General features: G+C 48.5%; 2 protein-coding genes across 9 annotated transcripts in view; both read left to right on the top strand.

Moving 5' to 3' along the window:
• Positions 1-30,005, top strand: part of Ttc28 (tetratricopeptide repeat domain 28) — a 589,332-nt gene extending 559,327 nt beyond the window's left edge. For 5 of the 6 annotated variants that reach the window (XM_045132335.1, XM_045132337.1, XM_045132338.1 and 2 more), the window contains 10 exons: positions 4,229-4,373; positions 12,671-12,850; positions 13,720-14,440; positions 15,524-15,648; positions 18,288-18,519; positions 18,859-18,935; positions 20,166-20,189; positions 20,869-20,998; positions 23,103-23,210; positions 24,787-30,005. In XM_045132335.1, the coding sequence (XP_044988270.1) occupies positions 4,229-4,373; positions 12,671-12,850; positions 13,720-14,440; positions 15,524-15,648; positions 18,288-18,519; positions 18,859-18,935; positions 20,166-20,189; positions 20,869-20,998; positions 23,103-23,210; positions 24,787-26,369 (3,325 nt within the window). In that variant the 3' untranslated portion in view covers positions 26,370-30,005. The remainder of the gene's footprint in view (positions 1-4,228; positions 4,374-12,670; positions 12,851-13,719; positions 14,441-15,523; positions 15,649-18,287; positions 18,520-18,858; positions 18,936-20,165; positions 20,190-20,868; positions 20,999-23,102; positions 23,211-24,786) is intronic. The other variant, XM_045132336.1, reaches the window with a different exon arrangement.
• Positions 30,006-71,066: 41,061 nt separating this feature from the next.
• Pitpnb (phosphatidylinositol transfer protein beta) lies at positions 71,067-139,733 on the top strand. Of its 3 annotated transcripts, XM_012951804.2 has the most exons (12): positions 71,115-71,157; positions 77,007-77,037; positions 79,163-79,308; positions 92,851-92,942; positions 93,923-93,930; positions 94,416-94,490; positions 96,560-96,643; positions 122,059-122,136; positions 130,859-130,969; positions 133,431-133,553; positions 136,706-136,790; positions 137,816-139,733. In XM_012951804.2, the coding sequence occupies exons 1-11, from the start codon at positions 71,138-71,140 to the stop codon at positions 136,751-136,753; spliced, it is 816 nt and encodes a 271-aa protein (XP_012807258.1). In that variant the 5' UTR covers positions 71,115-71,137; the 3' UTR covers positions 136,754-136,790; positions 137,816-139,733. The 3 variants fall into 3 exon arrangements, with proteins under 3 accessions (XP_004671005.1, XP_012807258.1, XP_044988681.1); XM_004670948.3 differs by lacking the exon at positions 136,706-136,790 and having other exon boundaries at positions 71,067-71,157; XM_045132746.1 differs by lacking the exons at positions 94,416-94,490; positions 136,706-136,790.
• The last annotated feature ends 2,238 nt before the right edge of the window (positions 139,734-141,971 follow it).

Here is a 141,971-nt window from a genome sequence, read left to right as displayed (position 1 = left end):
TCAGATTGCCAGCGCCACGTAAAATGTCAGATGTGGCTACATGCACCGGGGAGGCGGAGATGGGACCTCTGGGGCTTGCTGACTAGCTGGTCCAGCCCAATTCGTGGACTCTGGGTTCAGTGGGAGGCCCTGTCTCAAAAAGTAAGGTGAAGCCGAGCGTGGTGGTGCACGTCTTTAATCCCATCACTCGGGAGGCAGAGGTAGGAGGATCGCCATGAGTTTGAGGCCACCCTGAGACTACATAGTGAATTCCAAATCAGCCTGAGCTAGAGTGAGACCCTACCTTGAAAAACAAAACAAAACAACAAAAAAATGTAAGGTGAGAAGTAGTCACATAATATTGGGCTCGATGCTGGGTTGGAAAGATGATTTAGCATCTTTGTTTAGCAGCTAAGGTGCTTACCAGTAAACCCAAAGGACCCAGGTTCGATTCCCCAGTACCCACTTAATGCCAGGTGCACATGGTCGTGCGTGCATCTGCAGTTTATCTGCAGTGGCTAGAGGCCCTGATGAGCTCATTCTCTCTCTCTAGTAAACAAATAAATATTTTTTTAAAAGATACTCAATACTGATCTCTGGTCTCCACCTACACATGCCTACGGTCAGAGGCACAGGCCAGCTTCCTGCTTGACGGCTCAGTCAGCACCATGTGGACCTTCCAGGCCTCGGTCCAGGGTGACGCGGCCCAGGGCTGCATAAGACAGTCAAGCCTGGAAAGGGGCTACCACAGCCTGGCCCAGTGAAGCCCTGAACCCCCCAAGCCTGCTAGTGTTTGCACCCCATGCCCAGCAACCAACAGCCCCAGATGGATCTGCTGCTGGGTCTATGCTGCGTCCTTCTCTCTTCGGGTCCTCCATCCCTCTGTCTGTCCCCACACCTGCTCTCTCAGCATTCACTGTTGACAGGAAACTGCTGTATTGTAATCCTGGGAGCAGCTTCCATTGCAAGGTGTCTGGTGCTGAGCGAGATGCCAACCCAGGCCTCCCAACAGATGGGTGGCAAGCACGGGGTGTGCCCCTCACTAGGAGTGACTCCACCCCTACCCCGTGGTAGGTTGCCGGTCACTAGACCTCAGCTCAAGCCCCCTATTCTCTCCCAGTGGAGCCAGGTGGTCACTAGCCTGCATGCCATCTTTCCCACTCTGCATTGTCCCCTCTACTCTGACATACAGGAGCCCTGCACCTACCTTTCTTGCCTCAGGGCCTCTGCTTGGCACTGGACACGGCCAGAGAGGGCTTTCCTAAGGGTCTCCCTGTCTCTGACACGCACACACACATGCACATCTGTCTCTGTCCCCAGGCCACCCCTGCCATCCTAGCTGGGAACCACCTGTCTTTTATCTGAAATTCCCTGGCACTTTCTGTGGCCCAAGGACACTGTCCACTTCCTTCTTTGTTCTGAGGGACCCCAGGCTCTCGTCTCTCAGGCTGCACACCCATCCAAGGCGAGAGCAGGTCTGGTTTCCCTCTGTCTCCCCAAGGTGCTGAGCACGATGCTGCTGTTAAGTGTGGTCCGGGTACCACTTCACTAATGAATGCAGAGGGGAGGGGGAAGGAGAGAGAGAGAAGCCAGGAAGGAGGGGGGAGGTAGGGAATAAGGGATGGGGCCATCATCAGGACTCACACAGATGTTAGATCACCCACAGCCCACTGGCAAGAAGACAGCCATGCACATGGGCTGATACTGTACCAAGCATGAGGCACCATGCAATTCCAAGCATGCAGCACCATGCAGTACCAAGCATGAAGCACCATGCAGTACCAAGCACGCGGCACCATGCAGTGCTTAGCCCTAGGTTCTCAGTCATTCCCTCTGACACCTCAGTTCTAACAAGGAGACACAGAGAAGGTAAGTCAGCTGCCCGGGGCCTCACAGCTAGAAAGTGACAAGAGTCAGCTTAGTGTCTAGATCTGTCAGACTCAAGTCAGAGGCCTAGCCTCTCAGACCCCATCCATCCGATCCCCCCACAAGTGCTGAGTGGCCTTGCGATGCTCACACATGCGCTGTTCTCCAGTGCCAGTCTGGGAGCCTTTAGTGTCCTCACTCAGCACCCTCTGCATATGGGCAGCTCTGACCAGCACAGCTCGGGGCGGGGGGGGGCTCCTCCTGAGTACAAGACCCTTACAGGTTTGCCAGAAATGCAGAGCCCTTGCTGCTGGGCCACACCGCTGAGCAGGCCGCTCTCCACAGTCCTGTCTTCTTTTCCCCTTCCCTGCCCCTTGGGCATATGAGATGAGCTGCCCTCTGACTGCCCGGCGGGCTCCTGTCCAGTCCCCTGAATGGAGCCAGCAGGAAGAGCCCAGTACCGCAGGGAGCAGATGGGAGGGGCAGAGCCCACGCTGTGACGCTTCCGCTCTTGGCGGAGGCTGCTGAAGACAGTGCACCAGGAGCAAAGCCTCTGCCTGGGGCCGAGCCGTCAGCCCGCGTGGAGCTGGCAGGAAGCGGCCTCCTGGACGGCGAGCCAGCGCCACCTGCTGGATGGTCTGCCCCGTGAGAAGACCCGTGCTTGGTCTCCAGAGTCAGAGGACTCTGCAAGGACCTGCTGGGATGAGTGACAGGACCCCGAAGGATCTCTGCTGCTCTGGGCCACAGAAGCACCAGGCGTTTAAGGCAGCCCCAGAGGGAGGGCCGCAGGATGCCGGTGCGCCCTGGCAGTATGCCGTACTCCACAAGCGGACACCGCTGTTGGGGAACCTCTACTCTGGGACACCCCCTTGCCATCCAGACAGCCCCTGCCCCCCCACCCCAGGCCCCTGTCCCTTTAGCGAGGCCCTGGCCTTCCTCGGTCTGCAAGTGTGGCAGCCGTCCCCTACAAGCTGTCACGGTGAAGACGGACGCGTGGCATCCCGCGAAGGTCCCCAGCACTGTGACTTTCAAGGGTGTGAAGTGGGCGGCGCTCTTCCCCGAGGGCCACGCTGAGCAAGCGACCACGCAGGCCTAGGCATGTGCCATGTGTCAGGACGCGGTGGCAGCTCTGGAGAGCCATGCGGCTGTCCCTTCTTCAGGGGAGAACTGCTCTTTGTAACATCTGTCTGCGGTGTAGTGAGCGTCACTCCAGAGTCGCCTGCACGCGCCCTGTCTCAGAGGAAAGCAGCTCCCCAGAGCTGTGTGCCCCCCCCCCAGAGCAGCAGGGGCCTGAGGGGGCTCTGGGCTCAGCATCTAGGTCAGTGCAGAGATAGGAGGAGCACGGAGGCCCCAGCCGGGAGACGCGCGGGCACTTGATGGCCTCTGCAGTGTCTCTCCGCCCGCCGCCCAGAAGGAAAGCTCTTCAGCTGTGCCCTTGGGCAGCATTTGTGCCATTGTCATGACCAATAAGCAGAGCTCTCACCACAGCCTGCTGCTGTGTCTGCCCTCAGGGGTCCCGTCACACACACACACACACACACACACACACACACATACGCGCGCACACACACACACACACACACGCACACGCAGGGGAAACCCCGAATCCTGTCTAGACCAAGGTTCAGAGGTCACTGACTCCCAGCAGGCCCACAGAGCATGCCACCAGGTGGCCGTGCTAAAGCCACACAAGCCAGGCCGACAGGCGGGTCCCCTGCCTCCTCACCGGAGGATGACCTGTGTCTGGTGCCCTGTAGATCCTCAGAGACTGTGACCGTGCCTAAAGAGACAGCGCCACTCAGGAACATTTTCTGAATGAATCAGTGACTGTCAGTGAACCTTGGGGGCGTGACCTCTGGAGTCCAGTACTGATAAAGTCACCCCCCCCCATAGCCACACGAGCCCACCCACCCGCAGGCACTGTCTAGCTTGCAGCTCCCATTGTCCCTCCGGGAAGCTGAGGGAGCTCCGGGTGGGGCTCGGGCAGGTGCCCAGTGGCCGGGTAGAGCCAGGGCAGGGCCAGCCCACTCTTGTCCTCATCTCCGTGGTCGGGAGTTCATTGGCACTGGATGTCGTCCTTGCCAGACTACTGGCCGCACTGACCCAGCCCGGTCCTTGCTTTTGCCTGTGCACAATTGCCCTCTGCAGGGTGGAATTAACTCCTCCGTCCAAGCACTCTGGGACGCTGGTGATGTCACAAATGCCATAGAAATGTGTGTTCCCGGGCAGCTGGCTTGCCAGGCCGCTTCCGACCATGCCCGGTGTGGTGTGCAAATTACCTGCCAGGGATGAGGAGGTGCTGGGGCTGGAGGGGAGGCCGGCCGCCCGAGCAGCGGCGGGGGGGAGGGGGTGCCTGATTCCTGCCTCTGCCCTGTCTCCCCAGAAGCTGCCAGAGCATGACAAGCCTGTTCAGTAGCTCCATGTCACCCATCAAGGACGGGACCTCCTCTCTCCCCAGGAGGCAGAGCCCACTGGCCAAGTCCCCACTCCGCGCCCTCTACGATCTGCTCATCGCGCCCATGGAAGGGGTAAGTGCCTGCCAGGGGCAAATGGCTCCTCAGCATCAGGACACATCATTTTACTGCTCAGTGCCCATGAGTGTCCTCCCGAGACATGAGGATGGGCTGCAGAGACAGCCAGAGCTCTCTCTCCCACAACCCGTGTTCCTGCCCAGCGCCACACTCCTCCCTTGAGCGCTCAAGTGGCCAGCTTCGCGGCTGGCGGCTTGCACTCGAGGTCCTGCGCGTCACCGTGGCAGGTCCGGGTTCACGTCCTAGCTCTGCTCCACACAGGCTGGGTGCATCCGGCCTCGGTGTCTCTGCATGCTCCCTGCGGGCTTCAAGGCTCAGGACAGCAGGAACGCCTCCCGCCTCATTCTGTTTCTCTCCCAGCTGCTCCCCCACACCCCAGCTGGGGCTGGGCTCTCTGGAGAGAGTGACCTTGCCCTTCCCTGGGGCCTTGGACACTGTCGGGTGCTGAAGACACCTGCCATAGAGTCCTGGAGGAAAGCTACCACTCAATCACGACTCTTTTGTCCCCAGAGAGGGCCCATCCCTGTCCCTCCCTAGCCTTCCAGAACTGTCTCAGCTACCCAAACAGCTGTGAGGAGCTGCTCTTCCTGCTGGCGCCCTGGGGCTCGGCCTCTGCAGTCTTTCTGGCAGCACTGAACTCCGCCGGGCACTGCCCTTTCCTAATGGGCGACCTTGGCCATGGCACATCCCCTCCTAACACAGTTCTCAGTGGGAAGTGAGGACCGTCCCACTAGGCATGTCAGGTCAGGGGTGGAGGAAAGTAGCACACAGAGTGTGGGGGGGGGGGTTGCTACACAGTGACCGGCACCTGGTGAGGACTAGCTACTGTGTCCAGCCCCTCCTCAAGGGGCCCCCCCAAAGCTTTCCCACATCAGGATGGCCTCCTGATGTGATCACCTGTCCAGCAAAGGCCCAGACCTTCTCATCCTCCCCTGGGAGGCCAGCCATCCTGGCTCCTGACCCTTCCTGACATCCTCTGCCCCTTCAGGCCCTCTTGTTATCAGGTGGCCATGACCGCCAAGCGCACTCCAGCGCACAGTGACTTGCAGGCCCAGCGCCTCGGCCCGCCTGTTCACGTCTCTCCACTGCCGCCCATTTCCCTTTCCTCACACACGGCCTCAGTGCCCTGCCGCCGGCTTGGTGTTCCTCGCTCCCCTGGTCTCTCTGGGGTGGGGGTGGGGTGTTAGGACCCTCCATTCCTCACTCATTCGGGCCTCCCGAGACCCTGCATCCAGCGTCCTGCATTTATGCTGCACTCATGTAGAATCGATGGGTGGGGTGCAGGAGGGGAGCCTGTGACTGTCACCACCGCCCACCAGCCTCCTCACTGTCTCTGACCCCAGCTGAAACGAAGCCTTCGTCATCCCAAAGCCCCCTTGCCAGCCCCCTGTACCCTGGGCACCCACACACCTAGAGGTCTTCTCTACTACGGTGACACCCGGGACTCAGGGCCGGCCTTCCTGTCTTAATCTTCTTTGTGGCTTTGCCACGCTCCCCAAGGGCAGAGCCATCCCTCAGCTCCGCGCCCCCGGCAGCTGGCATGGGGACTGGTGAAGGCGGTACAGAAACGGGCTCCGTCCAAGCCTCACTCGCATTTGGTCTAGTTCCACGCAGAAAGCAGGAAGGCCCAGGAGGAAGCCAGCTGATGGGCTTTGTGGCCACCTGTGGTCAACAGGAGCGTCTCTGAGAGCCAGAAGCTGGGAGAAGGGCTGCTCCCAAGGAGCGCTGGACCTAGTCCTCAGTGCCCCGCCGTACAAGCCTGGCGGGCATGCCTACAGAGACCCACAGCTGGACGGTGGTCTCTCAGTGGGGCCAGGTGGTGGCAGGATTAGGTGAGCCGCAGGGCAGGCGGAGGCCGCCAGTCTCCACGCAGGAGGGACGCTGCCCCATGGCCCAGCCACCCAGAGGAGTCTGAGGGGCGTGACATCAGCACACTGTATCAGACACTCTCCATAGACCTTTCCCCGTGACTTGAAGAACGACACCATGCTAACTGGTCTGTGGCCATCCTGTCTCACCCACACATCCTCAAGCACCTCCAAGGGTTCACGGGAGGGAGAAATGGATGGACTCAAGCATTTAATGAGATCAACAGTGATCAGAGCAGTCCCTTTGAAGAGCTGGTTTGAGACCCAGTCACCAGATACGTGCCACTCCCCACAGCTGCCAAGGCACTAGAGTCCACCACAGGGGACTCATTTCAAGGTCAGAAGTACTTTCTCGCTCCTGGTATCTACAAAAGATTCCTTTGTGAGATGGCCGTTCGAGCACGATGGAGGAGCTTGATTGCTTCAAATGACACTTGGAACAAAACCTCTTTAGAGCCACTGAAGTAAATGGAGAGAGATCCAGGGTTACCCCCGACTGACCTGAGGTAAACAGTGAGAGAGCCAGGGTTACCCCCTGACTGACCTGAGGTAGACGGTGAGAGATCCAGGGTTACCCCCTGACTGACCACAGCCATCCACGTAGCCGGGGACTGTACCCATGCCCAGAGACCCAGCACTCGGAGCCTATGTCAGAACTGCTTGAGTCCAGGGGTTTCCAGCCACACCAGGCAACGTGAAGAGACCTGTCTCAAAATTAATTGAAAAAATAGAGCCAGGCATGGCAGCTCATGCCTTTAATCCCAGCACTTGGTAGGCAGAGGTAGGAGGATCACTGTATAGTAAATTCCAGATCAGCCTGGGCTAGAGCGACATGCTAGCTTGAAAAACCCAAAAGAAGAAAAGGACCCATTGTGTTCATTTGTGTTTCAACAAAGCTCTTCCCTGAGAGTTTCAGTCGTTCACTCAGCAAATGTTTATGGGCACGGCACAGGCACAACATACAGACCTGGAGGTGGCCACAGAGCGGGGCTGCAGGTGGCCAGGTCAGCCATGGTGAGCTTTCATCTCCAGGAGGGTCCCCACTCCCCTCTCTGGCCGACCTGGAGCAGGAGCCTGGCTTCTACCAGCATCTCCTCTTGCAAACACGCCGAACCACCCCAGAGACCACCAGAGGGCGGCATGACACCGCCAACGGCCGGAGAGTCACGCTGTCAGCTGTCAGACATGCAGGGACCCTCAGAGGCTGCACGTCAAACCCTCGCTCTGACTAATGTGATTAGCTTCTGCACGTAGGGCATGTCACCATTTGAGCAACTGCCTTTGTCTGGCCGTGGTCCTGTTGCCAGGGGACTGGGACAGCCCGTATGGAAAGTGGGGCAGAAGAGTTCACCGTGGGCACGCACCAGCATTTGATGTAATCTGGCTTAAGGGAAACTGTCGCGATTTTCCTGGAAGTGTGCTGTCCTTTGCTGTCATGACGGGTGAGCGTGCCCCCTGTCTGAGGAGCCAGTTACATGTGCACACGAGCCATCAGCAAGTGTTAAGTCAAGCCCCGCCTGATACCCAGGGGAAAATGTCACCCAGGAACTGTTGCAAGTGTTTAGAGTAAACGAGACTGGTGCACATTTGTATCAAAGCAGAGCGGAGGACGGAAAGCAACCCTTCAGACCTGGGCTCTGCTGGTGCTGAGGGACCAGGCCGGTCCCTGCAGCCCAAATGCCCCGACCCCCTGCTGACAGTGGCATCTTGAGGGAAGCTTAGAGTGTCACCCTGCGACCTACCGGCATTGTGTGTGTGTGACGTACCCCCAGGCATTGTGGTGACAAGTGCTGGTCCGCCCCCAGCCTGGGTCTCCACCCGTGCACCACCGCAGAGGGGTCATCCACTGCCAGGCACTGCGGCCACCAAGGCAGATGTGTAGCCGACCAACAGCTTCAGGGGCCTTTTGGACCTTGGGCTGTGGTCTTGCCGTAGTCTCTCGTCCTCATCTTGGCTTCCCTTTATCTGGTCTCCGTGTCTTCCTTGTGACGTCTTATAATCCAAAGCCATCGCACTGAGAACAAGAGCAGTGACCCCAGTCAGGACAGAGGCACAGCTTGCTTGCCTCCACTTCCGGGCAGGGGCCAAGCCCTGGTAGAGGGTACCCGTGTGCCGCCTAAGCACTGGCACGCACTCATGGTGGCTCAAGGCCTCCCAGGGGAGCAGAGCCAGGGGCTAGCTTGGCCAGGGATCGTGGCTCATGACTGGGATGGCTCCAGGGCTTCCTTGGTGCCTTGCAAAACTCCCTTACACACACAAGCAGAAGGAGGAGTGGCTCGCCCCAGGACAGGCACAACTAGGGCAAGACTGGTGGCTCCAAGGCAGCCAAGGACTGTGTCTGTGGAAACAACGAAACCCAGATTCTCCTGCGAGTCTAGACGGTAAGACAAGGCCCTGGAGAGCTTAGCCCCACTGCCCGCTGTCTGACTGGCTTCTGACCAGCAAAGGAGCTGCCGGTACGGGGAAGCACTGGAGAAGCACGCCCCGGGCTGGACATGCACAGAGTCGCTATGGTCAGCACACACCACAGGGCCACTGCCACCACTAAATCACCTCGATGTTTACATGGACCAGCAGGCCACGAACCACTAGGGTGGAGAGGGTCCTGGGAAGGGAACTGATGGCGCAGTGGCCAAGAAGTGGCCTGCTGGTCCCTTCTGGCTGGGAGGCTCTGCGGGACATCGTCACATTGCCTGCCCGAGGCTCACAGAGTGGCTGCCTCGCCACTGTCCCCTCTTGACAGAGCCCTTGACCTGAGAAATGCCTGAAGGACTGGGGGTGAGGAGCGGTGAACAGGCAACAGCTGTGCCTCCAGGGACCCTCCACCCCCTCGGATAAAGCAGCCTTTCCCTTTGCAGACTGTACTTGAGTCAGCCATAGGACGCTCTGCACACACGGCCTTCCCCTGGCACTGTCTTCCTGGCTTATTCTTGTCTTGTTCTGGAAACCTCGTGGGCTGGGAGGTCCCTGTCTCCAGTGGGCTTGATTGGACTCCTACGTGCCAGCGGCCAGTACATTTTCTCTCTCAAAGCAAAGGTGGCAGAAGGAGCCAGTCCTTCCCCAGCCATATGAAGATCCTTTGTGGTCCGCCCTCCATACAGTATGTGAAAGCCATCAACACCTCACCTTCTCTTGCCCTCTAACCCATCTTGGATGTGGTCGAGCCTGTGACCCAAGCAGTGGGCACAGTCAAGGGCAGGGCAGCATGTCCATCCGGTCTTCACGTTAACTTCCCACACTACCCATATAGCGTTTGTCAGCTGGACCACCTCCCCATGAGTCACACACCAATGAGAGCATAAGCATGGTTGCTCCCTGCCTCCCCTCACCCACAGGCAGAACAAGGTCCCATCTAGCCAGGGCTGTGCACACGTGCCAGCCACAGTGCACTGTCCCGGGAGAGTGCAGACCTAGACTTTGGGAGCGAGGCTCAGAGTGGACCCTCCGTCTCTCTCCAGCTAGGAGTACAAGCTCTGCCCTCCTCTCCTGAGGTCTCTGGTCACCACATCCTCAAGGCAAATCGCCTTGTCCCCACTCCTCTCAGCATGTGTTGCCTGGTCTGAGTCACCAAGTGGCCCACATTCATGACACAGGCTACTCCGGGGGCATCCTTACAATAGCTTTCTCAGCCAGAAATGGACAGAAGACCCTTGTGGCCCGTGAGGGTCACCTGCCCCAGCCAAGGCCCTGCACAGTCTGACTTCTGGATCCCTCTTGCCACACTCAATGCCACTGTCTTGCTCAGCAATGCCATGTCCTGTGCACACTTGTTTTCTCTTGTCCTTGATTTATTTATTGGTTTTGCAAGGTAAGGTCTTGCTGACCTGGAATTCACTATGTAGCCTCAGGCTGGCCTCGAACTCATGGTGATCCTGCTGCCTCGGCCTCCCAAATGATGGGATTGAAGGTGTGTGCCACCATGCCTGGCCCTCGCTTGGTTTTTCTAAGCATGTCACTGTAAATTTGTGAGCAGGCCCGTGTCCTAAGTCACCCAGCCTCCCATGGTCTAAGTGGTGCTGGTGGGGGGCGGGGGCTGCTCCTCCCAACAGCTGGGCCACAGGGGCAGCTCTCCAAGGAGGGAAGGAGGGCTGGAGAAACCCACAGCTTCATCCGGGAAACATGGTCGCCGTCACCTCTGGGCTTGTGGCTCAGATCCGACATCACAGGTGAACTTAGCAGAGACCCTCCGAGGACACTGCCAGCGTGTGCTTGCTCTGAGCCGCTTCCAACCTGTGCCGCCCCCCACTCCCCGTGCCCCAAGCCCCACCCGATTTGGCACACATGCACAGGTGCCGCCACGGCTGGAGACCGGCCCACAGGAGGCCTGATGTCCCAGAGACATCACGATTGTGGTGGAGCCTGACTGAGGCTTGCACAGCAGATGCCCAGGACAACCCCACAGGCCTGGGCAGGCATCTGATCATGGTGCCTATGACTCCGCAACCCCAAGCTTATGCCAGCTGGGCTGATCCCTCATGGTCCTCCCTGTCCCGGCTGCTAAGCCATCGCCGGTCAGCTGTGTGCTGAGACCCATCCTTCAGGGCCACCTGCATCTCCAGCGGGAGCCTCAGGCCCAGCACTTGCTGCAAAAAGGGCTCCACGCCGCCGACAGCTCTGTTTACCCTGTGGGAACCCACTGGCCCCGGGCAGTCTGGGGACACCATGATCGCCAAACCTTCCTTGGTGGCCCAGTGACTCATTTATTTAGCTTTCCCTAGGGAACAGCTTGGAAAGCCAGGAAGCAAACTGGCCAAATCATTTTAATTTCTACTTCCTTTCAATGTAGATATGTATGTGTGTGTGTGTGTGTGTATACACACACACACACACACACACACACACACATATACATACAATATATATATACATATATATATATTAAAGCCACGTGGATTTGTAGAGGCTGACGGCCCCGCCAGGCACATGTCACTTTGGGTTAGCTTGTGTCGGTGCCACCTTTAGCCAGGCACCCCAGGCAGCAGGCAGCTGGGTCAGGGCAAGCACATGTGCTTCCTGAGGGCACAGCCTGTCAGCCCCACCAGGACAGACAGGAGGCGGGAAGCCCGCTGGACCCTGGAGCCAGCCCTGCCCCGTGTCGGGCTGTCTGCAGATGACCTTCCGCCCCCGCCCCGCCCCCACCTCAGCAGTCGCTTATACTTCCTGTCCGCTGTCAGCCACGCTTGGCCGGATGGTTCTTTCCCTCCTTCCTTCCCTCCCTTCCTTTCCTCTCCCTTTCTTTCTCTCTCTCCTCCTTTCCATGGTTTATTTTACTTATTTATTTATTTATTTTTTGGTTTTTTGATGAAGGGTCTCACTCTAGCTCAGGCTGACCTGGAATGCACTATGTAGTCTCAGGGTGGCCTCGAACTCTTGGCAATCCTCCTGCTTCTGCCTCCCGAGTGCTGGGATTAAAGGCGTGTGCCACCACGCCTGGCTTTAAATTTTTTAAATTATGTTTATTATTTATTTATAAGAGAGAAAGAGAGAGAGTGGGCGCTCCAGGGCCTCCAGCCACTGCAAACGAACTCCAGACACATGCTCCACGCCACCTTATGCATCTGGCTTAAGTGGGTCCTGGGAAATCAATCCTGGTCCTTTGACTTTGCAGGCAAGCTCCTTAACCATCCCTCCAGCCCCCTAGCAATGGTTTTTAAAGACAGAATCTTAGTCTATAGCTGAGGCTGATCTTCAACTCATGACAATCCCCCTGCCTCCAGCTTCCAAAAGTGCTGGGATTAAGAGTGCTCACCACCACACCTGGCTGCTTGGTCATGTTCACAGCTGACCTTCCCTCCTCTTCCTGGGTCACAGCGTCAGTGTCTACCAGGGGCCCCTGGAAGGACCAGCGTCCGAGGAGCGCGATGAGTTCAGCCTGCTGCTGAGCACCCGCCCTGGGTTCTCTGGCCCCCAGATCTTCCATCCTCTCTCCACTTCTAGCCTTGTGCCCATCAAAATGAAGAGTGTGCTGGCTCAACTAGAGTTCTTGCTGTGACTGCACCACGCTCCTGGGGCATAGCATCAGCAGAGCCTTTCTGCTCCCCCCCACACACACCGCCGCCTCCGCCCCTTGCAGAATTCCCAGGGCAGCCGATCTGAGTTCATTCCCAACCGCTTGGGGAAACATCTGGATCTACTGGCCCCTGCCCTTTTGCTACAGCCAGAGCCCTTCAGGCTGAGGACTCTAGTCTCCCACCTCAGGTCACCTTCAGACCATGAGAGACTGTCCCATTCCCCTCTACCTCCCACCACCCACCCAGGCAGATGGAAGCCTGGAAGGCAGATGGAAGATGAGGCTGGCAGGCCACTTGGTGGCGCTTCTACGGGGCAACGTCCCCAGTCACCACAGCCTCCCAGCCTCCCCTTCAGGCAGCTTTCCAGGGTGGCGGTGGGCCCACATCTAGGTCAGCCGCTGTGCTTGCTCCACAGGGCCTGATGCACTCCAGCGGCCCTGTGGGCCGGCACCGGCAGCTGGTCCTGGTTCTGGAGGGAGAACTCTACCTCGTCCCCTTCGCTCTCCTGAAGGGCAGCTCCTCCAACGAGTACCTTTACGAACGCTTCGCTCTCATCGCCGTGCCTGCTGTCCGCTCGCTCAGCCCACACTCCAAGGTAACGCGCTGCCCCGCGGGGGTGTCCCGGGCACCCGGGGTTCTCAGTGCAGGAGGGCTGGGCTCACGACCCCAGGCTCCAGGCCCAGGACACAAGCCGTTCCCACAGGACCTAGTTGTTACCCGTGGTCACTGGCATGGTTCGTACGGGGTCAATTTCTGCCTCTGAGGTTTTGAGGATCCTAATTTTTTTTTCTTTTTGGTTTTTCAAGGTAGGGCCTCACTCTAGCTCAGGCTGACCTGGAATTCAGTATGGAGTCTCAGGGTGGCCTCGAACTCACACCAATCCTCCTACCTCTGCCTCCCAAGTGCTGGGATTAAAAGCTTGCATCACCACATCCCGCTGAGGATCGTAATTTTGACTTTGATGGTTGTATGCATTTCTCAAGGGCAGAGTCGGTTCAGAGAGAAGAAAAATAATTTCTCCAGGTTTCTCAGGTTTCCATGGCTGACTCTCGGCCCTACATGTGAAGTGAGCTGGTGTCTCCAGCACTGACCCCCGCAGTGGCATTGTTGGCTCACACAGCGTACTGGACACTGGGCTGTGGGCCCTTCCAAAGCCTCTGCTCTGATGGGAGCAGGGAGCTGGTACTTGGTGTCCGGGGATCTGAGGTGGTGGCAGGCTGGCTGGCTGGTCCACACCTGCCCCACAGTGCCCCTCCCCAGCCCTCTCAGGACTTGACACAAATGCCCCCGCCTCACAGTCCCCACCATTCTCCAGAGCTCCTCATGGTAGACATGGCCCCTCAGAAGTCAGGCACCCGAGTCACAAAATTGCTGAAAATTTAGGGTGGATGGCATGACTTGGGGAAACTGGTGCTCCCATGATGCCGTGGGTTTTGTGGTCTCACTGCCGCGATCTCCCGCTAGTGCCACCCGAGGAAGACCCTGCCCGCATACTCCAGCTCCAACTCAATGGCGGCCGTCATAGGCAATCCCAAGCTGCCGTCGGCCGTGATGGACAGGTGGCTGTGGGGACCCATGCCGTCAGCCGAGGAGGAGGCCTACATGGTGTCCGAGCTGCTGGGATGTCAGCCCCTGGTGGGCAGCGTGGCCACCAAGGAGCGGGTCATGAGTGCCCTGACCCAGGCTGAATGCGTCCACTTTGCCACGCACATCTCTTGGAAGCTGTCAGCCCTGGTCCTCACGCCCAGTGCGGACGGCAACTCCGCCAGCAGCAAGAGCTCCTTCGGCCCCCCGTACACGATCCCTGAGTCCCTGCGGGTGCAGGACGACGCCAGCGACGGGGAGAGCCTCTCAGACTGCCCGCCCCTGCGGGAGCTGCTGCTCACGGCCGCCGACCTCTTGGACCTGCGGCTGCCAGTGAAGCTGGTGGTGCTCGGATCTGCCCAGGAGGCCAACAGCCGGGTCACCGCCGATGGCGTGGTGGCTCTGACGCGGGCCTTTCTAGCTGCCGGCGCGCAGTGTGTCCTTGTGGCTCTGTGGCCGGTACCCGTGGCTGCTTCCAAGATGTTCATCCACGCCTTCTACTCCTCCCTGCTGAACGGCCTGAAGGCCAGCGCCGCCCTGGGAGAGGCCATGAAGGTGGTGCAGGGCAGCAAGAACTTCTCACACCCCTCCAACTGGGCAGGTAGGGTCCTCCCAGCCCCCCCCCCACATACCGCAGGTGGGGAAGGGGAGGAAGGGCAGCAGAGAGGCAGGCACCAAAACCCTCACCGTTGTCCAAGGAAGGGTTTCCCACGGAGTCAGGGTAGCCACTGACCCCCAGAGTGAGGGCACTGTCATTGCTCCTGTGCCCATAGAAAAGAGCCTTGTCTTGCCCATCGGCAGACGTAGACAGAGCCATGTGACCGATGGACGTTACTTCGCCTTGTTCAGCTCGGTGTCCCCGAGGCAGGAGCAACAGCTGCTCCCACAGGCTGTGTTGTGCCTCCTCTGGTCAACCCTCGCCTCCAGCCTGGGCAGCACAAAGACTGTGGCTTGACCATGTATAAGTCATTCCATGCTGATCTCATCACATGGCCGCAGTCCCGTCCACATCCGCAGAGGGCAGAGGGGCTTGCTTGGGCCCTCCATAGTCACACAGAACACCCTGCAGGTTCTGTGGGAGGCACGTCCCTCTGCCGGATCCTCTGTTACACGCAGGCCTTCCTAGGTGTGACACACACAGCATGAGTGAAAAGGTCTCTGACAAGAGCCCACGGTTCCGAGTAAGCTGCCCTGTTAACTTTAGAAACGTTTGCTCCCATTGATGACCCTTTCCCTGAAGGACTTGGGGGCAGGCAGACTCGGGGACTGCTCAGTGGTTCAGGACCTGTCCTCCAGGGCCTTCTCACAGGAGGGTTCTGGGGAAAGAGGGGTAGACAGGCTCCTGCTGCTTGGCCAAGCTGGTCTTTCTTGCCAGTTCTGGCTGCTCCTTCTTACAGAGGAGAAACACTTCCTTGCTCTTCTAGCCACTGTCCCTGACCCCAAGTTCCCGCCCATAAGGCCTCTTATGGGGACTTCAGGGCGTGAGGCCAGTGGCTTCTCCAGAGGCACCACCCAGCTCTTGTTGGTATGTGTTGGCAGGACACCTCACTTGTGGGTCCCTAAGAGGTCAGGGACAGGCGGCTGTGCCCACCAGCTCTGCTGAGCACATGGGAGGAGCTGGCCATGGCAGCAGGGGTGGGCAGGGCCCCAGATGTCCACTGAGGTACCTCTGTGTCCTCCTCAGGTTTCACGCTCATTGGCAGCGATGTGAAGCTGAACAGCCCCTCGTCGCTCATCGGCCAGGCACTGACAGAGATCCTACAGCACCCGGAGCGGGCACGGGATGCCCTGAGGGTACTGCTGCACCTGGTAAGGGCTGGCAGGGTACCAGTGAGAGCCAGAGGAGTGTGCAAGACAGGGAAAGGGTGCCCAGCACCAGGCATGTGCCAGGGTGTCCTATGCCTGGCAACTGGACCCTAGGGCTTCCCTGTGGCATTGGGCAAATCACTGGTGCTCTGAGCTCCATTTCCCACCTGAAAGACAGGAAAGAACTAATAGTTCTTTTTTTCTTAATTTATTTTGAGAGAGAGAGAGAAAAAATGGGCGCACAGGGCCTGCAAATGCTGTGAGTGAACTCCAGGTACAAGCGCCCCCTTGTGGCCCATGTGCAACACTGTACTTGTGTCACTGTGTCTGGCCACATGGGATCTGGAGATTTGAACATGAGTTCGTAGGCTTTGCAGGCAAGCACCTTAATGGCTAAACCATCTCTCCATCCCAGAACTGACATTTCAAGGCCCCTGCACAGATTGGGGGAAATATGAGTCTCAGCACATAGCAGGACCCCAGCATCTGACAGTTCTTCCCTCATAACCGTATTCTTCCCCTGGACTCTGGGAGAAACCTCTTACCATGTCCTTGTCTGGCCCCAGAATCTACAGCCCTGGATGAGAGTCTTGGCATCATCCGTGTATCTAAAAGTCATCAGTTAAGGGCTGAAAAGATGGCTCAGTGTTGAAGAGCACTTTCTGTGTAAGCATGAGGACCTGACGAGACCTGAGAGATTGCCCAAGTCTGACTCCCAGGATCCACATAAACAGCTGGGCATACCATGCAAGTCTGTAACCCTGTGCACATAGGGGGGCAGAGATCCAAGAATTTACAGAGCTTGTGGGTGGCGGGGGGAGCAAGCTCCAGGATCAGTGAGAGACTCCAGTGATGGAGTGGGGGCCCCAACATCCTTCTCTGGCCACCACAGGCAAGCCCATAGGGAGCCAGATGGGCACATCCAGCACACACAAAAGATGATAGAAACAAATACATGAGATATTAATTAAGTCAACAATCAGTGACAGGCAGGCACACTGGCACACACCTGTCTTCCCAGCACTGGAAAGGTAGAGGCAGGTGGATCGGTAGTTCAAGATCAGCCTTGGCTACAGTGGGAATTCAAGACAGTTTCTAGTCATTCAGAGCTTAGCCAATTCTGGGCCCAGGGTAGGGTCCATACGGCATGTGCACGTAACCAGGTGACTGTGTTCACCTCACAGGACTGGAGCGGAGTCTCCCAGCAGGGGCTGGCAGTGGACTGGGGCCTGGGAAGGCAGGTCACCTTGGCCAAGCAAACCTTGTGTCTCATGGGGAAGGTGCATGCAGAGCCCTTTAGACCCCATAGCCTGGTGGCTCTCAGTGCGCTTTGATGACAGAGAAGCCATGTCCCTTCCTCAGGCTCAGGGTCTGTGTGGAGGCATCCTCAGGGCCATTGGTGATTAGCATGCGGGACCATGCACTGTGGCCTGAGGCAGCCAGACCCTGCCGCAGGCTGCTGTGGCCGCAGCTTTCGAGGGTGCTAGGAGACTGGCTCACTAATGCCAACCTGTATCCGGAAGCTGCACTGCTGACTACTACATAGCTTCTCAGGCCCCCAGGACCCCAAAGCACACCATTCTTGACTGCTCTTCCTAAACAACAGACAGGTCTGTCCCCCTCCCAAGGCTGCCTCTGTCCAGCCAGGCCTCTCAGGGGCTCATGAGTCCCCACCTCTCCCACCTACACGTCACACATCTTTTTATGAAATATTTATTTACTTATTTGGCAGAGAGGGAAGGAGAGAGAGAATAGGCGTGCCAGGGTCTCCAGCCACTGCAAATGAATGCTAGATGAGTGCACCCCCTTGTGCATCTGGCTTACGTGGGTCCTGAGGAATTGAACCTGGGTTCTTTGGCTTTGCAGGCAAATGCCTTAACCACTGAGCCATCCCTCCAGCCCCATGTCACACCTCTTGAGCAGCTGTGAGGCTCACGTACCAAACTCCTACCCATCCTTACCCCTCCTCCTGCAGGGGGCTGTGTCTCCACATCCTCTTGCCCAGAGACAGCAGGGGCTGCTCACCCCTGGCCAGTTGTAGGTGAACACTTCCTCTCCCTTGGAAAGCAGCATGCATATTGTCCTCCAAGAAACACTTCAGGTGACATCCTGGAGGACTCCCATGCCCCTGCAGCAACAGCCCATGCGCGCAACATCTCAGGATAGACTGAGATTTCCCTGGAGAAAAGGTGTGCTCTGCCCCCGACATTCGTGATGAGCGAGTCGCTGGTGAATCCCCCACTAAGCGCCCGCCGTGACTGCGGGTGGGCAGGAGGGGTGCCGTGGGTGGAGGGAAGCCGAGGTTCGAGGCTCCAGCTAGACTTCGGTCACCACCATAGGCACATGCGGGGGCCTGAGGACTGGCCTGCAGTGCGGGGAGCAGGCACAGGCTTGGGGGTGCTTCTGGCAGGTGGCTGTAGCATTGGGGGTCGGCAGGAGCCTCAGTGACCCAGCTCCGATGGCGGCATCCTGCACCTTTCCTTGCCCCAGGACTGGCCGGCAGCCTAATGTCACGTCCTGGGGCCGGGCCACATAGACCGCCATGGCGACAGCAGTCAACACTAGGGCGGCTTCCCTGGAGTCCCACGGGGAGGGGCAGGGCTGGCCCGGCCTCGTCTCTGACCCTCCCCGCTCCCTGGCAGGTGGAGAAGTCACTGCAGCGCATCCAGAATGGGCAGCGCAACGCCATGTACACATCCCAGCAGAGCGTGGAGAACAAAGTGGGGGGCATCCCAGGCTGGCAGGCCCTCCTCACGGCGGTGGGCTTCCGGCTCGACCCTCCTGCCAGCGGCCTGCCAGCGGCCGTCTTCTTTCCGACCTCGGACCCGGGCGAGCGGCTACAGCAGTGCAGCAGCGCCCTCCAGGCCCTGCTGGGTGAGCGGTGGGCAGAGCTGGGGGGGCCGAGGCTGCTGGGTGAGTGGTGGGCGGAGCCGGGGGGGGGGTGGCGAGGCTGCTGGGTGGCAGGGCCCGCACCATCACGAGGATACCAGCCTCAGAGCTAGCAGGGCACGAGCGCCCCTAGAAGTGGCGAGACAAGCTGTTTCCCCTTCCTCAGAGGCTACGTGCTTGTGTCCCGAAGCCACGCGGGGATGTGTGTCTCTGGTTGAGCCAAGCTTACGCAAAAGCTGCCCCAGTGCCGAGCATCTGGGACCCTTTCCCTAGGAAGGGTGCAGAGGCCCTTGGGTTAATGTTTGTCCCTTTGTCCTGGCTCAGGCCTACCCAACCCTGCCCTCCAAGCCCTGTGCAAGCTCATCACAGCCTCGGAGACGGGCGAGCAGCTCATCAGCCGGGTAAGCGGAGCGGGCGCAGGGTGCGTGCTGGGGGCAGAGTGACCAGAGCTAGACAGACCAGTCATCAATGAAGGCCCCCACCCCCACTTTCTCAGCCTTTTGTGCTTATAAAGGAGTGAGGATGCAGCTAGAGCCTGAGGGCAGATCCTCAAAGCATCCTCTAGCACTTACCCCCAAAACGTGCCCGGCCCTGCCCTGTAGTCCAGGCTATCGCAGGAGTTCCCCCCCCCCATTCAGTGCCCTCCTGCACCTGGCTGTCCCCGCTGACTGACCACTATCATAGCCACGGTCCCTGAGAAACAGGCCAGTCTCTCACTGAGCACAGCACTGAGCACCCTGAGGCCCCTTCCCAGCGGGGGGCTGCTGTTTTGTGCTCCCCTCCTCATCCTGCAGGCCGCGGGGGTCCAGACACGCTGTGGGCATCATCATGCATGGGAGGGCCTCAGCCCTTCCAGAGGGCAGAGAACTTTTGCCCCCGTCACCTCAGAGGGTAGCTTCTTGGAAAGGTGCTGTGAGGGACACCTGCCAGCCAGTCTCACCTCAGCAAGAACACTCCCATGTCCCATTCTGCCTGTCCTATCTGGTCCTCACCCCAGGCAGGCACTCTGACGGGTATCTGGAACCTTCTCCACCCTGAGGTGGGTGGCAACCTCAATTTAGAACACAGAACCAGCCTGCCACCTGCCCTTTTCCCTGAGTCCCTGCTCGGTTTGTAACAAGCATGCCACGTCTGCCTGTTGCATAGTGTCAGAGGCACTCCCAAGACCACGGGCGTATGAAAACCCCCAGAGTCCAGGAGGCTTCCGCGTCTGTCCCGCAAGACCAGACAGCTAGGATTCCACTCCCACACTCGCAGGGCCGAAAGTCGGCTGTTCAGATCTCCTCCTCTCCTTGGAGCACAAGGACTTTGGGTCTGCTTGACTGCGGGCACCAGGGACATCCGAGGCTGACTTGCTGAGTCACTATGGAAACCCTGCTGTGCCCCCGCCTGCCGAACCTCCCCTCGGAGGCAGGGCAGGCCTGGCTCTGCTGCCCCTGAACCCTAACTGACTGTGCCTGGCCTGGGTGTGGCTGTCTCCTGTGTGTCCCTGCCGCCTCTCGCTCCTCTCCCTGGTCAGAGCTTCCTAAGGCAGCGATCAGCTCGTGTGCATAATAACACCTGTGCTTGAGTCTAAACTCTCTTCTCTCTCTTTCTCTCTCTTTCTTTTTCTTATAATCTGCTGGCCGAAGGCTGTTAAAAATATGGTGGGAATGGTGAGTACAACTTTTAAGTAGCGACTGCTGTCAGGTGAGCCCCTTCACCCGCCCCAAGTCCCTGGGCAGCTCTGAGCTCGCTGTGCACACGCTGTCGCCGAGCCGCTGGCCCAGGCGGCCCGTCCCCTCCTCTGCTCTGGCTCCCTGTCCTGTTCCACACACTCTGCGTCCTTCCTTCGAGTTTCTGAGTCTGAGCAGAACCGCAGGAAGCAGGAAGACCCCGCAGCATTCCCAGGGCCTCTGCGGAGCCCTCAGCAGACCACACGGGCTATGAGAAGTTGCGTCCCATTCCTCCTCCCCATGCACCCCAAGAGCAGAAAGATGACAGACGTGAAAAAAGAGGAAGGCCCCCAGCCCCCTGACTCCCTCCCCGTACCCCCAGAGCCTCCTCTGTGCTCAGGGAAGGCTTGAGGCTGGAAGCAGAGCCGAGGGGGCCAGAGGCCTCCTCCCCCTCCCCCACATCACCGCCACCCACCTTTACTGCCCACAGCCCACTGCCCTGCCACCCACGGCTTCCCCCAGAGGACTGTAGGCTTGCAAGCACTTTACAAGGAACTTCCAAGGCTACCTGTGAGGTGAGAGGGTGGTGAGCAGAGACGGTCACAGGTGACAGGAGGCTCAGGCAGGTTGGTCCAGCAGCAGGCGGGCGGGCTGCTGCTCACACGTGGCCATTCCTCAGCTCCACCAGGTGCTGGTCCAGCTCCAGGCTGGGGAGAAAGAGCAAGACTTCGCCTCGGCTCCCATTCAGGTCTCCATCAGCGTCCAGCTGTGGCGGCTTCCCGGGTGTCACGAGTTCCTGGCAGCTCTCGGTAGGACAAAGCATCCTTGACTCACTCCGTTCCACTTTTCTCTTTAACTCCCTTTTGTCTGCCCTGTCCTGTGAGGCCTGGACATTGAGTCGTGGGCTGTCTTTGCTGCCTTGCATCTGAAAACATATGTAGGCAGGCCCTAAGTGGTTCAGTGAGGACCCCGGGCCCGAGGAGCCCCCCTCAGTCCCCTGCTGACCCAGCACAGAGCCGTGACTGTGCTGCCTCTTGTGGCTGAGATCAAAGTAGACGTTTCTCATTTATGTAAGTATTTGTCTTTTGAAAATATTTTTTAGGGCTGGAGAGATGGCTTAGCGGCTAAACGCTTGCCTGTGAAGCCTAAGGACCCCAGTTCGAGGATTCCCCAGGACCCACAAGCCAGATGCACAAGAGGGTGCATGCATCTGGAGTTCGTTTGCAATGGCTGGAGGCCATGGCGTACCCATTCTCTCTCTCTCTCCCCCCCCTTCTCTCTGTCTGTCACTCTCAAATAAATAAATAAAAATAAAAATGAAAAAATGTTTTAAATATTTTTATTTATTTGAGAGAGAAAGAAAAAATGGGGTGCACCAGGGCCTGTTGCTGCCGCAAACAAACTCCAGATTCATGCATCTGGCTCTGCATGGGTACTCGGAAACTGAACCAGGCCTTCAGGCTTTGCCAGCAAGTACCTTTAAATGCTGAGGCATCTCTCCAACCTTAGTAGTTGTCATTATTTATTTATTTTTATTTTTCTTAGAGAGACAGCGAGGACAAGAGAGAGAGAGTATTGGCACACCAGGGCCTTAGCCACTGCACTCAAACTCTAGACCACCTAGTGTGCATATGCGACCTTGTGCTTGCCTCACCTTTGTGCGTCTGGCTTATGTGGGACCTGGAGAGAGATGGAACCTGGGTCCTTAAGCTTTGCAGGCAAGTGCCTTAACCGCTAAGCCATCTCTCCAGCCCAGAGGTTGTCATTTTTAAAGGCTGAATGCTCTGGGACATTCCTGGTTATTTTCCAGCTCAGATAGAATGCTCCATAGTGACCAAAATGCCAGGGTCAGAATCCTGAGTAAGAGGTGCTGGTCAGTCACAAACAGGGCAAGCCAAAAACACTGCCTGAGCACTCCAGGGCTCATTTAATGCTAGGGACCCTGTCCTCTGGGGGGGGCTACACACACAGTCTCAAGTGGGGCTCAGTGAGACCAAGGGCAGCTGAGGGTGGATGGTCAGTGCTGAGGGCTCCTTGTTGTCCAGTTTGTGGACACCATTATTGGCCAAGGTGTGTGCTCGACTTCTTCTCGGGGAGAGGTGCCTGTTGACCACCTCTGATATTTGCCTGATTCAGAACTCTTGGCCTCAAACGATCCTCCTGCATCAGCTTCCCAAGTCTGGGACAGCAGGTGGCACCACTGTGCCTGCTCTAATGCCTCTAAAATTGTCCCGCCGCTGTGTCAACAGCTCATTAGCCAGCCTCCCACTCAGGAAGACCTGCACCCTCTGTGTGCCACTCTGAGTCTCATCAGAGCCTGGCAGCGCCCCTGGCCTTTGGCGGAGGTGCGGTGAGGTCACAGCAGATGGTTCGGCAGAAACACATCTCCCAGCCCCAGGCCAGCAGACGCGTAACACGCCGGCAGACCTCGTCCTTGATCTGTGGAGACCTAGCGCTCCCTCTCCCGGGCCCCGGTGCCACGTGTAGCAGCCACTGTGCCCTGGAGAGCCAGAGCAGCGTGTTCTGCAACCGAGCAGGAAAAGCCTAGTGTGTGGGAGGCTCACAGCAGAGATCCAGGTCCACCTAAGCAGGACGGGGCTGCACAGAGTGGCCGCTCAGGGAGGGACAGCCTGGCTCTCTGGTCACATTAGCCATGGCACCATCAGCCAGGAAAGCCCCGGAGCTGGAAGGAGGCAGACATTTGTAGTTTTTTTTTGTTTTTGTTTTTTTTTTTTTTGGTTTTCCAAGGTAGGGTCTCACTCTGGCCCAGGCTGAGCTGGAATTCACTGTGTAGTCTCAGGGTGGCCTCGAACTCTTGGCGATCCTCCTACCTCTGCCTCCCGAGTGCTGGGATTAAAGGCGTGCGCCACCATGCCCGGCTGGAGGCAGACATCTGTACCCATGTCCCTCTAGGTTTTGACCTCTGTGAGGTGGGCCAGGAGGAAGTGATTCTGAAGACTGGGAAGCAGGCCAACCGGAGGACCACGCACTGTGCACTGCAGTCCTTGCTGTCACTCTTCGGTAAGGGCCCTCGGTGCTGGGTGCGTCCCGGGCTGCCGAGGACGAGAGCACAGGTGTCGTGACTCCTGGGGACTTTGCAGCCCGTGAGGGAGACAGACAGACAGGGACAGCATGCTCTTGTGCCTGCAGGCCCACCAGGCCTCAGGAACACTGAAGTGGGTGTGGGGCTGGGCGACAGTGCAGGTGATGGAACTCAGTGAGGCGACAGGATATGCCTGTCCCTCCACGGGGCCCCGACGGAGAGCATGACCTGGGAACTGGTGCCACTGGGGGCGTGCTGGACTGAGAGATGCCGCTCCAAGGCCAGGCTGCTGTGGCGGAATGGCATCCGTGGGACAGAGTGGTCAAGTGGGAAAGGACCTGGGTTTCAGAACACTTGTGAGAGACAATGTTTCACTGGTCAGAAAGGCAAGTGGCAGGAGTGGGCGTGAGTGGCATCTTGGGCACATCATATTCTTAAGTGTCTGTTGTTCCTGCTCAGCCACCGAGCTAGGAGGCTGGGGACAAGCCAGTGTGGGGACATAAAAGACAGGGTGCCCTGTAGTTAAAAGAGAGGAAGTCTGTGCCCTGTGGGCACCCTCCAGGGCAAATGGCACGCAGCAGAGAACACACAGAAGGTATGGTCAGCAAGGGCAGCAGTGTCCACCACAGAACTGGCTGTGGGCACCAGATTTGAGGAGTGGACATCACTAGAGACTTTCATAACAAGTGGAGACAAAGACCTTAGCAGAGGGTGACGGGCATTTGGAGGACAGGCAGTGGGCGGCAGCAGGGCTCCTGGGAGTGCTGCGCATGGGCTGCACACAGAAGGGTTCTCACCGGCTGCCCCGGGACCCGACCCCCCCGCCGGCCCCGTGACGTGGGGAGCAGAGTGGAGGCAGCATAGGTTGTGGGGGATCTGTGCTATGTGCCTGGGAGCTTCCCTAGGTTTTTTTTAAAACTATTCTTATTTATGTGAGAGAGAATATGAGTGTGCCAGGGCCTCCCGCCGCTGCAAAAGAACTCCAGACGCAGTCTGCACGTGGCATCTCTGACTATGTGGGTCCTGGGGCATTGAACCTGGACCGTCAGGCTTTGCAAGCAAGAGCCTCTGACCACAGGGCAGCCTCCCCAGCCCCTCCCTGGGGGTTTTGTATAAGATTCAGGTTCTTTTCTTTCTTTTTTTTTTTAATATGTTTTGTTCATTTTCTATTTATTTATTTGAGAGTGACAGACAGAGAGAAAGACAGATAGAGGGAGAGAGAGAGAATGGGCGAGCCAGGGCTTCCAGCCTCTGCAAACGAACTCCAGACGCGTGCGCCCCCTTGTGCATCTGGCTAACGTGGGACCTGGGGAACCGAGCCTCGAACCGGGGTCCTTAGGCTTCACAGGCAAGCGCTTAACCGCTAAGCCATCTCCGCCCAGATTCAGGTTCTTTTCAACTGGACTGAGTTCCTAGGGGATCACAGGGTGAATTCCGGTTGTGCATCTGTGGTATTTGTGCCATTCTCGGCTGGCTTCTGTGTCCGTACGGATGCTTTGCTAAGGAAAACCCAAAGTCTGAGAAATCCTCACCGCCTGCGTGTTCTGTGCCTAGATTCCACCGAGCTCCCCAAGCGCCTCAGCCTGGACAGCTCGTCCTCCCTGGAGTCGCTGGCGTCGGCGCAGTCTGTGTCCAACGCCCTGCCCTTGGGCTACCAGCAGCCCCCCTTCTCTCCCAGCGGGGCCGACAGCATAGCCTCTGATGCCATCTCCGTGTACAGTCTCAGCTCCATCGCCTCCTCCATGAGCTTCGTCTCCAAGCCCGAGGGGGGTTCGGAAGGCGGAGGCCCCCGCGGGCGTCAAGACTACGACAGGCCCAAGTGTGCCCACACACAGCGAGCCACCTTGCCACGGCGCCAGCTGTCCCCTCAGGCCCGGCGTGGAGGGGGCAAGGAGGAGGAGGAATACGAGGGTTTCTCCATCATAAGCACAGAGCCTCTGGCGGCCTACCAAGATGAAGGCAAGGAGCGCTTCTCCCCGGACCCCAAGCCAGCCCGACTCGGGGCAGTGGGCGGTGTGAGGCTGTCCATCAGCTCCAAGGGGAGCGTGAGCACCCCCAACTCCCCCGTGAAGATGACACTGATTCCCAGCCCAAACTCGCCCTTCCAGAAGGTGGGGAAGCTGGCGAGCTCAGACACGGGCGAGTCTGACCAGTCCAGCACGGAGACAGACAGCACCGTGAAGTCCCAGGAGGAGAGCACCCCCACGCTTGACCCCCAAGAGCTGGCGCAGAGGATCCTCGAGGAGACTCAGAGCCACCTCCTGGCGGTGGAGCGTCTGCAGAGGAGCGGTGGCCCGGCTGCCAAGGGCCCTGACCGGGAGGACAGCGTGGCAGCAGCCCCCAGCAGCGCCACGGTGTTCAGGGCGTCGGAAACCAGCGCCTTCAGCAGGCCCGTCCTCTCCCACCAGAAGAGTCAGCTGTCAGCGGTCACTGTCAAACCAAAGCCCCCAGCCAGAAGCTCGTCGCTGCCCAAGGTGGGCTCCGGGTACAGCAGCCCCACGGCGCCCGAGGTGCCCAGCGGCCGCCCGTCCCCGGGCTCTGACGCCCAGGCCTCCCCATCAGACGCGCCACTCCTCAGACTAAAGTACCCCAGCTCTCCGTACAGCGCGCACATCTCCAAGTCCCCCCGGAACGCGTCCCCCGGCTCGGGCCACCAGTCCCCCGCGGGCAGCGTGCCGTCGCCGGCGCTCTCCTACTCCTCGGCCGGCTCCGCTCGCTCCAGCCCAGCCGACGCCCCCGACGAGAAGGTGCAGGCCGTGCACAGCCTGAAGATGCTCTGGCAGAGCGCCCCCCAGCCTCCCAGGGGCCCCCGCAAAGTGTGCCGCGCGGCGCCAGGGGCCCTGCCGTCCAAGAGAGATGTCCTCAGCCTGCTGAACCTGTCACCCCGGCACAGCAAGGAGGAGGACGGGGCGGACAAGTTGGAACTTCAGGAGCTGCCTCTGCAGCAGAGGGACGAGGCGCCCCCCAAGGCCCCCGCCAACGGACACTGGCGCACGGGCGACACCGGCGCTGGCGCACTGACGCTGCCCGGTGGCCCCGGTGGTGCAGCAGCCACCCCACGCCCTCTGAGACTGCCCGCAGCCAATGGCTACAAGTTCCTCTCCCCAGGAAGGTTCTTCCCTTCCTCCAAATGCTGAAGCAGTCTTCCAGCCCCGGCTCCGGAGGCACCGAGCACAGAAGGGCCTGGGACCCCTGGGCCCTGCTCACTCAGCCAGTGCAGCTGCCCACACAGCCACCAGGACCGTGCCAGGCAGGTGGGCTCCCTGGGCAAGGGCACTGCCACGCCAAATACCACCAATGTCCACTGGTGGCTCCTCTGGGCAAGATTTGCCAAAAGCCAGGACTTGTGTGGGGTGGGAAGGAAGGCTCGAGGCGTTCTCCACCCACTTCTCCTGTTTACCTTAGGACTCCTGCTTCTCCTCTTTTAAGTGACAACAGAATTTTGTACAGCGATGGCCACGGTTCTGGGTGGGAGGAAGGAGTACAGATTTTCTACGAGGTCTCTATGCATACCTTTTATACACAAGTACAAACAGCATTTGTAAGGTTTTTTCAGGTGCTGGGGTGGGGGGTGAAGTTTCTCTGAGTTGCGTTCTACCTGAGAGTGTCACATTAGCCAAAAGCAGGATGGTTTTTAAAATGCCAACGCTTTGTGATTCAATGGTCGCAGGCACCACGCAATAACCCTTGCTGAACGCGCTTCCGTCCCGAGCTGCCCCCAGCGTAGCTTGGCCAGGGTCCTTGGGGCCCCACTGTTAGTCAAACTTGAATTTTCTTAACAAAAAAAATTATGTGACTCTTACCCAGGCATTTTAGAACTATGCAATTGTGATTTAAAACACAACTTTGTGCTTTTAAAACATTACTGACCTTTTTTGTACACGGATAAACACTTGGTTTTATCAATAGTACTTTGCATTTATAGCTATTATTTTTAAAAGCTCAAAAAGTTTTTTAAACTGTCAAATTTTGAATATTCATCCATAAGCGATGATCATGTTGGGGCATGGTTGAAATTATCCAGTTTCTTTATTAAGACAAAAACAAAAACAAAAAGCTAGCCAGCTAGCCAGAGCCAGACCTCGCCTTCCAGTGCCCGCCCGTTCTCCATGTCCCCGGCCCAGGCACCGCGGACCTCTTCCCTCTTAGTCGGTGGTCAGACCTCCCGCGCAGGCCATCCCCGTGAGCTGTCTTCCCACCTCGGAAGACTCATCATGTCCTGAGAAGCAGGGCGCCTTTTGCTTGTATGTGGCCCCAATTTTTATTAAACATGAGGTCAGTCTTTAACACAGCAAACAAGTGGGCTCATCCTCCATCTGTGACAGCGTGCTGACGATATTACCAGGGCGCCGAGATGAGGGAATAGCGCCGAGTTAGGGGTGAATATTAAGAAATGAAATGTTGCAAATCATGTTGGTTCTAAGTTTAGTTGGAGAACTTAAAAAAAGTATCTTCTAAATAATTCTGAAAGTAAAACCCTCCCCTGTTCACTGGGAGGACAGCTACGTGGCCCAGGACCCCGGCAGCACATGGAGCCCCCCCCCCAGGGGCCTGGCAGAGGCATCCGGATCCCCTGGGGGCACTTCTAACCTTGGGTGGGATCTCACTTTGGTTATCTTTCGGGTGTTTTGTTTTGTTTTGTTTTGTTTTGCTGAGTCAGAGTCTCCCTGTAGTCCAGGCTAGCCTTGAACTCACAGCAGTCTTCCTGCCTCAATCTCGAGTGCCGAGATTACAGGCCCAGCTGGGATTTCATGTGGCATGCATCCGCATCCACTGACTGTTCCTCAGAAGGGTGCTGTTTATCCAAGTGCACTGGCTCTCCTGAGCTCCTTCCAGAGGATTCTGGGTCTGACCCAGCCACCATCCAGTAGACATAAAGGGTGCCACGTTCTATCTTACCTGGCCCCGCCCTACAGGAGAAGCGCTTCGTGACGCAGCAGCGGGCCCAGCTTGTCTTTATGTTAGTAGGAAAAATGATAAAGTCCCTGTGTAGCAAATGAAACCAAATGATAACACTGTGCGTTTAGAGAAATCAGGTCGTCAACAACCAAGCATGAACCTCAGAACAAATGCCTAAACCCAGGGCCAGGCTACATTCCTCAGCCACCTCCTCCGCCTCTCCCCCCCCCCCAAGGGCCCAGGAGCCCTGGGGTGACAGCTGAGTTCTGCACCCCATCCGGAATACAGCCCCATTCCCACCCCACACAACCGCCTTGGCCAACCTGGACCGTGCCCTGCGGTGGTCAAGCCAGCCGGCGGTAATGTGTGGGCTGCCCTGAGCGTACTCCTGGGCACACTGTTGCGTTAGGACTCACGCTAAAGAGCCAAACGGTACCAGGGATGCTCTTCTTCTTGGTCTTACGTGTAAGTTTCAAGGAAGGGGAAGTGAAGGTGACAAGACAACTGGACAATCTGTAGATCACCCGCGTTGCCACGGTGCATGTCAATCATGGTGTTTCCACATGAGTGAAGAGGTCCAGCCCTGGTGGACCGTGAGCTTCATGGTACTCCCTGTACCACCGAGGGGTTGGCAACCACCACCCACAGGCTACATTTGGTCAGCCGGTCAGTCTGGAGTGTTCTGGTTTTGGCCATAAGCCAATCATGGGTCTTGACCTTTTTAAATAGCTACCACTTCAAATGGTACCTAACATAATATTCTTCATGTTTTCCTCTCAGTCCCACTAAACCCAAGACTGTCCAGTACCCACCTTTTAGAGAAAGATTGCCCAGGGCACCTGACACACGACAGCCTGCGTTTTGGTGGCTGCCGCCCAAGAAGAGAGTGTCAGGAAGTGGGTCAGCCTGACTGGCAGGGTAGGCTTGAGCGCTGGAGGCCACCTGGATAAGTGCCAGCAATGCCTGCCAGAGGCCGTGGCTCCTCAACCCAGGTGAGCGGGGCCAGTGGCTGGAGGGCAGAGCGGCAGACGTCCTCCTCGCTTTCCCTTTGCAGGTGGCCCTGAAGATGTCCCTTTGGCTCAGCTCAGAACCCTGCATGCCCTGCCCTCCTCCAGCAGATGCCACTGACCACAATCAGTAGAGCCTTCTGAGAGCCCGGCGGGAGCCTCAGCCCTCACAGGGGACAGCTCAATTCCTTTGATGATCTTGTAACTTAAATGACCAGAGAAAATCCATTTTGACCCATGTTGGTGCACAGCCGAATGAATTAGCTCAAACCTTCCTACCCTTTTTAAAATACTCACAATCTTCACAGGTAGGAGGCGGGCAGCCCACAGAGTCCTGACCCTGCTCCCACCCACCCTCGAGACCCTCCAGTGGGTGAGCCCTGGGCGAGCACCCACCGGGCCTGCCCACTCCCTCTCAGCACACACACTCAGGGTCCCCAGGGAGACTGTGGCCTGAACACCCACCGCACTGCAGCCTGGGTGGCTCTCAGCAAGGAGGCAAAAGGTAAAAGGCGTCTAACTCTTTGTTTTACTTTGTTTTTACCTAAAACGGCTGTATAAGTGGCTTTGTGAACTGGACCCCTGTTTGTGCCAAACCCTTCAGAGATGTCCCTTGTCAGCCACCCCCCCACCTCCAGGGCAACTTCCCCTTGGCATTCACTCTCCTCACATGCATTGTTAACCACCTTTGGCCTACACAGACTTCTTTTTGTAAATTACACAGTTTTCAGACGGCATTGAACTTTTTCTATGACAAAATTTGCCATGTAAAAAGAACTTCATATTTTTATCAAGATTGCTAAGGCACGTGGCCTTCTCCCTGTGTGGTTTTAATGTCTATTAAAGCATGAGTGTCTTCGGTTTTAAGTGCTGTGCCTGGGTCTCTTTCTACTCATGTCCCACATTTCCCAGGTGTCTTTGCGGCGTGTAGAGTATCCGTGTTTGAGAGCGGGCACACCTGAGTCAAGAGTATGTCTCATCTGTGACCACGGCCACAGGGACATCAGAAGCACATGGAGGAGCCCCTCCTGCAGACTTGTACCACGGGTCTTAGATAGCAGAAACCTAGGCTCTCCTGTAACCACAGTTGGGGGCCAGAGAATTCTGCAAAGCCCAGTGCTTGCTTAAAACAAATGAAAACAGTTTCTAGTCACCTGAGCCACATGTCAGGAAACTTCCAAGGAAGGATTTCAGAAAGAAACAATCATATGCTTAAAAGCCTGTAAGAGGTCTGGAGAGATGGATCAGCGGTTAAGGCGCTTGCCTGTGAAACCTAAGGACTCATGTTCAAATCTCCAGGTCCCATGTGCCAGACACAGTGACACAAGCACGCAATATCACACATTCGCACAAGGGGGCGCACACGCCTGGAGTTCGCAGCAGGCTGAAGGTCCTGGTGCACCCATTCTCTCTCTGTCTCTCTCTCTTAAAAAAAGAGCCTAGCTGAGTGTGGTGGCGCACGCCTTTAATCCCAGCACTCGGGAGGCAGAGGTAGGAGGATCACCATGAGTCCAAGGCCATCCTGAGGCTACATAGTGAATTCCAGGTCAGCCTGAGCCAGAGTGAGACCCTACCTGGAAAAAACAAAAAAGAAAAAAGAAAAGGAAAGGGCCTATAAGAAACAAAGGTTAGTGAACAAACTCGCTAAATGTGGCTGTCTCCCTTGGGTAACTACAGGGACGCTAGACAATACTGTGTAAAATGGGAATCACAATGCCGTGAGTTTGGGAAGGAAAGGAAGACTACGTTTAGAGTATTTTCAATGCGTATAATCACACACACTAAAGGTTATATTCCTAAACTGGTTAGAAGAGAAGAAATAATAACGTAAATAAAATCTTGTTTGCTCTAAAGGAAGACAAATGCAGAAACAAGAAGATAGTGAGAGCAGAGGGAGTACAGGCACGCAGGGAAGGCAAAGAAGGTTTGACTAGCGGTCATCGAGAGCTGCCCCTGGCAAGCGTGTGTTATGGGAAGGAGGGTCTGTTTAACAGAGGCTAGCAGGGAGCTCTGGGGGGCCCTATGTTCCTGGAGGGCTGGGGAGACGGCTCAGTGTAGTTACACGAAACTACCTTCCCTCAGTGAGCCCACATTGCTCAATGCACACATGGGATGTTTTATGGAAACACGTTGCATGTGGACCACGTAATGATTCCCAATTCCAAGCGCCTGTCAGAAGAGCATCATTGCTGCCACGTGATCTGGATGCAGTGCAATGAAGTTCAGCATCAGTGACGGAAACAGCACTTCAAAAAGTTGCTAATCATGGGCTGGAGACATGGCTTAGCGGTGAAGGCATTTGCCTGCAAAGCCAAAGGACCCCGGTTGGATTCTTCAGGACCCACGTTAGCCAGATGCACAAAGGGGCGCATGCGTCTGGAGTTTGTTTGCCATGGCTGGAGGCCCTGGCATGCCCATTTTCTCTCTCCCTCTCTCTGCTGCTCTCTCTCTTTCTCTCAAATAAATAAATAAAAATAAAGTGTAAAAAAAAAAGTTGCTAATTAGAGCCAGGCGTGTTGGCGCATGCCTTTAATCCCAGCACTCAGAAGGCAGAGGTAGCAGGCCATGAGTTTGAGGCCACCCTGACACTACATAGTGAATTCCAGGTCAGCCTGGGCTAGAGTGAGACCCTACCTCAGAAAACAAACAAAACAAAATGTAATTCCTGCTTCCATGCTTCTTTTGGGAAATTTATATATGACCACCATCTCTTAGTACCCATGGACTTGGTTCCAGGATGCCCCTCAGGTGCCAAAATCCACAGATGCTTAAATCCCTGATGTAAACCAGCTGGTGTCTACATCTCCCCCTTGCAAACAAATAAATTATTAGAAATATAAATATTTGCATTTATTTATTTAGATGTTATCAGAGAGAAAAACAGTCTGTGTGTGCCAGGGCCTCTTATCACTGCAAACAAACTCCAGACACATGTGCATCTGATGTTACATGGGCGCTAGGGGATCAAACCCTGGCCAACAGGCTTTGCAAACAAGCACCTTTAACTATTGAGTTATCATCTTCCCAGCCAGTTCTCAGATTTTATTTTGTTAATTTTTTTGTTGTTGTTATTTGAGGTAGGGTCTCGCTCTAGCTCAGGCTGACCTGGAATTTACTATGTAGCGTCAGGGTGGCCTCGAACTCATGGTGATCCTCCTATCTCTGCTTCCTGAGTGCTGGGATTAAAGGCGTGCACCACCAAGTCTGGCTTGAGGTCCTCCTTGGGAGGCAGAGGTAAGAGGGTTGCCAAGAAAATTCAAGGCCATCCTGAGACTACATAGTGAATTCCAGGTTAGCCAGGGCTAAGACAAGACGCTACCTCAAAAAGGAAGGAAGGAAGACAAGGAAGATGAAACAAGAAAACCGAGCTTGGCAGTGGATGTACGTGTTAGTGACGTGGGCATGCATGTTGGCTTGCACACACTGCAGAGGTGTTTGGTGGGGGCCAGGACTCTGACCCTCAAAGAGCCCCTGCCCGTACACGGACATCTGGGAAACTCAAAGCAGTAACGATGCAGCGTGCTGCTAGGCCAGGGAGCTGGACAGGCCCCACTGGGATGACACAGAAGCCAAATCTCTCATGGTCTTAGAACATTGCAACATGTGTGGAAATGGGAAGGCTGTTCCAAGCACCAGCTCCTTCTTTGTCCCTCCCTCTGTTCCTTCCTCCCTTACTTCAGTCTTTTGATTTGATTTTTTATTTTGTTCATCTTATTTTAAGACAGGTTCTCATGGAGCCGAGGCTATCCTCCTGCCCCCACATCCTGAGTCCTGGGGTTATAGGCATGTCCTGCCACACACTGTTTCTTAAGACACAGTATAAGAACTAACTATGGGGCTGGAGAGATGGCTTAGCAGTTAAGCACTTGCCTGTGAAGCCTAAGGACCCTGGTTCAAGGCTTGATTCCCCAGGACCCACGTTAGCCAGATGCACAAGGGGGTGCCGCATCTGGAGTTCATTTGCAATGACTGAAGGCCCTGGCACGCCCATTCTCTGTCTCTCTCTCTCTGTCGCTCTCAAATAAATAAATAAATAAAAATAAACAATTTTTTTAAAAAGAACTATGGCTGTCAGTACCGTTACAATAGTGCTTACTTAGCACATGAATGTACACTTAGATCTAAGTGTGAAAGGTTGGCAAAGCCCCGCACAAGGCCTGATTGATGTCCCTGTCACCCCGGGAAGTATGGTGTGCGAATGTCAGGGAAAAGGAACCCGCACATCTGGCTGCGAACACCTGCCTTGCTGGAAGCTTCCCTAAGGCTTCAGGCCTGTGACGGAGCCCTCACGGTGAGGCTCTTTAGCATCAGCATTCTCATGCGTCGTTTACAGATCCTGATTATGTTGCTTTCAACCTCAGTGCCTGGATGGGAGCCACAGCTTGGTACCTTGCTCAACTTAAAGCCCCTCTTCAAACTTTCCCAAGGGGCATGCGTGCTCCCACCGCTAAATAACAGTGGCGGCAGGGGGCTGACAGTCCTCTCCAGCAAATGAGACCACCATCTGGAGCCACATACATTAAAGGGACATGGCGGCGTTACGACGACACTCTGCTACTCAAATGAGCTCCAGCCAGGCTGGGGATATTTGTTAAATCAGTAGTGATTATTTATTTGGGCTTTAGGGAATAATAACACTGCAGTATGTAAATATTCTCCATACATTTCTTTTAAATAAAAAGTTCTAAAATAACTTTTAAGTCCCAGCGGCAGAGCTCAAGGAAGCCCTTTTAGCTCCCCAGGATGCGTAAATGATTCTGAATTGTGATCTGCTGACAGCATTTTGCCCGATATCTGGGGGTTTTGGTTCCATATACAGAGGGCTTTTTGAAATATGATAATTTTCCTTTTTTTAAAAAATAATTTTTATTTGTATTTATTTGACAGAAAGGGCGGGGGGGGGCGGGGAGAGAGAGAGAATAGGTACACCAGGACTTCCAGCCACTGCAAACAAACTCCAGACATATGTGCTACCTTGTGCATCTGGCTAACATGGATCCTGGGGAATAGAACCTGGCTTTGCAGGCAAACACCTTAGCCACTAAGCCATCCCTCCAGCCCTCATTTTCCTTTTGAATTAAAAATGCAAATGTAGGACTATAGAGACAGTTTAGCGGTAAAGTGCTTGCTTGTGAAGCCTAAGAACCCCGGTTCAAGGCTCCATTTCCCAGGACCCACATTAGCCAGAAGCACAAGGGGGCGCACGCGTCTGGAGTTCATTTACAGTGGCTGGAGGTCCTGGCATACCCATTCCCCCCTCCCTCCCCCCCCCCCTCTCTCTCTCTCTCTCTCTCTTCCTCTCTCTCACTTTGTCTGTTGCTCTCAAATAAATAAATAAGCAAATAAACTTTTTAAAAAATGCAAATGTCAAGCTGGAGAGATATCTCAGCAGTTAAAGGTGCTTGCTTGCAAGGCCTTATGGTCTGGGTTTGATTCCCCAGAACCCACGTAAAGCCACATGCACAAGGTAGCGCAAGCGTCTGGAATTCATTTGCAGTGGCTAGAGGCCCTGGCACACACCCCATATTCTCTCTCTCTCTCTCTCTCTCTCCTTGCAAATAAATAAATAAAGGCTGGAGAGATTGCTTAGTGGTTAAGGTACTTGCTTGCAAAGCAAAAGGACCCAGGTCCAATTACTCGGAACCCAAATAAGTCAAATGCACAAGGTGGCACATGTGTCTGGAGTTCATTTTCAGTGGCTGGAGGCCCGGGTGCACCCATTCTCTCTCTCTCTCTTTCTGTCAAATAAATTATATATATATTTAAAATAAATAATGAAATAATTTGGAGACTAATTGGAAAGAAGGGGTTTAGTGAAGGGAGACTCAGGAGGGGGAAAAGGAAGGGTGGTGGGGATTATGATCATGGTGCAATGTTTATATTTATGGAAGTTATCAGCAAACCTTTAGAAAAAAGCTGGGTGTGGTGGCGCACACCTGTAATCCCAGCACTTGGGAAGCAGAGGTAGGAGGATCGCCGTGAGTTCGAGGCCAGCCTGGGACTATATAATGAATTCCAGGTCAGCCTGGGCCAGAGTGAGACCCCCTATTTCCAAAATAATAATAATAATAATAATAATAATGCAAAAATAAAGTTGGCATGAGAAAACCCTTCCTATCAAGGATGCGTTATGCTAAGTAGACCCAGCTATGGCGGGGCTCAGGTTCCCAGAGCGCTAGGGAGATGGCTCAGTGTATGAAGTATTCCCACAGTTCAGATTCCCCAGAGCCACGTAAAGCCAGGCACTTGAGTGGGTGTCTGTGTCCCAACATGCCTATAAGAAGGGAGGCGGAGTCAGGAGAATTGCTGGGTGGTGGTTTGAATCAGGTGTTCCCCATAAACTCGTGGGTTCTGCATGCTTACTTCCAGCTGGCGGCAGGTTGGGGGGGCGGAGCCTTGCAGGGGGAGGTGTGTAGTTGGGGGCGGGCTTTGCGGTGGTGCAGCCCAGCGCCCCTCCCTCGCGTCCGCCGCGCTCTGTCGCTGCTGTTTCCCACCCGCCCTGGCGGACGCGACGTCGAGCCTCTGCCCCGCCATCGTGGAGCTTCCCCTCGAGACTGTGAGCCAAACCAAACCTTTTCCTCCTATCAGCTGCTTTTGGTTGGGTGCTTTGTGCCAGCGACGAGAAGGTGACTCCAGCATACCCCTGTGACCGAGCAGTTGTATTCCTAAGTCCCTGTCCAGGGAGAGTGGAGCACCGTGAGAACCCGCCGCGCACACGTATTCACAGGCGCCTCCAGATGAAACGAGCAGGGATGCCTAGGAGGAGGCGAGTCCATCGCTAAACAACTTCCGGCAACACAGTGAAATAGCAATACAAAAGAATGGACTGGAGCCTGAAGAGGTGGCTTAGCAGTTAAGGCACTTGCCCGCAAAGCCAAAGGATGCAGGTTTGATTCCCTAGTGCCCACATGAGCCAGATACACAAAGTGGTGCGTGCTTCTGGAGTTGGTTTGCAGTGACTAGATGCCCTGTAGTGCCCATTCTCTCTCTCTCTCTCTCTCTCTCTTTCCCATAAATAAAATAAATAAATAAAATAAGAGGGCTGGAGAGATGGCTTAGCAATTAAGGCATATGCCTGTGAAGCCTAAGGATCCAGGTTCAATTCTCCAGGTCCCATGTAAGCCAGATGCACAAGGTGGCACTTACATCTGAAGTTCATTTGCAGTGGGTGGAATCATTGGTGCACCCATTTTTTCACTCTCTCTTTTTATAAATAAATAAGTAAAATAGGTAAATAAAAATGTTTTTTTAAAAAAAGAATGGACTGGGCTGGAGAGATGGCTTAGCGGTTAAGCGCTTGCCTGTGAAGCCTAAGGACCCCGGTTCGAGGCTCGGTTCCCCAGGACCCACGTTAGCCAGATGCACAAGGGGGCGCACGCGTCTGGAGTTCGTTTGCAGAGGCTGGAAGCCCTGTCGTGCCCATTCTCTCTCTCTCCCTCTATCTGTCTTTCTCTCTGTGTCTGTCGCTCTCAAATAAATTTTTAAAAAATGTAAAAAAAAAAAAAAAAAAATGGAGTGACACAAACCAGGCGACTATGAAAACATGAACAAGAGAAGCCACACTCGAAAGAGTTCGTACTTCACGACTCCACTTATACCAAGTCCCAGAACAGCCCAAACTGATTCGTGATGATAGAACTCAGAGGGGTGGCCATAGTGGGGGATGAAGACCCACCAGAACGAGGCCGTAGGGAATATTCCAGGGTGATGGGACTGTTCTCCATCTTGACTGGTGTGTTGATTGCATGGGGCAGACATTTGTCAGATCTCATTAAGTTATACCCTCAAGACTTACACATTTTACTGTGTGTAAATTATATGAAAAGTCCCAGCAATGTTTCGTGTTTTCACAAAGTAACAAGCTGGTTCTAATTTTATTTATTTATTATTATGAGAGAGAAAAAGGCAGAGAGAGAGAGAGAGAGAGAGAGAATGGGCACACCAGGGCCTCTAGTCACTGCAGACAAACTCCAAACACGTGTGCCCCCTTGGGCATCTGGCTCATGTAGGTACTGGGGAATTGAACCTAGGTCCTTAGGCTCTACAGGCAAGTGCCTCACATCTGTGGCCACCTGCCTTGTGACAGGGAGACCTCCAGTCAGCAGAGCTATTCAGTAGGAGAGGCATGCTGAACTAAATTATATTCTCCCTGCCCTTCAGAGCTTGCCCTCACTGAAGTCAGTTCTCCATGGACGGACAGGACATCTAATGAAAAGGGAAAACACCAGGCAGAACACCAGGGATGGGCTGGGGAGATGTCTCAGTGGTTAAAGGCACTTGCATGCAAAGCCTACAGGCCTAGGTTCAATTCCCCAGGACCCACGTAAGGCCAAATGCAAAAGGGGACATCTGGCATTTGGTTGCAGTGTCAAGAAACCCTGGAATGACCCCCACATCACACTCACATGCAAATATGTGTATTTAAAAATCTAGCCAGGTGTGGTGGCGCATGCCTTTAATCTTAGCACTTGGGAGGCTGAGGTAGGAGGATCGTTGTGAGTTGGAAGACAGCATGAGACTAATTCCAGGTCAGCCTGGGCTAGAGCAAGACCCTACCTCAGGGAAAAAAAAAAAAAATCTAGGGAGGATGTTTAGAAGACGCGAGGGATCCTATGGCTTCTAGCAGCAAATGTTTCCTAGACAGGACAAGGGAAGTGGTAACTGGGGTAGATGATGTCACCAGCTGCCTAGGGGACAGGATGGTGTGTCCGTGCAGTGGAACCCCAGGGCATGTGCCTCCGGCAGGGGTGGCGTGCTCAAACAAAATGTTGTCTGCAAAGGGCCAGTCAGCAAACAGCGGAGGAAATGCTTCTATTTATATGTCGTTCCAAAGCCAGCAAAACAAAGCCATGGTGTGGAAACTCGGGATATTATTTGCTCGTGTAGGAGGCTGAGGATTTGCGTAGCTGGGTGGGCCTCCTTGGATACCATATTTCTGCACTTTTCTGAAAGCCGTTTTTATGCCACTATATATAAAAAACAAACACACCCAGAGCACGGGGTGAGCTCGGCAGTGCAGACAGCGCTCACCCAGCCCTCGCAAGGCCCTGGGTCCCATCGGCAGCACTGCAAAGGAACAGAATAAAGCACGGAAACCACGCCGCATTTCCCTCCCCAGCGTCGCTCTCTCCCAAGTCTTCAGCGAAGACAAGACCATGGATGTTTTCCAGCAGCTCGCACAGGGCCCACCTGGCAGCTTGTGGGCACCATGACCTCCCCTGCCCGGCTGATGGCCCAGCACTGCCCACTTAAACAACTGCAGCCTTCTCCTTGCTGGTCTGTTTCCAGCTCCTTCCCCTCAACCCGTCTCTAGGAGGCTGTAGGAGCCATTTCAGACACTAGCTCAAGGCCCTGCATGGTGGCTCATGCCTTTAATCTCAGCATCCATGAGACACTGGTAGGAGGATCGCTGTGAGTTCGAGGCCACCCTGCGACTACATAATGAATTCCAGGCCAGCCTGGGCTAGAGTGAGACCCTGCCTTGAACTGCCCTTTCCTCCCAAAAAAGATCAAGATCCCAAGTCTTCTATAAAACTGAACAAGGGGGGCTGGAGAGATGGCTTAGCGGTTAAGCGCTTGCCTGTGAAGCCTAAGGACCCCGGTTCGAGGCTCGGTTCCCCAGGTCCCACGTTAGCCAGATGCACAAGGGGGCGCACGCGTCTGGAGTTCGTTTGCAGAGGCTGGAAGCCCTGGTGCGCCCAATCTCTCTCTCTCCCTCTATCTGTCTTTCTCTCTGTGTCTGTCGCTCTCAAATAAATAAATAAAAATTAAAAAAAAAAAACTGAACAAGGGCTTATGTGGGTGCGGAAGGCAATGCAGAGGTCTGAGTTGCTACGTCAGTCGCGAGTAAGGAAGGAGAGTGGAGGGCAAGGCGGTGCTGGCACCTCCTGGGTCTCGTGAGCTGGGATGCATGCCAGCACGCCTGTGGCAGCTTCCCCCTCTTGCTCCCCTCCATCTCAGGCTACCTCCCAGGAGCTGTGCCTCCACAGGGCCCTGCCAGCAGGCCTCAGCTGGATTCTTTTTGTTTTGTTTTGTTTTTCAAGGTAGAGTCTCACTCTAGCCCAGGCTGATCGGGCATTCACTATATAGTCTCAGGGTGGACTCTAACTTCTGGTGATCCCTCCTACCTCTGCCTCCCAAACCCTGGGATTAAAGATGTATGCCACCATGCCCAGCTTTAGCTGGATTCTTGATGAGTGGCTCTCATCTAAAATTCAAGGGCAGGGTCCAGTGTGGTGGCACACACCTTTAATCCCAGCACTCCAGAGGTAGATGTAGAAGGATTGCTGTGAGTTTGAGGCCATCCTGAGACTACATAGTGAATTCTAGGTCAGCCTGAGCTACAGCAAGACCCTACTTCAAAAGACCAAAAATAATTTTAAAATAAATAAGTGAAAGAAAGAGAAAAAGAGAGAGAGAGAAATCAAGGGCAGGGCCGGAGAGATAGCTTGGTGATTAAGGACATTTGCTTGCACAGCCAGACAGTCCACGTTCAATACTCCAGTACCCATGTAAAGCCAGATACACAAAGGCACAGAGTGACACATGTGTCTGGAGTTTGTTTGCAGTGGCAAGAGGCCCTGGTGTGCCCTTTCTCTCTCTGCAAATAAGTAATAAAAATATTTTTTAAAAACTGTTCTAGGTATGATAGTATACACCTTTAATCCTAGCCATAGGAATGTTGAGGTAGGAGGATCACCATGAGTTCGGGGCCAGCCTGGTGCTATGGAGTGAGTTTCAGATCAGCCTGAGCTAAAGTGAGATTCTGCCTTGAATTTTTTTTTTGTTTTGTTTTGTTTTCTGAGGTAGGGTCTCATTCTAGCTCAGGCTGACCTGGAATTCCCTGTGGAGTCTTAGGGTGGCCTCGAACTCACGGCAATCCTCCTACCTCTGCCTCCCGAGTGCTGGGATTAAAGGCGTGCGCCACCACACCCAGCTGAAATTTTTTTTTTAAAGTAAAATCATGCAAGTTACAATTTACAACCCCCTGAATAAACTAGAAAATCCTGAGTGTCCGCCCTAGTACAGACAAGTGAGTAAATTCACAGCCAGAGGGGAAGCGGGACAAATAGTGGTCATGGGGAGAAGATACATGAGTCTTTTAGTTATTCATGTAAGTATTTATTTATTTGTGGGCAGACAGAGAGAGAGACTGAGAGAATATAGGTGCACCAGGGTCTCTTGCTGCTGCAAATGAACTCCTGATGCATGCACCACTTTGTGTAACTGGCTTTACATGGGTACTGGAAAGTGAACCTGGGCCAGCAGGCTTTGGAAGCAAGCACCTTTAATCCTGAGTCATCTCCCTAGCCCCACACTGGTCTTTCAAAATGATGTCCCATTTGTCTTGCTCATGGAATATTCTGGAACGTGGGGAGCATACCAGCTGTTTTAACATCCTCCCTCTCACCTTGCACATGAACCGTTTCTGTCAGCTTAGACAAGTTTTCTGCTCCTGTGGCATGGCACTCCTGCCAATTGCCGAGTTGATACAGGACTGTCACTCAAACGGCAGGGTGCTGGGCTTTCTGTTTGGCTTTACGCTTACCCTGCTGTTGGGAACATGAACCCCCATGCCTGTGCGCTCCTTCTTGCAGGCCTTTGCCTGGCCTCTAGCCAGCTCCTCCGCGGCCGGCTGTCTGCTCTGCGGCTCGGCTCCCATTCGCACGGCGTCCCCAGACCCTTGGCCTCGCTCACAGGGCTGCTCTCAGGCCTGGAAGCGCCCCAGGTATGCTGGAGCCGTGGTGGGCTCCCTTCACTCGTTCCCTTCTCTCAGGCATAATGGGGAGACTGCCTGGAAACCTGTTACCTACATTTCATCAGAGATTTTTGTTTGTTTTTATTTTTGTAATTTTCATGAGAGAGAGAGAGAGAGAGAGTTGGCGCAGCGGGGCCTCCAGATACTGCAATTGAACTCCAGACGTGCGCACCACCTTGTGTGCATGTGCGGCCTTGTGTGTTGGCGTCACCTTGTGCGTCTGGCTTACGTGGGACCTGGAGAGTCAAGCCTAGGGCCTTAGGCTTCAGAAGCAAATGCCTTAACTGCTAAGCCATCTCTCCAGCCCTTTTCTTTTACTTGACAGCTTCCATACTTACAGACAATATTCCCTCCCCTCCCCCACTTTCCCCTTCACAGGTCCACACACCCCTCCCTTTCTCCATTAGTCTGTCTTTTATTTTAATGTCATCATCTTTTCCTCCTATGATGAAGGCCTTGTAAAGGTATTGCTAGGCACTGCAAGGTGATGGATATTGAGGCCAATTTCTGTCTGGACAGTTGCTAATTGTAAGGAGTCCTACACCCTTCCTTTGGCTCTTACATTCTTTCTGCCACCTCTTCTGCAAAGGACCCCGAAACTTGGAGGGTGTGATAGAGATATTTTAGTGCTGAGCACTCTTCTGTCATATCTTGTCAGCACTGTGGTGCCTTTTGGGTCATCCCAGTGGTCACCTCCATCTGAAAAGAGAAGCTTCTCTAACTAAAAGTGAGAATAGCATTAATATATGGGCATAAACATTAAAGTGCTGACAGGGCAGTTTGGTGAGCATAATATATGCATTTAGCCAGACAACAGCAGGCGTTACACTCCTAAGGCTCATGACCTCCCCTGCCATAGGTTTTGATTAGGTTTTCAATACCAGGCATGCATTCCCTCCCATGCAGCAGGCCTCCAGTCCGATTAGAAAGCAGTTGGTTTCCCCCATAACAGAATTGCCACTATTAAACCCATTCAGTCATTGGGCTGGGCTGGCCAAACTTGAGGCTTATAGTGTCCACTGTTTTCACCACTGATGGCTTCTGCCTCACATAGGTCTGCATGCAGTGCAGCTTTTTCCAGCTTTCTGTCAGCTGGTCTACAGGGAGTTTGATTTCTTAGTGACCTTGCAGCCCAGATACGTGGAGTCTTCAGCAATAGGGCCATACCATCTATTCCTGGTGGGCAACCAAGAACCCTGGCAATGACCTGTAATGTTCTGAGGGCATCAGGGACATCCCTGGCCAACAACTCATTGGAAGGTATCCCATCCCTGGCACTAACATTTTTCTGGTAATAGTCTATGGCTTCTGGGTGTGCCATTATCCAACAATGTTATCATATAGCTTATTCACAGTATCCTGAATTTTGATTAAACCTCCCTCCCCCTGTTTTTTGTTTGTTTAGTTTTTGGTTTTTCAAGGTAGGGTCTCACTCTAGCCCAGGCTGACCTAGAACTCACTATGTAGTCTCAGCGTGGCCTTGAACTCACAACAATCCTCCTACCTCTGCCTCCCGAGTGCTGGGATTAAAGGCGTGCACCACCATGCCCGGCTTGTTTTTGTTTTTTGAGGTAGAGTCTCACTCTGTTTCAGGCTGGACTTGAACTCACAGTGATCTTTCTATCTTTGCCTAGGGAGTCTGGGATGCTGGACTCAGAGTTTTTGTTACTATTTGAGACAATTTTAAGTCCAAGACCTACATTTCTATTCCACCTTCAAGTGGGGATGGCAAAAGAAATAGTTACAATGTTTCAAAATAGCAATGTTCCTGGCTACACTGTCAAAATACTTATCAATATAAACCCCCAAAGAGTAACTTTACAGAGAAGTCAAGCAGACACCTGTTGTAATGAAATACACATCCTCGATATCATCAGAAATGGACAAACTAGCACGGTGCCATTTTGTAACAAAGTGCCCAAACTGGATACATTCAGAAGGCCACGGCCCATACTTCTTACCAAAGACCTCCAGCCTGGATTTAGGGGGAAAGAAAAGGGACATAGACCCAAAACAAAGGGCAGCCTACATCACTGAGGTCTGGACTGTAAGCCATTGTGGAGAGTGGCCTGGTGACAGCTATGACCAAGCTTTCTGTCAAGTCACTCCAAAGTGATGTGTTAGAGACACTTCTGCATGCACACAGGACACCTGGGGTGTCCACCAGGGTACTGTGACAACCAGCTTAAGTACTCCAGAAGAGAGTGACACGATGCACAGTGGCAAACAAGAGTGGACCAGAGGCATACTACCAGCATGGATAAGTCCCACGGACTGATGAGCATCTGGCTTTATGTGGGTACCGGGGAATTGAACCCAGGCTGTCAGGCTTTGCAAGCAAGTGCCTTTAACCGTTGGGCCATCTCCCTCCCTCCTTCCCTCTATCTATCTATCACCAGCCTGTTAAAGATGTCATCTTTAACAATCAGGAGCTGGGTAGATAGCTCAATGGTTAAAAGTGATTACTGGGCTGGGGAAATGGCTTAGCAGTTAAAGTGTTTGCCTGCTAAGCCTAAGGGCCCCGGTTCGATTTCCCAGGACCCATGTAAGCCAGATGCACAAGGGAGCACATGTGTCTGGAGTTTGATTGCAGTGGCTGGAGGCCCTTGTGCACCCAATCTCTCTCACTGCCTCTTCCACTCTCTCTCTCTCTCTCAAATAAAAGGAAATTATATATACTACAAAGTGAATTCCAGGTCAGCCTGGGCCAGAGTGAGACCCTACCTCAAAAAAAAAAACAAAACAAAAACAATGATTGTCGTGTGGGCCCAATGATGGAGTTTAGATCCACAGACCCTACATGAAGCACACAGCGAGGTAAGGTGGAGCCGGGAGAATTCCAAAGCTCACGGGCCGGTTAGTCTGCTGTTTGCAGCAGTAAACAGAGTGTTCTAGTCTCAAACGAGGTGGAAGGCAAAGACTAATAGGTACCCCAAGCGTATCTGCTGATCTCCACAGGCATCAACCACACACACCTGGGTCCTTAGGCTTTACAGGCATGTGCCTTAACCGCTAGGCCATCTCTCCAGCCCCTCATCAAAGAATTTTGTTAAAAGAAAATCCACATGTAATAGGATATGTGTAGTGTTTTCCATATACCATGAAAAACCTTGTTCTTGCTCTTGCAGAAATATTAATATTCACATTCTTTTTTTAGTGATTCTTTTAGTTGTTAAAGTTTATTTTTGAGACATCAGACTGATGTGATGGTTTGATTCAGGTGTCCCCCATAAACTTAGGTGTTCTGAATGCTAGGTTCCCAGCTGATGGAGATTTAGGAACTAACTCCTGGAGGCAGTGTATTGTTGGGGGCAGGCTTTTGGGTATGATAGCCAGTGTCTCCTTGCCAGTGTTTGACACACTCTCATGCTCACATTGTCTGCGTGATGTTGGTCAGGAGGTGATGTCCATCCTCTGCTCATGCCATTGTTTCCCCTGCCATCATGGAGCTTCCCCTCAAGTCTGGAAGCCCAAATAAACTTTTTCTTTTTCTTTTTCCCTCACAAGCTGCTCTTGGTCAGCTATTTTCTTCTAGCAATACAAACCTGACTGCAGCAGCTGCCATCAAGCTCTCTATGTAGTTAAGGATGACCTTGAACTACTGATCCGCCTGCCTCTGCCCCCTGAGTGCTAGGATCACAGGTGTACACCCCCTCCTTTTTTCTAATGTTTTTATTTACTTATTTGAGAGAGTGAGTAGGAGGTCCTGGTGAGCTTATTTTTCCTCTCTATCACAAATAAATAAATAAGTTAGAGAAAAAGGAGCTGAATGGAGCAGCGAGGGGCATGCGGAAAGAGCAGGGGCTCTTTCTGGCTGGCCAGTGATGATGGGCTTTTCTCAGGAAGGTGATAATGACTTGCACCATCCTCACCAACAGACGAAGGCCACTGTCCAGTGGAGCCTCAGGGAGGACCTTCCTGTCACTGTGGACCACCCCCTCCCATCCTCATACTTTTTAAAAAACATTTATTCATTTCTATTTATTTATTTATTTGACAGAGAAAGAGGGAGAGAGAGAATGGGCACACCAGGGCCTCCAGCCACTGCAAACAAACTCCAGATGCATGCACCCCCTTGTGCTTCTGGCTAACGTGGGTCCTGGGGAATTGAACCTGGGTCCTTTGACTTTGCAGACAAACGCCTTAACCACTAAGCCATTACTCCAGCAGCTCATGCTTTTTTTTTTAAAATTAATTAATTTATTTATTTGAGAGAGACAGACACAGAGAGAAAGACAGGTAGAGGGAGAGAGAGAGAATGGGTGCGCCAGGGCTTCCAGCCTCTGCAAATGAACTCCAGACGCATGCGCCCCCTTGTGCATCTGGCTAACGTGGGACCTGGGGAACCGAGCCTCGAACCGGGGTCCTTAGGCTTCACAGGCAAGCGCTTAACCACTAAGCCATCTCTCCAGCCCAGCTCATGCTTTTTTAAAAATGTATTTTATTTATTTATTTATTTGAGAGACAGAAAGAGGCAGAGAGAGAGAGAGAGAAAATGGGTGCGCCAGGGCCTCCAGCCACTGCAAACAAACTCCAGATGCATGTGCCCCCTTGTGTATCTGGCTTATGTGGGTCCTGGAGAATCGGACTGGGGTCCTTTGGTTTTGCAAGCAAACGCCTTAACCACTAAGCCATCTATCCAGCCCACCTTTGTTTTTTATTTTTTAAACACTTTTATTTATTTATAAGGAGAGAGAGAGAAAGAGAATGAGTGCACCAGGATCTCTATGGCTGCAAACTCCAGACACATGTGCCACTTTGTGCATCTGCCTTTATGTGGGTATTGGGGAATTGAACCCAGGGCATGAGGTTTTGTAGGCAAGCACCATAACCACTGAGCCATCTCTCCAGCCCTACATTTTGTTATTTTAAACCAGGGTGGGAGTTTGGGGTGATGAGAATGCAGCATAGGGGAAATGGAGGGCAGATCCCCAGGGCTGTTCCTTCCTCCTGCACCCCAGATAGCCACTGTGATGGCCTGGTCCCTGTGGTAACAAGGAGGGCGGTGGGTGAGCCTTTGAAGGGGCCCGCAGCCTGGGAGCCCTGGGGGTGGCCTCCTGGCTTCCCCGGGAGGACCTGCTTCTTCCCCGCTCTCCGGAGCTTCCGAGCTTCCTGGAGCTTCGCCCTCTTCCCTCGGTGCACTCTGGGTCCAGGTCGGGGTTGCTTGTCGCTCAATGAGCTCATTGGACCTCTGCGGCTTTCAGCTAGTGTGACTCATAAACTTAGGGGTTTATCATCCTGAAAGACAATCCAGTTACCTGACACCATGATGCTCTTACATTGGAAAGTTTTCTAAAAGGGCAAGATGCCAGCATATCATAGCTGCACTTTTTACTTTCTGAAAAATTAATCTGAACACCAACATGATATCCAATAAGAAATGGTTTTTCAGCTGGGCTTGGTGGCCCATTGAAGGAAGGACATTCTCAAGTTCCAAGGTCACTCCAGGCTTCCCAGCAGGACCCTGACTAAAAACGGCATAACACAAAACAAACAAAAACCCACCTTTTAGGGCTGGAGAGATGACTCAGTGGTCAAGTGTACTTCCTGACAGCAAGAGGGCCTGAGACTAAGTGAGTTCAAATCTCTAGGTCCCGTGTAAGCCGCTGGGCACAGACACATGCACCTGTCACCCCAGTACTGCAGGGGAGCAGAGACTTGACAAGCCACAAGCTCCAGGATGAGTAAAAAGAGATTCTGGGAAGCTGGGCCTGGTGGCGCATGCCTTTAATACCAGCATTCGGGAGGCAGAGGTAGGAAGATCGCAGTGAGTTCGAGGATACCCTGAGACTACATAGTTAATTCCAGGTCAGTCTGGACCAGAGTGAAACCCTACCTTGAAAAACAACAACAACAACAACAAAAGAAAAGAGAGAGAGAGAGGGAGATACCAGGCATCGTGGCGCACACCTTTAATCCCAGCACTCAGGACACAGAGGTAGGAGGATCACTGTTTGAGGCCACCCTGAGAGACTACATAATAAATTCCAGGTCAGCCTGGGCTAAAGTAAGACCGTACCTCGGGGGCAGGGGGACAAGAAAAAGAAAAGCAGAGAAAAAGTATATCTTGCTAGGTATGGTGGTATATGCCTTTAATCCCAGCACTGGGGAGGCAGAGGTAGGAGGATCCTGTGAGTTCAAGACCACCCTGAGACTACATAGTGAATTCCAAGTCAGCTAGGGCTAGAGTGAGACCCTACCTCAAAATAAACAAATATTAAAAAGCAGGCAGGAGAGGTCCGGTCTGTTTCTAGGACAAGGTCAAGGATATGTTAGTAATGCAAACTGTCTAGTGCCTAAAACTCCATGGCTCCCTGTGTCTGCCATCCAACAAAAGGATCAGGTGTGTGAGGAAGCAATGAATGATGACATGGGAGAGCAAGGCGCCCTGGTTTGTTTTCAATCCCAGGCACAGCAGAGCATATTGTCTTTCACCATTAAGTCTCCTGTTGGCTGTAGGGTGAGAAGATATTTTTATTCAGTGAGAAAAGTTTTGATTCCTGCTCTTTTGAGAGGGTTTTTGTTTTGTAATATTTTAGTTTTATTTATTTATTTGAGAGAGAGAAAGAGGCAGAGTAAGAGAGAGAGAGAATGGGCACACCAGGGCTTTCAGCCACTGCAAATGAACTCCAGACACATGTGCCACCTTGTTCATCTGGCTTACATGGGTCCTGGGGAATTGAACCGAGGTCCTTTGGCTTTGGTAGGCAAGTGCCTTAACCTCTAAGCCATTTCTCCAGCCCGGGTTTTTTTTTTTTTTTTAATAGTTAATTCGTGGGCTGGAGTGATAGCTTAGAGGTTAAGGCACTGACTTGCAAAGTGAAAGGACCCCAGTTTGACTCTCCAGGACCCATATAAAGCCAGATGCACAAGGAGGCACATGTGTCTGGAGTTTGTTTGCAGTGGCTAGGGGCTCTGGTATACCCATTCTCTCTCTATCTACCTCTCTCATAAATAAATAAATAAAATTATTTTAAAACCTTTTATTTATTTATTTGAAAGAGAGAGAGAGAGAGAGAGAGAGAGAGAGAGAGAGAGAGAGAGAGAGAGAGAGAGAATTGGGCATACCAGGGCCTCTAGCCACTGCAAATGACCTCCAGACATATACACCACCTTTTGCATCTGGCTTACACAGGTACTGGGCAATCAAACCAGAGGTCCTTTAGCTTTGCAGGAAAGCACTGTAACCATTAAGCTATCTCTCTAGCCCTGTTGAGAGTTTTTTTTTTTTTTTCTATCAAACTGTTATATTTTTGTCAAATGACTTTTCTGCTTCTAACTCAGACATACACTTCTTTCCTTCATGTTAACATGGTGACTTGTGGTAATTAAGGTTTCAATAACAGCTTTGAGATGTAATTCACATACCAAACACTCCACTCAGTTAAAAGCAGTTAGCAAGGGGCTGGAGAAATGGCCTAGAGGTTAAGGTGCTTGCCTGTGAAGCTTAAGGACCCAGGTTTGATTCCCCAGGACCCACCTAAGCCAAATGCACAAAGTGGCACATGTGTCTGGAGTTCATTTGTAGTGGCTGGAGGTCCTGGTGCACCAATTCTCATTCTGTCTCTCTTCTCTCTCTGCTTACAAATAAATACATATAAAAAAAATTAAAAAAACATAGCCAGGTGTGGTGGCACATGCCTTTAATCCCAGCACTCGGGAGGCAGAGGAGGAGGATTGCCATGAGTTCGAGGCCACCCTGAGACTACATAGTGAATTCCAGGTCAGCCTGAGCTAGAGTGAGACCCTACATAAAAAAAGAAAGAAAGAAAGAAAGAAAGAAAGAGAGAAAGAAAGAAAGAGAGAGAGAGAGAGAGAGAGAGAGAGAGAGAGAGAGAGAGAGAGAAAGAAAGAAAGAAAGAAAGAAAGAAAGAAAGAAAGAAAGAAAGAAAGAAAGAAAGAAAGAGCTGGGTGTGGCAGCACATGCCTTTATTCTCAGCACTGGGGGAGGCAGAGGTAGGAAGCTCTCCATGAGTTTGAGGCCACCCTGAGACTCCTGAGCAAATTACAGTTAGATGGTTTTGGGAATATTCACCAAGCAGCACGATGACTGTGATTTCTGGCCATTCTCCTCAGTCTATGGAGAAACTGTGTGCACAAGAGCATGCGCTTCCCACTTCCGTCTCGCTGTGGTCAGTGCCAGTCTATTCTCAGTAGAGCTGCCCATCCCACTCCAGGCACTCCTCATGAAGAGAATCATTAATGTGTGGCATTCCATGACTAGGCTCATTTACTTAGCAACTTCTGTTTTTTTTTGTTTTTTTTTTCGAGGTAAGGTCTCACTCTAGCCCAGGCTGACCTGGAATTCTCTCTGTAGTCTCAGAGTGGTCTCGAACTCACAGCCATCCTCCTACGTCTACCTGCTGAGTGCTGGGATTAAAGGTGTGTACCAGCACGCCCAGCACTTCATTTCTTTTCATTACTTAAGTAATCCATCATGGGATGATGTTCGCTTCATTTATTCATCAGACATTTTTAGTTATGAAAATACTGCTATGAACATTTCTGTACATGCCTTGACTTGGACATGTCCATTTCTTTTGGGGACATCTCCAGACATGAATTCTGAGGCCCTGTTGTCCAACCTTCAGAGAAACTCCTGCCATGTGGTTTGAATGTAACCCGTGTCTGGCAGCCTCGTCTGTGATGATTATTTCTCATACTTAACCCCCAGCTGGTGGAGCCTTTGGGTGGTGAAGCCTTCCTGGAGGATATATGTCTTTGGGGAGAGGTTTGGGAGCATTACAGCCCACCCTGCTAGTCCTGTGCTCGGCTCACTGGTTCTCCTTCCTCCCTGCTGCTGTGCAGGTGTGACACCAGGCTGTCTACTCCTGCCCTGCTTTCCCTGCCAGGATGACACTCAAGTCCAAACTGAACCCTTGCTGCCCATAAGCTGCATCTGGTCAGGTGTTTTGTCCCAGCAACATGAAGGTAACTGCTAACACTGCCAATGTCATCCAAAGTGTCCACTGCATTTCATGCTCCCCGAGGGCAGCTGTCGTATGTAGGTCTCCCATAGACTCAGGTGCTTCATGAAAGCTTGTAAATTAAGGGGCGTGGGAGGGCTGAGGCAGGAGGATTGCTGTAAGTCTGAAGCCAGCCTGGGACTAGAATGAGTACCAGGTCAGCCTGGGGTAGAGTGAAACCCTACCTTGAAAAAAAAAAGTGGGGGGACTGGGGAAATGGATTAGCAGTTAAGGCACTTGCCTGCAAAGCCTAAGGACCCAGGTTCCATTTCCCAGTAAAGGGTCCATTTACCCTCATAAAGCCAGAAGCACAAAGTGGCGCATGCATCTGGACTTCATTTGCAAAGGCTAGAGACCCTGGAGTGCCCATTACCTCTGCCTCGCATAAATAAATAAAAAAATAAATAAAATAAAAAATTTTTTTAAAGAGTTTTATTTTTATTTATTTATGAGAGACAGAGACAGGGAAAGAGAAATACAGACTGAGTGAGAATGGGTGTGTCAGGTCCTCTAGCCACTGCAAATGAACTCCAGACGCATGCGCCGCCATGTGCATCTGGCTTTTGTGGGACCTGGAGAATTGAACCTGGGTTCTGAGGCTTCACATATATGTGCCTTAACCGCTAATTCATCTCTCCAGCCCTAAAACATCTTTTAAAAAGCTTGTAACCTGAGTCTCCAGCTGTCTGGCTGGAGGAATCACTGGGGGGCAGATCCTGGGGTCCAGCTAAGGTGTGTTTGGAGGCAGATCTAAATTTCAGCCCAAAGATAGGCAGAGAGGCCTGCATTCTACCTGGGTCCTGGCTGCTTGGTAAACATTCATTCTTGCTGCTTTTGGATTTTTTTTTAATATATTTTTATTTATTCATTTATTTGAGAGAAAGAAAGAGGGAGAGAGAGAGACTGGGCATGCCAGCTCCCCCACCCACTGCAGACAAACTCCAGACGCATGCACCACCTGGTGCATCTGGCCTATGTGGTCCTGGGGAATCGAACCAAGGTCCTTTGGCTTTGCAGCTAAGTGCCTTAACCACTAAGCCATCTCTCCAGCCCTGTATATATATTTTAAATATTTTCTTTCTTTTTTTTTTTTTAGTCAGTCATTAGTTTTTTTCAAATGTTTCATTTTATTTCTTTTTTTTTTTATTTATTTGAGAGCGACAGACACAGAGAGACAGACAGATAGAGGGAGAGGGAGAGGGAGAGAATGGGCGCGCCAGGGCTTCCAGCCACTACAAATGAATTCCAGACGCGTGCGCCCCCTTGTGCATCTGGCTAACGTGGGACCTGGGGAACCGAGCCTCGAACCGGGGTCCTTAGGCTTCACAGGCAAGTGCTTAACCGCTAAGCCATCTCTCCAGCCCTCATTTTATTTCTTTATGAGAGACAAAGAGAGAGGGAATGAATGTGCCAGGTCTTCTAGCCACTGGAAACAAACTCCAGACACATGTGCCACCATGTGCATTTGGGATCTTGGGAATCAAACCAGAGTCCTTAAGCTTTGCAGGCAAGTTCCTTAATTGCTTAATCTCTCCAGGCCTGCTTTTGGATTTTACAGGCTGTTTGGTTGCTTCTCTGCTTGGATGCATGGAAGCAGCTCCTTCTGCCATTGTTGGAACTTCCCCCCGGGTCTGTGAGCTGGAAATAAACCCCTTCCTCCCCTCAACTGTGCCTGGTTTGGTGTCCATCCCAGCGATGTGGAGATGTCTATTGTACAAGGCTGATTTCTTCTCACCTTCTTCTCCACTTCCCTCCCCTTCCCTTCTTTTTTTTTTTTTTTTTTTTTTCCCAGGGTAGGATCTCACTCTGGCCCAGGCTGGGCTGGAACTCACTATGTAGTCTCAGGGTGGCCTTGAACTCACAGCGATCCTCCTACCTCTGCCTCCCGAGTGCTGGGATTGAAGGTGTGCGCCACCATGCCCGGCTCCCTTCCTTTTTCAGATGCTGGATATGGGACCCAGACTGCAGGTGTTGGGCAAGTGCTCTACCCCTCAGCGCCATGCAGTGGAGGGCTCCGATTCTGCCACATCCTCAGGAACATTGTGCAGTGTCTGCCACTCTGAAGACAGCCGTCCCGGTGGATGAGGAACCGCTTTGTGGTCGACCGGCATCTGTGCTCCTGACGTCAGGCCTGATTTTGTCACTGAACCAGACTCATTTTGCTCACTCCACACAACGTCCATCATGGAGAAAACAAGTTTTGTAAAGAGAGAACTCATTGCCAAGACAGCTGAGGGGAGCAGCAGGTCTCAAACCTGCCTAAGGATGGGGTTAAGGGTGCTTCAGGGATAAACAGGCAGGGTGGGACTGGAGAGATAAGGCACTTGACTGCAAAGCCTAAGGACCAATGTTCAACTCTCCAGATCCCATGTAAGCCAAACACACAAGATAACACAAGTGTGCAAGGTCACACAAAGTGGCACATGTGTCTGGATTTTGCAGTGGCTGGAGGGCCTGTGAGCCAATTCTCTCTCATAAAAACAAAAGATAGGGCAGGGTGTGGTGGTGCACCCTACCTCAAAAAAAACTGGGGCTGGAGGGATGGCTTGGCAGTTAAGGTGCTTGCCTGCAAAGCCAAAGGACACATGTTTGATTCCCCAGGACCCATGTAAGCCAGATGCACAAGATGGCACATGCTTCTGGAATTCATTTACAGTGGCTGAAGGTCCTGAGATGCCCATTTTATTTCTCTCTCTCTCTCTCTCTTCTCTACCTCAAAAAAGTAAATTAGGGTTGGGGAAATGGTTTAGCAGTTCAGGTGTTTGCCTGCCAAGCCCAAGGACTCTGGTTCAATTTCCCAGGACCCACATAAGCCAGATGCACAAGGGGGTGCATGCATCTGGAATTCATTTGCAGTGGTTGGAGGCCTTGGCACACCCATTCTCTCTTTCTCTCTCTACATCTTCTCTCTCTCTCTCAAATAATAAATAAATAAAATTTTTTTGTTTGTTTGTTTTTCGAGGTAGGGTCTCACTCTAGCCCAGGCTGACCTGGAATTCACTATGGAGTCTCACGGTGGCCTTGAACTCATGGTGATCCATGCCTGGATATTTTTAAATTTTTATTTATTTAACTTACTTAAAAAAAATTACCATATCTGGAAAAACAAACAATTTAAAAATTTTTTAAAAAGGAAGGCAGGGAAATTTGAGGAATGGAAAAAGGTGACCAAAGTTAATGAGCAGTCTCTGTATGTGTAGCCAAACATCATGGCTCTTCGTGGTGCATGTTCAGGAAGTGGAATGTTAACATGTTCTGATAATGGTGTTTTTAGTCTCCTGATCTCACAAGGTCATCCACTGAACACTTGTATAAACCCAATTGAAGAGCTGGGAGTTTCCACAAAAGGAACCTTTTTTTGGGGGGGGGGGGGTTTGAGGTACGGTCTCACTCTAGCTCAGGCTGATCTGGAATTCACTATGGAGTCTCAGAGTGGCCTCAAAACCATGCAATCTTCCTATCTCTGCCTCCCTAGTGCTGGGATTAAAGGTATGTGCTACCATACCTGGCTCACAAAAGGAACTTTGACAACCCTGCAAAATAAGAAATAAAATAATAATAAATAGAATAATAAAATAAAATACAATAAAATAAATCCTGGGCAACAATTATCACCATAATCCCACACACCAGGTGTTATATGCAGCAATGCTAGTGGAGAATTAATATATTATTCATCACTGTGACTTACAGAATCAGGGACTTTAAAGCCAATCCAAGATCAAGTGCTAAAGGCAAGTGCAGTGAGGCTGTGCAGGTTCACATGAGCTTATTGGTGGGTTGTCCTTGGAGAAATAACAGTTGAGAGTCCTTGCCCACGCTTCATTTGGCCTGTCTTTATCTGATAGAGTTGTAGGAGGTTTTTTGTTTGTTTGTTTGTTTTAGGCAAACCCAGTGAAGTGCCATTTATTAACCCAAGAGTAGAGACAGAGAGAGAGAAGGTGAGAGAGAGAACCCGTGTGCCAGGGCCTCCAGCCACGGCAGTCAGACTCCACTCTCCATACGGTGTGCCCCCTTGTGTGCATGTGTGACTTTGTGTGCTTGTGTCACTCTGTGTTTGGCTTATGTGGGGCCTGGAGAGTTGAACATGAGTCCTTAGGCTTCTTGGGCAAGTGCCTTGACCACTATGCCATCTCTCCAGTCTGAGTTATTTATAGATACTAGATACAGCTCTCTTCTCAAACATGATTTCCTGCTCTGTAGGTCACCTTTTCATTATCTTGATGGTGTCTTTTTAACAAACACTTTATTTATTTAAGTAAGCCTAGAGAGATGGCTCAGCACTTAAGGCACTTGCCTGCAAAGTCTAGCAACCCAGGTTCAACTCCTTAGTACCCATGTAAAGCCAGGTGCACAAAGTGGCGCATGCATTTGGAGTTCGTTTGCAACAGCTAGAGGCCCTGGCATGCCTATTCTCTCCCTCCCTCCCTCCTTCCCTCTCTCTCTCTCTCTCACTCTCTCTCTCTCTCTGCTTGTAAAAATATGTGTGTGTGTGTGTGTGTGTGTGTGTGTGTGTGTGTGTGTGTGTGTTGTGTGAATGGGTGCACCAGGGACTCTTGCCATTACAAATGAACTCCAGACACATGTGCCAAATATTTTTGTCTGGCTATATGTGAGTAATGGAGACTCAAACTTGGGCCAACAGGCTTTGTAAGCAAGCTGAGCCATCCCTCCAGTCTCTCATGATGTCTTTTTAAAGTCCAATTTGTTTTTCCTTTTTGCTTATACTTATAGTATCTGATCTCAGAAATCACTGCTTAATCCAAACTTGAGATGATCTGTGCCTTTATTTTATTCTAAGTATTTGATAGCTTCAGTTAACTTCTATATTTATTTATTTGAGAGAGAGAGAGAGAGAGAGAGAGAGAGAGAGAGAGACAGAGAAAGAGGCAGATACATGCTTGATGATGGCTTGCTTACAACTTTAGATTACTTCATCCCAAATCTTTAAAAGTCTGACAGTAGCCAGGCATGGTGGTACATGCCTTTAATCCCAGCACTCAGGAGGCAGAGGTAGGAGGATCATGGTGAGTTCGAGGCCACCCTGAAACTATACGATGAATTCCAGGTCAGCCTGGGCTAGAGTGAAACCCTACCTCGAAAAAAAAGCCCCAAAACAAAACAAAACAAAACAAAACAAAACAAAACAAAACAAAAAAGTCTGACAGTGGTTCAAAACAGGATATATCTTGCAATCTCTCTTTGGTCACTCTTTATTTTTATAAGAAGTGAACTACAAGCAAAATGCAGTGCGGAAACCAGGATACTTTATTAATTATGAATGTCACGGAGGAAGAACTCAAAAGTCACTGTGCCACTCCAGTTTAACAGAATCTCCCCTCTGGCACCAAGACTTGGTAATATGTGAGAGGGTTCTATGCAAGTGAAAAGTGAAAATGCAATTACTTTTTATTGCAGGAAATTTGGAAAACGTATTTTTAACAAAGTTAGCTATTCAAAAATGTCACCTGAGGCTGTCTCTTAATGGCTCCTCTCACAAGTGTGAAATTTAATGAAGGCGACTGCATTTACAAGCAACACCAAAATGGCATCTTAATTACTAGCTGAATTTTCTTAGGCAACAAGAGATTAAATGGAAAGAGAAATTAGCTTTACAAATGGCTTCATACATCTTTATGTTATCCCCCCCCATCAAGCCACAGATGGTCATGTATCTTGAACTTCCTAATATTGCAGCAATTTTCTTTTTCTTGGGCACACCCAAGCCCATCTCCACTCTAAATGACATCTTATTTTGGAGTCATTTACAAAGGCTGACGCTGTTTGTCACAATGATCTAATTTACAGTCACTGACCACATGCAATGGACCTTCTCCACAGTGGACACAAAACTAAAGATTTGTTCAAACTCTGGCCTGTGTGAGTTTGTACCATACTCACCACACAGAGGCAGGCCTTGACCTGGCATAGCAGCATTGATCCGGTTCTGACTGCCCAACAACGTAAGAGTCAAGGCCTGGGGGTGGGGTGTGAGTGCCTGATGATCATGTGTCTGTCACGTGCTTTAGCTTGTCTTGCTCATGATGGGTTTCACGAGAGCCCCCATGGGATCATCGCCCTCAAATGGGATATGCTACCAAAGCGCTTGCAAGTGAAAGTCCACAGAGGGCCCGGGAGACGGCTCAGAGGTCACAGGTCTTCCTTGCTAAGTCTGACGGCCCAGGTGTGATTCCCCAGTGCCCAAGAGCGCCAGGTGCAAAGAGTGGAGCACGTTTCTGGAGCTTGTTGGCAGCAGCGAGAGGCCCCGGCACATCCATTATGCTCTTTCCCTCTTGAATAAAAAATAAATAAATAAGTAAAAGTCCACAGATTTACTTCTACCTGGCCAGGTAACTCCTATCAGAGTAACGGCTCCGCGAGTGTCACTGGTAACTGGATTAAAGATAGAACCTGTGGTAGTTACCTTCCATCGCGGGACAAACACCCGACCAGAAGGAGCCGATGGGAGGAAAGGGTTCCTTTCCACTTCTCGTTTTGAGAGGAAGCTTTGTTAATATGGAGGCAGCTGGCAGCGCACTTCATCACATACCCACAGCAGAGACAGAACAAGGACGGTCAATGCTCGAGCCGACTCAGAACGCGCCTTGGGCTGGACAGTGACTCTCCTCCAGCAAGGTTCTTCCTGCTAAACCCTCCACTTAAAACACCTGAGCTATGGGGACATTACCTTTATGCCACCACATCCAATACCCAAAGGCACTAGAAAGACTAAGAATTAGAGGCTGGGTGTGGTGGCGCACACCTTTAATCCCAGCACTCGGGAGGCAGAGGTAGGAGGATCGCCTCGAGTTCAAGGCCACCCTGAGACTACAAAGTGAATTCCAGGTCAGCCTGAGCTAGAGTGAAACCCTACCAAAAAAAAAACAAAAAACAAAAAAACCCTAAGAAGCAGGAAGAATGAGGGGAGGGGCTCCACTCAGTGCCACGTACCATTGTGAAAACTTGGGTTCTGCAAGTCCATGGACTGGTCCCGGTCTTAGGGAAAAAGCTACGAGGAGCAGAGGGGAGCCTGCCCCGGGCGTGTTTATAAGCATCCTGCAAACCTCCAGCTAACCTTGATCCGAATGTGTGAAGGGCAGACTCCCAGCCAACCAAACAAGGCTGGAATGACGAAACTGAAATTTCAGTGCTGCCTGCATGTGGAGGTGGTAAAAGACTTCATATGAAAGAGAGATAGAGAAGAGAGAGAGAGACCAGTGCCCTTAGTATGGGGGCTCCATACTAGGCAGTTAGTTAAAGTAGGCAGGATCAGGACAGGAGGCCACACCCTCAGCACGCCTATGCCAGCTGGCCCTGCCCTGTCAGTCCTGTGATTTAGTGTTTGCCCATCTTATCCAGTTAGATCTGTGCCAGTGGATTTCTCCTCTAAGACCAGGCTGATTGTCCGGGACACCCAGGGTAATGTGTCCAGGTACAGAGGTGCAAATTCTAAAGTGTATCCCCACCTCCCTGGACTCACAAAGGAAGTGGGGCATTTTTCTCTGTCCAGAATTGGCAGTAACATTTTTTGGGTCTGTGACAGGTAAGATCTCTCTGGGCACCTCTGGGGTGAAAGAGGCACTTTTTAATCATTTTTGTTTGGTTGGTTGGTTGATTTTTCAGGGTAGGGTCTCACTCTAGCCCAGGCTGACCTAAAATTCACTATACAGTCTCAGGGTGGCCTCACACTCACCGTGATCCCCCTACCTCAGCTTCCCAAGGCTTGGAGAGATTGCTTAGTGGTTAAGGCACTGTGTGAAGCCTAAGTACCCAGGTTTGATTCCCCAGTACTCATATAAGCCAGATGCACAAGGCTGCGCATGCGTCTGGAATTCATTTGCACTGACTGGAGGTCCTGGAGCGCCCATTCTCTTGCTCTTTCTATCTGCCTGCCCTCTCTCTTAAATAAGTAAATAAAATATTTTTAAAAGGGATTGGAGAGATGGCTTAGTGGTTAAGGTGCTTGCCTGTAAAGCCCAAGCACCTAGGTTTAATTCCCCAGAACTTACATGGGTACATAGTGGGCCATGCATCTGGAATTCGTTTGCAGTGGCTAGAGGCCCTGGCATGTCCTTTCTCAATCTCTCTCTCTCTCTCTCTAATAAATAAACTTTTTTTAAAAAAATTTAAAAACCTAAGACAAGGGCTGGGGAAATGGCTTGGCAGTTAAGACGTTTGCCTGTGAAGCCTAAGGACCATGGTTCTATTCCCCAGGACCCACGTAAGCCAGATGCACAAGGGGGTGCATGCGCCTGGAGTTCATTTTCAGTGGCTAGGGGCCCTGGCATGCCCATTCTCTCTTTCTTTCTCTCTCTCAAATAAATTTTAAAAAAGAAAGATAAGACAAGACAAGATAGGCTTCTCCTGACTCCACCTCCCATTGTTGTAGGCATGTTAGGGTGAGAGGTGCAGGTACCGCTTTGAACCTGTCTTCTTACGTGGGTGCTGGGGTCTGCGCTCGGGCCAGATAGCTTGAGGAACAGCATCTTGCATCACTGAGCCATCTTCTCAGCCCCTTATGTGTATTTTTTTTTAATTTTTATTAACATTTTCCATGATTACAAAATATATCCCATGGTAATTCCCTCCCTCCCCACCCCCACACTTTCCCATTTGAAATTCCATTCTCCATCATATTACCTCCCCATTACAATCATTGTAATTACATATATACAATATCAACCTATTAAGTATCCTCCTCCCTTCCTTTCTCTTCCCTTTATGTCTCCTTTTCAACTTACTGGCCTCTGCTACTAAGTATTTTCATTCTCACACAGAAGCCCAATCATCTGTAGCTAGGATCCACATATGAGAGAGAACATGTGGTGCTTGGCTTTCTGGGCCTGGGTTACCTCACTTAGTATAATCCATTCCAGGTCCATCCATTTTTTTTGCAAATTTCATAACTTCATTTTTCTTTACCGCTGAGTAGAACTCCATTGTATAAATGTGCCACATCTTCATTATCCACTCATCAGTTGAGGGACATCTAGGCTGGTTCCATTTCCCAGCTATTATAAATTGAGCAGCAATAAACATGGTTGCTTATGTGTATTTTTGTCAGTGAATTGCAACATCCATGTCCAAATTTTTTGTCAGAAGGCCTGAAACAGGGCTGGAGAGATGGCTTAGCAGTTAAGTAAGCACTTGCCTGTGAAGCCTAAGCACCCCGGTTCGAGGTTCGATTCCCCAGGACCCATGTTAGCCAGATGCACAAGGGGCGCATGTGTCTGGAGTTCGTTTGGAGTGGCTAGAGGCCCTGGCGTGCCCATTCTCTCTCTCTCTCTCTCTCTCTCTCTCTGTCGCTTTCAAATAAATAATAAAAATAACAATTTTTTTTAAAAAAGGCCTGAAACATTGTTTTCATTCGCTGTCTTCCTATGCATATCCATATGGAGCCAGGGCAGAGATAGAAGGCCTCATCCGCAATTGTAATTATGAGCCTGCAACATCCCAGATCCCGTTTAGTATGACTGTCAGACCACACCAATTCATGCTGGAGGCTGTCCCCCCTTTCCAGATCACCTCAATTAGACAAAAGCGTATGACTTCAAAGCCAGCTAACTGAACTGGAGGGCAAACACCTGTTAAGTCAAAAGGCGGGAGGGGAGGGTGGTACTGTCACCAATGCCCGGAAGAACAACTTGAAAGATTTATCTCCACTCGTGTTTGCTGGATGTGTCCATCTGTCTTAGCAGGGACAGACGGAAGGCTTGGTGGAGCAGCGTTGTTCCCCTCATGGTGGCCGGAAGCAGAGAGGGGGGAATCCAGTAAGATGCAGGCCTCAAGGACACACCCTGGGGTAAACTACATTCCTCCCTACTAATAACGTCATCATGCTTTAATCCATCCATCAGGTCGAAGCTTCAAGATCAAATCAATGAAAAAAAAAAGATCTAATCAATGTGGGAAACCCCACAGCGACACCCACAAACAAGTATGCTTGACTCAAAAAATAAATAGTCTTTATTTATTGGCAATCATAGAGAGGGGTCAGAAACGAATGGGCACGCCAGGGCCTCTAACCACTGCAAAGGAACTCCAGGTGCTTGTACCACCCTGTGCGTTTGGTTTGTGTAGGTCCTGGGGAATTGAACCCAGGCCGTTAGGCTTTGCAGACAAGTGCATTAACCGCTGAGCCATCTCCAGCCCCAACTGACTTCAAGATTTTTAGTCATAGGGAGTTGGACAGTAGAGGCCAGGAAGCTAGAAAGAAGCCATGGGGGAGGGACAGGGTTAAGGGCTGAGGACAGTAGACATAAGTAGAGGCTGGGACACTGGGGGCGGAAACGCTAGCCTGGGTAAGGCGAAGAAAATGAAAGAGAGGAGAGGGTGGGGGAGTTAATGTAAACTAAAGACAGGGCTGGAGAGATGGCTTATCATTTAAGGCACTCGCCTGCAAAGCCAAAGGACCCAGGTTTGATTTGCCAGCACTCACACAAAGCCAGATACCTAAGGTGGCTCAAGCATCCAGAGTTTGTTTGCAGTGGCTGGAGGCCCTTCTCTCTGTCTCTTTCTCTCACTTTCAAATAAATAAATTAAATATATTTTTTTAAAAAAAAGAACTAAAGATGTTAAGAAAAGACATAGGGTAACTTACTTCTTTGTTAGGTAATTAGAAAATATAACTAGCTGGGTGTGGTGGCTCACGCCTTTAACCCCAGCACTTGGGAGGCAGAGGTAGGAGGATCGCCGTGAGTTCGAGGCCACCCTGAGACTGCATAGTGAATTCCAGGTCAGTCTGGGCTAGAATGAAACCCTACCTCGAAAAACCATATATATGATTAATAGAGAGAGGGAGTGTATGTTTGGGCAAAAATCCCTTGCAGTGGTAGGAAATGCTGCTTTCTGAAGCCACAGGTAGTTGCAAGAAAACCCTAGAACCACGGGTGAGATATTTGCTAATGACAGGTTGGACAGGGAGGCCCCAGAACACAACAAAATAATAAAGGCTACTTCCAAGGCTTTTGGTTCTCCACCAGAACGAGACGGTAAGACCATAATGGTTAACATATCACACAAGTCATTGCAGGACACTAAATAATCAAACTGGAGCTGAGCTGGAATCCTCCTCCCTGCTGGCTAGCTGCCATTGTCCTAGAAAGTGCTGTCCAGGCAGCTGGAGGAGAAAAGTCATTGTGGTGGTTGGATTCAGGTGTCCCCCATAAACGTAGGTGTTCTGAATGCTGGGTTCCCAGCTGATGGAGATTTGGGAATTAAAGCCTCCTGGAGGCAGTGTATTGTCGAGGGCAGGTTTATGGGTGTTATAGCCAGTGTCCCCTTACCAGTGTTTGGCATACTCTCCTGTTGCTATTGTCCACCTAATGTTGGCCAGGGTGTGATGTCCACCCTCTGCTCATGTCATCTTTTCCCCCTGCCATCATGGAGCTTTCCACTTGAGCCTATAAGCCAAAGGGGTTTATTTTGGCTGCTCTTGGTCAGGTGATTTCTACCAGCAATGCAAACCTGACTGCAACAGTAAAGTGGTACGGAGGAGTGGGATTGCTGCTAGACACCTGACTGTATGGCTTTGGCCTTTTTGAGCTGATTTCATGAGGAATGTGGGAAGATTTGAAACCTTGGCCTAAGAGATGCCTTGCAGTGCTGATGGACTATTCTGTTCAGAATTCAAAGGCCTGAATGCAGTAAGAACTATGGACTGTGAGGGTGAGAAAGAGCTTTTCTTGGACTGGGCTAGCTGTGTGAGAGCTTGCTGTTTTGCCTGTGTCCTGAGAACTTGTATAGGGCTTCTTTACATAGAAACAAACTGGTGTGAGCAGAGGCATATGGTACAGAAAAAAATGAAATATTTGGGTGAACTGCTGACCATTCAGCTACAATTGAGAGATTACAACCATTAAGATTGGACCAGCTGACCTGTTGGGGCAACAGGAAGAATATAGATTCTTTTGAAGAGGCCTGAGTGCTCAAGGAGTGTCCTGCTCTTCAAAGTCTGCTTTAATTTTAACAAATTGGCACCCTACCTGGTATTGTAGAGTATAAGAAATGCAAGAAAGAGAGGGTCATTGAGTTTGCAATGCAGTCTTGTGTTTTGGAGATGGTCATGGGCAATGTGAAGCAGGTTTACTGCATGCCTGCATGAAGACCCGATGGAGCTGTGAGGATGAACCGTGGATTGCAGTGGAGACCCATTGGAGATGGTGGAACATGAGATGGCTGCTAAGGAAAGCTGCTGGCCCTGGATGAAGTTTCCTAGCGCTGTGAGTAGCCTAACTGGAGGGGAAGATGTGGAATACTAGATATTTGTTACTTCTTAGAATTATCAGATGTGGAGATTTGTCATTGGCTAGAGTTATTGGACTTAAAGTTACAGAGTTTGATGTTTGCTCTGGCGTTTTTGTTTTTTTTTTTGTTTGTTTTGTTTTTTGAAGTAGGGTCTCACTCTAGCCCAGGCTGACCTAGAGTTCACTATATAGTCTCAGGGTGCCCTTGAACTCATGGCGTTCCTGCCTGTGTCTACTGGAGTGCTATGATTAAGGCATGCACCACCACACCCCATTGCCCTGGTTGTTTTAAATTTTGTATTGGCTGAATATTTCTTTGCTATACTCAATGCCATCTTTTCAGTGTGAATGTTTATTCTGTGCCATTATGTTTTTTTTTGAGGTTTTATTTTTGTATTTTTGTATGTTAAAAGACCCTGGATTATGGGGATGTATGAACATGATTGGAATTGATAAAAAAAAACAACTATGGGGACTTTTAAAATTGGACGAATGCATTGCATTTTATATCATGTATGGATATCAGTTTATGGGGGCTGGGGCAGAATGTGGTGGTTTGATTCAGGTGCCCCCCATAAACTTAGGTGTCCTGAGTGCTGGGTTCCCAGCTGATGGAGATTTGGGAATTAATGCCTGGAGGGAGTGTATTGTTGGGGCCAGGCTTATGGGTATTATGGCCAGTGTCCCCTTGCCAGTGATTGGCAAACTCTCCTTTTGCTATTGTCCATCTGATGTTGGCCAGGGTGTGATATCCACCCTCTGCTCATGCCATCGTTTTCTCCTGCCATCATGGAGTGTCCCCCTTGAGCCTATAAGCCAAAATAAACCTTTTATTTCTACTAGCAAAGTGGACCTGACTGCAATAGTCACTGACAGTCTTACTCAATAGTGGATTGTCCCTGTTTGCTACACGACTGACCTGCCAGGCAATATGTGCCCATTGGCGCTACAGTGGCATGACCATTATGCAAGTAACCAACTATTCTCTTGATTGGACTTGAAGTCCACACCATGGGAGGGAATCCATACATGGCATTGAAAACCTATCACTAAGATCACAGACTCTCAATGGGAAGATACTAGTGTTTGACCTTGACCTTCTAATCTTCCACCTACTGAATGCTGGGGTTACATACAGGCTTGAGCCACCACACCTAGCAAACTCTACAATTTTACAGTCACTGTTTCTGAAAACATGCCCTCCCTCAACTAAAACAATTTAGCAGCAAAAACAACCACCCAAACCATAAAATCCTAAAAATAATGAAACTACAAATTCATGTAATTTTTGTGGATTCTCGTTTGGAAGCTATCCTCTGTCTTGGAACCTTCACCACCACGTGTTTTCCTTGCAGTTACTCTCAGTGTCTGGGTGGCGTGAACTGGTCCTTTCGCTTGGAGGCTCTTGCCCTTGGCTCCTCCAGTCAAGTCCGCACACGCCTTCTCCAGAGACCCTCACACCGCGGCTGGGGAGGGGGATGCGGATTCCGTGAATGGCCACCTGCGGTTCCATGGGTGTCTTTTTTTTTTGTTAATTTTTTGTTCATTATTTATTTATTTATTTGAGAGTGACAGACAGAGAAAAAGACAGATAGAATGGGCGAGCCAGGGCTTCCAGCCACTGCAAACGAACTCCAGACGCGTGCGCCCCCTTGTGCATCTGGCTAACGTGGGACCTGGGGAACCGAGTCTCAAACCGGGGTCCTTAGGCTTCACAGGCAAGTGCTTAACCGCTAAGCCATCTCTCCAGCCCTCTTCCCGGTGTCTTTAAGGCTTGGCTGCGGCCAGCACGGCTCCCTGACTGACTTGTTCCTCAGCGAGAGCAGACGGGAGGTCTGCGCACCCACAGCTGCGTCTCAGAAAAGCTCTTTAAATAATTTTATTGACTATTTGGGAGGGGAGAGAGAAGAGAGAATGGGCGCACCAGGGCCTCTTGCCACCATAAATGAACTCCAGACACACGTGCCACTTTGTGCATCTGACTTTATGTGGGTACTGGGGAATCACACCCAGGCCATCAGGCCTTGCAAGCACGCATCTTTCACAGCTGAGCCACCTCTCCAGCCCCCCCCCAGGAACCAACTTTTCAGGACAGGAAGTTACTTGTCATCTTGGGAAGTGGTAACTAGAATACACAAATGGAGCATCCACTCTGCCTGTCTGATATAAACTGCACCACTAGATGACCAGTTCATCTTTCTAAAAAGTGTTCTGGCCAGCAGATCAAGAAGTGACTGGACAGGCAGTTCAGTGTTTTCCAGGCCCTAAAAAAAAACATCAATGATCTAGACGTTTCTGTGTGACTGCTGTTGCTACAGCAGTGACGGCATACGGCACGTGGGGTAATGGTGGGAGAACATAGCACCCACCCTCTGGAATGTTCGTACCGTGAATGCTGCAGTGAGCTTGGTCATGTTGGCAGACCACACAGCAAAACCCAGGCTGAAAATTCTACAGGTCACACAACCACTTCTTCGAGTTATAAGCAGTTGGGGCGGGGCACAGGGTTATATGTAGATTAAAAGAAACAAAAATTAGCACGGCACAGTGGCGCACGCCTTAAACCCCAGCACTTGGGAGGCAGAGGTAGGAGAAGCGCCGTGAGTTCGAGGCCACCCTGAGACTACATAGTGAAAGCCAAGTCAATCTGGGCTACAGTGAGACCCTACCTTGAAAACAAACGAAAATTTAGTCTTCAGATGACTAAGATTTTTAGAGGCAGGGGATGCACAGTGGAGTGATGAAACTGATGAAGAAAATCAACGGAAGTACGCCCACACAAGTGAGGAAGGCCATGTCTTTCAGGAAAGGAAGATATGGTTGCAACCCCATGGGGGACTCCCCATGGTAAATGTGGGCGTCATGAAAAATTTAGCAACAGTGAAAGGTTTCTGAACACTCAACAACCAAAAACTGACTCAAAATAAAATGTGGCTCAGTGGTAGAGTGCTGGTCTAGCAAGGGCAAGGCCCCTGGTTTTGAACACACATGTGCACTGTGGTCACACATGCAATGCTAATCAAGATTGGCCAGCTGAACTGAAGACTATTGTATTTGAGGAGTTGGGTGTGTTGGTGAGAGCCTTTAATCCTGGCAACCCCCCCCAAAAAAAACCCCAAAATTATATTTGAACTGTAGTGTTTTTTTATTGTCATAGGAGTTTTCTCTTTCTCTCTCTCTCTCTCTTTTTTTTAAATCTGAGGTAGGGCCTTACTCTAGGCCAGGCTGACCTGACACTCACTCTGTAGTCCCAGACCTGGCCTCAAACTCACACTGCCACCTGCGCCATCATGACCTTTTTTTTTTTTTTTTTGCTATTATAGAAACATAATAGTTTATAGAAAACAAAGGCAACATTTTCCTACTGTCAATCCTCAGGCATGTAAGCATCGGATTACTACTACCTCTCTGGGTTGGGCAGATAGCTCAGCAGTTAAAGGCACTGGCTTATAAAGCCTTGCCAGCACAGGATCAATTCTCCAGGGCCCAGGTAAAGCCAGACACCAAGGTGGTGCACTCATGGGAGTTCATCTGCAGCAGCAAGAGACCCTGGTGCAACCCCCACCCCCGCCACCTTCCTGAGGCAGTCTAAGATGACTGGACCCCAAAAGTTAAAGCCAGCAATGTCTTTGAGCTCTTCATAATCTCTTAACCTAAAAGTCCCTCTAAACTTTGCCTTGTGGTCTGTGGATTTCAATTCTTTGAGATTTTAAGAATCCAGGGTCACCCCCAAATTATTAGTGCATTGGTGTAACCCGTTTCACATTGGTGCACTGGCGAGGAAACTCAAAAATTTAAATTTCATACCCACACAGACAAAAACAATTAAATTAAATTAAATCTACTAGATAGAAAATAGAAGCCAGGTGTGGTGATGCATGCCTTTAACCCTAGCACTCAGGAGACAGAGGAAGGTGAATCACCATAAGTTTGAGGCCACCTTGAGATTACATAGTAAATCTAGGCCAGCTCCGGGCTAGAGTGAGACCCTACTCGCCCTCCCCAAAAAAATAGAGAAAATCTCCATTCTCTCTTTCTCCCCTATCTGCCTTTCTTTCTCAAATAAAGCATAAAAAAAAATTGGGCAGGAGACATGGCTTAGTGTTTATGCGCTTGCATGTGAAGCCTATGGACCCGGGTTCAAGGCTTGATTCCCTGGGACCCACGTTAGCCAGATGCACAAGGGGACGCACATGTCTGGAGTTCGTTTGCAGCGGCTGGAGTCCCTTGAGTGCCCATTCTCTCTCTCTGCCTTTCTGTCTGTCCCACTCAAATAAATAAATAAATAAATTTTAAAAAAGGGCTGGAGAGATGGCTTAGTGGTTAAGGCGCTTGCCTGCAAAGGCAAAGCATCCAGATTCGATTCCCCTGAACCCACGTAAGCCAGATGCACAAGGTGGCACATGCATTTGCAGTAGCTATTGACCCTGGGGTGCCCATTTTCTCTTTCTTCCTCTCTCTCAAAGATAAAAAAATTTAAAAATATTTCAAAAAATAGAGAAAATCTGTAGTTCCCTAGGGCACTGCTATACGCTGTTGGGTTTGGCAGCCCATCCCAGAACCCTCTGCTGCTCAAGAGCTCAGGCTCCCAACATGAAGGGATACACTTCCAAAGGAATACTCAAAGGAGCATTGTTTATTTCTTTGTATTTTTAAGGCATTTTTAAAATAGATTAGTTGGGCATGCCCAGCTGAAGGAGCCTTATTTATAATGAAGAAAACCAGGAGAGAGTGCATAGGTTTATAGCTAGGAAAAGAGATAAACTGTGGTACATCCACTCAAAAGATTACCACTGAGTAATGAAAAGGATTATTGCATGTTAACACTGTTAAACTTCAAAGACATTATGTTGATGAAGCAATACAGAAAAATGCACATATGTGGGCTGGAGAGATGGCTTAGTAGTTAAGGCGCTTGCCTGCAAAGCCTAAGGACCCAGGTTCAATTCTCCAGGATCCACATAAGCCAGATGCACAAGGTGGCACATGCATCTGGAGTTCATTTGCAGTGGCTAAAGGCTCTGGTATGCCCATTCTCTCTTTCCCTCTAACAAATAAATAGAAATTTTAAAAATACTTTTTAAAAAATGCACATGTGGGGCTGGAGAGATAGCTTAGCAGTTAAGCGCTTGCCTGTGAAGCCTAAGGACTCTGGTTCGAGGCTCGATTCCCCAGGACCCATGTTAGCTAGATGCACAAGGGGGCGCACACGTCTGGAGTTTGTTTGCAGTGGCTGGAAGCCCTGGCGCGCCCATTCTCTCTCTCTCTCTGCCTCTTTCTCTCTCTGTCACTCTCAAATAAATAAATAAAAATAACAAAAGAATTTTTTTTAAATGCACGTGATTCAATGATGTGAAAATCTTGAAAAGGCAACTCAAACACCACATTCAAGTGTACCTTACTATATGTAAATTACAGCTCAATAAATTAACATCTACACATTAGAAGACATAAGATATAAAGCAGGAGTAATAACAGCATCTACTTCATATGGTGTTGGGGTTAGTCACCAGGTTAGGAGTATAAGCCAACACCTTGCCTCGTATATAAAAAACTCAAAAAATACTAGAAAAATTTTTAAAAGAGAAATATTTGTACATCATTCACAATAAACCAGTGATTCTCAACCGAGGGCAATTTTGTAACCCAGGTGCCAATGAGCCATGTGTGGAGATGCTTCTGTCCTGATTGAAGGACTATGGGTGTAACAGGGTGTTAGGGGCTCAGGAGAGTCCCTGAACCCCAAACCCCTGGTTTGTGCCTAGTTTTAACCAAAGAATGCAGTAACATAAAACTGAGAAGAAAATTACTCAATTACTATATTTATTTAGTGAAGTACAGAATGAAGGGAAGGAAGATGAGTACACCCACACGGCTGGAGAGGCCAGACAGTGGGCCTGAAGCAACCATGGCGAGGACAGGAAAGACAGTGCGAAGCGTTTCTGCTATGTGCACAGCCAGAGCGGGTAAAGAGCCCATGTGGGAAGTAGCGGTCAGGGGGTTCTCTCCTTGCCTCAGCCTGGCCGGGCCGAGATGAGAAACTCACAGAAGCTGGCATGTGGAATAGTGAACAAGAGATTATGCCTCTCACAAGGTGGTGAGGACACCCAAAGTTGTGACCTCTGCACATGTGAAGCATGTCTACACACACAAGCACACACACACAAAGACTAACAATACTGCTGGGCGTGGTGGCACATGCTTCTAATTCCAGCACGTGGGAGGCAGAGGTAGGAGGATCGCAGTGAGTTGGAGGCCCCCCTGACAGGCCACAGAGTGAATTTCAGGTCAGCCACAGACAGACAGTATTTTGAAAAACAAACAAACAACAACAAAAAAAGAAAAGACTAATAATAATGATGACGAAGACAGTGGTTACCTCCAGGGTTTCATATTTTACTCTTCCTCCTCTACAAAAGCTTTCAAATATTTTTGTTTTGCTTTCCTTTAAAGTAGGGGCTCACTTTGGCCCAGGCTGAACTGGAACTCACTCTGTAGTCCTACACTGACCTCGAAACTCACAGAGATCCTCCTACCTCTGCCTCTCAAGTGCTGGGATTAAAGGCGTGCACGGGCATGCCAGGTTACAAAAGCTTTTAAATGGCTCCCCTTCATTGAACACTTGTTACCACGTGATGTGTGACACAGGTATTCCATGTTACATCTATTCCTTCTTTTCAATTTTGGGGACTGAACCTAATGCCTATCTTATGCTAGCAAAGTAAGTGCTTTACCAAATCAGCTACACCCCCAGCCTTTCATATCTGTTGTTCCTTAAAATCAATCTCTTGTAGGTAATAGTTGTTGACTTTTTGTGTTTGTTTGTTTTTCAAGGTAGGGTCTCACTCTAGCTCAGGCTGATCTGGAATTCACTCTGCAGTCTCAGGGTGGCCTTGAACTCACAGCGATTGTCCTACCTCTGCCTCCCAAGTGCTGGGATTAAAGGCGTGCGCCACCAGGGCCAGCTAGTTGCTGGCTACTTTTGGATGTGCAAGCTGAATATGTACAAGGTGATTTATTCAAGGTATGTACCTCGAGGTCAAAGAGCCTAGATTCAGGCTCAGATCTTTCTACTCCAAAGTCCAAACCTTTCTCTCACACAGCAGCACAATATATGACCTATGCCCCGATATTTAACAAAAACCACAGCATTCTGGGGACTATTTCTAGTTTTCATGCAAATAGTCTCAAGATCACTCTGAAATGGAGGGCAGGGGGAAAATATGGCATGTGACAAAATACAGAATCATACATGACATGAAAGTATGTATATCATTACAGAGGTTCACAAACTCCCTGGGGGCCAAAACACAAGGTCTTTTGGGTTTAAGGTGAAGTATTTCTCTGTGGCTGAGGAGACAGACCAATAATACCATCTGAAGGACTGCTTAAAAATGGCTTGACCAGGGCTGGAGAGATGGCTTAGCGGTTAAGCGCTTGCCTGTGAAGCCTAAGGACCCTGGTTCAAGGCTTGATTCCTCAGGACCCATGTTAGCCAGATGCACAAGGGGGCACACGCGTCTGGAGTTCGTTTGCAGTGGCTGGAAGCCCTGGCGCGTCCATTCTCTCTCTCTCTCTCTCTCTCTGTCCCTGTCACTCTCAAAAATAAATAAATAAAAATGAACAAAAAATGGCTTGACCAGTTGTGTCACATCAACTAATGTGTGAAATATTTGACACGTTACTTGTGCTGAGAAATCTTGGTTTACCAGAGTAAAAACCTAGCACTGGGCTAGAGATGGCTTATGGGTTAAGGCGCTTGCCACTATCCACATAAGCCAGGTAAGATGCCCTTGATGGACAATGTTTTTGTAGTTCATTTGCAGTGGCTAGAGACCCTGGAACACCCATCTTCTCTCTCTCATAAATAAATATTTTAAAAAATCTAGTACTTTTTCAGCCAGGCGTGGTGGCACACGCCTTTAATCCCTGCACTCAGGAGGCAGAGGTAGGAGGACTGCCATGAGTTTGAGGCTACCCTGAGACTAGTGAATTCCGGCTCAGCCTGGGCTAGAGAGATAACTGACCTGGGGGGGGGGGGCGGAAATCTAGCACTTTTGGCAGTGTGTGGTGGTCCACGCCTTTAATCCCAGCACTCGGAAGGCAGAGATGAGAGGATCGCCGTGAGTTCGAGGCCACCCTGAGACTCCATAGTGAATTCCAGGTCAGTCTGGACTAGGGCGAGACCCTACCTTGAAAAAGCAAACAACAATAAACAAAATAGAAAACATAAAATCCAACACTCTGATTGAGATGAGTGCTCTCCTCTCCACCCCCCCCCGAAAGTATATATCGTGAAATACTGATATACGACAGCAGAACTCGTCTAATATCATCTTTTTGTGCAAAGGTGACTCCGTTGAGGGTCAGAAATTAGGACACGGAGGTTGGGGGGCGGGGGGAAGAGGGTTTCCAGAACATCCTCCTGCGAAATCCCGAGGTGAGAGCACCAGGTGGGCGACGGGCGGAACCTGGCGTCGCCGGTCTCCAGGACGCCCGTCGGACGTCGCGAGCGTGCACCGCGGGAGCGCGATGTCAGTCAGGAAGGCCGGATCTCCTCTCTCACAGACATTCTCGGCACAGCAAGACGCCTTCAAGGGAAGCAACGGGGAGGGGAAAAAAAAAAAACCCTCACCGGAAACCGTAGGCTGCAAACGACGTCTGGGGCTGGGGGAATTTGAGGCCGGAGCCACCCGGGGCGTGCGCACCGCGTCTGAGCAGGCGCAGTACGAGCCGCACGCTCGGTGGCGAACTGCGCAGCCGCAGTGTAGACCTCATGCGCCGCGTTGGGGGGGGAGGGAGGGAGAGGAAAGGGGCGGAGCTTCACCCCGGGCGCGTTGACGCAACGATCCGCGGCGGAAGGGTGTGGACGCGCGCAGGCGCGGCGGTGTCTGAGGAAGGGCGGGTAGGCGGAGCTGCGCATGCGTGGTGAGAGGCGGTAGCAGCAGCGGCGGCGGCGGCGACGGCAGTGGTGGTGGTGGAGGTGGCGGCGGCGGTGGCGGCGGCAGCTGTTGAGGGGGTTCCGGGAAAATGGTGCTGATTAAAGAATTGTAAGTGGATCGCTGCGGGGGTGGGGAGCTGCCACAAGCGTGGCTTCCGAGGTTGGGGGGAAAGGAAGCGGAACGGTGGTTGGACTGAGAGCGAGAGAGAAAGAGCGAGCTTCGGGCGGGCCCCATCACCCCCGGCCCTCTGCCGTGGGGACGCCCCCCCTCCTACGACCCTGCCGGCGTTGTCGTGGTAACGAGGCCCCCCTTCCCTCCCCATCACCTCCTCTAGCCCCGGCGGTGGTCGCGACCCCAGCGCGTGGCTCCGGAAGGCGCGGCCGGGAGTTTCCGCCGGGACCCGCCTTTCCGCGGCCCCCACCCTGCAAGCTCGCCCAGGCCCCCGGGAGACGGCGGCTCGGGTGGGTGCGCGCGGGGGTGGGCGGGACGCGGTGGTCCGGCCCGACCGTGATTTGTCGCCTGGGCTGCTGGAGCCTAGTGCGGAGATGGTCCTGATTCCCCTCCCTTCTCCCCGATGGTGTTGGGGACGTTTTCGCCTCCTTGAAGTTCCGGAGACCCGTAAACATGGTGTCTACCCCATCTCCCTTCCACCCCCGGGCCTTCTAGCTCTCCTGCGGTCCGTCTCAGGTCCCCACTTCTTTAGGGTGTGGCGACCCTCTTTAAGGTGGTGATAAGACTGTTCAAACACGTGGAAGGTCATCTCCAGGTTTTTCTGTGTGTTTACAGCCCACCAGTGCTCATGGTGAAAAGTTGTGTCCTTTTTAAAGCCCACAGTTAAGGGAACCCCGTGAGCGTAATTACCCCAGGGTAATCTGGGTGGCTCTTGAAATGTCCAGCTGTCACACCTGAATCAGCATCTCTTGGGCAATTACAGGTTTCAAGTATGACCCGTTCTTTTGTTTGGTTGCTGTTACTCCCCTCCCCCTATTTGATTTTCATTTTTTTTTTCTTCTCTCTCTTTTTTGTTTGTTTGTTTTGAAGTAGGGTTTCGCTCCAACCCAGGCTGAACTGGAATTTACTCTGGAGTCTCAGGGTGGCCTCGAACTCAATGGCGATCCTTCTACCTCTGCCTCCCAAGTGCTGGGATTAAAGGCTTGTGCCACTATGCCAGGCTTAAATTCTTTTTTTTTTTAATTTGTTTTCAATTTTATTTACTTATTTGAGAGAGAGAGTTTAAGAAGTAGAGAGAGAATAGGCACACTAGGACCTTGAGGCACTACAAATGAACTCCAGACACCTGCATTTGGGTTCTTAGGCTTTGCAGGCAAGCACCTTCACTGCTAAGCCAGCTCTCCAGTCCAGTCTCATGCACTACTTTTCTGGGCCTCCCAGGATCCTTGCAGCCCATTGCTCTACAAATACACTCAACTCAGGGGTATTGTTGTTGCCTCCTGTTCCTCCCTCAAATGCTTCCTCACGTCTTCCCACTTCTCTGCTCAAATATTGGCTTCTTAGGAAATTTATTTTCTTTTCTAAATTTTGTAATCTGCGTGGAATGACCCATTGGGCTCATTCTTACACCCACTGTCTTTGGAATAATACCTCATACTGAAGTATGTGCTTAGTGAACCTGTGTTTAAGGAATTGATGAAAGGGTGCTCCTTGGTCAGTGAACAGGGATCCTGAGGAAAGACTTCGCCTTTGCCTTCTTCTGTAGAGTTGGATTTTGCAGTTAAACTATACTATGACAGATGGAATTGAGTGTAAGACAGAAAGGCATGGACTTGGCTGAAAGCCTGTGCACTATAAGTTCAAAGAGGATTTTAGACCAGACATTTAGCCGTGTTTATTTTCGTAGTAATGTCAGTTACATGAGTAGTAAGTGCAAAGGGAAAGCAGTTCCCACTGGGAATTTGGGCAGTGCTTTTAAAAATGCAACCTGGACTTTTGTTATAAAATTTAGACACACTGATGACAAATGTTGAAATGTGCCCAGAGTTGGAGAGAGAAAGAGGCAGATAAAGAGAGAATAGGTGACCCAGGGCCTTTAGCTGCTGCAAGTGAACTCCAGATGCATGAGCCACCCTCTGCATCTGGCTTATATGGGTCCTGGGGAATGGAATCTGGGTACTTTGGCTTCATAGGCAAACACCTTTATTGTTGCGATCTCTATAGCCCTCCTTGTCAGTTTTAAGATAGACGCTATGTTCCTAATGTCTGCATGGGAGGGGAGGTGGGCAGTGTACGTTAAGGACTCACTGTTGGGACCCCAGGATACACGAGTTCTGTGTAAAGTATTGGTAAAGTACTATGGCAGATGTTTGTCTTAGAAAATAGCAGGTTGAGCTGGTTCCCTTCCAGTTAGTTACTAAGCAACAGTGAAGTTGCTGTTAGTGTAAAATCTTGGTTTTTGAAGAATTTATTGCTGATTCTATTTGGAAATACAGTTTTGTGAAGATTTTCAGAGAAGTATGTGAATTTTCAAATTACTCTAAAGATTGTATATTGCTTTTTATAAAAATAATTTATTTTGAGCAGGAGAGAAGAAGACAGCGAGCTAGGGAGCATATGTGAGCCATGCGAAGTGTACACCACGTGCATCTGGTTTGATGAGGGTATTGGGGAGTCAAACCCAAGCCCACAGGTATTGCAGGCCAGTGCCTTTAAGCCCTGGGCCATCTCCTCAGTGCCCATATATTGCTTTTTGAATAATAATCGGTTGTAAAAAGCTGTCTGTTCCTTTTCTTCATTTACTTTTTTCAATTTAAATATTTTATTTATTTATTTGAGAGAGAATGAGAATGACTATGGCCATGCCAGGGCCTCTAGCCATTGCAAATGAACTCCAGATGCATCACCATCATGTGCATCTGGCTTTACCTGGGTACTGGGTCATCAAATCTGGGTCCTTTGCAGGCGCAGCTTAAGCACTAAGCTAATTTCTCCAACCCACTTTTTTTTTGGGGGGGGGTCGTTTCAAGGTAGGGTCTCACTCTATCTAGCCCAGGCTGACCTGGAATTCACTATGTAGTTTCAGGGTGGCCCCGAACTCATGGATCCTCCTCCTTCAGCCTTCCAAGTGCTGGGATTAAAGGCATGCATCACCATGCCTAGCCTCTTTGATTTATTTATTTATTTATTTTTGTTTTTTTGAGGTAGGGTCTCACACTAGTCCAGGCTGACCTGGAACTCACTATGTATTCTCAGGGTGGCCTCGAACTCATGGTGATCCTCCTACCTCTGCCTCCTGAGTGCTGGGATTAAAGGTGTGTGCCACCACGCCCGGCTTTCTTTTACTTTTTACTAAGCAACTTTCGAAGAACTTACTTGAGTCGTGGTTCTGAACCACTTAGTCACTTTCATTTTGCCAGAGGTATCTCTGAACATATTATTAAACACGGGGATATTCCTGCTGGAGAGCGAGGCTTAACTGGCTTAGCTGTGAGTCTTCAGTTCTGCGAAACTTCAGGGGTGATGGATGTCCTCTCCTCTGTACTCTCTAGTTCACGGCTGGGTTCAGTCCTTTCTCAGTAACTCTCAGAGAACCTCTCGGAATATTTCTTCACTCTGTACTCCTAAGCCTTTGCTTTTAGCCACCTGTGGATGACTAGTCCTGTGCTCGGCTGTAGTGATGTCTGTCTCTTGGAACAACTCTTCATGGTTCCTTAGTGCCTGCGTAATGAACTTCCTGAGTTTCTTACCACGTCTTTCAGGTCCTTAGAAGTAGTACCACTATCTCTCTGACCTCGTCCTCTGCAGATCGTGACCTTTGTAACAAGACAGTGACCTGTAGGGACAGGTTTGTTCTTGGTGAGAATACAAGTACTTTCACCGACTTGAGAGTTTTCGAGGTCTTAATCGCCATTCAGAGTGGCAGTCATAATGGGTGTGGGGTGGGACAGGAGGCTTGTTTTGTACCTGTTGGAGGTTAAGATGATGTGAACGTTCAGAACACCAATGGGGTGGAAAGTTTTGCCCAGGTAACAACTGACGACTAGCTGTATTCTGGGTTATATTAGCCTCATGTCATGTCTTCATAAGAAGAACATCTTGGTTGAAAAAATAATACCGTGTTTTCAAGATAGGGTCCCACTTTATCCAGCATGACCTGGAACTCACTCTGTACTTCCAAACTGGCTTCAAACTCACACTGACCCTCCTACCTTTTCCTCCTGAGGGCTGAAATTAAAGGCGTGCACCACCCTGCCTGGCTGAAAATATTAATATATACATTAAATAGCTTTGAGACATATAAAGAGATTACAACTGGAGAGAAATTGGGGTGAGTAAAAAGGGAATTTCCTACGCTGATGAATGAGGTGTCCAGTTCAAGCTTTTGTCGTTTCATCACCTCATCTCAAACAATCCAACTGTTAGAAGTGATGCAGAGTGATCTTGGATTTTGGTATTTTTTACTTATTTATTTATTTGAGAGCGACAGAGAAAGAGGCAGATAGAGAAATAGAGAATGGGCACACCAGGGCCTCCAGCCACTGCAAAGGACCTGCAGATGTGTGCGCCCCTTGTGCATCTGGCTAACGTGGGTTCTGGGGAATTGAGCCTCGAACCGGGGTCCTTAGGCTTGGTGGGCAAGTGCCTAACTGTTAAGCCATCACTCCAGCCCAGGATTTTGGTATTTACTCTGGTAGACAGAGTTCTAGAGGTGAATAAAAATTCTTGTGAAAATATCCAGTGATAAAAAGCAATTTTCTGCAGGTACCATAACGTGTGTGTTTGTTTCATTTAGTTTTTCGAGATAAGGTCTCATTCTAGCCCAGGCTGACCTGGAATTCACTGTGAGGTCTCAGGCTGGGTTCGAACTCATAGCGATCCTTCTTCCTCTGCCTCCTAAGTGTTAGGATCAAAGGCGTGTGCCAACATTTCCCAGGAGGGAGGGAGGAAGGGAGAGAAACAGAATGAATAGGTACATCAGGGCCTCCAGCTGCTGCAAATGGGCTCCATATGTATGTGCCACTCTGTGCATCTGGCTTTACATGGGTACTGGGAAATCAAACTTGGGTTGTTAGGCTCTGCAAGCAAGCACCTTAACTGCTGAGCCCTCTCTCCAGCCCCATGATTTTTTTGTTTTTCCTCTAGGTAGAGTCTCACTCTAGCTCAGGCTGACCTGGAATTCACTGTGTAGTCTCAGGGTGGCCTCGAACTCACAGTGATCCTCCTACCTCTGCCTCCCGGTTGCTGGGATTAAAGGCGTGTGCCATCACACCTGGCGTGTTTTTGAATTATCATCAGTATTGTATTGTAGGTAAATGGAGCTATGAAAGCAGCCTCTTGGAATATCCAGTAACAGACACCTGGGCAATTCAGACATATAAACCATACTGAAATTACCTTGGAAGAGGTTGTTGTGTTTCTAAGGTTTATGGTAATTTCCTTAACAAAAGCTATTTTCTTATTATTCTAAAGGAGCATTTGCTTATTTTTCCCTTACTAGTCTTGAATATTTGGGTAGTGGAAGGACAGCTTTTGGAAGCATTTGTTCACAAGATTCAAGATACACTGAGAGAAGGCTAAAAATGAAATACACAGCATACTATACTAAGAATTTTAGTAGGGCTTCCTGACAAGACAGTTTATAAGTAATACATTCTGTAGCTGTGATTTTTGGTGATTTTTTTTTTTCTTGCCTGCTTGCTCCTCAGAAGACTTTCTGTGCCTGTGTTTTGGCTCCTGGCACAGCCTAGTTATTCAGTGCAAATGACCATTGGGGTCCAGGATGATACAGTGAGGTCACTTAGTGTAGATGACCATTGGTCCAGGATGGTCGTTTCATTACTGGAGTTAGTGCAGGCTCGGCAGAGACCCACTTGCATAATGACGTGCCTGGACTTTGGCAGTTAAGAGTCTTGTTTACTGGGCCCTTGCCCCTTCAAGTCTAGAGAGTTATATTTTCAAGCAACTTCACATGTAATGTGTATTTTCTCTTTTTATCTTTTTAGCCGTGTGGTTTTGCCGTGTTCTGTGCAGGAGGTAAGTGTTTCTGGGCTCTGCACCATTGTGTTAGTGTCATTTACTTTGATACATCAGTGTATGCTTTGCTGCTTAATACATGTTTACCTTTCTCCTTTTTGGTGTGATGTGAGGGTGAGACCCAGAGCCTCACACATGCTGGGCAAGCATTCTACCCCTGAGCCAGCCTTCGTTTACTTTTTCATTCCGCTGTCTGTAACGGTGAATTGGTGTGTTACAGAAACATTACAGATGATTTTTTCATGTCTTGTTTGGGAAGGAGGGGGTCTGGGTCAGTAGCAAGTTGTTTAGTGCAGGAATTCTTTCTTTACTGTCCCAAGGGAAAGGAGATTCCAACCTAAACATGAGCACTTCACAGATTAACTTTTTGCATCCTTCACTGTCTTTAAACAAAATCTTGCTTCCTGATAATACTTGACTGTTCGGTTTTTCACACCTACTTGAGTGGTGGAAATCAGGCCCCTCTGGCTTGCTATTGTAATCCTTCAGGTTTTCTCATGGCAGCTCTGCTGGCCAGCCTCACCACTCCCCAATTCCTCTGTTCATTTCAGAAGGGTTCAGCATTCCCATCCATCCACCCATTTGGCTAATATGACAAGATCTCCTGAATTCTTGCCTGCCGGTCTCATTGCATGGTTCCCTGTTGTTGCTTAGAAGTGAAGATGTGTTTCAGACACTGTCTGACTGGCAGAACTGTGAGCTTACTGTCTTCCTTGCTTTGTTCCATCACCTTGAGGGAACTTGTGACCTGTAGTTGCAGCTACCTGCAGCCAACAGCGAGGATAACGGCGGGCCTCACTGACCTTGCACACCGTTCCACACACTCAGTCATCTGGTCTTCCTAGAGCTGACAGCAGACTGGAAACTGGATAAAGTATACTGATAACCTATGAAGTGACAGCTGACAGAAAAACAGCAGGACTGGGGACAGTGGTTTCTTGGCACTGTTCAGTATAGATGTGAACACAGCTGCATGTGTCCCACAGTGACTTAGGTTTCACTGGGCTACAATACTAGACACGGGCCAGGCACCCCTCTTTATTTACACAATTGATTGTTTGAACTCAGATGTGGAGGAACTTGACATTTGGTTTTGTTAGTGTTTTTTTTTTTTTCTTTTGATTTCAACTGATTGAGTAAGCTTGTTGGAATCTGAGTCCTAGGATTGTCACCCAAAATGTGGTTTCAGTCACTGTTCTAAGCATCCCCCCCCCCCCCGCCACTCTTCACGTGAGAACAGGAAAGCCCAGGAGCATGCCATAGGTTACCAGTCACTAATCTCTGGGTAAAGTTGTTTCTGTTCAGATTTCTGCTCAGAATCGAGATGAAATTTTCCTTTTGATTTAGAGGCATTTGAATCCTGTTTTAAATCTTACATGTTGAAAAGGACAGTTTGGATCCTGACATTAGTAGAGTAGTCCAAGTGGAGTGTGTGGGACCAAAGAAGAAACCGCTCTCCCCACAGCCCGAAGTCCCCACAGACGGTTTATTTTTGGAGCTCTTAAGAAGTTTGTTTGGTTCCAGCTTCCCAAACGTTTCCAAATTGAGTAATACTGTGTTTGTTTTAAATAAAATTGATTTAACCTGCACTATAGCATCACATTCCTATGAGCTTATGAGATGAGGGTATTTCCTGAGGTTTTGGTGGCCCTAGTTTGTCCCTCTTAGTAAAATTTTAGTTTTGAATTAGAAGTTCGTTCTTTCTTTTTATTTTTTTGGTTTCTTGAGGTAGGGTTGCTCTATCCCAGGCTGGCCTGGAATTCACTTTGTATTCTCAGGCTACCCTCAAACTCACAGTGATCCTCCTAATTCCTGAGTGCTGGGATTAAAAGTGTACACCACCATGCCCCCCCCCCAAAGGTAAGGACTCACTGCTGATGTGAGATTCACTACGTAGTCTCAGGGTGGCCTCCTACCTCTGCCTCCTTAGTGCTGGGATTATAGGCGTGTGCTACCATGCCCGGCTAAACATTCATTTCTAACTTGTGTCCGTGTTCATACAAAATATGCGCTGAAAGAGTTGGGTCAGCTCTATCTTGTATGTTAGTGTAGCATAGACTAATCCAGTACAGGCTCTTTCTGCAGCTTGCACTGACTCAGCACACTCTGCTCTTTGAACTTTCAGTATCAGGTCGGACAGCTTTACTCCGTTGCAGAAGCTAGTAAGAATGAAACTGGTGGCGGAGAAGGAATTGAAGTCTTAAAGAATGAACCTTATGAGAAGGATGGAGAAAAGGGACAATATACACACAAAATTTACCACTTGAAGAGGTAAGCAGCGTGTTCACGTTTGATGCTCGGTCATTAAGTCATGCTGTAGCTATTCAGCATCTTTGTGATATATGTAGCCGTCTACTTAATTGGCAGTCACGTGGGAAACATGTACTTCATGGTGATAATATGTTGTGTTTTAATTTATTGTTATACTTAAATTATAAAAATAATATGTAACAAAAGTCCAAGAAGAGGGAAGCTTATAAGAATGAAGCTTGGGGGCTGGAAGAGATGGCTTATCAATTAAGGCGCTTGCCTGCAAAGCCAAAGGACTCAGGTTTGACTCCCTAGGACCCATGTTAGTCAGATGCACAAGGGGGCACACATATCTGACGTTCGTTTGCAGTGGCTAAAGGCCCTGGCATACCCATTCATTCTCTCTCTCTCTACCTGCCTATTTCTGTATCTCTCTCTCTCAAATAAATAAAAATAAATTTAAAAAAAATGAAGCTTGGGGCTGAAGAGAGGGCTCAGTGGTTCAGTTCCCTAGTACCCATGTAAAGCCAGATGCACAAGGTGCTGTGTGCATCTGGAGATCCTTTGCAGAAGTAAGAGACCCTGACATATCCATACTTTCAACCCCATGCCCCACAAATAAATAAAAATATTAGCTGTCCGTGGTGGCATACATCTTTACTCCCAACACTTAGAGGCAGAGGTGGTAGGATTGCTGTGAGCTCAAAGCCACCCTGAGACTGAATTCTAGTTTAGCCTGGGCTAGAGTGAGAGACTATTTCCAAAAATAAAAAAGAAACTTTCACCCATTGCCTTCAAAATATGTCTTACAACAGGCGGCTGAGGGGAAGTGGAGCGGCGCCACCGAGAGTTGCTCTCCATGCAGCTTTGTGTCGCGGTCTTGTCTAACGCTCTGTGATTCCTCTTAAAGCCGCAGTGTGGGCCCGGCCCAGTCCTTGAGCCATTCCTTATGTGATAGGGCCATTTGTATGTTTTAAATATTTTGTAGTTTGTGTTGCCTACAAAGTAATATTTCAGTGAACCTGATTGTACACAGCTGAATGTTTTAGGTTTATGTTTATTTGGGAGAAAATCTTAAAAGTAGCATTGCTGGGAAGGTGCCATCAGCTTAAATTTTAATATTATTGCCAAATTTTCTCCAAGGGTTTTATAGTGTCTATTTCTCCATATTTTTGTCTTTTTAACTTTTTTCAATTTCATAGACTGGAAATGATCAATTTGGGTTAGTAATTCTTTCCTCATGATTGAATATGCTTTTTCTGTAAATTGGCCATTTGAATATCTATGCGACTTAACTGTGTACATGCTCTTTTTTTTTCCTACTTGTCTGTAGCTAGACTAGGTATGTGTGGTGGTGTATGCACATGTCTGTGCAGATGTACAAGTCCTGTGTATGTGTGTTCTGAGATGAAGGGAGAATGCCTGCTGTCCTTCTCTTACTGTGTGTCCCCTCCTTTTTGAGACAGCGTGTGTGTCTGTCTGTCTCTCTCTCTCTCTCTCGACCCAGAGCTTGTCGGTCAGAGCCCTGCTCAGCTTTTGACTTGGGTCCCAGCTCTACAGTCTCCAGTCTGAGAAGCCCAGGTGCTTAAGCCATCTCCTCAGCTCTTTGTTGTTGATGGTCTCTTATGTATTCCCCACGTTTGGCAGTCTGGACTGTCTTTAAAATAGAGAATGCCTACCAGTGTTTATCTAAGAGCAGAAGGTCAATAATGACTTTGGGTCCATTTAGACAGCCTCTGGCTCACTAAGGCCAGGAGGAAATCTCTGCTCTTTGTTTATTCTCTCCATGTTAAAGTAAACCCTGGTCATGTCTGTGAAGTGCCTGGAAGTTACAGATGAGCTGTCATGTCATTTCCTTTAGAAGATAGTGTTTCTTCTATTACAAGTTTGACTTGATAAATCATGAAGGCATTAGCTGATCAGTTATCCATAGAGATTATCTTATTTATTTATTTGACAGAGAGAGAGAAGAAAGCAGGCAGGGAGGGAGGAAGAATGGCATACAAGGGCATCCAGCCACTGCAAACAGACTGCAGAGGCACGTGTCACCTTGTGCATCTGGTTTACATGGGTCCTAGGGAATCAAACTGAGGTCCTTTGGCTTTGCAGGCAAACGCCTTAACCACTAAGCCATCTCTCCAGCTCCTATTTTTTTTTAAAAGTATTTTATTTGTTTCATAGGGAAAAGAGGCAGATAGAATGGGGGTGCCAGGGACTCCAGCCACTGTAAGCGAACTGCAGACACATGCCACCTTGTTTATCTGATTTATATGGGACCTGGCGAATCAAACCACTGTCGTTAGGCTTCACAGGCAAGTGCCTTAACCATTAAGCCATCTTTCTTGCCCCATAAAGATTATCTTAGTGTCTTTAAATTTTTAACGCCTTTTATATGTAAAAACCTTGCTACCTGAGAGAAAATTTTGGGGTTCTAGATGGTATAGTTTATTGACAGTGAATTGGTCAGCTTTTTATTTTTTTATAGTTTGATTTTCCAAAACAGGGTCTTGCTCTAGCCCAGGCTGACTTAGAATTCACTATGTAGGGTGGCCTTGAACAGCAATGTTCCACCTGTCCCTCCCGAGTGCTGGAATTAAAGACATATACCACCCATGCCTGGTGGTTTTGTTTCTTTTTGAAGCAAGGTCGCTCCCTCTATCCCAGGTTGGCCTTGAAATTATAGCAGTTCAACCCTAACCTCCTCAGTGCTGGGATTGAAGGTATATGCCACCATGTTTGGCTTTCCTTCAGTTTTTTTTTTTTTTTTTGAACGTTATTGACAACTTCTATACATAGATAATGTACCATGATCATAACATCCCCTCTTACCACCTTCCCTTTCCTCCCTCTCACATCCCCCTCTACTGAATTCCTCACTTTCAAGAAGTGTCTCATATTTTGATATCGCCATTTTTCCCCACTCATTATTCAGGTTTTATGTAGGTAGTGTCAGCCACCCTGGGGTCCTGAAAAAATAGTCACTTGGTGTCTGGAAGACAGTATTATAAGCCCTCCTCTCCTTCCTTTGGCTCTTATATTCTGTCCGCAGCCTCTTCTGCAGCGGTCTTCGAGCCTTGGAGGGGTGATAGAGATGTCTCACTTAGCGCTGAGCACTCCACCGTCACTTTGCAGCACTTTGGTGAGCTTGAGTCTTTCTCATGGTCTTCACTGTCTGAAAAGAGAGGATTTCCACCAGTTCTTGTTGGAGTGAGGGTACATAGTACCAGAGTGTGCTGTTTTTCATGATCCTGGGTCTCTGCTCCCTTTTGCTGGACTGGAGTTACAGGCCCATGTGGCCATGCCCTCCTGTTTACTTGGGTTCTGGAGATTCGAACTCCGGCAGCTTCAGGCCACCTTAGGCCCTCATGCTAGTGCTGGAAGTGCATTTAATTGCTGAGCCATTCTCCAACCTGAGGATCTTAGTTATTTTTTTTCTTTTCTTTTAATTTTTATCCATTTTGGGGGGGGAGAGAAAGAATGGACACACCAGGGCCTCTAGCCACTGCAAATGAATTCCACATGCGTACACTACCTTGTGCATATGGCTTATGTGGGTCCTGGGGAGTCAAACCTGGGTCTTGTATGAGGAAGTTCTTACCAGCCATATATCCCCTTTGTAAAGCCTTGGAAGGGTTCCCGTCATGCAGAGAACAGTACTGACACTGGTCTGTAATAGAGTGGGGTTCCTTCTACTCTGTTGCTCTTTTTTTTTTTATTATATTTTATGTTTATTTGTTATTATTATTATTGGGTTTTTGAGGTAGGGTCTCACTCTAGCCCAGGCTGACCTGGAATTCACTTTGTGTTCTCAGGGTGGCCTTGAACTCATGGTGATCCTCTTACCTGTGCTGGGATTAAAGGTGTGCACCACCATGCCTGGCTCCCTCTTTTATTAATGTTTGCAAAGGCTTTCTTAAATTAAGGGTGAGAAGATGTTTTGAAAAGCTCCTGCCTATGAGAAGGCAGAAGGAAGTAAAGCCCACTTAGAGGCCCAAGTTGGGGTCATTTATACTTTCTAAATGGGGGCTCAGCCAACCAGCCATGATGCCAAGTTTGGGGGGCTGAGCTTAATATACCACAGCCAGGTTCAGGTTTAAGCCTTGCAGGCATAAATCTCCCTCCTACCCTTCCTTCCTTCCTGGGGCAAATAAGAGAGAATGGCGCTCCAGAGCCTCCAGCTGCTACAAACTAACTCCAGATGCATATGCCACAATGTGTCACTGGCTTCATGGGTTCTGGGAATTGAACCTGGGCCCTTTGTCTTTTCAGGCAAGCACCTTAACCGTAATTCATCTCTCCAGACCCTTTCAGGAATCTTTATTCTAGAAAAGGGGAACTCCTGCCTTTGTGGAAAGACAGATGAGAGAACTCCTCTAGGCAATAGATGAGGAGAAGCCAGGTCCTTCTCTGACCTCTAGCAAAGAGAAGACTGCCAGGGCATGCTCAAGGACATTTCTGCTTTTATTTTTGGGGGTCCCACTCATCCTAAACTGCCTCAATCCCCCTCTGATTAAGCAACTCAAATTGCCATTAAGGAATTGGGGTGATGGCTGATCTGGCTTCTCTGAGCTGAGTGAGGTCATTAGGTTGACTGCTTGGAAATTTCTCCAATGGGTCTATCTCAGGGACCCTGGAAGTGCACTAATGTGGTGTGGGAACGCAGTCTTGAATAGACATCGTGGGAAAAGAATACAAGCATGGGGCTGGGAAGTGGGCACACATCAGACTGGAGGTCTTTAGGGTTCCCATTCGTGTAGACTTTCAGGCTTTGGAGGACTATCGAGGGGACCTGGGAAGATGAGTTAGATTGTCCCAGGACCATCTGAAGGTGAATTGACTATAAGCAAGAGGAGATAGAGTTTAAACAGTAACTGAAGTTTGGCATGGTGGCACATGCTTTTAATCTCAATACCAGGGAGGCAGAGGTAGGAGGATTGTGAATTCCAGGCCACACTGAAACTACATAGTGAATTCCAAGTCAGTCTGAGCTAGAGTGAGACCCTACCTTGAAAAACCAAAAAGATAAAGGGGAAGGGGTATTGGGGGGATGACTTGGTGGTTAAGGCACTTGCTTGGAAAGCCTAATGACCCAGGTTCAATTTTCCTAGTGCCCACATAAAGCCAGATGCACAAAGTGGCACATGCATCTGGAGTTTTTGGTGTGCCTATTTTCCCACACCCGGTGTCTGTCTTCTCTGTCTCTTAGCTTGCAAATAAATATATATATATTTTGTTTTGTTTTCTGAGGTAGGATCTCAGTCTAGCTCAGGCTGACCTGAAATTCACTATGTAGTCTCAGGGTGGCCTCGAACTCACGGTGATCCTCCTACCTCTGCCTCCAGAGTGCTGGAATTAAAGGTGTGCACCACCATGCCCAGTGCAAATACAATTTTTTTAAAATGAGTATGCATGGTCATGAAATTAATAGTTACTTCCAGAGATGAGAGGGATAAATTACCATTCACCATGATCCAGAAATCCATTTCTAAAGCTGTTCACCAGATGGCATGGTCTAGACCTGTTCTTGGAGGTGTTGTAAAGCAATGAGACATCATCAAAATTGTCAGTAACGCAACTCTGACCCAAAGATGATACCACCTATCGTGGCTGATTTCCCACACTGGTTTTCTTTTCTTCCTTTTTTGTTAAGGCTCCCGTCTTTCCCTGAATATGAGCTGTGGCCCTCACTGTCACCCCAGAAATGGTTCGAGTTCCTCCGAGATCTAGATAGAATGTACTCAGCCAGTAGTGTGCGATTCATGCAGCGTGCCAGACGGCTCAAAGCCCGTGCCCACCTTGTCCTGCTCTGCTCTTCCACTCACCACACCGCGCCATGCTGGAGGCCTGGTCTTGCTGCTGGAGAACCTGTGGCCTGTCGCTTCCTTTCTCCTTTCTGCCCAGGCCTCAGTTCCTTACTAGCCTGCCCTGCACTGTGGGCCTGCCTTTTCTGTTTTCTTCTTCTTTTGGTTGAAGGAAGCAAGCTGTGGGTTAGGATTGTCCCCGGTGTTCATGGTTTCCACAGCCCCCAGGGGCTGAACACTTTTGTGAGTCTGAGAGCGAACCTGCAGTGTTCTTTCTAAAAAGCTCAACTGACCACAAAAGGGAAGGTTACTTACTTTATTTATGGCCGGTTAGTCTGGTTTCCAGATTGCTTTTTTTGTAGCCCTACCCTCCAGATTTCTTTCTTTATTTTTACTTATTTCATTAATTTGAGCGAAAGAGGCAGCTAGAGAGAGAATGGGTGCGCCAGGGCCTTCAGCTGCTGCAAACGAACTCCAGATGCATGTGCCACCTTGGTGGATCCTTTGGCTTTTCAGGCAAGTGCCTTAACCACTAAGCCATCTCTCCAGCCCCAGTTTTCTTTTTTGGTTTTAACTTTTTTTTGCAACCTCCTTATGTAATGGGTTTTGGGGTGCTTCCTGGAACCCCAAGCCCTGAGTTCATATCTGCAAACTAACCATTGATAGTTTCAGATTCAAGAGAATAATTATTTATTTTTATTAACAACTTCCATGATTATAAAAAATATCCCATGGTAATACCCTCCCTTCCCCCACTTTTGATTTTGATTAGCTATCCCTCCACCTTTCCTTTACTCAGTCTCTTCCCCAGGCCTCATTTTGGGCCTTTTCATCCCCATTAATCTATTTTTCTACTTATATATATATATACAATACCGTCCTATTAAGTACCCCTCCCTCCTTTTTCAAGAGAATAATTTTTAAAATACCACATTTTATTCAGATTTTACAAAGGAGTGTGAAAAGGGAAAGGCTGGGAGGCAATGGGAAATGAAGTGGGGAGAAGCTACCATGTATAGCTCAGGAGTCCATGTGACCAGATAGAGATCTGGGGAAAAAGTGTGGAAAGAAAGGAGAAAAATTTCAGGGAGCTCCTGCCATGTGGGGAACTGGAGGAGATGAAGAACCCATGCATAGAGTCAGGGCTGGGCCCCCCTCCCTACTGGGCCAGGCCCAGCCCAGCCAATGAAAAAACTTATCCACAGCTAGAAGTTCCCAAATGATCAGAGAGAGCAAGAGCCTGTCCTCCCTTTGCAAAGGTATTTATAACCTTAGGGTGATGTCTTTTGGCCCAGGTGAGCTAGAGGGCCAGCTGGTGGTTAGGACTAGGGGCTGTCTCAGGAAGAGACAGCTTAACTTGATCAAGCACAATGTTTATATCCTATGAAAGACTCCCTCTCAGGAGGGGAAAAACAGTTCTTTGGAACTAGGCAAGAGATAAGAAAGCCCTTTTAGTCACCCTAACTCCACCCTCCTTCACTTACATCTAGACAAAATGCTGTGGTCATAATTCTCTCACACTACCTTCCTTATTCTCTCTCAAATCTGCCTTCTACTGTATCCCTTTTTTCCAACTGGTCTCTTCTCTATTTTAATGTCATCATTTCCCTGCTTCTGTATGCTGGATATCTAGTCTCTTTATTGTGGCTTTTCTTTGTCTTTTTCGAGGTAGGCTCTCCCTCTAGCTCAGGCCGGCCTCAAAGTAGGTGATCCTCTTACCTCTGCCTCCTGAGTGCTGGGATTCCAGGTGTGCCATCACGTTGGCCTATTTTGGCTTTTTTAGGTAGGGTCTCACTCTGACCTGGAGTGATCCTCCTACCTTGATCTCCAGAGTGAGTGCTTTGTTTTAATATAGGGTCTGGGTAGTGAGCTCAGGTATTCAGACTTGAGTGTGAGGCAGTTTAGGTTACTGGATCCCAAAAGTAAAGGAATGGCTTTGGGTGTCCCAGTTTCTACTTTGCTAAGAGATCTGAGAAGAATCTGCCTTCTCCTTATCTCTTGCCTAAAGGGGATCCCTACGCCTATTTTTCTATACACGACCTGTGCCCCTCCTAGGAAGGGGCATTCCTGGAAGATTAAGTCTGATCCTGGAATTGTAGATGGTTAAGGTCAACCCCCAATCCAATCTACAAATGACCCGCCTTTGGGCCACAAGGTGGGCTTTACTAAGCCCTTTTTACCTCCCTCGTGGTGGGAGCTCTCTCTGCTTAACCTCCTCCTCATTCCTTCTTTTTTTCTTTATTAAAAAATTATTTGTGTGTTGCGGGGGACTTGAGGGATAGCTTAGAGGTTAAGGCACTTGCCTGCAAAGCCAAAGGACCAAGGTTTGATTACCCAGGAACCATGTAAGCCAAATGCACAAGGTGACCCATGCATCTAGAGTTCGTTTGTAGTTGCTGGAGGCCCTGGTGCGCCCATTCATATTCTCCCTCCCTCCCTCCCCCTCCTCCTCCTCTCTCTCTCTCTCTCTGAAATAAATAAAAACCCTGTGTGTGTGTGTGTGTGTGTGTGTGTGTGTGTGTGTGTGTATACATACATATATATGCATGCATACATACATATATATACGTGTACATATGTATATATTTTTTTGGTAGTTGCTAGAGGCCCTGGCACGCCCATTCATTCTCTCTCTGCCTCTTTCTCTCTGTGAAATAAGTAAAAACTATATATATATATATACATACATACATACATACATACATACATACATACATACATATATATATATTTTTTTTTTTTTTTTTGAGGTAGGGTCTTACTGTAGCCCAGGCTGACCTGGAATTCACTGTAGTCTCAGGGTGTCCTTGAACTCCTGGTGATCCTCCTAGCTTTGCTTCCCATATGCTGGGATTAAAGGCACGTGCCACAACCCCTGGCTCAACATGTTTCTTATAAATGAAATTTAATCTAATAAAGTCTCTTTAAAAGCCCAGGTGGATGAGACAAGGGAAGCTTGCCAGAACCTGGAAGTTCTGAGCCTGCCAGGCCTGAGCTTGTCCCCTGGGAGCATGTTTATCACTTTATTGTGGACTTTACCTTCAGGCTCAGGTTAGCCTGAGAGATTGGTCTGGGCTAGAGGCTGGCTCAAGAAGAGGCCAGCTGTGAAACAAATTCTGAAGACTGAACTTGAGCAACCACAATGTTAGGATTAGATTCAATTTTTAGGAAAGGAGACCTTCCCAGGAGGGACTCCTCAAACAGATCTAGGGAACTCCTTTAGCAAGAGATCCAGATCATTCTTTGATCTCTAGCAAAGTGGGCCGGCTCAAAGACATTGCTGCCTTCGCTTTCCAGGGCCAAGTCACCCTACCTGCCTCATGAGCACTTCTGGGGAACATTGTGAGAAATCACCACTTCATGGATGGTTTAGGGGAACAGGAGGAGGGAGGTTTCTTTCTGTGCTTTTTAAAAAAAATTTTTTTATTTATTTGAGAAAGAAAGAGAATGGGCACACCAGGGCCTTATTGCAAATGAACTCCAGACACATGTGCTACTCAGTGTATCTGGCTTTATGTGGGTACAAGGGAATAGAACCTTGGTCCTTAGGCTTTGCTGTCAAGTGCCTTAACTGCTGAGCCATCTCCCAGCCCCTAGTGGTGTTTTTTTTTGTGTGTGTGGTGGGGTCGAGGTAGGGTCTCACTCACCAGGAATTCACTGTGTGGTCTCAGGGTGGTCTTGAACTCACTGCAATCCTCCTCTCTCTGCCTCCTTAGTGCTGGGATTAAAGGCATGTACCAGCACTCCTGGCTTTGTTTTTGAAGATTTAGCTTTGTTTTATAAATTTGTCTAACTTGTCCCTTTTCTTAGGGTTCCTAGACTTCCAAAATACTTTTACTATGGTTTTTTTTTTTTTTTTTTTTTTTGGTTTCCTGAGGTGTAGTCTTGCTTCTAGCCCAGGCTCACCTGGAATTCCCTATGTAGTCTCAGGCTGGCCTCCAACTCATAGCAGTTCCTCCTACCTACCTTTGTCTCCTGAGTGTGGGAATTAAAGGTGAGTGTTACCACCCTTGCTGCTACATTTTATTAATTGTATCTTCCTGGGCCTGGGAAGATGGCCCAGTGGTTAAAGTACTTGGTTGCAAAGTCTGCATGACCAGGTTCAGTTCCTAAGTTACCCAGGTAAGGTGGATGCAAAAAGTAGTGCAAGCATCTGGTGTTCTCATTTACACACTTACAAAATGAAAAAATAAAATTGTGATTTCCAGCCGGGCATGGTGGTGCACACCTTTAATCCCAGCACTTGGGAGGCAGAGGTAAGAGGACCTGCTGTGAGTTCGAGGTCAGCCTGAGACTACATAGGGAATTCCAGGTCAGTCTGGGCTAGAGTAAGACCCTACTTTGGAAAATAAAAAAAAGATTTAAAAAAAAGTGACTTTTTAGGTGATTCAGGGGTGCAGAAGTTTACATACATGCTTTCAAGTTCTTCATTAGCAGTCTGTCAAAGTGGCCACTACTAAAAATTTTCCTTTATAGATTAAATTAAACTGAATTGAATTTATGCTGTTTATGCTATTTCTCCAAGTTCAGTCATTTACTTAGATCCATCGATGAGAGATGCACTAGTTGTTGTTCTCATGTTAGGGATGAAAAGAGAGTACATTTCAAATAGCTAACTTAAAGATTTGGACTTTATTAACCAAGTTTACAAAATGTTCACATGTTTATTCTTGAAATAAGATAGGGTGCAGTTGGCATCAGGATGAAGGAATATTAAAACTTTCTGTAGATTTGTTTCTTGTAGGCATTTAATAACTTTATTTCTTTTTAAATATTTATTTATTTGAGAGAGGGAAAGGCAGAGAGAGAGACAGAGAGAGAGAGAGAGAGAGACAATGGGTGTGCCAGGGTCCCCAGCCACTGTAAATAAACTCCAGATGCATGTGCTGCCTTGTGTATCTGGCTTTATGTGGGGTACTGGGGAATCAAACTTGGGTCCATAAGCTTTGTAAGCAAGTTCCTTAACTGCTGAGCCATCTCTCCAGCCCTAATAACTTTATTTCTGAGCAATAGTTTTATAACATTTAATGAATAGTATTGCTTTTCACTATTGGGCTATAAGGATAAATTGTGGTTCTTATCTAATAGCTATTTTTTTTTAACAAAAATTATTTATTTGAGAGAGAGAAGCAGATATATATAGAGAATGGGGGCACCAGGGCCTCTAACCACTGCAAATGAACTCCAGATGCATGTCACACTTTATGCATCTGGCTTACATGGGAACTGGGGAATCGAACCTGGATCCTTAGGCTTTGTAGGTAAGCTCCTTAACTGCTAAGCCATCTCTCCAACCCTAATAGCTTTTTTTTTTTTTTTTTTTGGCTGGGCTTTTCTAATTTGACCAGCCAAATGTTGACATGTATTTGTCATCTTTTTGGAGCAGGAATACTTTAGCTTGCCTAATTACCTATGTGTATTACATTACACCTGGTTACATCTCACTTTGTGGAAATTAGTCCTTAGCAGTGTGAGAAGACTTAAGTATTTGTTCTTTGACTTTAAAAAAAATATTAAAAAATTATATTCAGAAGCAGGAGGGCAGGACACGCCAGGGCCTCCTGCCACTACAAAATAACTCCAGACATGTGTGCTAATTTGTGCATTTGGGTTTATGTGGGTCCTGTGGACTTGAGCCCAGGCCTTAGGTCCTAATTCTTTGACTTTTAAGGTAGTAGTGCTATTGTCAGTTATCTTGACTTCATATTTCTGAAGTTGATGTAATTAGCCTACATTGTGAACAGGGTTAGGTCCTCTTGTAGGGTGTGGAGGCACAAGCAACCCTCTGCTAGGAATCTCTTTTGCCTACTATCCAGAGTAGTATACCACCGTTTTATTGTCCTGTGACATCATTTGCCAGAGTAGTGAAACTCTCAGATGGTACAGCCACGTCGCTTCCTGTGGGCCTGATGTTGGAGAGCTCCCCTTTCTGTGGCTGCCCAGGTGAGGTTCCTCACCCTTGCTTTCCTAGCTTGAATTCAGCTGAGCAACACTTCTGGCCAACTGTTTAACCTTATTACAGGTCCTGAGATTTATTAGTTTGTTTTTGTATTGGTTAGAAAAAAATAAGTTGTACTTGAAAATGAGACAGTTTAAGACTAACAGCTTCCCCAAAAGGAAAGAATTTTTACTGGCTAAATGCAGGAAATGTCTTGGGCCTGGGGGAGAATCTGGCTTTTTCTTTTTGGGTTTTCGAGGTTGGGTCTCACTTTAGCTCAGGTTGACCTGGAGTTCACTACGTAGTCTCAGGGTGGCCTCGAACTCACAGCAGTTCTCCTCCTACCTCTGTCTCCTGAGTGCTGGGACTAAAGGTGTGTGCCACCACGCTGGGCTATGTCTTTTTCTTATTTCACACTACAGGAGCTGAATTAATGCCTCCATTCTTATCTCTTCCTTTGCTGGGAGAGAAAGAATGTAAAGGGCTGATCTCTTTTGGTCTTGGAATGACTAGACCAGTAAACTGCCCTTCAAGGGGCTTATGTAATAGACACCAACCCAAGCTAATGGGGAATTCAGTGAGTAGCCCAGGCTGGCCTCACACTCAGTCCCCCTGCCTTCATCTCCTGAGTGGGATTACGGATATGAGCTGCCATGTATTGCTGAACTGGGCTCCCCACACGGGAATGAGTGAATTTACTCTGTGCACCGCTTCACGTGGGGACTGTTACTTAGGTGTGTTCTTTCTCTTGTGTCATATGACTGACTTAGAGATTCTCCCTTTTGTGGTCTTTTCCCGATTAAGGTGAAGCAGTGCAATGATGTGAAATTCCAGGGAATTTCTGTGTTGTACCGTGTTCAAGTGTGACGGGTTCCAAACACTTCCAGATTTTATACTAGTCGAGAATGGCTTCCTTCCTGAAACCAAGCTAGGGCTCAGGATGAGGCTGAGTGGCAGAGCGCTTGGCTAGCGCGTGTGAGGCCAGTTCCTCCCCAGCGCCCCCCCAGAAAGCAACATTAGAGATGAGACAAAACAACCCTTTATGTTGGTAGACTTTGTTTTTGAAAATATATACATATGTATGTATATATATTATATATATATATGTTATATATATAATATATATAACATATATATATTATACATATATATATATATTTTTTTTTTTCAAGCAGAGACATACAAGAGAGACAGTCAGAGAGAATGGGAATGCCAGGGGTTCCAGCCATTGCAAGTGAACTCCAGATGCTTGTGCCACTTTGTGCATCTAGCTTATATGGGTCCTGGGGAATCGAACTTGGGTTATTACACTTCGTAGGCAAGTGCCTTAATCACTGAGCCATTTCTCCAGCCCATAGTTGAAACTTTTTAGTCTGTCATGTTGTTTTTGTTGTTTTTGAGGAAGAGTCTCACTCTAGCCCACACAGACCTGGGACTCTGTCGTCTCAGGCTGGCCTCAAATTCAAAGCTATCCTTCTACCTTGGTCTACTGGGTGCTAGGATCATAGGCATATGCAATCATGCCCAGACTATTTTTTTTAACATTAATTTTCCACACAATTACTTTGGGGTTCGAATAAAATATTGACATATTATCCAGTTCATCAAATTCAGAACATGATCACACTTGAAAGTGGCATTTTGTGATATCAACAAAAATGATAAAACAAGCTGGGCGTGGTGGTACATGCCTTTAATCCCAGCACTACATAGTAAATTCCAGGTCAGCCTGGGCCAGAGTGAGACCCTACCTCGAAAAACCAAATAAGTAAATGAAAAATAATGATGAAATAGTTGAAAATCTGTCCAATCCTCTCTCCACAGCAAAGTTCCTGCATTTGTGAGGATGATTGCTCCTGAGGGCTCCTTGGTGTTTCATGAAAAAGCTTGGAATGCTTACCCCTACTGTAGAACAAGTAAGCCGGGTCCCCAGCAGCCATTGTACCCTTCTCCCGAGGATGAGGAGGGGCCTTCAGAGCCCAGGCCTTTAAGAAGGGTTACACCAGACAAAGTCACAGCTTGGGTAATGGCTAGGAACTATTAAGGTCTTCCCCCAGACCTCTGTGCACCCTTGGGTTAATTCCCAGATGATAGCCAACCAGCTGTTGGCTCCAGGGTGAATAGATTAACACAAAGGTCATTTAAGCCAAGTATAGAGGTAGATGCCTTTTAATCCCAGCACTAGGGAGGCAGAGGTAGGAGGATCACCCTACCTTCAGGAAAAATAGAACGCATCCCTACTCAGAAGTGCTTTTTTCTTTTTTGTTTTTCTGAGGCAGTGCCTCGCTGTATAGCCCAGGCTGACCTGGAACTCACTATGTAGTCTCGGAGAGGCCTTGAACTCACAGTGATCCTCCTACCTCTGTTTCCCAAGTGCTGGGATTAAAGGTATGTGCCCCCACGCCCAGCAGAAGTGCCTTTAAGAAAACTTTTTGTTGGCATCTTCCATACATACAGACATTTTACCATGATCATAATCTCCCATCGCTCTCTTTTCCCAAATCTCCCGCCGCTGAATCCCTTCTTGCCAGCTAGTCTCTCCAGAGTGTCTTCTGACGCACTTGAGCGGGTACTGATAGGCCCTGTGATGGGGCAGCTGTCACAGACTAAAGATACTGCCTCCTGGCATTTGCAGAGTGATTTCTTAAGTGGTGTTTTGCTTCTGTGATAGCACTGTAAAGTTAGGTGACTCTCCATAGTTTATTTGTACTCTGTAGTATAAATTAGGGATTGAGTGTTGTCATCATTCTAGAGACCATTGAAGGTGTAACTGCTGTGTGTTCTGTATTTTCATTTAGTTTAGCCTCTGGGATATAAAATGGGACAGATTGGTTTGATTCCCAACTAATATGAACTTTTTCTTGTTTCATGGCCTGCCTTCTCCACCATGCCTCAGTTGTTACGGTGAGTGAGTTATTTTTGTGACATGTTAGTTTTCCCCTTTGATCTTGGTTTTACATAGTCATTACTTCCAACCATTGCTGGCTATGGAGTCAAAATTTCCTTTGCTATTTATAGCTCAGCTTCTTGACACTCCCGCTACCATTCCGTAGCAGCACATGTTCCCAGGTTAGTGGGCTTTTCACGGCCTCACCTCATACTCTCCTCACCAGCTCACTTTGCTTTTGCTGCTTGCTTTGAAAATCAGATTTGCTCACTGAACCGCATGGCTTCTCTCTTACCCCCGTCTGCTTCATGACATGTAGGAGTGGTGTTCAAGTTACTTAAACACCAAGGATTTGGCGTGCTGACAAGTCTGTACAGATCTGAGCTAATGGCTCTGGCTCTTGAGAGGAGAGGTGTGCACGTGGAGTCAGCAGGGGTATTTCAGCTGGGAAGTGCGCACAGACCTGAGAAAGATCACAGTGTTTTCCCGCTGTTTTCTGCAGAATGAATACATGAAAGATGATTTCTTCATTAAAATTGAAACCTGGCACAAACCTGACTTGGGAACACTAGAAAATGTAAGTTTCGTCTCTGCAGTTGAAGTGTGGAAGGCTCTGCAGATGTGAGTTGCTGTCATAGTCCCTTTGTCATGGGCAGAGTGGCCCCTTGCATTAGACGAGCACCTGACCCACTCAGCGCCAGATGGCACTGCGGCCAGCAAGCCAGGCACAAATGGGCTTTCCCTGCCAGCCCCCACTTGAGTGGGCTTTGGTGTGATTGCTGTTCTTATCAGTGATTCTTGTTGGGACCAGGGGAAGTATAGGTGTATAGCATTCATCAACAGCGCCCAGCCCAGTTCTAGCTGGCAATGTTACAGTGGTGCATAGATTATTTTCCTCTCAGTGTATTTGCTAGAACTGCTGTACTTAGCAGAACTGATTGCTTTAATTTTCACATCCAGTCATTCTGGGTTGTGGGTTGATGTCACAGAAATAGGGCAAGAGGGAGAGGAAGTAAGTATAAGTACTTTGAATAATTTGCAAAAGTGGTGACAAGCTCTTGACTCACATTGTTGTGAATCTGCACATTCATCCCCAAAGCCAGCTTCAAGAGCATCAGCTAGGACTCAGGAATGTCATCCCTAAGGCTTGTTGGGACTGGGAAAGCTACGGCACGCAGCGATGCCCTTGGCCCTGTGGTTCTCCAGAGAGAGCTGAGCCCTGGCCCTGGAGCAGCAGCTGGGAGCGGTTAGCAGTGCGAGTGCTCAGGCCCACCCAGAGCTCCCGAGCCAGGACGTCTGCAGATGCACACTCTGGTTCTGAATTACCGTCCCAGTCATACCATACGTTACCATAGTTGTGTAAGTTAGGGACTGGGCTACATTCTATTCTTACTATTCTGTTTTGTTATTGATGCCAGTTGTTTTTTTTTTTTTTTTTTTTTTGAGGTAGGCTCTTGCTCTAGTGCAGGCTGACCTGGAATTCATTGTAGTCTCAAGGTGGCCTCAAACTCATGGCAATCCTCCTACCTCTGCCTTCCAAGTGCTGGGATTAAGGTATGCGCCACCATGCCTGGCCCATGTTGTTTTTCATAGTAATTATCTAAAATGGAGGGTCTAAATGCAGTGAAATGCTATGTTTTAATCTGTGTGTGACTTAATCTGCCATTTCTAGCATTTGAGAGAATGTATGTTGCAACTTTAAAAATTTTTTCTACTTATTTAAGAAAGATTCCAGGTTAGCCTGGATTAGAGTGAACTCTACCTCACAAAAAGAAAAATGAGAGAGAATGGGCGCTCCAGGACCTCTAGCCACTGCAGACGAACTCTAGATGCATGCGCCATCTTGTGTATTTGGCTTCATGTGAGGACTGGGGAATTGAACCTGGGTCCTTTGCTTTGTCAGCAAGCGCCTTAACTGCTAAGCCATCTTTCCAGCTCTATGTTGCAACTATTTTTCTTTTTTTGAGGGGGGGGAGGTGGTTTCAAGGTAGGATCTCACTCTAGCCCAGGCTGTTCTGGAATTCACTATGTAGTCTCAGGGTGGCCTTGAACTCTAGGCAGTCCTCCTACCTCTGCCTCCTAAGTGCTGGGATTAAAGACGTGTGCCACCACACCAGGCTATGTTGCAGCTTTTAAACAGTTAGTAAATTAGTCCTTCTGACATGATATAATAGCAGGAAGTATGGAGGAGTTGACACCTGACAGGAAGGGCTTTCAAATAGTCAAGTTCAGGAGCGTATTCAACCATAGAACACAGCTTCTTGAAGTCGTATGTTTCCTTACATCAGTGTAGGATTTGCTGGGAACCAGCACTCTGTGTTCTGTCATTTGTTAAACACTGACTGGTTAAACACATTTTGTTACATGAATCATCGCTAAGAACTACCAGAAAGTAGTATCGACAGATTTTTCTTTATTTGGTGTTACCCTCAGATATGCACCCCTATTGGCGGCCGGGTATAGAGTGTAAGAGAGAGCTAGATCTCAAGACCTCAAGCAACTAACTTAATCAAACAATAATTTGCGTTTTTCACTCCCCATAAAGTGCCCTGGGAGACTCAGGATAAAGATGACGCATGTGAACACAGTGGCTCTACCAAACCAAGAACACACCAGACCTCATTTCCTTTCACTTTTGTGTTGCAGGTTCACGGTTTAGACCCGAACACATGGAAGACAGTGGAAATTGTCCACATAGATATTGCAGACCGAAGTCAAGTTGAACCAGCAGTAAGTACTACTTGATGGTATTGGAATATTTTCCTTTATGTCTAGAAATTATCCTCTGTTGATTGCCGGCACTTCTCCACTGAAGTGAGCCTGGAGTTGCTGTCTGGTCTGTGCCTCAGGAGCCCAAGAGGAAGAGAACGTGATCTGTTCTCAGCTGAGATGACCTCTGTACAGCTGATCCGTTGAAATTTTTCTTGTCTTCATCAAGGTGTTTTCAGTGACGACACCTTGTCCCCAAGTCTTCTCTTGGCTTCTTTAAGTAATACAAGTTGTTCACATTTTCCGAGTGTGATTTAAACAGTGAAAATCCTAATTTGTATAGTTTTCAGTAGTTTATTTAAGGCAAAATTGGAATTTGTGAAAAATGTTTTATGTGTAACAAACCATTTAGCTTTCTGTTTTGATTCTTAATCAATGTAGGGAGATACTTATACCTCAGCCTTTCTACTTGATTTTTACAAATTAATTTGTTAGCGCACGCGCCTCCAGCCATTGCAAAAGAACTCCAGACGCATGCACCACCATGTGCATCTAGCTTATATAGGTACAAGGAAGTCGAACCTGGGTCCTTAGGCTTTGTAGGCAAGCACCTTAAACACTAAGCTATCTCTCCAGCCCCTAACTTGATTTTTCTCCCCACAAGGAAAGACCCTCTGGCGTTTTTGCTGGGGTTTGTGAATATGAACTCAGTTAGAGCCAGCTACATACAGAGATTTTGCAGTATGGGGTTGTGGAGTTTCACAGGCTTAATGAGTGGTTCTCTTCAAGTGTAGAAAGCCAGAGGTGTCGAGGGAGAGTGGCGCCCCATGCTCGTGAAGGTCAAGCGCAGTGTGTCCAGGCAGCGGGCCCTTCAGGTTCTATTTTGAGTGCTTATTCTCTGGCTTTGCCGATGTTGTTAGTTTCATAGAAATAGCTCAAAAACATGCCATGTCTGGTATTTCTCCTAAAACAGAGGTCTGTTATTTTTCTCAGAAACACATGGGGATTGATATTTACCCCTCAGCTAGGGTTCCTTCACTCATTAGAAGTGTGCACACTCAGGCTGGAGGGATGGCTTAGCGGTTAAGGCGCTTGCCTGCAAAGTTAAAGGACCCAGGTTCAATTCCCCTGGACCCATGTTAGCCAGATGCACAAGGGGGCGCATGTTTCTGGAGTTTGTTTGCAGTGTCTGGAAGCCCTGGTGTGCTCATTCTCTCTTTCTTTCTTCCCTCTTCTCTGTCAAATAAATAAATAAATAATAAAATAAATAAATGAATAAAGAAGTGTGCACATTCAGAAATGAAGGGGGTGGGGTTTGTTTTGGAAGCTTTGCAGTTTTAATCATGCTTGAAGTTATTCAGGCTGCCCCCCCCCCCTTCAGTCTAGCTCAGGCTGACCTGGAATTCACTATGTGGTCTCAGGGTGGCTTCAAACTCACAGTGATCCTCTTACCTCTGCCTCCTGAGCACTGGGATTAAAGGTATGCCCCGCCACACCTGGCTTTGGAGTTATTTCAGTTTTAAGGAAATTTCCACCTTTGCCGTTATACAGGGAGTTGTTGAATCTGTAGAAGTGATGATCATTCAAGTGATACATGCCCTTTGCTGTTCTCTTCCTCTTGGGCTCTTTTCCTGTCTTAATTACCATATGTGAAAATGTGGTGATAGGAAGACAAGTCTCTGAGTAGTATGTGAAGCAGTAAGTCACTACGTCAGTGGTCCCCAGGTTCACCAGTGTGCCTTGGGGTTGCCATTCAGATGTTACAGGTGTTTGAAATGTTGTGTTAGCCAAGCAGAATGGTTATACCTCTGATCTCATTGGTCACAGGCTTTCAGTCCTGTCCTCACTGTTCTGGAGAGCACAGGTACATTTGATGCTGCTGGTGGTCTCTTCTGAGGCAAAATTGGACACTCAGTGATTGCAGGTGTGACTGAAAAGCTTTACTGTTTGCAAGACACATAACTAGAGCCCCTGAGGTGGGCTGTAGGTGGGAGTGTTGCACGTGCCAAGGCTGGGAAGGTGGATCTGTGTGGATGGAGTTTCAGTTTTGTTGGAAGTGGAAGTCATGGGTTGGGTCTTATGTTGTGATCCTGAAACTAGACTGGCTTCAAGTTCTGAGGCTCTGGCATCTGCTGGCTATTTGGTGTTGGACAAGTTATGTGACTGCACTGCTTGTAAGCCAAGTGAGACTTGCCCACCTCATAGGACTAAGTGGGTGCCCGAGAGCTGCCAAGTCACTGCTTGCTGACTGTGCAGTGTCTGTGTCCCATGTCACCAGATGCTGTGTGAGTGAAGGCTCACGTTTGTGTGGTTTTGCTTTCCAGTGTTGATAGCTCCGTTTCCCAGGTTATAGTTTAGAGATGACTAGATAACAGACTTACTGTGTGGTGTATTGAATTTATAGAACCATCCTTTATTGTGACAAAGTATAAACAGTGTAAACCATGTTAGTTATTAGAATTGTTCAGCAGCTGCCGTGTTCACCACTGTGCTGCCAACACCATTCAGGTATGTTTTCATTCCCCGTAATATACTCCTCACCAGTTAGCCTCGCTGCCAGTTAACCCCACCAGCTCACCCTCCCCCCCCCAGCAACCTCTGATCTCTGAAGTCTCAGGATATTTCCTTTCTGGGCTATGTATGTGCTGCGTGGCTGCTGCTTAGACTTGGCACAATATTTTCAAGGTTTATTTGTGCTGTGGCATATGTCAGCACTCTTTCTTCGGGCTAAAGAGCATTGCTTTGTGTGCTTTGCTCATGCTGTCATCCGTCGGTGGGCATTTTGGCTGTTGTGAATGGTGCTGCTGTCGGCATTGGTAGCACAGTGACATTCTTTTGTCTGTGTGATTTCTCAGGCCTGACAGTGAAAGTGCAGCTGATACTATGTAAGGATGCCCAGCCTTCTAACAGTTATAAAACCCAACTTGTACATTTTCTTTATTTTCTTATTTATTTGAATGCGAGAGGGGGAGATACAGAGAATGGGCCTGCCAGGGTCTTCAGCCACTGCAGGCGAACTCCAGATGCGTGCGCCACCTTTTGCATCTGGCTTAACATGGGTCTTGGGGAATAGAACCTGGGTCCTTTGGCTTCTCAGGCAAGTGCCTCAACTGCTAAGCCATCACTCCAGCCCATTGTGCATTTGTTCTGCTGTAGAGTGGTTTTGAAGAAGCTGGGGGATGGCAGGTGGAGCCTCGAGCTGACTGGGGACACTAGGGCGGTGGGGTCAAGCCCTACTCTAGGAAGGAGGCAACGACAGGAGCTGAACAGGGAAGGGCTGTGATCTCTTTTGTCTTGACACTGTCTTTGTTCCCTCTCCTGGTACAGACAGTTGCCCACACATTCCCTTTAGACCCTACTAGACTGTTTCAGCCTTGGTTAGTTAAGGCTTGCAGAGTTAGCTTCTCTCCCAACCATCTGCTCTGTCGCGTGGTCCAGGCTTCCTACCAGATCCGGTTTTGTTGAGTTAGTTTATACGTTTGATTCTGCTCTTATGTATTTGTCTTACTTGAAGTTCCTATACCATAGCATTGGGAAAGGGAAAAAAGGCTTATTTGCCATTCTAAAGGGACAGTGTTGTCAAATCACTCAAGGGTATCCGTGTGTGCTGTGTGCAGGCAGATCAGCCTTGTGGTAACTTTCTAAGATCAGGGTAGTGCCTCAAGCTCACAGTCTGGGTGAGACCAGCCTACCACCATGAGCTAGCAAACTATCAGCAGAGGTTTACTTGTGGTCTCACGCATACTGGATTTTAGAGGGCTACAGGTCACTGAGGGCATAGGATGAAAAGGCTAAATGGGAGCCTGACATGAGAATGGGTGGGTTCTGGTGGGTGGGGCAGTCCTCACCACATGACAAGTTACACATGTCTTATTCATGTATTCTCTCTTCCAAACAGAAACAGAAGCTCAGGGAAGAGTCTTTGTTAACTTGTTTCCCCAGCTCCCACAGCGGTGCCCAGGGTGCCCCAAGACGAACATCTGCTACGGGGTGAATGAGCAGTGGGAGAACAGAAGAGCAGTTGGAACAGGCTTAGTGCTGGAGACAGACTCCTCAGCTGCCCAGGCCTCTTGCTTTGCAGCTGTGTTTTGCACGTCCTTGAGGCTTTCCTGTATGTGTCCACATTCCCCTGGGATGTCAGAAGAAGTGACTTGAATTAAGAGGGCTAAGGCCAAATCATGTGTCCCTCTTACCCGTCCCTGTCCCATTGCAGTGCAGTTCTGCATTCCTGATATTAGTCATGATCCTACAATTTACTTTGAATACTGTTGTACAGAAAGTGTGGTTCTAGGCTAGCCTTCCATTTTACATGTGAGAAAGGTGAGGCCAGACGTACTGGTTTTTCCAAGAGTATGAGCTAGCACCAGAGCTCAGTGTTCTGTCCGCTGGCATGACTCTTGGGCAGCCAAGGCTCTGCTGCCAGTTACTCTTCCAGTTGCCCCCTGAGGTGCTCTTCCTTTCCTCAAGCTGCTCTGTTGCCCTGTGAGTCATGTTCCTTCCTTGAAACTGTCAGATCTCACCTCACTGTGGGACTCATTGCTCTGACCAAAGCCTCCATGTTCTTTTTGTTGTTGTTGTTTGTTTTTTGAGGTAGGGTCTCACTCTAGCCCAGGCTGACCTGGAATTCACTATGTAGTCTCAGGCTGGCCTTGAGCTCACGGTGATCCTCCTACCTCTGTCTCCCAAGTGCTGGGATTAAAGGCGTGCGCCACCACGCCCGGCAGCCTCCATGTTGTTTAGAATCAAGGCTAGATTTCTCGTCTTCAGGGGAGACTGACCTTTGCAAGCAAAAATTTATACTGGAGTATAAAATCCGTTTGGTCACAGCTAGGTTTTCCTGGGGCAAGGAGACGTCCACACGCTTACCTGTGGGAGTATGAAGTGCTAAAACTGGTCTACCAGAACAACCAGTATACATACATGCCCTTTGACCTAACAGAACCTTACTTCTAGTAATTGGGTACCCAGTACAGCATGACAAGTTTACAAACTGTGAGATTGGAAACAGTCTCCAGTTGAAGTGTTCTGTCAGTCAGACAGTGGCTAGGAAGAGCAACATGGGACGGAGACCACTCCAGTCCCTGACTGGACATTCTCTGTTCCCATAGCCCTTGAAGCAATTTGGGGGGCAGGAGTTGGTAGCAAAGGTATATAATGACTTCAGCTGAAGAGAGAAGTATCTTTACTCATGTCCTTGCTCACACTGCTTAAAGAATTGGTAAGAGGCTGCTGGCAAGGGTAATTCTCTGAAGACATGGGAACAGGTAGAAGCCGTGAGCCCTGGCAGATAGGCAAAAGGTTGGGGAGGGGGATGTCCTTTTAAACTGGGTCTGGTTTCTGTCACTGTCGTAGAAATCACAGTGGCCAGGTAGTACAGCTTCGAGGGAGTAACTTCATCTCCATTGCTGGAGTGTGTGTTAGAGGTCAGTCAGGGTCCCCTTGTGCTAGGAGAGGGTGTAACTCATGGGACAGAAGGGGCTCTCCTTAGAGAGCTGCCAGTGTTCGGTGGTGAAAACTTGCTCTGTAGGGGTTGGAACATGAGAATTGGGAGCTGGGTGTGGTGGTGCAAGCCTTTAAACCAGCACTTGGGAGTCAGTGGTAAGAGGATTGCAGTGAGTTCGAGGCCTACATAATGAATTCGAGGTCAGCCTGGGCTAGAGCAGACCCTACCACCCTACTCACCCCTCAGTAGGGCGGGTATCTGTCTCGCCTTGGAGGGGCCTGTGGTTTTGGGAACAGGGGCAGAATTCTCTTCCCCAAATTTGTCTAGTACAAGGCCAGAGAATGGCTTATGGAGGTTCAAGTTGATGGGGACAGTTAGGCCTGGCTGCCCCAGCCACCTCAGCTGAGTAGTAGACATCGCTCTCCTGCTTTGTAAATAGCGCCTCAGGCCTGGCCTGTGCTGAGGAGCTGTGGGGAGCTGCGCTGCTTTCACGTTGTAAGGCTAGCCAGATTGTCCCTCTCAGTGTTACAAGATCTGGTTCTGTTTCTGTTGAATTGCTCTGATTTGCTTGCTTTGTTTTCACAGAGTCATCTTAAATGGCAGTGTTTCTTTCACACTAGTTACTGTATAAGAAGTGAAATAGTTGTATTAGTAGTTGTGAGAAGACGGGTAGCCCTGTCCTCTCAGAAGTAGGAAGAATGCAGGGTGAGCTGGGGGAATCCAGGAACTTGGAAGTGAAGACGAGGCTCTTCACTCCACCTGGTGGCGGTTTCCATGCACTGCAGGTGATTTGACCCAAATATGTTAATTGAGAGTGACTATAACTTTCAGGGTTTAACCCTCTGCTGGCCTGTCAGGTACCTCAGATGTCACTCTTGTTGACTTGGCTTTGTTATGGTCTTGAGAACTGTATTTCACCATGTGTGGGCGCTGTGATTGGCCTTTGGTGACCTCACTACATACTTGGCTGGATGTTTTGAAATGTTATCTTTGACATGTTTACTTAATTGAAGGGTAGCATTGTCATAAGGACTTCAGAAGCAAGGGTTTGTTATAAAAATCTGTCAGTATGACAAGGAAGACAGATTAGTTGCTGTAGGATTTATGTATTTAGTGTATGAGGAGTTTCATTTATTTATTTTACTTATCAGAGAGGCAGATAGAGGGAGAGAGAAAAAGAGAGAGAGAAAATGGGTGTGCCATGGCCTTTAGCCACTGTAAATGAGCTCCAGAGGCATGTACCACCTTGTACATCTGGCTTATGTGGGTCCTTGGGAATTGAACCGTGGTCCTTTGGCTTTGCACACAAGTACACACAAGCCATTTCTCTAGCCCTATTTATTTATTTTTGAGATGGAGTCTCTAGCCCATGCTGGCCTTCCAACTCCTTATGTCGCTGAGGATGACCTGGAGCCTTTAATCTTCCTGCCTCTACTTCCAGGTGCTGGGACTACAGGCGTGTACCACCATGCCCAGTTTTTTTGTGGTGCTGGGGATTGAACCCAGGCAGCTCTCTACTAGTTGAGCCACATCCCCAGCCATAGATTTTTGTTGCTGTTGGTGGTGGTGGTGTCTTATGGGAAGTCTGTATGAGACTGTTGGTTTACATACATTCCTGTGTAGTTTTCTAGAACATACGTCATTGCTTAAATAAGTGAGCAGTCTGATCTTGCTGCAATAACCACTTCCACTTAGTTTCTTTTGGCCTATTAGAATATATCCACCATGCAAAACAGATTTCCTGCCTACGAGAAATGTACTGGAATGTATTGTAATGGAGTGCCACTAAAGACTTGTACCCCGAGGACGACAGGGCCTTCTGCCTCGTGTTCCGCGCTCAGCGCACCGTGCGCAGCAGAGCACACCTCCATCCCGGCCCTTGCAGGTCCTCCCCAGTTTAAAATAACTCGAATCCACGTGGCACTGCTGGAAAGCCTTCCTCAGTAAACTGTGTGCCCCTTGGGCAGCACAGCACTTTCCCACCTCTGTATCTGCAGCCCTAGCAGAGTGCTCACTTTGTGGCAGGGAGTGAGCTTTTCAGTGAGGGCCAGTTGGGTATTTTTTTCTCCATGGTTGTGGGAAAGTGGGAGGATTACTTGAGTCTGAAAGTTAGAGACCGGCGTGGGCAGCAACATAGACCAAAATTTAGAGAAACAATAAGGGTGAGGAAAAGGCATTTTACTGTGCAAGTAGTAAATGAACACAGTGTTACATGACGAGAACGACATGATACTCCGTCCAAAGTTTCTTGAGTTGTTCAGTGAACACAATACTTTCTGTCCAGATTAAACAGTGTTTTGGTAGGATTGTAATGAGTCAATATGTTGGCATTACACACCAGAGTATGAGTTGAAGGCCAGCCCCCCCCCCCCCCCAGTTTCTAAAGTTGCCATTGATACATAACCGCCGTAAGAAGTTGGGGTTCTTTAAATGTCCTGATGAGATGCACATGCATATCCTCTGCCCATTTCCAGAATGTACACAAATGAGTCAGTTGACATCTGCTTCTGCTTGTTTTTAAGTGTAAATTTCAATCGGGCCTTTAATCATCCGCAGCACTCTGTCTAAGTAGCTTTGCGGGATTTGTATACAAAAGTCACTCCCGGGAGAGGACGACTCTTTAAAGTGTAAGCTGAAGTGCGCCCATGGCTGACATCACAGAGAGTTTTGTTTTTGGAAGGAATTTGAAAGAAAATGAGCACAGTTTAAAAAAGAAAAATTGGAAACACATTGAAGGTACTTGTGTGAAACAAGAAAGGGTTTTGGTGAGCCTTCTCTGTAGTACATGCTATGTGACTATAATTTCCTAGGCAGGTTTTTTTTGTAACAGAAATGATATTAATTAAAAAATTTTAGCCTCACACATTCAAAAACAATACATTTTAACATCGTTTTTTATAAATCAGTAATAAATATTTTTTAAACTTTATTTGTGCACGCATGCATATGTATGTGTGTACGTATTGGCATACCAGTTTCTCTTGCCACTGCAAAGGAACTCCAGATGCAAGCACCACTGTGTCTAGCTTTACATAGATGCTGGGGAACTGAGCCAGGCAGGCAGGCTTTGCAAGCAGTCCCTTTGGAGGTTGTGTATCCCAGCCCAGTGAGCAGATCACACTCTTAATGATGTTTTTACAGTGTAGCTCCAGGGATGGGGAGGTGGCTTAGTGGGTGAAATGCTTGCCATGAAAGCAAAAGGATCTCACTTCGGAGTCCCAGAACCCATGTTAATGCTAGGCTGGGTGTGGTGCATGTTTATAGTAACAATGCTGGGAGGTAGAGCTAGGGAATCCCTGGGTCCTTGTTAGTCAGCTTGGCTGAGTCAGTGTGCTCTAGGCTCACTTGTTTCAGTCAGTCAGATGGAGAAGCAGCTGAGAGAGACACCTGATGTCTCACTCTGTACATACAGAAATAAATAAAAACATAGGTCTGAGGCTAGACATGGTGGTGCATTCGTTTAATCCCAGCACTTGGGAGGCACATGTAGGAGGATCGCCATGAATTCAGGGCCACCCTGAGACCCAGGGCTGGAGTGAAACCCTATTTCAAAGCAAAAGAAAAAATTCCATAGGTCTGTTCCCCCTCGCGTTTCAGCATATCTGAGTGTAACTTTTTGTTTCAAGGTATGGTTTCGCTCTAGCCCAGGCTAACCTGGAATTCACTATGTAGTCTCAGGGTAGCCTCAAACTCATGGTGATCTTCTTCCTACTTCTGCCTCCCAAGTGCTGGTATTAAAGGAGTTTACCACCACGCCCAGCTCTAAGTGTAATATTTTAATGTATGGTAACATTTTTCCCAAGTGAGGCATTTCAAAACAAAAAGTTTCAGAAACATGGTGTGGTGTGGTTTGATTTAATTGTCCCCCCTAAACTAAGGTATTTAAAGTAGGTTCCCAGCTGATGAAGATTGGGAATTAACACCTAGAGGCAGTATATTGTCGAGGGTAGGCTTATGGGTATTATAGCCAGTGTCCCCTTGATAGTGTTTGGTACACTACTATTGCAGTTGTCCAGCTTAGGTGGGCCATGGTCGATGTCCACCCTCTGCTCATGTCCTCATTTTCTCTGCTATTGTGTAGCTTCCCCTCGAGTCTGTAAGCCAAAATAAATCCTTTTTTCCCACAAGCTGCTCTTGGTTGGTTGATTTCTGCCAGCAATGCAAACCTGACTGCAACCCCTGGAGTGGGGTCATTTGTTGCTGGACACCTGACTGTGTGGCTTTGGCCTTTTGGAGCTGATTTTCAAGAGGAATGTGGGAGGACTTGAAACCTTGGCCTAAGAGACGCCTTGCAGTGCTGTAAGTACAGCTTGATGGACTATTCTGGTCAGAGTTGAAAGACCTGAACATAGTAGGAACTGTGAGGTTTGGCTTGTGAGGGTGAGAAAGAGCTTTGCCTGCACTGGGCTAGGAGCAGTTTGCATGAGAGGCTTGCTGTTAATGCCCTGTCCTGAGAACTTGTGCAGGGTTGCTTTACATAGAAACAAACTAGTGTGAGCAGAGGCAAATGGCACAGAAAAAAATGAAATTTGGGGTGAACTGCTGCCCGTTTAGCTGCAATCAAGGGATTACAGCCATTGAGATTGGGCCAGCTGACCTGCACTAGGGCAACAGGAAGAATGTAGAGTCTTGATGGGGCCTGAGTGCTCAAGGAGTGTCCTGCTTTTCAAAGTCTGCTTTATTCCCCCCCTGGATTAACAAATTGGCACCCTACCTAGTATTGTGGAGTATAAGAAATGCAGGAAAGAGAGGGTCGTTGGGTTTGCATTGCAGTCTTGTGTTTTGGAAATGGTCATGGGCAATGTGAAGCAGGTTTGCTGGATTGCTTGCATGGAGACCCCATGGAGCTGTGAAGATGAACGGTGGCTTGCAATGGAGACCCAGTGGAGATGCCGGGACCATGAGATGGCTGCTAAGGAAAGCTGCCGGCCCCAATGAAGTTTTCCAGGACTGTGAGTAGCTTAGCTTGAGGGGCGGAATTGGAGGTCCAGTGACTTGTCATTGATTAGAATTATCGGACTTGGAGACTTCACTGACTAGAGTTGTTGGACTTGGAACTACAGAGTTTGATGTTTGCCCTGTTTAAGTCTTGTATTGGTTGAATACTTCTTTGCTGTGTCCAATGCCATCTTTTGTAATATGAGTGTTTATTCTGTGCCATTATGGGTTTTGGGGGGATTGTTTTTTTCTTTTCTCAGTTAAAAGACCTTGGGTTATGGGGATGTTTGAACAGCATTAGGATTGATAAAAAATAATATGGGGACTTTTTATAGTTGGACTGAACTGAATGTATTGCATTTTACATTATGTATGGTTTTCAGTTTATGGGGGCCAGGGGCTGAATGCTAGGTTTCCAGCTGATAGAGATCTGGGAGTTAACACCTCCTGGAGGCAGTGTATTGTTGGGGGCGGGCTTATGGGTGTTATAGCCAGCTCCCTCTTGCCAGTGTTTGTCACAGTCTCCTGTTCCTTTTGTCCACCTTATGTGGGCCAGGCGGTGATGTCCATCCTCTGCTCATGTCATTTTTCCTGTCATTGTGGAGCTTCCCTTTGAGCCTGTAAGCCAAAATAAACCTTTTTTTCCCACAAGCTGCTCCTGGTCGGGTGGTTTCTGCCCGCGATGTGAGCCTGACTGCAGTGCCGGGTGGTGTGTCATGGAGGGCGGCCCTCTTGCGCAGGAAAGGACATGGACTATTTATTTCTGGGTCACAGAAGAGCTGCACGGTGCTCTCATGGGTAGGCTCCTTTCAAGGGACTTCCCTGCAGACCTTGAGTGTACTCTAAGCTTGGCTCCTCTGCAGATCAAGCTCAGATCTCATTCATGCCACTTTCTGTTCTGTCCAGTGGCTTTACCCAGTACTGATTGTTAGTTCAGTGTCCCTTACCTGCCCATGAATGTAATTTCTCACTTCCTTGTCACATTATCTCTGATTTCTATCCTTTTTTTCCCCAGTTGAAAATGCCTTGGAGAATAGTAGCTAGGAGCTGGCTCAGTGTTACTAACAGGGCTGCAGGGTCCCTGCAGCCCTGGTCACCTCCCCACCCCCAACCAGACTTCCCTCCTAAACCTCGATCCTCGAGTTGCTGCTTCTGGACTCCAGACCTCACAAAAAAAAGTTGCAGATTTTTTTGTGTTTTTAAATTGAGCCCACAAAGGTCTCTAGGGAGTCTAGGGTTAGCTTCAGAGCCTGTGTGTCCTAACACATGGGCTCTAGTCCATTCAAGAGTGATTTTTAGCTAGGCAGTGTGTTAGAAATACAGGTCCTGTTCTCCCTGTTTAGAATCCCTGGGGTGAGGCTCTGGAAGACCCACCTTTGCCAGAGATTGTCCTGCTCCTGTTCCCCTTGGGGAAGCTTGCTCTGGCAAAACTAGATAGCTGGTACCCTTCCTTCTAGAAGTTGGGAAGCAGGAAGAGTCTCAGTTGGAGGCCAAGGTCCAATCTTGATTTTTACTGTAAGGTTCAGGCAGCCCAAGGAAGCTGCTCAGCCGCGAGCAGTGAGAGGGGAGCTGATACTCAGAGGCTGGGCTGTTGACTCTGACAGCTCTGTGCCGCTGCTGTGTGACGATGGCCAGCCTCGCTAACTGAAAACCCTGCAGACACTTCTCCAGGCCCATCTTCTGTGGTGCTCTGAAACCCCGGAAGCCTCAGTCACTTTCTTGCTTTGCTGCTGATCTCTGACACATTTTGATGTCACAAATGTGCTATAGAATGAAATAGGACCCATTATCTAGGTCATTTAATAAGAGTTTAGTGGAACTTATTATTTGCCACGTGTTGCTCAGCAAAACATTTTTTACGTAGAAGACTAAACGTGTCTTTCCATAGCGAGTGCGTGGTTGTGCGTGGGTGAGGAAGCTTGCATGCTTCTGGTGGCTTGGACTAGTTGGTGGTAGCTGCTGCTTGTGTCGGCAGCAGTGTTGGGTGTCCCTCTGCCAGAGGACACTTTTCTCATTGCTGTTGACCAGTGCTGGGCTCTAGGCTGCAGCCAGAGTAGGCGTTTCAGAGGCTAGTTGAGTTGTGAGGTGCTAGCTTAATAGTCCTCACACATTTTAGTTACATGCCACAAATTCCAGAGTTCCAGTTTGTGCATCTGGACCTATGGGAGTACTGGGGAATTGAACCTGGCCTGGCAGGCTTTGCAAGCAAGCACCTTTAGCTATCTTGCCAGCCCTGTTTATTTTTAGAATTTTTTTTTGTTTTTTTGTTGGTTTGTTTTTGAGGTGGGTCTCACTCTGGCTCAGGCTGACCTGGAATTCACTATGTAGTCTCAGGGTGGCCTCCAACTCACGGTGATCCTTCTACCTCTGCTTCCCTAGTGCTGGGATTAAAGGCGTGCACCACCACGCCCGGCTTTTTATTTCTTTCTTTATTTGAGAGGGAGAGAAAGAAGCAGAGAGAAAGAGAGAATGGGTGTGCCAGGGCCTCCTGCCACTGCAAAGGAACTCTAGACGCATGCCCTCTCTTGTGCATCTGGCTTACATGGGTTCTGGGGGATCGAATTGTCGGGGTCCTTAGGGATCGGAAAGTAAGTACCTTTAACCACTGAGCACTCTCCCCAGTTGTTCTTTCCTAATAAACTTTTTCTTTCTTCTCCCTCCCCCTAGGTAGGGTCTCACGCTAGCTCAGGCTGACCTGGAATTCACCATGTAGCCTCAGGGTAGCCTCGAACTCTTGGGCTTGTGTTAAAGGCGTGGGCCACCACACACGGCTCTAATAAACTTTTTCTTAAACATTAGCCTTGGCAACCTAGTGGAGCTTGAATTTATTTAGTGTTGACTCTTAAGAGTATGAGTGTTGGCCACACTTTAAGCTGTGCTGGTATTTTATGTTTCCAGAAGGGTTCATTCATTAAGCTTTCTCTATTCATTTCAAGGGGTGGAAAAAAGAGAAAGAAGGGCTGGAGAGATGCCCTAGTGGTTAAGGCACTTGACTGTGAAGCCTAAGGACCCAGGTTCAATTCCCCAGGACCCACATAAGCCAGATGCACAAGGTGAAACATGTGTCTGCAGTTTTTTTGCAGTGGCTAAAGGTCCTTGTGAGCCTGTTCTATCTGCCCCCCCCCAATAAATAATTTTTTTGTTTATTTTTATTTATTTGAGAGCGACAGACAAAGAAAGGCAGATAGAGAATGGGCACACCAGGGCCTCCAGCCACTGCAAAGGAACTCCAGATGCGTGTGCCCCTTGTGCATCTGGCTAACGTGGGTCCTGGGGAATTGAGCCTTGAACCAGGGTCCTTAGGCTTCATAGGCAAGTGCTTAACCACTAAGCCATCTCTCCAGCCCTTTTTTTGTTTTTGTTTTTTGAGGTAGGGTTTCACTCTGGCCTAGGCTGACCTGGAATTAACTATGTAGTCGCAGGGTGACCTCGAACTCAAGGTTATCCTTCTGCCTCTGCCTTCCAAGTGCTGGGATTAAAGGCATGTGCCACCACACCCTGTCATAAATAACTTTTAAGAGAAAGAATGTGAATATGGGTGTGCCAGGGCCTTCTGCCATTGAAAACAAGCTCTGGGTGCATGTTCCACTTTGTGCATCTGGCTTTATGTGGGCACTGGGGAATCAAACCTGGGCCATCAGGTTTTCCCCCAAGTAAGTGCCTTTAACCCATGAGCTCTCTCTCCAGCCCTACCTTTTTTTTTTTTTTTTTTTGATTCAACATTAGATTAGACAGTGCCCAGCTGTTTTGTATTTGATAGCTAGTCTTAGTAAATATGGTTTGCTGCAGTGCCTTTGTGGGGGGAAACTTTAAAGACATGTAAGGATCATAAATGTGCTTTCTCAATAGTCTGTATGAGGTTAATTTTTTTTCTTCTTAGAAAATTAGAGCAGACAGGGGAAGTAGCTTGGTAAAGACCTGAGTTCTAGCCCTAGCACCTGTGTAAAAGTGTTGCTTGTGGTAGCGTGTATTTGTAACCCCGGTGCTGGGGAGGCAGAAATTGCATTATCCCTGAGACTTGTGACCAGCCATTCTAACCTACTTGGTGAGCTCCAGTCCAATGAGAGGCCTTCTCTTTCAAAAGAAAGGAAAAAAATACTTACTTATTTATTTGAGGGAGAGTGAGAGAGTCAGAGTAGGTGCACCAGGATCTCTTGCTGCTGCAAATGAACTCAAGAAACACATCCTGCTTAGTGCTTCTGGCTTTACATGGCTACTAGGGAATCCAACCCAGGATGTTGGACTTTGCAAGCAAGTGCCTTTATCCACTGAACCATGTCTCCAGCCATGAGAGACCCTATCTCAAAAAAGGTAGACATAGGAATGATACCCAAGGTTGTCCTCTGGCTTCCACACATACATGCATCTGCACACAAATATGTTCACAAACATGCATAAACAAAATACAAAGAACAAAATCTGGCAAACGTTAAATATTAGATCCAACCATGTGAAGTTATTATTTATCAACTTCCTGACATTAGCATGTGCTGATGTCCAAGTTAACCTGTTTGGATCCGCTAACCTTTGTTAGGTGGTACTCTGAATGACCTCCGTCGATTGGCTAGCCTTGTGTTAGACGGTACCCCGAATGACCCTCATCGTTCCGCTAGCCCTTGTTAGACGGTACCCTGAATAACCCCCATCGATCCGCTAGCCTTTGTTAGAGATGGTACCCTAAATGACCCTCATCAATCTGCTAGCCTTTGTTAGAGATGGTACCTTGAATGACCCCCATAGATCCACCAGCCTTTGTTAGACGGTACCCTGGATGGTCCCTGTGGTTCTTGGTCACGGCCGCATCTTGGATATCCGTTTGTTCCACCTGATGTTTCTGACTTCTAAGATGAACTGTGTGCTCCTTGAGCTCATCAGTGGTACCTCGTGCTTTAGATCTGAAAAGAGCTTTTATTTTTGAGTCTCTGGGATGGCGGTCCAACGAGTCCTCAGCTTGTCGAATGCTGCTTTGGTGAGTGCTGTGGCAGGAGCATGCACATGATCTCAGTGGCTGTTAATTTTATCCTAAAAAGTCTGTAACTTAGCACTGATAAGGCTGGAGGTTTGCAGAAGCTCTTTATTGAGTGGAGCACCCATAAACACATGAGCGTGGGGCCCACCCAGCCCCTAACTCATAATGAATGTATGGAATAGTGGGCTCCTGAGTTTCAGGAGAAAACAGCTCAAGTGTAAGTTCTGAGGTTGCTGTGATCTTGCTTGTGCGTGAGAAGTTCACACTTGGCAGCTCATCTCGGTGGCTTTACTGTGCAGTGGACCTTTTTGTGGTAAGTTGTAAAGGATTTCCCCCATCTTCAAAGGAGATATAAATAAATATAAGCATGGTTCCTATTAAAAATAAATGTGAAAATGTTTTCCTGCTTTAGACTGCTGCCTTACATGGTCAAGTACTTTCAGCGGTGGATTAAGGAGCATCTGGCAAGTTTGAAAGCATAGTTGGTTGGCAGTGCCCTCTTGTGGGAAAATGATGTATTGCTTAATTCATAGCAAGAATATTTTAGGTTCTGCTAAAGATCTATGTAGACAGGCATTTTTTTTTTTAACTGAGTAAGTCAGTTTATTAAAATAATTGACATACGCATCTGCAATGGTGACTTCACCCTCCACTCCTGGCTCAATTAATCTCCTTAACAATCTCAGAAGGACTTTGTCAGTCAGTGAGTCGCTTGCGGATTCTCATCTGGAAGTGGTCCCCTGTCTTGGAACCTTCACTGCCACGTGTTTTCCTTGCAGTTACTCTCAGTGTCTGGGTGGCGTGAACTGGTCCTTTCGCTTGCCAAGTCCGCACACGCCTTCTCCAGAGAACCTCACACCGCGGCTGGGGAGGGGGATGCGGATTCCGTGAATGGCCACCTGCAGTTCCACGGGTGTCTTTCCGGTGTCTTTAAAGGCGTGGCTGCGGTCAGCGCGGCGCCCTGACTGACTTGTTCCTCGGTGAGAGTGGACAGGAGCTCTGCTCACTCACAGCTGCGTCTCAGAAAAGCAGCTAGACAGACATGTCTTGCACAGAGTACTTTCATATAGGAACCCATTGTTAATGTTCAGTATTTTCTTACATGTTTTGAAAGAGAAGAGGCGAGAGGTTGGTAATGTTTGTGAAGTAAGATGTGCTTGCGTTGTTTGGGTATGGAAGAACTCTGTTATTTTGGGGCAATAATGGCAGATATTTTGAATATTTTATTTATATTTATTTATATGAAAGACAGATGAGAGTGGGCACCCCAGGGCCTCTAGCCATTGCAGATGAACTCCAGATGCATGCACCTGGCTTTTTGTGGGTCCTAGGGAATCAAACCTGGGTCCTTTGGCTTCGCAGGTAAACGCCTTAACCACTAAGCCATCTCTTCCGCCCTGTTTGTTCTTTTTCTTACTTTTTAAAATTCATTTACTTGTAAAGGGGAGAGAGGAAAAAAATGCTTGCAAGAATAATGTTTTGGGGTTTTGTTCTTACTGTTGGGAAATGTTTTAATTTTTTCAGTAATTATTCAATATAGTATTAAATAGTGCTAATCACATTCTGGCATTTAGAAACCAGTGGCCAGATAAGGAAAGGCCACATTCTAGACTTTGCCTTGGGGTGTTTCTTCCCATTTTGTTGAGAGAGTTCGTGTGGTATTCAGAGATCTGAGCGGGAAAGGAAGCCAACGTGTTGCTAACCCTTTGCTGATCACTTCAGATATCTGTACTTCAGCCTCCTTGAATGAAATGGACACATTAAGATATTAAAACCTAGTTCAGGGGCTGTAGAGGGCTCAACCAGTAAAGGTGCTTGCTAGGAAAAAAGTCTGCCTGGGTTTGATTTCCCAGTTTGCACATCGAGTTTATTTGCAGTGGCAGGAGACCCAGGTGCACCCATCCCCCCTCTTTGTAATTAAATGAATAATGTTTTTTGTTTTTCAAGGTGGGGTCTCACGCTGGTCCACTTAGTTCATTGTTGTCTATAGTTTAAATGTCTTCATTTAAAAATTTTTGTGTGTATATGTGTGTGTGTGTGTGTCACATACATGAATAGAGGTCAGAAAACAACCTCAGGGTGTTGGTCCTCTTCTTGGGTCTGTCTTGTTTTTTTTGGTTTTTCAAGGTAGGGTCTCACTCTAGCCCAGGCTGACCTGGAATTCACTATGGAGTCTCAGGGTGGCCATGTGCCACCATGCCCCACCTGTCTTTTTTTTTTTTTTTTTTTTTTTTGCATCTGGGAATGGGAGACTAGCTTGGCTGTCTGCTTTGGGAGTCTCTACTCTGTGTCCATTACTCCATTTAGCTTTTCATGCTAGAGATCCAAGCTCCATTAGTTAGACTTGCAGGGCAAATCCCTTAACCACTACAACATCTCAGCACAAATATCTTCATTTTTAAGTGCCATCGTAAATATACAAATATATAAGAAGTAAAATGTTACAATAATACATATGTTGTATAGTTATGTCTAAAACGTACCCACACCAGTAAAACCAACTTGTCTGAGTTAAGGGCTAGAGAGGATCCCACAGGCAGTTGTCTGAGTAGCAGGTGCTTGCTCCAAGTCACTAACCCTGCCCATCTCATTCAGGGGCACAACTCTCTTCCCTTGCTCTGTTGTCCTGTGTACAGTGTGTCCCATCAGTCATTTGATTGTAACCTTTTTTCCATAGCTGAAATTTTGAGTTAGGCTTCTGTGTCACCTTCTAAGTCTTCATGAAGATGAACATGGCAGTGACTTCTGGTGTGGAAAGGACAGGTCATAAAGCGGAAAGAAGCCGCTGGTCCTGTTTGTTTCGAGGAGCAGTGCCTCCACCATGCCCGTGGCCACAAGTGGCAGAGCTCTGCTGACCACTCCTGAACCATGCCTGGATCACCACCACCCCAGGGCTCTGAAGGGTTTAGATTCTAAAGATAGGAAAGCGTGCAGATCTGAGTATATTTCTCGGATTTCAGTACAGGTGTTTAAAAATTCAGTTTTTAGGATTCATTGGTGGAAAGCCAGAACGGATTAATGAAATGGCTGAATTGTTGAATTTTTTCATGTAATTTTGTTCCTCTGAGGTGCATTCAGTAACAGAAACTAGGCCAACAAGTTATTGACAATTAGTGGTCCTTTGGGAATCTGTTTTAATGAATAGATAAGAATGATTTGTAATTAGCATAATAATTATATGCAAATGAATGCTTCTGAATTGCTCTAAAACACTTCTGAACTGTTTAAACAGCCCTCCTGAGATCTTGTTACTCTATTAATTTGTGTAGCAAATCTTTTTTTCATAGATCATGCAAAGATAAACTTCAGCCCAGCCCCTGTCCTGGTGATTATGAATTCCAAGATGGTAGGACCTGAATTAATGAGGTTTACTTATACTATATTAATGGCACTCAATGGGAACCTGAAAGGGTGAGGAGTCACTGGGGAGATGTAATTAAAATTAGAAAAGAAAGCGCAGATTGGAAATAACTGTTGAAATCAGTTTCTTAAACAAGTTAGTAAATGTTATTTCTTCTTACACCTCCTTTATCTGCTATTGAAACATTTAGTACAAACATTTTTTTAAAAAACAGTCTTATTTGGAGTATGGTTTGAATTTTGTCAGCTCCATTCATTCAGTTGTCATGGGGTCAGTGATGACAAGATCCAGAAGATCCAGGGTATTTTAAAGTGTGGCGTGCTGATCAAAGTTCAGGGCAGTGCTGATAGAGTCTGTGATTGCCATTTCCTCCTATCCTGGGTGGTACTGTCAGGATATGATTCAAGAAAAAGGGCTTGGGCTCAAGAGAGAGCTTAGTGGTTAAGGCACTTGCCTGCAAAGCCTAAGGATTCAGGTTCCATTCCCCAGTGCCTACATAAAGCCATCTGTACAATGTGGCACATGCATCTGGAGTGCGCTTGTAGTGGCTGGAGGCTCTGGTATGCCTATTCTTTATCTGCCTCTTCGTCTCTTTCTCTCTCCCCCTCCCCTCTCTCAAATAATAGATACATTTTTTTTTTAAATAGGCTTTGCCGAGTTGTGTAGTAATACCCAAGCATTTCACACTTAGTGATGATAGACACCCAATCAATCATTGTATGCTCAAGGAGAACGTTTTATAGCAGGCTGCAGGATCCCAGTAGCCCTCTCACCAGGGGTGTCGAGCAGGACCTCACTGCTCTGTGCGGCTGTACAAGCAGGCGTCAAGCAGCTACTGGGCTCCCTTTGGCTTATGCTTAGCCTCACCTGTGGTCACCAAGGTATGGTTCTTTGAGTGATTTCTGGGATCTGGAGTTCATCTTGATTTTTTTCCACAAGCTGTCAAGGAGTTCCTTGTGTGCCCCTCTGTGCCTGCTCCTTCCCCTTTCATAATCAGGAGTTAAATCTGGGCTCAAGGACATTTGAAGGTTGTCTCAGCATAGATTTTGTACTGGGATTTGGGGGGACAGCCACTATGCTAAAAGATTCATAAAACTAATATTCTTAGTTTTTAGAATGGATATGGTTCCCTCTGCGAGCGAGTTGAGAGCTGCAGTGAGTAACAGATATGCACCTCAGAGGTAGCCCAACTTTTGTATTCCAGGGACAGAGCATGTTTATTTGCAAGAATTTAATGAATATATTGTGTGGCTTTAACATGGAGACTTAGTACAGTCAATACAGGCAAGGTTTCGCTGTAGCCCAGGCTGACCTGGAGCTCACTCTAGTCCCAGGCTAGCCTTGAATTCTGTGTGCAGAGCACGAGTGCAGGGATTCCAGGCGCGCCCCGCCAAGCCTGGCTGTACATACTCTATTTCACTGTGTTCTCTACGGCTGCCTTGACTTCAGCCTGCCTCCATTTCTACTTTAGTAAGAGTTTTCAATTAAACAGTTGTATTGGCACTAATCCAGATCTACGTTGCTCTGATACCTTTGTATTTTTATGTTGTTCAGGAACTGTTGTTGGTCTAGGGATGGTACAGCTAACTAGATAATGATACTTTTTCTATGCCTGTATCCTGGCCAGGCCTCTGGGCATTGCACAGATAATTAAAATTGGATCATAAAAAAATTTTAATCACAGTGCACCTTAGCAATAAGATTTTTCTCCTTTTAAACATGATTTTTAAACCCATTTTAAAAATGCATCTCCTTGGCCTAGTGAATTTGCTTTTTTTTTTTTCTCCTCGTTCTTTCTTCCCAAGGATTACAGAAAGTGCATAGCAAATTCAGCCTTCAGAATACCCAGGAGCTGAAGACTCAAGTAGACTACAGCTGTCTTCACCCACAGTATTCTAAAAGAACTAATGAGATGAGAAGTCTGCAGCTGGTGGCAAGCACAATAAACCATGAGCCAAGGGCTTCTCTTCATCAGAGTCTCCCCTATCCCCTTGGGGTCCCAGAGGAGACAGAATACTAACAAAGCCAGCAGGCTGTCTCATTCCACACTATTGCTCATTTGCAGCTATAATTGGTAGCTGAGGTTGCATTCTGGATGCTGAAACTGTCATACATGAAGGAATATATTTGTTCATTGTGATATGGATATAAACCGGCCAGTTTCAGTACAGAAAGACCAAGTAGACGCCCAGCATTGGATTGCAGCAAGAAAAAAATACTTCAAAATAAATGTGTATCACAGAAATAACAAAACTGTATCTTTTTTGAGCCTTTTTCATATTGTGCTACTTAAGTCACTGATTAAACGTTTACCTATTCACAGCAACATAAAATGCACAAAAATTCCTGGGTTTTGACAAGATGCTTTATTCTTACCTGTCAGGGTTAAAGTGCTATTGTGAATAACTGGATCGTATCACATTTTCCGAATGATATCTCTGATATTTGCTGCTTGGCATTCCAGAGGAGGAAGCCGAAAGGGAAGTTTCCTGCACACATGTATGTGCATGTGTCTGCTTCATCAGAAGATCCCCTTTGATATCGCCAGTGCTGTGGCTTCCTGCAGTTTTTACTTGTTTGACGTTCTCATGTTACTGATATCTTTTGCTGTCATCCTGTGTGGTGTATCCAAGTGAGTTAGGACAGCGGCCAAGAGTCTTGAGGTCTGAGGGTAGAGGAGCAATGCCACCTCCTCACAGGGCTGTGGTTTCCTCCTCTGTAAAATGAGGGGTTTGGGTTGGCCTCCATGATGCCTGTAATCCAGTGTTGAGAAAACTTGCTCCTTGGTCCCCAGCGCTGAAACTGAGGGCTAGAATGCATTATCAGGTCCACCATGGAAAGGTTTGGACATGGTGTTCGTGAATCTGCTGTTAAGTAGGTATTGGAAACGGCTGAGGTGGTTGGCCTGGTGTGAAGCTGGGGCAGAAAGGAGGAGAGATACTGAAGAAGCCCATCTGCTCTTTCCTTGCACGGCCACCTTCTTGGAAACCACAGGTCTCCTGGGGTGAGCTCTTGCCCCTAAGTAACTTACTCTGTCCTGAGGGGGCTCAATTTTGGCCATAATTCAGACCAGATGCTCACTTTTTTTGTTTATTTGTTTGGTTTTTTCAGGTAGGGTTTCACTCTAGTCCAGGCTGGCCTCTTAACTCACAGTGATTCTCCTGACTCTGCTTCCTGAGCATGGGGACTAAAGGCATGCTCTGCCACCATGCCCACAGCAGATTCTTACTTGTTAAGCTGGCTGTCGATTCATTGAGTGAGCACTTTCGGCCAGGGTGATGATTTTGTACATGTTAATCTGTGGCTCTGTTTTCTCTCTGGGAGTAGGCAGGTTTAGTTCTGCGGTCTGTCATCAGTTCTGAAATGACGCTTTTTTCTTTTCCCCTTCCCATTTAATAAATCCAGAATCAGGGCCTGTCTTCCTGCTAGGACATGTTTTAGTTTTGTTTAATTTTGCACGTGCCTTGCGCGTGTGGTGTGTGTACACGCATGTGCTGATGAACCTTGTGTGCTTGCCTGCAACATTCAGTGGGCTTGCCAAACATTGGTGTCTCCTCTGTCACTCACCTGCCTGTTTTTCCTTTGCGACACAGCCTCTGATTGTGGAACTTGGCATTCGTGAGCCTCAGCAATTCTTGGGTCTTCTCTTTATAGGACTGTGGTTACAGACAGTGCACAGCCATGCCAGCTGTTTACATGGGATCTAGAGATAAAAATTGCAGTAGTCTCCAGCCCTTAAGTTTGTGAGGAAATGCACTTAACCGCTGTGCCATTGACTGTTCAGCTTCTAATACCTGACAACATTTTATCATTAAAATATTTTAGACACGGAGCTGGAGAGATAGCTTAGTGGTTAAGGGCTTGCCTGCAGAGCCAAAGGATTCCGGTTCCATTCTCCAGGACCCATATAAGCCAGGTGCACAAAGGGGTGTATGCCTCTGGAATTCGTTTGCAGTGGCTAGAGGCCGTGCACACCCATCCTCTTTCCCTCCCTCTCTTTCTCTCCCTCTTTCTCAAATAAATAAATATATTTTTAAAAATTTAGATACAATACACCTCAAGATCGTTGTTTTAAATATGATTTTAACTTTGTATTTGTTTTTGAGCAAAGGCTAGGGGAGAGAGAATGAGTGGGTGGACCAGGGCCTCTTGCCACTGCAAACAAACTACAGATGCTCACACCACTTTGTGCATCGGGCTCTTTACACGGGAACTGGGGAGTTGAATCTGGGCCATCAGGGTTGGCAGGCAAGCACCTTTAACCACAGAATCACCTGTCTAGCCCTTAAATATGATTTTAGACTCATTCAAAAAGTCATCCATGACTGATTTTACTTGGTTTTCACTCAGACTACATCCTCCCCGATCTCCGTTGGCACTAGTGCAGTCTTGATTAGCTGTGTGGGTGTGAGATACATATACACACACACACATACACACATACACGCACGCACGCACACACATATATGTATTTACTTATAACAATTTTTTTTTTTTAAGTTGCATCTCTCTCAAGTGTAGGTTGACCTGGAAATCACTTTGTATCCCAAGCTGGTCTTTAACTCACAGCGATTTAGCCTCCTGAGTGCTGGGATGAAAATGCAAAGTGTGTACCACCATGTCCAGTGTTTTTCCTTAGATTTTGATGGAGGGAAACTGTGCTGAAAGTGATTGTTTATTTGGTAGAGACAAAGTATGAGCCTGCCAGAGCCTTCTGCCTCTGCAGATGAACTCAGGAGCATGCGCTGCTCTGTGCACCTGGCTTTAGTGGCCCTTGGATCAAACCCAGCTGTCAGGCTTTGCACACAAGCACCTTGAACCACGGAGCCTTCTCTCCAGCCCGGAAGTGCCGGCCCTTGTAGAGTGCTGCTCTGAGTGGGAGACATGTTAGCTGAGTCATGTTAGCTGCCAGTAATTGAAATGTGACGACTCTGTTGGGGCAGTCTAGCCCAGTGTGCCACTCTTGGGCGCTGCTGATAAACCTTACCACTGTATATTTCAAAGCATTATAGTCTGGTGTAGCCAGCAAAGTTCACTGACTTGTTTAGTAATTTTAGCCCTTTATGCGCTTCTTAGACAACCTTTTAGACAGGTTTCAAGTTCAAGGTCACAGCTTTATCTAATCATCCTTTTTAAGCATTTTGCTTTTCCTTCCCATGAGTCAATACTTTCCTTAGGAATGACCGGCATGCCGCATGCAGCACTGCCTGGAGTCTGAGTGGCCGCTTGTCACCGCACTGTCTTCCCATGATTCAATGCTTTCCTTAGGAATGACCGGCATGCTGCATGCAGCACTGACTGGAGTCTGAGTGGCCGCTTGTCACCACGCTGTCTTCCCATGATTCAATGCTTTCCTTAGGAATGACCGGCATGCCGCATGCAGCACTGACTGGAGTCTGAGTGGCCGCTTGTCACCACGCTGTCTTCCCATGATTCAATGCTTTCCTTAGGAATGACCGGCATGCCGCATGCAGCACTGCCTGGAGTCTGAGTGGCCGCTTGTCACCACGCTGTCTTCCCATGATTCAATGCTTTCCTTAGGAATGACCGGCATGCCGCATGCAGCACTGACTGGAGTTTGAGTGGCCGCTTGTCACCATGCTGTCTGACTTGTATAGGTTGGTGGTGTACTTAGAGCATGTTCCGTGTATTCTCCGTGCTTGACTGCTCTTACCTCTCTCACCATGGTTTAGAATCCGAGTTTCCTATCTGCCTTGGCTGGGCATTTTTCCCACAGTCTGTGGTTCTTTCACAAATGTTGTGAAGGATCCTGGTCCAGAAAATCTGCTTAAGAAAGGCACTCTCTCTGCAGTGGGTTAAACTGACCTCTCTGTACCTCTGTCCACTGTCAGTACAGATATTTGCACTCCAAAAGTAATACTTTACTTCTGTCCATGCGGGGGGTAGGAGGAGGTGCTGAGAACTTTTAGAATGGTGATCTGTTAAAAATGATTTATCACAAAGTGAATAAAAAAATGATTTACTCCTCGTCTCCTCCAGTCTGTCCGGTAGGAAGTATTAAGGGAAATAGAATGTATAGGCACTAAACCTTTGGAAATAACCAAGATTTAGGGCAGTCCATGGGTTGCTGTAGTTGAGGCAGCACCTCTTCCATGAGGAACCATGTTTACCTAAGGTTCTCTTAGACCAGTTTAGAAACGGCAGAAATGGGAGAGCTACAGGAGCATTCCTGCTTACCTGTGTCCTCAGCCACTGTGGGTGATCTCCAGTGGGCATTCACAGTCCGTCCTCACCATCTGCAGAATTGCTGAAAGTGAGGTGGGCATGTTTGATTTCTTTTGGCTTTATTCGAGGTAGGGTCCCGCTCCAGTGCTGGCTAGCCTACAACTCTCTTTATAGCTCCAGGCTGGCCTTGAGCTCACCAAGATCCTCCTACCTCTGCCTCCCAAATGCTGGGATTAAAGGTGTGTGCCACCATTCCTGGCATGTTTCATTTCTTGAATGTGATCATTTGACTATCAAAATGCTGCAGCTGTTGAGAGATGTTGGCAAAGTTGTTCTCAGAGGTTGCTGTCCAGCAGCCAGAAATCCCAGTTGCTATCAGGGACTGTGATAACAGCTTGAAGCAGAGGGAGCCAGAGCAGACGTCATGTCGCATAGAAGCATTTTCCTACGTGGATGTGCAAGCCTGGGGAGCTGAGTCAGTGTCTTTGCTGGCAAGGTCTGGTTTTGTTCTCTGCCTCTGACTGTGTTTTGCTTTACAGGACTACAAAGCTGATGAAGACCCAGCGTTATTCCAGTCAGCCAAGACCAGAAGAGGCCCACTGGGACCCAACTGGAAGGTACTTGCTGATAATGTTTAAGTGAAAAATAAAAGTGGCTCTGCAGGTTTTATTTGTGATGAGGACTTAGGTCCAGTTGCAGCCAGCTTGCAAGTCTGCGCTGTATTAACAAACAGAACAGACCCAGACTCGTGCGCTGCACAGCGCTGTGCTCATAACTTTTTTTTTTTTTTTTTTGAGGTAGGGTCTCAACTGTAGCCCAGGCTGACCTGGAATTCACTATGAAGTCTCAGGGTATCCTTGAACTCACTACCTCTGCCTCCCAAGTGCTGGGATGAAAGGCGTGCACCACCACGCCCAACTTTGTGCTCATAACTTTTAAAGGAGACCGGTGATTCAGTCTTCGGGACTTGAGGCAGTAGAGGCATCCATGATAAATGAAAGCTTTAGTGCAAGTTTAGTCAGATCAGAGCCAGATGCCTTCACTCAAACTTGTGTCCTGACTGTGTGATGCCTCCATTTCTAGAAAGCTAGATACTGGAGAGCAAGGTGGTGGCAGGTGCCTGTGTTTACGTAAAGAGCCACTTTTCACTGCATCGATGGAAGTTGGCCTCCCAAGAGCTAGGATTAATGCTGTACACCACCATGCCCAGTTCATGTTATATTTTATTTGTTCCCAGTGTAGAAGCTGAATTCTCCCAACTTTAGTGACCTTAACTAGAGGTTTAATATTCAGAAAGAGATACATGTCACTTACAAAGTGAGGGACATATGATTTGTATGTCGTTTACATTTTATTTATTTATGAGCAGAGAGAGAGTATGGACATGCTGGCACTGCTTGCCGCTGCAAATGAGCTCCGTGTGCGTGCACCACTTCGTGCATCTGGCTTTACATGGGTGCTGGGACACCAGCCCCTAGCAGGCAGACTTTGTGAGCCAGCACCATCATCCACATTTAAAGAGAGTTGCAGAATGTCACCACCTTTTCATGGTGTGTAGCTGCAGATGTTAGAGCCCCTCTGAGTCAGAGGCCACCTAACACCCACTTCCTGCTTTAGAGCTACAAGTAGGCCCGTGACTCCTTCATGGTGCACAGTCAGCTTACGTGGCATCTGTTGGAAACGTGTTAACTCACACTGCTTTATTTTTTATTAGTGATTGGTAATAAGTTTTGGAGTATCTTAAGTTTAGGGGGGATTCGGTTTTTGTTTGTTTGGATTTTGAAACAATACTCTTATCTCAGGCTACCTAGGGCTCATTATGTATGTAGCCCAGGCTGGTCTTCAGCTCTGATCTTCCTGCCTATTTCACAAGTGCTGCAATTATAGACATGAGCCACCATGTCAGGCATGAAATAGCTTTAAGTTTTTACAATTAATGGGAAGTTAACGGTTTTTTGTAGGTTGCAGGATAGCAGCTACATGCACACGTGCACGCACATTAAGCAGTGACTTCTTACTGCTCTGGTAGACGTCTCTCCCATAGTGATGCCATCCTCCCCACTTTATCCAGATGATGGTACTCTTACACAGTGAGGAACTGCCTACCTGAATTACCCTGAGTGTAGAAATGCTAGTGTAATCGAGAACAACTGATTAAGTCCCATGTGCTGCTGCACAGGAAAATAGGAATAAGGCTGACGGTTGCTGAACACACAAAGGAATAAGCACCTGTTGACCTGCTCAGAGCAGAGTCTTCCATGAAGTGACGTGACTGGCCCTATACTTATTGTCCTCATCATGGCACTTTGGGTAGGCCGGGGAAGGGGGTAGCTGGGACTTTCTGTACTTGGAGATGGGAGAAAGGAGCAGGGAAGGAGTAGTGGTGACCAGCAGGAGGAGGAGCCCTGCTGTGACCGCCCATGTGGACGCACACTCCGGGGTACTGGGAACGTGCTCCTGCTAGCTGTGCACGTGCATTTGATCCCAGAGGTTGCAGGGTCCCTCTTAAGTTCAAGGCCGTCCGATGGAACCACACAGTAAGTTCCAGGTCAGCCTAGGATAGAGTGAGACTCCACCTCAAAAACAAAAATAACAGAGAAAAACCTGGGGTATTTCCCCCTCTGATGAAGGAAATTAAAAGATCTGAGCACAGATATTATGCTTTGATACTTAGGGTTCAACACTTCCATGAAGTGACATTGTGTAAAGTAGTAGAGAAAGTTTATAACTTAAGATTTTGCTTCAATGCAGAATAGCTTATTTCTTTTTAATATTTTTATTTATTTATTTGCAAGCAGAAGGAGGGTGCCAGAGTCCACATGCATGCGCCACTTTGTGCATCTGGCTCAATGTGAGTTCTGGGGAATAAAACCGAGACCAGCAGGCTTTGCAAGCAAATGCCTTTAACTGCTGAGCCCAGAATAGCTCGTTTCTGGTGGATGTGAATGTCTCCTCTGGCACCAGGTAGACATATGCACCTATGTGCACATGTGTTTTGGTTGGTTTTGTGTTAGGGACGGAGGCCTTATGCATGTATTATGGCATTGGCATAACTACCTAATTTTTAATGGTTTACCAAAAACATTTCACACGTGGGCTCTTCATACCTTTTCAGTTCCTCTCTTTTGACCTGAGTGAGGACTTGTCGTCTTAACAGATTGAAATACAACCTTTGAAGATGATGCTGTTATTCTTACCCAGTGCAAATTCTCATTGTGCCTTTACTTAAGTCAGGTGCCTCTTGAAGAGTTAAGCTTCTGTGCTTACAAATGGGTAATAGTTAATAATTAGGTCTTTAAAGGTCTTTGCAGGAGGTTCTGCCAAAGCACCACCCCTTTTACACAGTTGCGCATGTCTCAAAAGTCTCAGTGGTGCCCTGAACAATGGAGTGGAAGAGGGTCAGATCAGGTAGAGAATTTGATCCAGAAATTATGGTGGTTTTGATCTTTATATGTATGCTTTTTCCATTTATAAAGACAGACACTGTCTCAGGTATGAGCTCCAGTCTGAGCAAAGCTCTGTCAATTTTAGCTTGGCTTTCAAAACTTTGCACTGTGTACCTGTTGAGTCACACTTGGACTCAGTCTAGAATAGCGGTCATTGTGAGCATACTGTTTTTGTAGATTTTAGAGGCGCTGGCTTGCATCTTGCCATGCCTCCTGGGTTCCTTCCTGTTTTCTACCCCACATGTGTGAAAGCATGGCCATAGCCTTGCCTGTCATAGGCTCAGGTGAGGTGAAGCAGATCTTGGTGACAAGGGGTAGGAGCAATAGGAGTGAGTGGATGGTGAATGACGGGAACGTTGAGAGGAATAGGACAGAAAACTGGCACACCAGGGCCTCTTACCTCTACAAACGAACTCCAGACTGTGCACCACTCTGTGTATCTGGCTTTATGTGGGTACTGGGGGTTGAACCCTGGGCTGTCAGACACTGCAAGCAAGCACACACCTTTAACCACCGAGCAATGTCTTCAGCCTGTCCAGCTGAGGCAGTCTTTGAGGGAGGTGCAAGTGAGAAGGACAGGCCGTAGCTTACAAACAGGCCCTTCTGCCCCCGCCCGGTGGGAAGGCTTGCAGGGCTCTTCGCTAGTCTTGACAGGTCTTCAAGACCCAGGAGGCCTGTGGAGGTATTTGGAAATAAGCTCCCTCCCTTTCACCTCCTGTTTGAAACCCCACAGCACACGACATAGGCCTGGGTAATTGGTTTCTGGTTAGGCCACAATTCGGATTATTACAATAATGTCAGCCTACAAACACGGCTGGTAGGGTGGGGGACAAGGCTGGTACACGTCTAGCACTTAGTAAGTGTATGTGTGTATTATACTGACTTGTACTGCGCAGATAACATGGCTAGTTCTCACCTCGATTTGGCCGTGGAGTGCCTCTGCTGAAGGCTCGGGCTTGGACAAGGCCACTGTGTTCCTTGGCCTGAGACGTAACACTGGGGCCTGGGGGCGGGGGGAGGCTGCTCCATGATGAATGGGCTTAGTTGCACTAAGTCAGTGGAGTGCAGGCAGCAGATTCACACGAACACCAAGCACCCTCCGCAGCCCTGACTAGAGAGGTGTGCACTGCACGCACATGTAGTTTGGGGCGACCGTGACACCTTCACGAGCAGGAAGCTATCCTATTTGAACTTCACTGTGCCTGTTTTCATGAAGTTAAGCAGCAGACATGCTCGCGAGAGAGGCTCAAAGGAGAGGAAACCGTAGGAAACCTCACCGAAACAGGCTGACTCCCAGCCCACGCTGCTGGAGGGGGCATACGCTCTCCTCCCTCCTCGCCCTGCCACCCTCAACGTGACATGTTCCTGTCACAGAGGTGTGCTTGTGGTCGATGCGCAGTATTAATGGATTCAAGTTAACTGACATACACCAAATGAATATACCATGTACTTACAGAAATAATGTCCAAGGCAGCTCTGTCCAAATGGTTGACAGTACATAGCTATGTACAGGAAGTTGAGGGGACAGCTGTAAACCGAGGGGGTTCTGCTCGGCACTCCTGTGTGTGACTCTCGTGGACGAGAGAGCTTGTGTGGACTAGAGTGGTGGCGCGTACTGGCAGCAGCCCCAGCAGCTCATTTATTTTTAACTTCCTTCATGAAATCCGAGGTGGAAACTTATGCCTCAAATTCAGCTGTTAAAAGTGAGCATTCGGACTGACTGAAATGGAAAAATTAAATACGAAGGAAGCGTGAACCTTAGAGAAAACTGCTCTGTCTTCGCACAGTGTCCGCTGTAGTTAGGCAGAGTGTGTACTGACCGCACGCTCAGCGCAGCGCAGCTCCGTGTGAATCAGTGCACACGGCTGCCGTGCTTCACGAGCCTGAGGGAGGGCTGCAGTTCTAGAAAATGCCTTTGGATTCCGCTTTTTAATTCTTTCACGTTTGTATATGTTTGTTTGTCACAGATTCAGGAGAATGGTTCTCAGAGGATGGCAAGGGCTGATTACTCACCGCTGCAGTCACATGCGCTGTTTGTTCAGTCGTGATGTGTGGCTCCAGTGTGCATTCCTGCCCTGTAGGCCTCGGCCACATGCCTCAGAGTAACCTAATATGCCTTGTTAAATTGAAACCATGGTTTGTGTTTGGAACCTTCATTTATAGTTAGTAACATGAAATGTAAGGAATTCAGTGAATATACAAACTATTTAAATGCAATTTTGGAAACATTTCACCACCAACTAGTGAGTGCTTGCTACATTTCGGATGAGGTTTAAATTGTGAAGGAAAAAAGTCATAATTTGTTAGCCCAGGACTTTCATTTTGTGGAACTGCAGGTTGCTCTTGCAACCAACCAGTACTCCCCTTCTTTTAAAAATTGCCCCTTTAAACTTTCAGGCTTTAATCCATAGATTTAATCCTACAGAATGGTTTGGTTTAGTGGAGTGCTGGAGAGTCTGTGGCTTGCCGCCAATGAGGAAATGTTCTGTTTGGGCTGGATTGAAGCTGTGTGCAGAAGATCTTAGTTCTGATTTGGGCTGTATGAGGTGGGGGGTGTTTGGGGGCAGAGGTGCTTCGAAGGGGCCTGTTTTTAAAGCAATGGGGAGGAAAGAATAGACACATTTGTATTGTTAACGCCGACGAGGAAACTTTGCCTGCACTCTAGCGATGGGCCCTGAGGACTGCACCCACAGGCTGGACCTCTGGGTTTGCTAGGACCCCAGGTATTTGTCCTGATGACAGTTGTCACATTTGAGGATCACACGTTTCTTAACAGGACATGAGAGCCTAGAGATTGCTTTTCTGGTGGATGCTTTTAGGAAAATAGTACATATGGCTAGACTAAAGCAATCTATTACACATCTCCACTCAGCTTTTACCTTTGTTTTGTTTAGCTTTGATTTATTTTTATTTTGTTTATTAGAATGTGTGCACCAGGCCTCTAGCCAATGCAAATGAACTCAAGATGCATGTGCCACCATGTGCATCTGGCTTATGTGAGTTCTGGGAAGTTGAACCTAGGTCCTTAGGCTTCATAGGCAAGTACCTTAACCACTAAGCCATCTCTCCAGCCTTAGCTTTGATTGATTTAACATGAAAAAGAAAAGACACAGAAAAACATTTGCTGTAGTCAAAGAAGAACTTGAAGCAGTAACCAGGGTACAAGGCAAAAGAAGCTTCTGTAATGCACACATAGCTGAGGGCCAGGGCTTTTTTAAGCAGTGTGGTTCCCTGATTATAAAACAAACAAAATTATGTGACTTTTGAAAAGAAAACATTGAGCTGGGCATGTTGGTGCACACCTTTAACCCCAGCAGAGATAGTAGGATCACTGAGTTCAAGGCCAGCCCGGGACTACAGAGTTCCAGATCACCCTGGCCTAGAGAGAGACCCTACCTGGGGGCGGGGGCGCATTCTTCATAGCTGCGCACAGAAGCCCATTGTGGAGAAGGCTGTGAAGTGCTTGACCAGTTGTCTGTGGCTTTGAAGGATTGATATGTTTGGAGTTTGCTTTCCAAGGAAATGACCATGTTTCTGTTTCGTTAGGATGGGAACAACTAGGGGACTTTTCATCACATGTTGTCAGATTTCACCCCAGAAGGACGGCACCCAAAGAGGTCTTTCAGGCCTGCCTGACCCACCTAGGCAGTGTCACCGTTTGCTGTTTGACCGCCTCCTATAGAGAAGTTGACAGCCGCATTCTTAATTTCATCACTAGTTTCAAGGCCATAGCTCAAAGTATGACGTGGCTCATACATCAATTTTTAAAGCATGTAGCTTGCACACACACAAGCTTTCTCCTGGAGCAGGTGAAGTCACGTTTGTTCCACTGCCTGTGCCTGCACTGGGGGCACTGGTGCTGAGATGGGCGAGGCTGGTCAGAAAAGCAGGGCAGCAGCCTTTTGTTTGCTACACATTGAATTGGGTCATGGTCTTCTCAAGAGGGTTTTTGTTGTTTTGTTTTAAGTGTTTACTTGTAAATCATGGAAAACAAGCAGATTGAGGAAGACTATGCATCTTAGGTCTGGGAAGATAGCTTTGAGAACTAGTTCTTTTTTGTCCTGTCATTTTATTTTCAAAGAGAATTTTGTAGACCAGTGTAACTTTTCAAATTCCTTCCTTAACTTGATTGAGCAGCTCACTGGAGTCAGCAGGAAAGCATGTGGGCGGAATAGCCCTGGTTGCAGGCTGAAGGCACAGGCCTGCTCTGCTCGGAGCCCAGGTCTGATGGGGGCGTGTTTGGGTTGTGTTTAGCTTGACCCTCTCATTAGAGCCAGGGGTCTCCCTGGGTGTGTGGATTGACAGGTTAGTGTGCCACCAGAGCAGCAGGGGTGCAGGTCTGGTTTAGACTGAAGTGATCACTAGCCTGTGTTACCAGGACCTTAGTTAGAATCTTCAAGTTAGATGGTGATGGGGTTATTGGCAGTGTGGTGGGGAACAGCTTAGGGGAAATGCAGTGGTGTGTGGGCAGGTGATGCTTGCTACCACAGGCTTATCTGGAGTTACTGCAGGAGGGTCAACACCAAGCCACTGAATGTAAAGCCATGTGTGCTTCCCATCTGCAGCCCTGGAGTAAAGCGTGCTCCTTCTGCTGTTTGTCTCACCACAGTGGACAGTGAAGGAATGTGGTAGTCCAGTCTGCCCTTTCCTCTTTGGGGAGGTTTAGGGTCTTGTCAGAATCACTCAGGAAGTAACTGTGCATAAAGGAAACTGCAGCTTAGTCCCCTTAGTCTAATGGTAGTTTGGCAGGCCCATACCCAGAGAGTGTTGTATGGGGGAGTATTTCAGCTACACTCACTGGCTTCAGAAGACCTCAGCATTGGCTTAGACCAACCTTATCATTAGGAGAAATGGGCCCTTGAAGTCCACCTATGTGCTGTGGAGACTGGCTTATGTCTTCCACACCAGAAACCCAGGTAAGAGCGAGGCCTGCAGTCAAGTGGAGCAGAGAGCCAGGAGAGGTGGCGCACACCTTTAATCCCAGAACTTTGGAGGCAGAGGTAGGATCACCATGAGTTTGAGGCCACCCTGAGACTACATAGTGAATTCCAGGTCAGCCTGGGTTAGAGAAAGACCCTACCTCGGAAAAAAGGATGAGCAGAGGGGGATTTCAGCGTGTGCCACAGTAGGCTGCTCACCCTTACATTTCAGAGAGAGAGAAAAAGAATGGGTGTCAAAGGCCTCCTGCTACCACACATGATCTCCAAACGCATGGGTACTGGGAAATGAACCCAGGTTATCAGACTGCAAGCAAGCCCTTAAAACACCGAGCCATCGCTCCAGCCGCTCTTCCATTTTCTTTCATCCAGTCATTTCTTTACCTCCCTTCCTTCTTTCTGTAGTATTCCCTTGTTTATGAGAGCTCTGCTGCCATGCTACGTCATAACATGAAGTCTGAGTGGGTAGGATTTGCTCTTTCCGATGCTTGCTCAGTACAGATCATTCGCTGTGCCATGGTTTGTGTCCCCTTCTATTGTCTCCCCTGTGCCAATCCTCCTGCGAATGTTTGAGTACAAGAGATGATGAGACGCAGTCATCTTTCCTTACGCCTCCCCTCTCAACAGGGCTCTTGTGGCAATGGCATTAGGAGAATGCTTGGATTAGTAAAGGCTTACCATTGCTGTGTGGAGAGAATACGAAGCGAGTAGTGTGTGTTGAGGCCGAGCAGCGCATTAAACTTCATGGCCAGAAGCAGCTTGGTCTGTGGAAGAAGCGTTTGCATCAGGAGAACGCTGCTGCTTTTGTTAAAGTGACTGCCGTTTTCCAAGCCTCTGAATTCAGGCATGAGGCTGTCATTTTCTTCATGTGTGTCTGTGATGCTGTTGCCGAACAGTCAGTTTCAAGCAGAACATAGACACTTGTCACAACTTCTCTTTTTGACCTTTTTTTATAGAAGGAGCTGGCCAACAACCCCGACTGTCCTCAGATGTGCGCCTATAAACTGGTGACCATCAAGTTCAAGTGGTGGGGGCTGCAAAGCAAAGTAGAAAACTTCATTCAGAAGGTAAAATCTGCTCAAAGTACAGTGACGTAACCGTAGCTGTAGATTTGAGATGAGAAGAGTGGGAAAAGTTCTCTTACCGCCCCTCCTTTGTGACATGAAAATCACTGTTTCTCTGTAACTCGTTGTTTTCCAGGTAGGGTCTCACTCTAGCTCAGGCTGGTCTGGTCATCCTCCTACCTCCGCCTTACAAGGGCTGGGATTAAAAGTGCACCACCACACCCTAGCGCTGTTTCTTTTCTTTCTTTTTTTCTTTTTTTTTTTTAATTTAATTTATTAGTTTTCTTTCCAGTGAATACAGGCAGTTTGGTACCATTATTTAGGCTCATCTGTGATCTACCCCCTCCCATTAGACCCTCCTTGTTAATGAAAATGGGTCGTGCATTGTGGAGTTAGCCCCCAGTTATTAGTATGATAAATGTCTCTGCAAATCATGACCCAACTTGTAACTCTGACATTCTTTCCGCCCCCTCTTCCGCAAGATTTCCCTGAGCCATGTTTTTTTTTTGTTTGTTTTTTAAGGTAGGGTCTCGCTCTAGCCCAGGCTGACCTGGAATTCACTATGGAGTCTCAGGGTGGCCTCGATCTCACAGCGATCCTCCTACCTCTGCCTCCCGAGTGCTAGGATTAAAGGTGTATGCCACCACGCCCAGCTATTTCTGTTCTTCTTATCCCTAGGAACACTAAAGCTAGATGCCACGTGACATTTTTGTGGGAAAATGCCTAGTGAGTGTTATTTTTATTCAAAGCATTTTGCTAATGGTTTATCCAGCATGTGAGTAAAGAGCCCTTTCTGTGAAGAAAGTCTGTGTTCCTAGTGGAATCTGCTGTCTTGGATTCGACTGGGGGCGCGGTGTCAAGACCTGTGCCTGCGGAAGGCCTTCTCTGCCCTGTGCCCTCTGCTCCCCTCGCTCTGCGACACGCTTGTCTCATGCGCAGTGTCTTCTGTAGAGATCTTTGCCAAGAATAGATGCATTCTGAATTAAGGTGACATGATTTGAGGATCTAGAGAGCCTAATTCTTTTGTAGAAATGTCATCTTTGTGAAAGAGCTCGCTAAGTAGGCAGTCCACGTTGAAGGGCGCGGTGTGGTGGCTTAGGTACCTGCTTCCACAGTGCACGGGCCCAGCACACGCCTGACACAGCACGTAGGAGGTGTGGCGTTCCCTCAGTGTCACTCTTCGGAGGATGGATTTTTGTCATTATTATAAAAATGTCCCTAGTATGCCTTTTGATTCCCACAGCTAGTTGTGTTTGCATTGCACCATAAATTTTCCACTTTTTAAAAATATATATATTAAAGCCAGGCGTGGTGGTGCATACCTTTAATCCCAGCACTCGGGAGGCAGAGGTAGGAGGATTGCCATGAGTTTGAGGCCACCCTGAGACTCCATAGTGAATTCCAGGTCAGCCTGGGCTAGAGTGAGACCCTACCTCAAAAAACAAACAACAACAAAAATAAATAAATAAATAAATAAATATATATTTGACAGAGAGGCAGATAGAATACGCATTCTAGGGCTTCTAGCCACTCCAGACAAACTCCAGAAGCATGTGCCACCTTGTGCCTCAGCTTTAGGTGGATATGAGGCTTTGTAGCAAGCAACTTAGCTGCTGAGCCATCTCTCCAGCTTGCCTTTGCTACTTGTAAACTAGTAAAGGAAAAATCCTAAAGTGCTGGGAAGCTGGCCTGCAGTTGTCCCTCTGTAAATGCTGGCTCTCCTCCTCTTGGATCTAGATTAACAGTCTACTTCGTACATAGAATTGATAAGGTTCCTTCTGTTCATGGGAAAAAGCTGAAAGAAAAGTTGGAAATCGTCCAGATGTACTCACCATTCTTGTCCTTTCCTATCCTTGGGAGAATTAAGACACCATCAATAATTCAGACTCTAAGACCACTATTTCTGTGTATGGTGTGTGTATATGTGAATGGATACGTACATACACAGGAGCTGAAGCATGGAAAATTAATGGAGCCCTCATGGTAATTTCCTGAACTGTAAGAACTCCAGTCCTTCTACCAGCACACGTTTTACTCCACCTCTCAGCATCCTTAGATATGCCAAGCCGAGAAGACTCACCTGTGCTTTCTTAGCACAGCAGATGTGGTGTCCTTTGCTCCCTGACATTTAGAAACTCTGGAGAATAGCCAGGTCCAGCAGGAGCATGGGATCCCACTGTGCGCATAATGCACGTGCTTGTGGCTTCTATTACCTTCCCAGTAGAGATTGTTTCTTATTTCACAGGGAAGTTTTTCTTTGTACTTTTTTGTTCAAAATGTTAATAGAATAGAATAAGATTTCTAATTCCAAGATCCTAATTTCTAAGATTGCTATAATCTGTTAAGAGTTGTCTTTTCAAGCCAAGTGCTTGTAAATTTCATGAGTTAATTAGGACATGTAAAATAATGTGTCACTGGTGTTGGGATTTTGTCATCTTACTCTACTTTTTTTTTGTTTTAAAAGCAAGAAAAACGGATATTCACAAACTTTCATCGCCAGCTCTTTTGTTGGATTGACAAATGGATCGATCTGACAATGGAAGACATTAGGAGAATGGAGGATGAGACTCAGAAAGAACTAGAAACAGTAAGACTCGCTGTCTGCGTGAATTCTCTCGTTCCCCCTTTGTTCAGAGCCATTTCTTTTTTTTTTTTAATTTTTATTAACATTTTCCATGATTATAAAATATATCCCATGGTAATTCCCTCCCTCCAGAGCCGTTTCTTCATTTACCTCTCTGCATCCACGTGGCTGGAGCAGCTGTCTGGGAGCATCTCTTGTCACGGGCTCACTTCCTCCTTGTGGAGCATCTGTCCTGGAGGTTCACTAGAGCTTTGTTGACCTAGCGTTTGTTCCCCGACAAATGTTCAGGTGGCTTGTGTTCTCCCATTCATGATCTCGGATGACCCTGATTCAGTCTCTGTGAATGAACTTGCTCAGCCCTAGGCTCCTGTGACTCCATGCATCCCTGCAGGCCATGGGTCCAGCACAGTCCACAAGCTAGGCTGATGATGGGCTCACTCATCCCAGCAGTGGCTCCTCTGTGCTCTGCCCTCACTGAGCCCTTAGTTCTTACAAGCATTCAGCAGATCCAGGTGATCTGGGGCAGGAGGTCAGCATGTGGTTTCATGCCTAAGCCCGCCATAGCCCCTCCCTTGAGCCTTCTCTCTCAAGGCCTGCTTCCTCCTCCCCAAGTCAGGTCTTGGTTCGTCCTGGGCCATGCTGGTCTGCTGTTGGCAGTGAGGCTCTGTGGAGGAAATGAACCCAAAGAATGTCCATGGCCATTAAGTGGTTTCTACCCAGTCACCATAAACTCCTGCCAGTGACCCAGCTCTGTGAGCCCCCAGGTGTGTGTAGTCCACGACAGTCTTGTGTGAGGCAGGAGCCCATTTAATCACAGGAGAGTGGCAGGCAGCAAACCCAGCTCCTTGGCACAGAAGGAAATCAATGTCTCTGGTACATAACATAGCACAGTAAAGAATCTGCATTTAAAACTGCTTACTTTGGTGATTACAGTAGGTCTGCTTCTAATTAGCTTTATACAAACCTGAGAGAAGTAGACGTATTTTCTTTAGAAGGCAGAAAGCTGTTTTAACCTTATCTTACATATAAAGTAAACCACAGGCAGACTCCAGTTTGAGTGGATTTTGCTCCACAATGTTTTAGATTAATTGTCTGAACTTGGAAACAACATATCAATTGGAGTTTAGATTTTTAGGCCCTACTTTCTCATAGTGAGGGTAGAGCTGTGAATTCTGGGTCTTTGGAGTGGGATGGTAGGATACAGGAGTAGAAGACGACGCTCTCTCACCCCCTTAATTTTAGACTGGCCGCAGGAATTTATGCAAGCAGGGTAGGTCCATGCCTCATCCTTTTCCACAGTCAGGTGTCCTTCTCTGTCCTGCTTAGTCTCAGTCCCTCCCAGTGCTCCAAACTCCAGAGACACTACCTGCTCTGCCTTCAGCTCCTTTGAGCAGTTGGAATCCCCTGACATTGCAGGTGACTGACAGGATCACACTAGGCTCAGGGTATGGTCCTACCATTTTTATCAACACCAAGAGGAAACTGCAGAACTGTCACATGAGAAGAGTGGTCACTGCACAGGTGGCCCCCCTCCCCACTCTTCTTCCATATTCTTTCTAAATTTTTTTTATTTATGAGAGAGAGAGGCGTACCAGGACCTCTAGCCACTGCAAACGAATTCCAGATGCATGTGCCAGCTTGTGCATCTGGTTTATGTGGGACCTGCAGAATCAAACCTAGATCCTTAGGCTTCAAAGGCAAGTTCCTTAACTGCTAAGGCATTCTCTAGCCCTTCTTCCATACCTTGATACCCTCATGAGTACTCAGTGTGCTGATTCCTGAACACACCTTAATGTTGGGGGGGTGAGGTGTTGGCCTGGCTCGCACCTGTGGCAGTGGCCTGCGAGGCCCTCTTGCTGTTCCCTACCAGTCAGCCATTTGGGAGCGGAAAATGTTGCAGAAGTAGCCCAGTTTATTAATGTCATCATCCTTGTTTAAAAAAATTTTTACTTTATTTATTTGAGAGCGAGCGAGCGAGAATGGGTGCACCAGGGCCTCTAGCCATCGCAGGTGAATTCCAGACTCATGCGCCACTTTGCGCATCTGGCTTAAGTAGCTACTGGGAATCAAACCTGTGTTCTTAAGTTTCTCAGGCTAGTGTTTTAACTGCTAAATCATCTCTCTAGCCTGTCATCACCCTCTTAAACTGACTAGATCTCCCCCCCCCCCAATAAACTTCGGAGAACTTTGTCCCAGGCTCAGGGTAAGGGTATGTGGCATTTTCATCATGAACACTTTGAAAAAATTTCAAGACTAGAAGATGATGGCAGCTTTATTCTGTTGTGAACATTCTCAGAACACAGATGCTGTCCAGGCAGGAAGTGCCCTCTGAAGAGGCCTGCAGTTGTACAGGAACCTCCTCTCTCCTGATCAGAGGATCTGATGACTGTAGAATTCTGAGATGACACATAGTTTAAGAATGGGCTTTCTTTCAAACGGGCTGGCGAGAGAAAACTCCTCACCCTGCAAGGGAGGCGTAACGGGCATCCTGGATGTGTCTGCGGAGCTGCTGGGATTAGCGGGGCCACATAGGGCTGCTTTGGGCAGACATTCCTGTGTTCTCAGCAGACATTTGAGGGAGGGAGTGGGAGGAGGGAGAATTTTAGAATTGTGTTTACTGAATTTGTTTTCTGTCCATCAACTTACCTGTCAGCTGTTAGAAATGCCTGTTCTTTCCTTTTATTTTTATTTTTTGCCAAACATTGTACTTCCTTGCTTGTTCTTGATTCTTCCTTTGCTTTCTCTTTTCAGTCAGCTTTTTAGCACTGAGAGTTGCTCTCAGCACACCAAAAGTGGCCAGATCTTCATGACTTCCTGTCTGGTCTAGAGACAGACAATGAAAGTGTGGACCCAACCCCCCCCCCCAGCTTTTCTCAAGTTACATTTATATCATTATATTGGTGTCCTCAGTTGGTTCATGGCAGCCTGTAGGCATTTGTTTAGGAACAAACATGCGTACTTTCCATGTTAAGGGAAGCACCCACAAGATTATTTAAGCCAGGACTCATGGGGAGGCCTTAGAACCCACCCCCCCAAAGGACTTAGGAGTAGCAGGCAGTCGTTTTATGATTGCTTTAAGTCTTTTTTTTCTCCTCTTGCTTACTAACCCTACCTAGAGTGATTTTTAGCAGCTCACGATTTTATTTTACATTTAGATGCGTAAGAAGGGTTCCGTCCGAGGCACGTCGGCTGCTGATGCCTAGATGAGCCCCTGTAGGGTCAGAGACATTATCAAACTGTGTAAGTGAAGATGTGGGGAAAAGAATGTTGGAAAACCTGTGCCCTTGGGAAAGGGGGAGTGAACTGTTGAGCACAAGGGCTGTCATCACTGTTAAATGGGATTTTATTTTTAGAATTTCAAACACATTTTAGAAGTCAGTAGTGATCATGTAGTGTCACCAGTGACCTGAGGAGCAGGAGGAAGTGAGGAGCCCAAGCCAGCTCGTTGTGTAGTGGGTATGAAATCAGTGCCCAGTGCACTTGCTTATTACTCAGCATTGTCTTGGAAGCTGACTGATAGTTGTTTTTTTTTGTTTGTTTTTGTTTTTTTTTTTCCTAACTAGTTGATTGGCGTGTTTCTCAGTTGAACCACACGTGGTGGAAAGGCTTAAAATAGTTTTTAAATCAAAGATCCTGCATCCCACACTATACATCTGACCTCAGTAGCTCACGTAGGGCCTGCACCACAAAGTATTGTGCATTTACTCTGTGGTTGCCTTTGCAGTTCATTTTACTCTGTGCAAATGTGCTTTGGTTTTAATTTATTGCCCAGAACATTTCTGTGGTGTTAACTTCTCTCTCGGCCTACATAGTAGGAGATTTGCCCACATGCTGGACCAATGAGCACAGACGGGGACAGCGCATGCTGTCATGTAAATGCTGTACTGCATGTCCACCGAGGAAGAGACCAAGACCCCACCCCTCCACTGTGGCTCCTAGCTGCTCCCTCTGTAGGAGCTGAGCATGGGGGTAAATGAGCTGTCAGAACAGGAGCCGCTCTACCAGTCAAAGTGCTTGCTTTAAGTTCAGTGTGCATTTGAAACCTTTTTTGGTCTTGTTACTTTTGTTAAGTACTAACTGTGATGTACGTTTCACTGTGACGCGGCCCGCATGCCACACTAGGAGGGCATTTCAGGTATGGCAGGTGGGATGTGTTGCAGTCACAAGTTTTTGCCATAATTGAGCATTTTATTCTTGAACAGTGTGTGTGGCTAGGGGCTGCCTGTGTGCCTAACACATTTGCGCTGTCTTTCACTTTCTTGCAGCTACGTAACCAAGGTCAAGTGAGGGGAACAAGTGCAGCCAGTGACGAGTGAAGTGACGAGTATCTCGCAGTGTTGACGTTTCCAGCGTGTGCTTATGATGACGCAGACACAGGCACAGGTTCCCAGCCGCGCGCGCATGTGTGTGTGTGTGTGTGTTTCTGTAGCTGTATGTAGAAGGCGTGTAGAGCTACAGGTTCCAGATACACACACGTGTGTTGTATATATGTATATACAAACATACTGACGGGATTAGAACAATTTCTCCGAAGTACTGTACCTATCTTCAGCAAGAATGCGAAAGAAAATATTTTCCATATATATACCTGGAACAGATTTTAATAATGATCAGAGTATACCATTAATGGACAAATTGACTGCAGTGTGATACTAGCTGGTATGTTTCATAAATGTCAAGTTGTGGACCAATATATATGTACATATATATATATATATATATATATGCACATATATATATATTTTACATTTTACATACATACATACATGTATGTATATATGAATGAAACGCCTTTTGTTATTTTTCCTTTTTTTTACAAGTCAGTTTCCAAACAGTTTTGTTTTAGTCCCATAAGCAACAAACTCCCACAGAAAGATTTCAAAGGTTTTGGTATTCCAGTGAGTGTGGAATGTAAACTCTGAATGTATCTGTAGCTATTTTTTTCCTGGATGGTCACTGTCTTCCAGCCAAATTTGAAAATACTGATTAAGTAAGGAGTAAAATTATAAGCTGCTTTTTACTAGTTTGCCCTGGGGGTGGGTCCTTTTTAAAAAAAATTCCAGTTTTTATTGGATTTTTGTATTTTAAATTTCAAGTATTTTTCTACATCAAACCAGCAAGAAACCAGTGATGACGGTTCGTGATTTATATCTAATAGGCGACAGTTTCCAGACTCTTGTTAAGCAGACAAGTCAGTGAAGAAACCCATCTTAGCAGTGGTCGGCTGTGTGAAGACTATGGCTCAGCACTGCTGGCCTGCGTTTCTGAAGTGACTTCTCGTCTGCATTCCTCTCAGTTCATGGGGTGGCATGGGAGAGTGCTGACATTTGGCTCCTTTCCTGTGGCAGCCATGTCACTGGGGAGACGCGGATTCTGAGGTTGGAGCAGGTTAAGTGTGGCACAGGGCTGGCCTCTACCCTGTCCAGAAACCCCATGTGCGCACTCTAGAAGGGAGCCTGGTCTGGATGAGCATCCCAAAATGTTGGTCACAAGTTATGGCCACCCTTTTAACCCTTTTTTTCCCCCTTTCTTTTTTAAAAGCAACATTAGCTAGGTAAAATTTTTTAAGTCTGTTTTCCCTGTCTGAATTCAGTTCTCCTCCTGTTGATCCTGGAAGCTTGACTGGAGTGACACTGCTGAAGCCTTCAGCTCACACTGTCTCTGACTCCTCCCTCCTGAGACAGCAGTCGGGTCCGTTAGTATTAGTGATACCACCGGCTTGCCATTCTGGGTCCCCACTGGAGCTGTCAGTGAGTTGGACAGGGATGTCTAAGATTCCTACTGCATTGCCGAACCCCATCACCCCACACTCTGTGTGTCCCCTGTGTCCTCAGGATAACAGCTCATGTTTACTCTCGGGAAGCTGTTGGAAGATAGGCGTGGTCAGAGCATGATCGCGGTCCAGAGTACTTGGTGGAAGGTTATTGCTAACTTTGGGAAAGAGAGAACCTAGCTTTCTCCTTGGTGAACCTAACTCTGGCATCTGGCGTCTCCTTGGAGGCTTGGGCACACAGAAATGAGAGCCTGTGCACGGACTTTAATGTTTTTTCTAACAACTGTGGAGATTGAGGGAATGTGTGGCGAATGTAAAATACCTAGTTTACTTGGCAGTCTCTTGTGTAAATTACAGTAAAACAAAGTAAATGAAATTTAAATGAAAATAAATTTGATCACAAAATGCCACTCGTGTGCCTGAGCTTTTGTCTCTCCACTGCCCTGTGTTTGGACTGCTACAGAGCACTTCCTTGCTGGATTTCAAAGAATTCTCTAATTTTCAGCAGTCCCAGTCTGGGAAAAGTAAAGGAAAACAAAATACTACCTTTAAAAACAAAAATAAAATAAAAACAAAAGGTTAGATGTTCCCTGACTCCTGGTTCCCCTGTGCTGAAGCAGTGAGAACGGAGGAGGTAAACCGCCTCACAGCAGCCAGGCCCAGTGAAGCCACAGGAGAACTGGCGAGATGAGCAGGAGCGCTGCTCCCACTGCGAGCCTGACAACCTGTGCCAGAGCGATGGAGACCGACACAGAGGACACTCAATGCACCAAAGCAGAAGTTCAGAAGCTGCTGACAGTGCAACACTAAAATTAGACTTAAAACACACTCACCATAGCTTGAGGACTTTCGTAGAAGATGGAGGCAGAAAGATTGTAATAGCCATAGAGTGGAAGGAAATGTCCAGAGGCACTACCCCGCCCCCCAGCACACACATACAATGACCGACTGCTGTTACCACATCTCCTAACAACTAACCCACAAACTAGGAATACTAGAAATCCCACTGAGGAGGGCCTTCGGTGAAATGGGAGGAGGGAACTTGATGGTACTAACACATGATGTGTGTTTCTAGTTTTAAAAAAAGTTACGGGCTGAAGAGATGGCTTAACAGTTAAGGTGCTTGCCTGCTAAGCCAAAGGAACCAGGCTCAATTCTTGATTCCCCAGTGTCCACATAAGCACAAGATAGCACAGCTGTCTGAAGTTCACGTTTGCAGTGGGTAGAGAGGTTCTAGAGTGCCTGTTCTGTCTCCCATCTCCCCCAGGTAGGTATGCTGTAGCCCAGGCTGACCTGGAATTCACTGTGTAGTCTCAGTGTGGCCTCGAACTCAACGGCGATCCTCCTACCTCTGCCTCCTGAGTGCTGGGATTAAAGACGTGCACCACCACACCTGACCTAATAATGATTATTATTTTAAGTTTTTTTTTTAAGTTTCTTCTGTTTAAATTTTATATATTTATTTGCAAGCGAGAAGAAAAGAGAGAAGGAATGTACACGCCAGTACATTTTGCCACTGCTAACAAACTCCAGATGCATGTGCCACTTTGTGCATCTGTCTTTACCTGGGGATTTGAACCCAGGCCATCAGGCTTTGCAAGCAAGTGCTCTTAACCACTGAGCCATCTCTCCAGCCCCATTTTTAAATTTGTATTAGAGAATGGGTGCAACAGGGTCTTTAGCTGCTGCAAACAATCTCCAAATGCATGTGCCACCTTGTGCATCTGACTTATGTGGGTACTGGGGAATCAAACCTGGGTCCTTAGGCTTCACAGGCAAGTGCCTTATCTACTAAGCCATCTCTCTAGTTTTCCCCCACCCTTTTCTGGTGCTGCTTTTTACTTTTGGCTTCTTTTCTAAGTTTTTTTTTTTTTTTTTTTCCAAGGTAGGGTCTCTCTCTAGCCAGGCTAATCTGGAATTCACTCTGTATTCTTAGGGTGGCCTCAAACTCATGGCAATCCTCCTACCTCTGCCTCCTGAGAGCTGGGATTAAAGCCGTGCACCACCACGCCTGGCTGCTACTTTTCTAATTTTTATTGAGAACTTTAACATGTTGAACATACTTCAAATCGGTCATATTCCCATTGGGTGATAACTCCTGTTCCCTCTCTCACACCTCCATCCCAATGCGCGTGGAGGTCCTCAGTGGGGTTATCTGTATCAACTGGGGCCATGGATGCACCAATTTGGTTTCTTAAATAATTTTATGTCTTTATTAAAATAGGAAACTAGAGTAGTATATGTTGTTACTGTCAGAAAGTTACGAGAATTCTTAAAGGAGAAATTACTGAACACTGGTAGTGTTTTTTGAAGTACTCTGCGGATTTTGCCATTGGGTCCTCATTGTTTCGTTGTGTTTTCTTTGGGGCTCGGGCTGACTGCACCTCTCAACTCACGTGTTCTGTGCTCTTTGGTGGGAAGCAGCAGAGCTGCTCCGAGTTAAGAAAGATGCCCAGCTGTTGGGGTGAACTTCATGTACAGCATGTTATTTCCACAGCGTGTTGGGGGCGGGGGGGGGGGGCTGGTTTTCCTAGGTCTGAGACATCATGACAGTCTGTCATGCATTCAGTGATCCAGATGTCCGTACTTGAACTTGACTCTCAGTGGAAAGGCACCAGGATGGTTAAGGACAGGTGTGCCAATCCAGT

Source organism: Jaculus jaculus, chromosome 13 (genome assembly GCF_020740685.1).
Source record: "Jaculus jaculus isolate mJacJac1 chromosome 13, mJacJac1.mat.Y.cur, whole genome shotgun sequence".
NCBI classification, from domain to species: Eukaryota; Metazoa; Chordata; class Mammalia; order Rodentia; family Dipodidae; genus Jaculus; species Jaculus jaculus.
The sequence above is the reverse complement of the archived record's forward strand: the minus strand, read 5'-3'. Positions and strand labels throughout refer to the sequence as shown.

What these genes read in the sequence shown, in the direction of transcription:
- Pitpnb (XM_004670948.3), top strand. Translation starts at nt 71,138, where the DNA reads ATGGTGCTGATTAAAGAATT. An exon ending in AAAATTTACCACTTGAAGAG is followed by an intron (nt 79,309 to 92,850) that starts GTAAGCAGCGTG and finishes CTCTCTCCACAG; the next exon opens with CAAAGTTCCTGCATTTGTGA. An exon ending in TAGAAAACTTCATTCAGAAG is followed by an intron (nt 130,970 to 133,430) that starts GTAAAATCTGCT and finishes TTGTTTTAAAAG; the next exon opens with CAAGAAAAACGGATATTCAC.